This window comes from Medicago truncatula, chromosome 6, assembly GCF_003473485.1.
Source record: "Medicago truncatula cultivar Jemalong A17 chromosome 6, MtrunA17r5.0-ANR, whole genome shotgun sequence".
In the NCBI taxonomy this organism is placed as follows: domain Eukaryota; kingdom Viridiplantae; phylum Streptophyta; class Magnoliopsida; order Fabales; family Fabaceae; genus Medicago; species Medicago truncatula.
Genome location: NC_053047.1, coordinates 15,553,054 through 15,664,161, shown reverse-complemented (window position 1 = coordinate 15,664,161; position 111,108 = coordinate 15,553,054). Strand labels below are relative to the sequence as shown.

The following is a 111,108-nucleotide window of genomic DNA, read 5'->3' as shown; positions in this document are numbered from 1 at the left end:
TACTTTTGTCAACTTATCAGATCGAGAATATCTATAGGTGTAGACATCATGAAATCAAACTTAAAATAGATTAAATAAATTCAAATTGAAAATTGAGTTTCTTATGAAGCTGCTAATGAATTAAAGCACAATTGAAATTTTATGTTTTAAATATGCTTAAAAATTTGAAAATACTCAAGAAAACAAGAAACAGAAAATCAAACAATATCAACAAGAAATAACGATAAAAATAAAGAACAAAAATGGAGAATAGAGTAGTGATGATTAAACTTTGAGAAGGAATGGGAAAACGAGATGCAATTTTTTTTTTAATAGATTGAGTAACAAAAGAATATCATGACTTTAGGGTTAGAAAGTTTAGACTTGGGCCTAACAAACCAAATTCGACAATATATCTTAATGAAAATTTCTCTTTAGGCCCCTTCAATTACTCATAAACCCCTTCGAAACCCCAAAATGCCCCCTCGGTTCGTAACCTTCGAACCTATCAAATTGTAACTCTCATTCATTGTTGTCCAGAGGATAGGGGTTTATATTCCAACTATTCATTTTTTGAATGCTCGAACCTTACAAACCGTTTTGATCTTAGGATCCTATCCTCACCTACATCATACTAAAGAAAAAATTTCATCGAACACAATGTCTTTCCTAAACAATTGAAAAAATTAAATCACGAAAAAAATTCATTTACCCATAAATCAAGCAAATTGTGAGACGTGTCTCCTGGAAGGAGACTTAAGAAGTAAGTTACATGGGCAGCAAGAAGGGAAATACCTTCTCTAATGTAACGCCTCAATTTTATTTAATTATTATTGGTTGATTTAAAGTCTTTTTATATAATTATGTTGATTATGTGGTGTGTTATATTTTATTAAATGAGTTATTTTACTATTTAATAGAATAAGTGGGAATTAGTAATTATTGGAGTTGTGGGGTTAATTAATAATTAATAGAATTAATTGGGGAGTTAAATTGAAATAAGTGGAGAGTTAAGAAAAAGGGAGAAGTCAGAAAGAAACAGTTTCACTTACATCAGTTTTGGGAGAAACCAAGAGGAGAGCCAAGTGAAGAGAATCGGATTTTCTGTAGAGTTATGTCCTTCAATCTAAGGTAATGGTGAGGTTTGCTTCAATAGTATAGATTATAATTCTGATTTTGATTTTAACATGAGGGTTTTGGTTAATTTGGGGGTTAGGTTTTAAGAATGAATTTTGGATTGAGAAAGTGTAGAAATCATAAAATTGAATGGTGAAAAGAGAGGATAATACAATAGGTTGATGAATTCATGTTAAAATTGTGTTCTAAATTGTTGCTGTGACTTTATATTCCTATCTCTTAATTCATACTGTTGTTGTGCTAAACTCATGATTATAGAGAGGAGTTTATCGATTTTTAGTTACCCTTTTGGGTACCGATAGGACGGCACGGTCGGATTAGTAGTATACCTAACTAAGAAGTGTTGTACGATATATAAATTTTGCGCATGGAAATAAATACAGAGAAATACGCTACTGCAACTTGTATCAAGAAGTGTTGGAATTATGAATTTAGGCAAGAAGAGATTGAATACCCATATCCTAGTTCTACTCCACTATATGACGTGATGTGAATTAGTGATTATAGCATCCATATAGGTTAGTAGCATGTAACCATATTTATGGTAGAAACCAATCAATATTGATATAAAACTATATGAAATAACTACCTGTGAAATTATGTCCCTTTCTCTTAGACCTTTTGTTGTCGAACGTGGTAGGTTCATAGGGTTAAGCTTAAGGTTATATCTTACTACTATATTAGTTAATTAATGTATTCTAGCTTCAATGTGATTTTCTTGTAAGGATGATAGTAAAAATTGCACTTAATTTTATTATTATTTAAGTGTATGTTTCAGATGATGAACTGAATTGATTAGATATTAATTGATGAACAAAGGTAAATTATGTGTGATTTAAATGTGTTAATTTCTGGAGCTGTTGGATTAATTATTCTAGATTGTTGGATCACTGTTTGATGATGCAGCTGATGGTTGAATGTATGTTATAATTATTGAATCATACATGTTGTATAAGTTGGAGTCATATGAAGAATGTATGCATGATCTAGTTGTATGTAGATATACACAAGTGGGTCCATTGCATATGCATAAACAGTGGGGAGGACTCATGTCCTGGAGCACTAGTTGTTCACAGCGGTGAGGGCTTCGGTCCTGATGAATGCTTTAACCATTCAAAAGCGGTGAGGGCTTCGGTCCTGTTTGGTACCACATGCATATTTGCATATTTGAGGAGTCTAAGGTGTTGTCTTAGCAGTGTCGTCATGTCATTTGCATGAGTCTTAGTTGTTGGTTGTAGTTGTCACCTTGATGATGATGATGTTGTTGATGAATATATATTTATATACATATTGTGATGGATGGATTTTGGTGATGTTAACACCCCGTTCCCAAATAATCAATTATAATAATAATAATAATAATCAGAGTAAAACCCCAACGGGCATGTCACACTTCCTTTTCAACTTCAAAATTTCTTAAATAGAGAAATAAAACTATTTAATAGAAACCAACTTAATTACTTCATTAGAACCTTGCAGCGGAAAATATTCAACCGTGAATAGCAATAACATCAAACATAAATATTCTCCAACAAATATTCTTGGCATAAAGCCTCAACAAGAAATTCGTGAATTCAATAGGGCTACAATGACAACATTCAAAATTTGATACATAGGAAGAAATCAAGCAAAATAAGTCCCATCCCACGTATCAGAGCCCTAGACACGACACTTGAGCCACCGCCGACTACTCAGGATCACCTGCAAGTTACCCATACGAAGGGCAACATTTTCAAGCAGAAGGGGTGAGATTCACAACAATAATATAGATAATAAATCCATCAATTAAATCTATCACCCTATCATAATAATAATTCATCAATATTTTATAACATCATCATAATCAATATCAACAATAATGGTAATTTAAAACCAACAAATATCCACTCATGCAACACTCCACCACTCCACTAAGACTCCTCTATAATGCATGTGGTACCATAACAGGGCCGAGGCCCTCACCGCTATAGAATGGTTAAAGCATTCTTTCATCAGGACATGAGTCCTCACCGTTAAACACCGCTTTGAACAACATTGTGTTCCTCCACTTTGAATGACAAGGCATTCCAGGACCGAAGTCCTCACCGCTATTATGCTTATGCAACTAACCCCTTATGTATATATACATACAACTCCGACAAAATGTATATATATGTATATGACTCACAACTCCACAATTTCACATCATGTATGTTTTGAATTAAATAAAGTTATACACCACCATCGAAATAGCTCACCTTAATCATCCAACAATTCCAGAAAACACAGTTAATCATATTCATGCACACCCATCAGGGTTCATTCAACATAGATCAAAACAGAAATTAAACAACTCAAAACTGGGTAAACTCGCCAGGCGATGACTTGGTTCGCCAGGCGAAGGCTGCGAAAACTGGCTTCTCGCCAGGCGAGGGGTCTACTCGCCATGGCGGACTCAACCTGGGTTCTCTCGGGAATTCTGCAAAACAGCTCGCCAGACAGCTAGCCAGGGCGAGCTAAAGGCGATATTTCGCCAGGCGAAAATGCTTCGCCAGGCGAGGCGCGACGGTTTCAGACACGTGAATTCTGCGATTTTCACCCAAAAATCCCATTTTTCTTCCATTCTCTCCCCAAATTGGTTTACAGATATGAAATGAAAGGTTATAGGCACTCAGAAACCATTTCTACCATCAATATAACAAATTCTACTCACAAAATTCAATAATTCATCAAAAACCCATTTTTTTTCCCAATTCTCACATAAACCTGTTAGAAATCAAATTCAGAATTTAGAATCTATACTATTGCGATAAATCTCACCCTTACCTTAGAATTGCAGGAAGAATTAACACAGCAAAACAGCTCCTAAGTTTTCCCCCTTGTTATTGGTTTCTCTTGCTTTCTCTAGGTCTTCTCTCCAACACAAATGTTTTCACGTAAAACTGTTTTCCTTAATCTTTCTTTCCTTAATCCCTCAAAGTGTAACTTCCCTTATTTCATTAAACCCCTCCTAATTACTATTAACTCCTAATTAACTCCCTAATTTCTAAAATAAGTCAATTCCTCTTATTGTTCCATTTATATTAAATAAATTATAAAATAAATTCTACACACCACATAAATCATATATAATATTTTAAAAACAAAATACACAAAAGACTCCAAATAATTCTAAAATAAATAAAATACTACTAGGGCGTTACAATGTGTATTGTTGCTTGTGAATTATATACTTATATTTGCAAGATGATGTGTTTGTTGTTTAGGGTGTTAGATTCAATTGAAGATTTTAATATCTATATTTATTGTTGTGAATCGCACCCCTTCTGCTTGAAAATGTTGCCCTTCCTATGGGTAACTTGCAGGTGATCCTGAGTAGTAGGTGGTGGCTCAACTGTCTAGGGCTCTGATACGTACGGGATGGGAATTAGTTATATTTATTTTCATTCCTTATGTATCAATTTTGGAATTATGATGTGGAGCCTTTTTATTGTTATTTGAACAATGTTGTTGACTTTATGCTGATGCCTTTAGTGCCATAAAATGTTGTTGGATGTTCACGATGCTAATGATTTGAAAACTATTCCGCTGCTATGTTTTGATATTGTATCAAGTTGTTTTAATTAAATAGTTTTATTTTCTATTTAAGATTTTTGGAATGTAGTGTAGCATTCCCGTTGTGGAAATACTCTGATGAATATTTGTTATTTAATTTTTTTGGGGTAACGGGGTGTTACATCTAACACATACAATAATGCATGGAAGGAACACCCCAACCTCAAATGCAGGGCCGGCCTAAGGGTAAGGCCACCAAAGCACTAGTTTTAGGTCTCCCAACAAAAAATAATTTTTTATTAAATTTTACAAGCGAAAAGGCCTCATAATCCAATAAAAAAAGTTTCATATATTCAATCTTGCTTTAGACCCCGTTTATTTTTAAAAATTATTAGGCCGGCCCTGCTCAAATGGAGCAATAAATTTAAACTTAATCCAAGTCAAGGGCCTATTCACGGTCAACAACAAAAGAACTTCTCGAGTTGAAGAAACTTTAACCCATTTCACGAAGACCACCCAAACTAACAGCTCGCACTCGCAGATGAAAGTAAGTCAAGAAACATCTAAAAAAAAAACAAAGCTTCCACTAATAACCTTGAGACATAAATTGGTCCAGTTGTCACAATGGATTGCGAGAACATCTAGTGGAGCTTTTGGTGGCACTTGTGACTAATATGGGAAGTGGAAGTTCTATTCTAGTGATGAAGTTCCTGTCCTTAAGGATTTATCCGCCTCATAAGCGAATATCCTCTCAGGATACAACAGGTTCTTCTCTGACATGAATCATGTAAGAGGTGACAGAACAACTTGAATTTGATAATCAGAGGAATGATGAAACCCAGGAACTCGATAGTGGAGGAAAGAAAAATGATTTTTAAGAGAGATTTTTTTTTTGATAAGTTTTTTATGGTTCCACAGTGTTTCATTTTTTTTTTGTTTCATTTTTCTTTTTCTTTTTATTCTCTCCTTTTCTTTTATACGTGAATTTTCAGTCCAAAAACCATGAGTAAAGAAAATGGTATACTATATTTCTCAAATGATCGGTGTGATAAAATCAATATAATAGCATCCCCGTGAGTTTAGCTTATTTGGTAGGGATATTGCAAATTATATGCAGGAGTCGGAGTTCAAACCCCATATACTCCACTCCTCCACAATTTAATCATGTGAACTCTGGCCACTAATTCCATATAAACAGGAGCAAGCTAGTTAAGTGACCGTAAACTATATTATTGCCACATTCAAGAGGTATAAAGGAAAAACGGTTACAAAAGCATGGAATTAAAACATGGGTATAAGACCAAGTCATACATTATAATTAATAATAAGATAATGATTTTCTATTAAAATATTTTTCTATATTTCTCAATTAAAAATATAGAATATAAAATATTTGAAACTTTTGAAATATAATCAAAATTTACAATAAAGATTACCCAGTTACAAAATACAACTGATAAACAATAAATGAACAATACTCAATTGGCTATATCATGCATAATCCAAAATATGAAAACAATTCAAATTCTCTAATCATGCATAAACTTATACTGCAAATCTTTCCTTTCAAACCCAGTTTGAAAAACTACTTATATGAGTTACATAATATAAAAACTATTGTCTTATTAATAAGTTTCAAAGTGTAGTTGATACTACTGAAATTATACTAATCCAAATTCATGTATGACACCATTCTTCTTCACATTTTCCTTTGAATTTTCAATAGCCTCCACCTTTTCTTCCTCTTCCTTCAGTTGAGCTTCCTCATCCTCATCTTTTGCATTTTCCTTTGCTTTCTCATGTGCCTTTTTCTTTGCATTCTCAAGAGATTGAATCAAATTCTTCAAGCAAGTTTCAAGATCTTCAGCAATTGATTTTGGCATCAAATTTTCAGCAACATCTGCAGGTGTTATATTAGTCTCTCCTATTAACTTTTCAATAATTGGAAACAAACCATCATGAGACTCAACATCCCAATAATTCTTTGCAAGCACTTTGAATGCTTCATAGCTACAATATGACATTTCAATATGCATATCCATCCTTCCCCTCCTAATAAGAGCATGATCAAGTTTATCCACAAAGTTGGTTGTGAAAATTATGATCCTTTCTCCTCCACATGCCGACCAAATTCCATCGATAAAATTCAACAAACCAGAAAGAGTTACTTTATTTTCCTCTATATTAGAGTATTTACCTTTGTGTACATAATCCTTTTTTTCCTTTCTTGTGCCAGTGAGTTCAATAGAACAATCAATATCCTCAATCACTATAATTGATTTGCTTGACGTCGCAATCAAAAGTCTTTTCAACTCATTGTTATCCTTGATAGTTGTTAATTCAAGATCATAAACGTCGTAGTTCATAAAATTTGCAATAGCCGATATCATGGTAGATTTTCCGGTTCCTGGAGGACCGAAAAGTAAATAACCGCGTTTCCAAGCCTTTCCAACTTTAGCATAGTACTCTTTACCTGCCTTGAACTTAACAAGATCGTCTATTATCTCTTCTTTCTTCTTTGCATCCATAGCAAGTGTTTCGAACCTTGCAGGGTGATCAAATGTTATGCAGCTCCACTTTCTTTTGTATATCCTCCAATCGTCGCTAGGGTTGTTCGTGTATAGTTTAAGCTTCCTGTTCTTCATTGCAATAGCTTTTCCTTCATCCAACACATATTGTATGTAAGAGGTAGTGATGAGACCACGGTACCTTTTGTGGAAGGTTAGTGTTAAGGAACTTTTATCATCTAAATCTTTTTGAGAGGTGTGATTAGCAACCCACCATACTTTTACTCCATTGAATTTATCAATGATCTCCTCATTGTCACCCATGGTGAGGACAAGCGGGGTTTGACTATTTTCGACAACTTCAGCATTAAGTCTTTTGGCTCTTTCAGACAATTTCGCACTGAGATATGATTGGATACATGTATAAACTCCGATGCGTCTGAGGTACCTTCCCGATATTAAATCAGGGAAGGTTATATGGATGTAAGGGGACATGAAACATATGAATTTTTGCATGTATTTTGTAACAAATCTATGAAGTTGATGTGAGAAGAATTTTTCAAATATGCAAAAGAGAAACTTTATGCTAGCCATAATTGACCAAAGTATTTTCTTTTGGGTAAGTATATTTGATTTTGAGCCTAGTGGTGGCCGTATTTTCTTCATGTCTTACTTTGAATTGAATGAAATGTTTAATTTCTCAGAGAACTATATGGTTTGATTGTTCTATTTTTGTGTTCAACAATTAACTATATGGTTTGGCATGGAGAGATTGCGAGAGACAAGAAAATAATCATGCACTTGAGGCTTGTACCTTATTAACCTGCCACATTGCATTTTTTGTATGGTATATTTATTAACTATTCATGATTTCTTTAAATTCATACTTTTCTTAGAGTTTGCTATACCTTATATAACTATAAATTAAAAATCATACAAAAATCATTGTGACCCATGTGCTACTACCGTCGAGTGTATGTACTATGTGCATGCATAGGGTGTGTTTAATCTCTCATTCCTTGTTTTGATATTGGGAAAAAGGATAAAAACAAAGACTAACAAAAAAAGTTTGTAGAGTGTTTTAGCTAGGAGAAGGTTTCTTGGGAATGATAGTGTTGGACTTTGAGTAAGGACTTAATTTAATTGTTTAATAAAAGAATAGGTAAAGTGATCAAAATATAGTCTTTTTTGTACAAATTTAAAATATAGTTTTATATGTTGGATTTAATAAACTAGATAAATATGTTGAGTCAACAAATATACTTTTCTTTGTTAAGTAAAAAATATATACTTTTCTTTTTAATTAAATAAAAAATTCAATATATGTGTTCGCTTAAGATTTTGAAGTGTCATCCTCCTTAAGATCTCAGATTTGATTCGTTCTGGTACCAATTGGGATGGGTTAGTTTAACTTCTTAAAAAAACATAAATATATATTCAAAAACCTAAACCAAAATGGGATGAAATTATATAGAAAAATCAAAATAAAAAATCAAATATCTCCCATTCACTATCACAATGACCAACCTTATTCACTACATCTATGACCACTAATTTGACCGCCTCCAACCACCAATGTGACCAACATTCTGGCCTACGTCAACCACTAATCCATTAACCTTTTATCACCATTCCTACCACTACAACCACCGTCAACAACCACTTCGATCATCGTCGACCACACCATTTCATCCACCTCTGATCACTATAACACTCTAACCATCGATCTAACCATCGTTGATCACCACTCTATCTATCATTGATCACCAATTTGACTAATGTCAACTATCATGCTGACGATCACTACAACCATTGTAATAGTTCAAAATCTTAACAAAATTTTGTAATTAGATTCAATTGAGGACCATGAATAATTCTTTTTTATCAATTTTTAATTATATATATATATATATATATATATATATATATATATATATATCACACACTAACTGCGGAGAAAAATAGTAGTACGGATCCATTTTACTTCTTGTTGGAACAAGTGTGAAAATTAAAAGATTTAAAGACTAAACACAAGTCTCAAATTAGGTAGAATTAATGTTGTGTGAATTGATAAAATTGAAAGTCCAACATTAAATAGCTCTCACACAATGGTAGTCTTTATATGGTGAGGGGTGTACTCACAAAAAGTATATTTATATATTTTTATTACCCGAAAATGTCACATTAAAAAATAATGTTATGTGAATTGATAAAACAGGAAGTCTCGCATTGGATAGCTCTCACACAATGATAATGTTTATATAGTGAGGGTGTAGTCACAAAAAAGTATATTTATATATTTTTATTACTTGAAAATGTTAAATTAAAAATAACTAATTTAAACATTATTTGAAAGTGATTTCTTAATTCCCAAGTTTTTCTAAATATTTTTGTATACACAATCTAGAATATTTTGGTACTTGAAATCAAATATTTTGATACTTAATATGAAATATTTATTACTGAATTTGAAATATTGTTATTTAGCTTATTAGGTGAGTTACTTGTTTCCAAAGTTACTCACAAGTTAGTTGTGAATTCTCTAAATAAATAAAGAACTCACATAGTTCATATCGCACTGAAAAAGGCTCCTGAGTTATCAATCATTTTCTTCCCATCTTCTTTTCTGGTTTTGTTAACAATTTGTTCTTCATACATTTCTCTTTTTCCCTTCAGACTTAAGAGTGTTGTTAAGACCATAGTCTCTTTTTAGATATAGTGTCCCTTCAAAATTTAGAATGGTCTTAAGAGCAAGGTCACTTTAACATCTTATCTCCCTTTGGAATAATGAGTATTTTTAAGATCATAGTCCCTTTTGAGGTATAATGTCCCTTCGGAATTTAGAATGATCTTAAGAGTATATTTCTTCTGATATTTTGGAAAAGTTAGAGGTTAGAATGGGGATACCACTACGTTTGAGTGGCTAATATCCTATCGATATTTTAGAGAAGTTAGAATGGTTGTAGCACCATATTTGAGTGGTCAAAATACCAAAGTAGAATTGTCATAGCACCACTTTTGGAGAAGTTAGAGGTTAGAATGGTGGTAGCACCATATTTTAGTAGTCACAATATGATAGTAATGTAGTCATAGTAGCATAATTGATTGGTTTCAATATTAAATTTGAGAGGTCTCAGTACCATATTTAAGATGTAAATCTAGAACTGATCTTTCAGTGCATTAGGGTTCCAAAACAGTTGTAAATGTGCTATTTTATCATGGAGGCGACATGGAATATAGTCCGCGTATAATTTTGGGAAGTACCACGAAACGTTTTAAATAGAGCGACATGATTGCGACTCAACCCAGTAAAATATTTGGTGGCTGAAAATTCTTTTTCAAGATAGGTTTAGGAAATCCAAAATTTAACAGTTTGGAAATCCAAAAAATAACAAGAACTTTAAGAAGTTTTATTCTACCATGTCTACTGAACAAATTATTAGTTCAAGTTCGTTTGTATATAAGTGCATATTTTTGCTAAATATGATGAAGTGGTTGTTGTTTTAAACAACACCAATATTTTTGAACTTGATATGCAATATTTTGGTATTAAATCTGAAATATTTTGGTGCTCAATCTAAGATATTGCGGTACTCAATTTAATAAGTGTGTTACTTGTTCTCCAAGTAATTTGTAGGATAATTGTGAGTTCTCTCTATAAATAGAGAGATCACATAGTTCATTTCGCACACCAAAAAAGGCTTTTGAGTTATCGAGATATTTTCTTCCGTTCCCCCTTAGCCTTGCGTTAACAAGTTATTCTTCTATTCGCCTCCTTTTTATGTCCGTTTGAAATTAAGAATAGTCTGAAGAGCATAGTCCCTTAGAGAATTTATGTTCATTCGAAATAAAGAGTAGTTTTAAGATCATAATCCCATTTGAGGTATAATGTCCTTTTGAAATTAAGAATGATCTTAAAAATATATTTCCTTTGATTTTTGGAGAATTTAGAGGTTAGAATAGAGGTTGCACTATATTTAAGTGTCGCAGTACCATGTTGATATTTTTGAGAAGTTAGAGGTTAGAATGAAGGTAGCACAATATTTGAGTAGTCACAATATTATAGTAGAGTGATTATAGTACTATAATTAAGTAGAATTTAAGTATTAAGTTCACGTGATTTTAGTAACATATTTGGGGTGTAATTCTAGAACGGATTCTATAGTGCAACAGGGTTCTGAGACAGTTGTAAATGTGTTCTTTTAACCTGAAGCCGACATGGTTGATAATATGCTTGTACATTTATGAGCACTACCATGAAACGTATCAAAGAAAATGATCTAATTATAGCTCCTTCTAATAATAACTTCGATTGCTTGAAATTCTTTTTCTATATAGATTTTGAAAATCTAAATTAGAACACTTTGAAAATCCCTAAATAGCAATTCTCAAAAAAGAACAATATATTATTTAACATAAAAAAGAAGATGAATGAAATTTAAACTTCTTTTAAGATAAATAAGTATACTTACTCATAAACTAACTAGTAAAATATACTCCCTCCATCCCTAATGTAAGCTAAAAAAATGTAAGAAAAAAAGACAAACTTTTATCCTATTTAATCTTTCTATTTAAAAAAACCATATTTTAAAAAAAACCATATTTTCAAAAAAAAAACTTTTATTTATACTCATGAAATTAAATTTAAATTATATTAAATTTTTTTCTCTCTACCATTTTCTCCATAATCAACAAACAATGAAAATTATTTTTACATCATCCCATAATACTTATTTCAAAGAAAATACAAAAATTATACTCCAAATTCATATATTTTAGTTTTCTTAATAAATGTGATTTGATTTTTTCCTTACGATTTACGACAGAGAGAGTATTAATTATATAAAACAGTGTGCCCTTAAACTGTGGCAAAGTTTTTGACACTAGCTAGCTTGTAACTTTACACGTATGTATATACCGACATGGATCTGAATCTACGTGTATCATGTATTGTTTTCGTAATTTTGTATTAACTAATAATACAATAATAATAACCATTTCAATTGTATAAGAGAAGAGGCTCAAGAAAAAAGAGTGGCCACAAATTCAGGTTCTCTATGAAAGAAGAAAATTGGCATAGCATACCAAGAAAAGAAATTAACACAATACTACGTTCTTTGCAACTGGAATCTAAAGAGAAGGTATGAATTAATTATCTTCATTCTTATCATCATCATCATAGTTAACATAATCCTCTTTGCTGATTGATTTTCATGTTTCAGAATATTTTTCCATTCTTAATTTTGAAAGTTATAATATTGGTTTTTTTTAAAATATTGAGTTTACTTCATCCTTACATAACTGGTTTATCAAATAAGAGGAGTCGCTATTTATAAACTTTTATCAAAAATATATCATTTTTATATCGGACTTAGATTTTTGTCAATACACCTTCTCATGCTCAACGTTATTAGATTTGATGCATGTATATAAATTAGGCTAAAGTCCACTTTTCGCCCTCTAAGTTTTAAAATATTGCAATTTTGGCCCCCTATTAAAAAAATGGCAAAAGTGACCCCTATGTTTAGGGAAATATGCTCTTTTGACATCCTAACATAAGGGAAATATGCTTTTTGACCCCTTATCTTTATAAAAAGTTGCGATTATGGCCCTTTTTTTGGGACATGTGGCATCTTCTCAGCAATTTTTGGATGAAAGGGGCCAAAATTGCTATTTTTTTTAATAGGGGGCCAAAATTGCAACATTTTAAAACATAGGGGGCGAAAAGTGCAGTTTGACCTATAAATTATAGATAGTCATAATCGATAAACTCTAATATCATATTAGATATTAAATATTGAATCTAATTAATCCTAAGAAAATACTTTTAGAGTATATAAGTCTCATTTTATACTTTGATATACTTACTTCTTCCATTCTATCGAAACAATATTCAGTTCATTGGGCTCTACCATTGTTTATAACAAAAGCAATTAACCAATTAAGTACTTTGTATTTTTCACTAAGAAAATGCTTTGTTTTGAGATGCATTTCAAAGTTGATTAAGAATTGGCTATTTTTATTCTTCTTTTGATATATTCGTATATTAAGTATATTTTTATATTTGTATTCTTCTTTCTTTGGTAGTATAATTTAGTAGAAAGATTATGTGTTCGTAGTTTCAAGGAACAAATTTGAATTTGTATAATTATAAAACGGTTTTCAGTGCTAAAATTTAATTAGTAATAATTTCTCAATTCTCCATTTTTTAAAAATATTAAGCTTATATTAATATATTCAGTTACCCAAACAAGTCTATTGGTAAAAATGAATAGAAGCTGAAAGGTAAAACAAATTATTACTAGATTTATATATTTATGGAAAATGTTAATTTGTGCCCTCAAAGCATAAGTTAATGATACAAATATAGAAAAAAAAACGTATTCAAACGTGTACATTGCATTTAATATTTAGCTTTTCAATCATTTAAATACATAGAATTTTAAAAAATGTTTCTTCTTTTAGGTTTCTTAACATTTAACCAAAAGGCATAAGTTAACACTAGCTATATTTATTCGTCTTGTTTTTGACATTTTCAGACTTTACCGCTTAACTTTTGAAAAAAGCTTTGTGAGCAATGAGAATTGTCGGTAGAAGACTCAAAAATAAAATTCACGGTAAGTTTCTTGCAAATAATATGATTTTTTACATTGAAACATATAATTTTCGACAATTGTTATATTGAAATATGGTTAGTCTATTTAATATAGCATTTTGTAGTCAATCGTAACATAGTATGATATAATAAGTGATATTTTTTTTGCACAAACCAAAATGAAATATATTATCAACATAGGTGATACATCCTGCATAAACCATGTAAAAAGCAAATCATCAGAAAATATTTACAGAGTCTAGGTAGCAAATGATGAGAGACACCTCCCTAAAACAGTAAAAATAAATTACTCGTGAACACCCATACAAAGGAGTGGATTTGTCCACCAATCATAATAACAATAATTAGAAGATATATGCTTTGCTTTCATCCACAAAAAAGAATGTACTTGACTTTTTCAATGAGAACAGACGGATGTGTAGCCTCATTTTTAAAGATGTGGTTATTTCGATCCTTCCATATATTACCCAAACGCATGCAAACCAAATACCTTGCAAGAATGAATGAGTGCATCGTGAAAGTCCCGTCATATAAGAGAACTGAAGGTGATGATCACGTAACTCATAAGGAGGCACCGAATATAAGCCTAACCATTTCCAAACTTAAGACCATAAAGTAAGTGATGTACCGCATAATAAAAATAGGTGTTGTGCTGTTTCCAAACCCTCACACCCGGCCGCGCACAAAGTATCGTGAAGTATGTTTCTCCGCATCAGATTAGCTCGGGTCGAAAGTCGATTATGAAGAAGGCGCCACATAAACAAAGACACTTTCATTGGTATATGCATATGTCAAACATTGTCAACGAGACTCCTATCCACGGGTCTCCAGAACTAGTAGTAACAAAGCGATGGCCTCTCGCACTATAAGTGATATATTACTGGTACTATATTAAAACCACCGTCAAATTTATATAACTATTCCACCGCAAAATAAATTGGTCGTATTATCCATAACAAAACAAATTGATAAGATTATCCATAACACCTAACGATGACTATATAACTTGAATTAGAATCTTTAAAAGAAAAATAAAATAAAAAAAGCTTGAATATCAAATCTTTATCAAATTTTGGTCCATAACGAGGATGTCTTCTATATGCATGACAAGACAAACCAAATAAGTTACAGTATATAATAAATTCCCTATCCTTTCAACATGACACCTGAACCCACATCTACTACCTTCACAAAATCTAACTGACCGAAACACTTTGTTCACTTTTTAATTAGGATTTTGGGACAATATAAAAAGAAAAAAGCTGATCAAAAGTACTCATAGATCTTCATAGCATACTGTAAAGGATTAGGGATGTGCATGGTTCAATTCAGGATGAAAACTGAATCAAATTAAACTAAACTGTTTATTAAGTTTAAAATAACTGAACTGTTTGTATTTTAAACTGAACTGAATTGTTTCAAACCAAATTGAACTATTTTGAACTGAACCAAATTGATATTATTGGTATAGTTGAAAAAAATAAAAACAAACGAAATCGAATTTTAGTTATTGAGTTAAACTGTTCCAAACTGAACTGTTTCATTTCAATTTTAGAACTGTTAGTAATAGTTCGGTTTTTCTGATTCAGTTCAGCAGTTCAGTTCGGTTTTTTAAATTTTTTTCCACCCCTAAAAGGAACTATATAAATATTGCATGTAGCTATCTAATAAGTGGAAAATAATTGGATAAATAAATATGGAGGTGACATGAAATAATGTGTGTGAAATTTTCACATCTCAACATGAAGCATATTGTGTGATCATGCTTATAATGAGTTGTTTGCTTGTTTGGTAGCAACAATTGGGTCCATATAATGTGTTGTACATTTTAATTCCCTCATATCATGCAATCTATCAAAACTATGGTAAAGAATATTTTCATGTTATGTCGGATGTTATGTACAGCTATCTATTTCATGGAATCGAATTTTCTATGATTGATATTTTTTTAAGAGTAGTGATATACGTACAACCATTTGAGATAACTTTGATGATAAATTTTATTATCTCTCTTTTCATTGGTCCAAAACAATAGAGAGAGAGAGAGAGAAAATAAAAATATAATGTAAGTATGAGAGAGAAATTTATCAAAAAATTGTAATAAAAATATCATTTTTTTTTTAATGCAAATTGTGAAACCAACTAATTGACAACTTTGATTAAATAAAATAAATAAATAATTGACACCACAACATACCTTGCGGTTTGGGTTGGAGTCTAAATAAACTCTTAGAACTTGTAAGGCATCCAAATTAACAGTTGCTTTCAAGTAATGATATTGGGTAAAGATTTTCTATCACATATATAAAAATATTTTGAAGTATATCTTATCTTATTTAATGTGAGATTTTTCTAAGACGTCTTTTCTATACCCACTTCCTACTCTTATAATAGGTGACCGGGCAAATATTTGAATAGACTTTGATAATATCTTAAAATTTAAAATTAAGGTTGTAGAAAGGTATAAATTAAAATAAATAAATATTGACCAGTGGGAGCGGATGTCATATACTATAAAGTTTTATAAAAAAAAAAAATTAAAATAAATTGCATAAATAATACTAAAATAACATCTTTATACCTAAAATTTAAACATATTTCACCATTTATAATTATGATTGCCTTATCTTACAAATATTTATCTCTCTCTCTATATATAGAGATAAAAAAAAAAAAAAAATCAAGGTCGACGATAAAAAAAAAAAATCATTAACACATATTATTTTCAAAAACAAAATTGTTAGTCTAACATATATACCACCAATTTATCAATAGAAGAATACAAAAGAGGAAATTGAACATACATGAACCTTAACAATACAAGCATTATCCTCTCTATATATTAAGGGGAAAAAGAAAAGGAAAATCATAGATCTATCAATTATGACAAATAAGCTTTCGTGTCAAAATTGTGTGGAACATATAACATCACATGCATGCATTAGATGCCAGATTAATATAATTCAGCTTTCCACCTGAACAGGTGGTTATGCATGTGTTTGAATAATGTGAATACATATAGTATATGTGCTTTGTTGGAAATTATATGAGAAACATTCATTAGACAAATTGAAGCATGACCGTTCGACAGAATTTTATTTTATATACACATCATCAAACTTATTCGTATTATTTTCTTTGAATAATAATTAGGCCGGCCCTGTTAACAATTTGCAAAAGGAGATGAGAGAGAACAGAGAGAGCGAGTGGCGGTGACTCTAGGGCACGCCTAGGACAACTAGGCCGGAGTGTTTCACCGGCGGAGAGGTACAATAGGTGGAAAGGGTTCCAGCTAGGGTGGCAGAAATTGGGGGATAGGGGAAATTGGTCTATGGTCAGGTCATGCAGGAGGAAAGCGACGCAACCGGAGGATAGAGGACGGGACATGTCAAGGGTTTCGAAGCGGCAAGGAGGAGCGGTATTGGTTAGCGACGCAACCTTCATTTTTGCATGTATGCATTCGTCATCAATATCATCGTCATTTTGCACGTAATAATTCGACAACATAATTCATCATCATCATCATTATTAACATTAACAACATTCAACTCAATAATCAACAAAGTCCAAAATTCACCTTATACACCAAAGACGGACGATTGTCCAAATCTTAACATTCAACATATTAGACATCCAATCATCATCAATTCATTTTTATTCTATACTACCATCATGAACATAAAGCAAATTGCAAGTTATTAATTCAAGAAAACTCATTCCTATAAAGTTCGTCCAAGTTCTTGAAAATTAGCGTTTCCCGACTATTCCAACTAAATCAAAGGATTGCTAAAAAAAAAAACTAAATCAAAGGAAAAAGTTCAAACCCCTCAACAGAGTATATACACAAGTCACATATGAGTGCAATAGCATATACGTATACGTTTCATAGACCAATCCCGAGAAATTCCAAAATTTCACAAAGTTTGTCTCACTTTAACACTTTTCAAAATAATTTCATTTTTCAAGTAAAACCAAGTTAAGTTTAATTAACATCATCCAAAATATTTTTATAAATCATAACTACATTACACAAACCTAGTCCTACTCTTTTTCTTTGAGAAAATAAACTTTTGGAAAATCTCACGTTCTTGAACATTTTCAAAAATTCTATGATTCGATTCACAAAACTAAGTTCAATCTAACTCAATTGATGTTTTCAAAGGTTTAGAAAGCTCAAATACAGTTAAGTACATCAAAAGAATCAGTTTGGACAGTTCGAATCGATCCCCAAATGCCCAGAACACCCAAAACATAGGGTTCTGGTCCTGTGCAACTCGCCACAACGAGCTCCAGCTTGCCTCGCGAGTTACACCAAAACAGTCACCCTGTTTTGGTTGTTCCCTCTCGGGAACTTCCAATATTTCACACAAAATCCCCAATTTTGATCCCCTAGACCACAAATTCGACCCCGAAACTTGTACTCTAGTTTATGAACATCAAAAAGCATTCAAAACAACCACAGACATCGAATCATAACACCAATTTTCACCAAAATCATCCTTATGTTCATTTCTTCACCAACACCCACAATTTTCTCATTTTTCATTCAAACTTCATAAACAACCACACCAATTCAAACTCCATTAACACACAAACATAAACAAACATTCAAACATGTTTCATCAACAATCACTCATCAATTCATGATTTACACTCAATTAATCAAAAGTCTTCAAAATAACTTAACAACAACAACTATGAAGTTTAAGCTCATAACACAACAATTTCATGAAGTTTATCATACCCACAAATTCACATGAATTAGGAGCACAAATTTCATCATTCAAAACCACAAAAAGTCTCAATTATCACAAAAGCACTTAAACTCATAATTGAAAATAATAGATTATGACTTAATTAGTGAAAAGAAACCACCCCCTTATCTGTAGTTCTTCAAGAATCCAAATTCTAACTTCAGTTTAGCTCCTAGTGATCAACTTTCTCTCCCTACCTCTCTCTAAAAATGTTTTTGTGAAATGAATGAATGAATGTAGTGACCTAATTTTCTCACAAGTGTAGTGTTTGTATAATCTACACATAATTGGGCTTAAATCCCTAATTGTCTTAATGGACTCAATATTCTTACCAACTAATTCACCAAAGTTACTACACACTTAAGTCGTCAACATAATGAATAATTATCGTCTCTAAATAATTACCCCAACTCACTAGTTACTTAGTAAAAATAATTATTCTCACCTAAAACACTAAAAATAACCTTCCAAATAAAATGACTATTTTACCCTTACTCATCAAATGATCAAAATACCCTTGAGTCTAAAAATGACTAAAATACCATTCTTAAGCCGAAATTCAGTAATCCCAAATAAAATACACACAAAGACAATTAATCACACATAAAAACATATAAACACACATAATAAATAATTAAAATAAATCTAACGAAAAATGGACTGTAACAACTCTCCCCCACTAAAAAGAATTTTCACCCTCGAAAATTACGTGAAGAAAACAACCCCGGATACGAAAACCTTATCCTCTAATTCCCATGTAGCACTCTCAATATTTTTCCCTCAAATCTCTTTCTGAGTGAGGATGAGCCCCACTTCTGATTATTTGCTTCAATTGTTTCTCAAGTGCATTAAATGCATCTTGGTCGGTAAATGAAGCAATGTGCTTCAAAGTTCAAATGTCTGCACCGCAGTTTGAAAACTGTATACATATTCTTTTGCTGGACATGCTTCAAGGTCCCACATATTTAGCTGTAGAAAATATTCGCAGTTATAGAAATACTTTTTTCTTGAATGTTTTTGAAAGTGTTATATAGTGATGCTAATGACTGATTTTAAAGCCCTTGTTAAGTTAAAAAAATGAAACTATTATAGAGTTCCTCTAAAAAAAAATAGACGTCGGTAGTGTTATGTGATTTTGTTGGAGAAGAAAAAAGCATTATCTAAAAAGCATTACAAAAAAATAACTAATATAAAAGCAATGACTTTCAAGATTAGTTGTTCTTTATCATATATTATAGAGTAATATTATTATTTATTTTTTTACAAAAGAGGAATATTATTTGAACATACAAAACTTAACAATTATTTCATAACTAATATAAAATTTATCATTTACAATTATTGATGTGATTATAAAAGAGAGAAATAAGTAATTAAAAAATAATTAGTATTTTTTTTTGTTAAACGGTCCGACATATATTATGTGTGTTCCTACTAACCAAATTAAGTTGACGGGAATAAATAAAATAGTATCTATATGTAGGGGTGTTCAAAGTTGAATCAATCTAATAGAAAAACCGCAAACCAAAACCGCAAAAAAAAAAAAAAAAAAAAAAAACACATTTGGTTTTGATGTATTCAAATCATTTCTTTTACTCAACTGCATGGTTTGGTTTAGTTTGCAGTTTTTATTATACGAACCGAACCAAACCAAATTGCAACATAAGAAAAACACTAATTAAATATATGTATCAAGACCAAACTCATAAAAACTCAATGAAAACTTTTAAAAAATGCAATGTATTTTCTTTATTAAGTTTCTTCTTTGCTTTTTATTTCAAAAATGTATTTATGTGCTATTTGAACTTTTAAAGAATGATGAAATCTTAGTCTTTTACATTTCTTACCTAATTGTCCACATTTTTTATTGGATCTAGATTGTTTAGTGAAAATGAAATTGTGATGTCGGATGAAATTAAAAATGTGTCGGAAACATTGTTAGAAATATGTTGTGTTTTAGTTTTTTAACTTGATTTTAATGTTCGAAACAAAAAATTGTATTGTCTAGTAAAAAACCGCAACAACCGATCCAACCCAAACCACATTTGTTCGATTTGATTTAGTTCGGATTTGATTTAAAAAGTCAACCGAACTGAACCAATTCATATTCTTTTTTATCTTGGTGTTTGGATGACTCTTAATTTCAAAATCGAACCACACTGCACCGGAAACACCCTATGATATGTAGTAATGGAGAGTTTGAATTCCTTGTTTCAAGTATTTGAACCTTCAAACATAAACAAGTCTCTACTACGCCACACTCCAAATTAGTCTGAGCAATAATAACCTAACACACTCTTTGTTTTTTGCTTCTCCTTTGTTACCAAATAACGTTTGCCATGTAAACTAACGATTAAAATCTGAGATAAAAAATGAGAAATTTGTGATTAATTTTCTTATCACTAAATTTAGTAACTAAAATAGAGATGAAGTTCTCATATTTCTTCTCAAAACACATCATATCCTTAATTTAATTTTAGTTTTGTTGTTTCATTTTTTCTTGGAGCAAATATCTATGGCAACTAATAGCTAAATAATCTCAAACAACAACAACTGATCTAATCTAGCAACTTATATTGTAAAGAAAATCTACAGTCAAAACAAGAATACAAAGAAAAAAAGAAAAAAGAGAGTAGATGAACAAACATACATACATATATTAGATTATCCAGTTCGACCCAAATTGACTTAGGTATGGGGGATAAAGCAGCTCCTTAATCCATTATCAAGGAGTCATTGTAAAGAGTTACAAGAAATAAGTTTCAATAAACTCTCCAAGAACAAACATAATTTGTACCCTTTTTAAACTCTTTTTTCGCTATAAAAAATCATCAAAAAATTTAGCTCTCAATGTTCTCCAAGAATATCCACTAAATTTATATATTTGTTTCCCTCTTACAATCCCTCAATAATTTTAACTCTCAAGGTGTTTTCTAATTTAGAATCTCCTTCCAAAAGGCGTCAACCAATTTCAACGAATCACTTTTTTTATTAAATGCGATTACACAAAAAAATGAGAAAAAGCTTAAATAGAAGTCAAAAACTCGTGTCACGCGGATGACACCTGACTAGACACGCCTAACACATAATAATTTTTGGACACACTCAACAATTTTTTAATACATTTTTCATTAAACAATCAGATTCTACTAAAGATTTGCTTATACAAAATGAGATTCTAGGAGATTTCAACATTGTATTGTAATCTTGTCTTTACACCAATTGACTTATATACTATGAATTGTGCTTTCACTTATTTTGATTTAACTCACCTTATTGGTGGATTATACAATGGTTGTTATGTTGGAAGCTAATGATAGTGCGTTTAGTTGCTCCTTACGTACATGATCACGATTTTGCATTTTTATTCTTTATTATATCATCTTGGTGGTTAAGTGTGAAACATGTGGTTTTATATATGCTTTGTTTTTCAATTAAGAGTGATCTTAATTGAATAGTTGGTTTCAACCTCTTGTCCCAATCCCCAACATATTTTTGCTTCTCATATACTAAAAGTCTTAGGAAAATGTTAATCAGTGTCTTGGTTAAGGAACAAATTATAATAATATTTTATTTCAAGTTGTATAGTCAATCTTTTAAAAGCATAAAAAGTGTCATTTTCAACTTAATACTTTCTTTTTTGGGTTTCCAACCTGTGTCCTAGGGTACCGGATAACATGATCCAAAGTTTAAAACATAGTGGAGTTCTTGTTATTTGGCCTGGTCCGTGGAGTTATTGTTACCCAAGTTTTTCGTGGATCAGTTGTTAATGTTCTCTATAAATAGAGAGTTCATATAATTTATTTGGCACATCGAAAAAGGATTCACGATTCTTTTTCTTCTCCACTTCCTTTGACTTTTGTTAACGAGTTGTTCTTTTTTTCTAATATTTTTTTGTGTCTTTCGATTTTGAATGGTATACATACCGTATTTGAGTGGCAATATAATAAGCATATTTAAAGGTGTAATTCTTGATTGATTTTCTACAAGGTGTAGTAAATTGTAATGTTTTATCCTAAGGTGACGTGGTTGATAGTTTGTCATTCATAATCTTAAGAAGTGTCGCGATACGTTTATGCTCATGACTAAACCAGATAATTTTTTCGGTGATACACTTTTCAATGCATTTTCGAATCCAATAATTAACAACAGTTTCGTACTCTTAAAATCTCTCCTCAAAAGACATCAACAAGATATCCCAAGAGTCTCATCTTTTAATTCCATGAAATTACACAAAAACATTGTGAGAAAAAAACTCAAATAGAGGTCAAAAACTCGTGTCGCTCGCATAGCACATGACTGTACATGCCTACCACATAACTCACAACGGGACACGCGCCTTGCGCATGAAGCATAATAAAAAATCTTCCAAAAACACATTGTGTGCCTGGCTTTTCTAAAACCTTTCATTTTACGTATTATGAGATTTTAAGTCACACTTAACAATTTTAACAGACATTTTTTTAACCAGTCAGATTCTACGTAAGATTAGCTTATACAAAATGAGAATATAGAAGATTTCAACAAATATTGTATTGTAACCTTTTGTCATTACACCAATAGACTTATATTATGCATTATGCTTTCACTTACCTTATTGGTGGATTATACAATGGTTGTTTTGTTGGAAGTTAGTTAAAAAAAGGAACTATAGTGCGTTTAGTTGCTCCTTACGTACATGTTCATAATTTTCCATTTTTATTCTTTCTTATATCATGGTGGTAAAGTGTGAAACATGTGATTATACTATATATTCTTTGTTTTTCATTAAGAGTGATCTTAATTGAGTAGTTGGTTTAAACATTTTGTCCCAATCCCCAACATATGTTTGTTTCTCATATACTAAAAGTTGATTTCCTTTTTATTTGGAGAATAAAAAATATGAAGTAAAGTAAGTTTGGTGCCTAGAGTGAATCTCAACCACTAATTAAGGTCTTAAACAATTGGCTTAGGTGCAAACTTTAATCTTCTATATTAAAAGCAGTGTTATACCTAGAGTGAATCTCACTATAAACAAATAATTGTGTTGAAGCTTGAGAGGCAAAACTTGGTTTGTTGCTGTTAATATAATTTAAATATATTTTTCTTCAAAAATTAAAAATAAATGTTTTATTTATACATTGATATTGACAAGCTATACCATAGCCCATAAGATAGGGTTAGTTAACAATGATTGGTTGGACGTACACACCACTCTTTCTCATCCTATTCAAACATAATGCTCACACCAAATAGTTTGAAGCCAGAAATAGAAAAAGATAAAAACAGTTAAAAGTTTTGATATATATTTTATAAAATTTAATTATTTATGGGATTTTTATTCAAGAAAATATTTTTTTAACATAAACGGGGTATCCTCCACACATGCAAGTGTGAAGATTAAGCCCTCAAGTCTTATAAGACCTAAATGGACAGTAAAGTCTCCCTAAGAGTTTTAACGATGTTGTACGTTCAAGGTTGGATTCAAACCTATATGACCTTAGTTAAGATAAAAGAGACTCGTGCATCTCATTTAAACGCTCTTGAGTTATTAAAGAAAATTATATGCATGAATATTATTAAATTATTTTAATTTGAAGATAAAATAAATACGAATTAATAATTAGATATATGATAACAACACACTGTCTAGCACACTCTACGTAGTTAATTAAAATCCAACTAAAAACCACTAAATCATGTAGGACAATTTGAGACGATTGTCAAATATCAAATTTCATAAGTTTTAATACTATTCATATTTGATTCTAGTTAAATGAGTTAACACCATGAGTGTGCTCCTACTCAAGATTTTAAATTTGATTATATCTAACAATAATTTAGGTCGATTAATTCAACTTTTTTAAAAAAAAAACATGATTACAATGCTTTAAATTGAAATGTTCATATTTAGTGTTCGACCGATTTGGATCCTCTCCAGTGAGAATTTCACTGGATGCTCTGCAGTGAAAATCTAAACTTTTAATTACCTTTTTAATAATTATAAATACTTGCAATAAAAAAAATTAAATGGTGAAGATCTTACTGGACTCTCCAATCACAGGAGAGAATCCCTTCCCATGTTCGACTATGTCAATACCCTAGACTCTAGTGATCTCATGTCAATAGAACAAGTGGGAAAGTAAAAATATCTAAATTTGAGAATTTTTGCAAGAAAGTCTACTATGTAGGACCTTTCACAAGACATTGAAATGTGCTTCCAAAAAGTACTATCTCTAGATATGTTTTTTGTACTACACCAACCGCACTTTCTTAAGGGTTTCATTTCACACAATGTACCAAAATAAACTCAATAATGTTTGTAAAAAAAGAAAAGAAAACTCCAAATAATTTACCCACTTGCATAATTCAAACCTCAAGTTATACTCCACTTTCCCTAAAAAAATTATACTTCACTTCATGCATCGAATATTGTAGATACCTGTAATAATATACGAGACGTAATTGAACAACCTTTTGATGTATCTAATTGAGATTATTTGGTGTTCACAACAATTTTTTTTGTTATAAAATTTTAGATAAGTTGGGTCCCACAAGTACATTAGAGTTGGGTAAGCATTAACTATTATATATTTTCTTTTTTCATATCTTTAATCAGTTCCCCGAAGGCACCGGTTAGCATTTCCCTTAACTAAATGTCCTCATATTAACAACGAAAGTTGAATTCACATCCTTCTTACTAACCTATAAAAAAAAAAGATCTAACATGAGTTTTAGCTAGAATATTCCACACACAAAAAAGTCCTAAAAAAATTAAGTAAAAGTTGAATACATTCACAACCGTATATGAAAGCACTTAAAAAAGCTGAAACTGGACCACACCATTATTTTTCTAAGCTAACAATTCTTTCTTCTTGTCTATAAAATGTGAGGTATTTTAACATTAAAAATTTGACTTATAAAAATACACCACAATTTTTTATGTTACTAAAAGTAAAATAAAAATAATATCTTATAAAATTTTTAAGGATTTGGTTTAGTGGTAAAAAAAAAAAAAATAACACAACTTTATAAATATTTTTTGAATTTGAAGATATTTTCTGTATCATTTATCTGTAAAAATAAAGAGAAATGCTAACGTGTAGTATTTTTTAAAAACTTTAGACAGTAAATTTTTATAAAAATTTATATATTTAATGTATCGTTAAAAAAAAAAAAAAGGCATCTTATACAAATCTTATATAAATAGTGTGTTCACATCAATTTTGAAGTCCACATAACATTTATCATAAAAAATTAACCTAAATTTCTTGTCAACCCATTTTCTTTAACTAATAGTAAATTAATCAGTCTTAATTCTTAATTATAAAAAGTTATATACTTTAATAACTCATATTTTTTATTCTTCCAAAACCTTTATAAAAAGTGAATTAAATTCCTCAGTCAAAACCTCAATCTTTACAAAAATAAAAAAAACAGAACATTTATTTTTCCAGCTTCAACTATCATTGTTCTGTTGCTATCTCTCAAATTCTCAATCTTTGTCCCACTTTACAGTTTTGTTCCAAATCACTGTTTTTTTTTTTTATTCACAATAAACTTTGTTAAATTTTCATGCAAATTTTCAACAGTGATGAAGGAAAGGTCACAGAACAATCAACAGGTACACTTTTATTTATGATGTTTCTTTGTTTATACATTTGTTGTTTTTTTTTTTTGGTTGTTTTGGGTTTCTTGATGATGGAAAGGAGAAGAAAATTGCAGAGAAATTGGGCTGAATTGTGTTGTTGCTCACAAATACAGCTTTTTTGGGCAAGAGTGGTGATGCGTAAATGGCTTAATATTGGTAGCAATGAATCTGATTATAGTGCTGACCCTGAAGATGATGATGAGTTTGATGAAGATGATGATGAAGATGATGATGAACATGAAGGTTAGTGACTCATCCATCAATGATTCTATTTTGCTGAATTTTTTGTTGTTGAAAGATTCTATTTTGATGATTTGGGAAATGGGTTATTGTTAACTTTGCTAATTTGATTAAATTTGGAAAGTTATTTTTTTAGTAAATATTCAAAGTTGGTGGTTGAAATTGTTGAGCTGTATCAACCTAGTCCTCCAGATTATAATATTTCAAAATGATCCCTGAATTTGCAAAATGTTAATCAAGTTCGGCCCTTTGTCTGGATCTGTCATCAACGACTCCCTCCAATCTCATACATAAGTAATGAATAGTTAATATATCTGGTTTACGACCAAATACATCAATTATTCAATGAACCTGAAAAAAGAATCTTTGTTATATTCAATGAACCTGAAAAAAGAATCTTTGTTATATGTGAGATTGGAGGGAGTACATCCTTGACATTATTCGCTTTTTTTGATTCGGACCATCACCGGCTACACACGGAGTGTCCCCATGCTGACAACGTAAGACTAATCTTTGCTCACCTGGGGACCAAGTAAAGGTTGGCAAACACATTTTTTTAGCTTTATGGGAATCGAACCTGGGAGCAACATTTTTTTTTGTTTGAAGAAGCTAAATTAGACCACCCAAATTGACACCGGGAGAATCGAACCTGAGACCCGGAGGAGGAGCACACTTCCAGGTCCCAAGCCAACACCACCAGACCAACCCAAGTGGGTTCTGGGAGAACCAGGTTGATCCCTCAGTCCTAGGGGAGGTTACCCCATTGAGCCAAGCAGTGTTGGTTCTGACATTATTCACTTAGTTTCAAAATCGTCCTTGATATTACCCACTTAATGACGATAATGTGAGGACTAGATTGCTACAGTCCTATAATTTTATGCGCAAATAGTATGGGTATTCACTCTTTTTTATTTCACCAATAGTATCTCAGGGGAAATGACCCTTTCCCCTGAACTATTCTGTTTTAAGCTAGGAGGTAAGTAAAGTCTGATCACAAGTTGTTTTTATCAATAGGGTCGTACTTGGATACTAGTTTCAAAAATCGAGAATTAGGGTGTATTTTGCAATTATCAAATGATTCGAGAACTGAGAGTTGAGATTGATCCTGTGAATTATAGGCTGTGTTTATAAATCTTGTCATTTGGAATTGGTTGTGTAGTCTCAATTTGAGTTTGGTGTGTGATGTTTGCAGTGTGGGGAAGAAAGTCAAGGTTTATGGACAACAGAGGTTTTGAAGCTCCGTCTGAATCAAATGGTGACATTTTCAATACATGAATCTCTGATTTATATTTTGTTCAATTTCTCCAATGTTTTTCTCTATAATTGCTTAAATTTCCTTTTGAATTATAGACTTTGTTCCAAAGTTAAGGAAACAGAAGTCGTCAACTTATAGATCTCAGTACATAAACACAAAGGAACTGAGGTGAGACACTACTCTCGTCATGTTTATATAACAAGCGCGAAGAACACAGTTAATATGGTTGTATAGTCGAAGCGTCTCGTATCTTGATTATGGTGTTTATCTGACTTCTAGGGTATGTGTCGGAACATGGAATGTTGGAGGAAGACTTCCACCTGATGATCTAGATATTGATGAATGGCTTGGTGTCAATGAACCAGCTGACATCTATGTCCTCGGGTAAGTTCTTCACTGGTAATTGCCGAGCATACTTCTCAAAGTTCTATATCATGCATATATAGATTTTCCGGTTTGTTTGATGAAAATGATGCTTTTCCTTCGCAGTCTTCAAGAGATTGTACCCTTAAACGCTGGTAATATTTTTGGTTCTGAAGATACTCGTCCGGTTCCAAAATGGGAGAATATTATTCGGGAGGCACTTAATAGAGTTCGACCTTCAGTAACGAAGACAAAATGCTTCAGTGACCCTCCATCTCCGTCAAAATTTAAGCCATCGGAAGATGACCCTGATATAGAAGAAGAAATATTATTCGAAAGTGATAGTGACATTGGCGAGGAAGTCCATCCTTTGGATGAAGAACAGATTATTTGTGATGAAAGTACTACAGGCGACAACATGAATACAAGTTTATTGGCTTCCGACGTTGCAGATAGTGCCAGTGTCAACACTAGTGAACCGGTTAAGATTGATTATAGAAGACAGTTTTCTTTTCCGAAGAGGTTTGATTGGCCGCAAAGTCCACCAGAAAACATGGATGCATCAATTTCCCAAAAGGCCAAGACACTAACCAGAATGCTTAGTGGATCTGAAAGGATTGGTTTGAGCTGGCCGGAGCCTCCGCTACATCTGCTCTCTCAGAGAGTATTGGACAGACCAACTTCTTTTAAATCATTCAAATCCTTTAAGTCGTTAAAATCATTCAAAACATATAATTCTTTCAAGTCAATAATGGATGGCATGCCGGGAATGGGTTTGCTTCCTGAAATTGACCTTGAAGCTTTAATGAAGCGGAAAAGAAGATCTCCGTATGTAAGGATTGTTAGCAAGCAAATGGTCGGAATTTTCATCACCGTATGGGTTCGTCGGAGCTTACGTAAACATATTCATAATTTGAAGGTTTCAACTGTAGGCGTCGGCATTATGGGCTACATCGGTAACAAAGTATTTTCCCTCTCCTTAGACTATTACTTTTTCCCCTCAATATTTATGCTTGGTGTTTTATTTATTTATTTTTCCATCTACTATACCGTGTTTTCCTGGCATCATTCATAAAATTGGACCGTCTTTATATTTCAATTTATCATATTTTAATCAAAAGATTTTAAGTGGGGGAAATATCAATATTAACATTGCACGAGCTCATAACAACTTTTTCAATTTTCCAGGGATCGGTATCTGTCAGCATGTCGATATATCAGACACTTTTTTGTTTTATATGCACCCACCTTACGTCTGGTGAAAAGGAAGGAGACGAACTTAAACGAAATTCTGATGTTCATGAGATCCTTCGCAGAACACATTTTCATTCCCCTTCTATTATTGGACTTCCTAAAGGAATCCTTGATCACGAGTGAGTGCAAGCCTTAATAACCATAACAAACTGTCTTCTTATTTTACATATTCTTTAGAACTGTTGAACAGTTTTACACATTGAATGTTTGCGTCATGCACTCACATACATGTTTTTTGTTTCTTCACCGTACAGCTTAATTCTTTTGTTTCTGTTATGTTATGTTTTTACAATTTCGTAATCAATTTTAATTTATTTGCAGAAGAATAATTTGGTTGGGTGATTTGAATTACCGTATCAACTTATCAAATGTGGAAGCAAAAGCTCTTATCTCGAAAAAGCAGTGGTCAAAATTGCTTGAAAAAGATCAGGTACCAACGAAACTATTGAATGTACTGTTTTCGACCTGATTGAGTTCAAGCTATCATAGGCTTTAATTTTTTATCTCTTGTTCTCGAGGAGCAACTAGTAAAAGCTTCTTCAAACATGCGCTTTCATTCAAATGCTCTTAATTTAACAAGCTATTAGTACTTTTAATTATGTGGATTACTTGAACTATAGTTTGAGATATGTAGTTATTGCTTATCGAGCAGATTTGGTTTGACCATATCATTTTGGAATGCATTCTTTACACTCATTGGATTGAAGAATTGTTGAGTTGTTCCAGATTGAAATAACAATCTGAGACAGGTCAACATGAATAAATGAGTCATTTAAAACGACGATAAGTTATGTGGTATGTATGGAGTGGAAAATGTAAATCGAGTCGGTGGTTTCTGTTTTGAAAATAGTTGAGTAAAGGAACTTTGTTTCAATTAAAATAATAGCATTTTATACTGTCATAAATATGAACCAGCATATTTTACACAAGCATTTTCTTCTTAAAGCGGAACATTTTCATGTTATATTTAACAATATATCCTTGCTGCACACACATTTAATGTAGTTTAGAAAACCGGTGGTATCTCTATCCATGTCATTGTTAGACTTGTTTATGGTATGGTTCCTAACTGGACCGAGTTGGATAACTATGCTTACAAGTAATTATTCAATTTAGTTTGATGAGTTGTGAAATGTGAAAAGCAACAACTTCAAAATATGAACTCAAATATTAAGGTCATCTAGCTGATTAGTAAACTAATATTTTACAGCTGATGCGAGAACTAAAACACGGTGCATTTGGAGGATGGTCAGAAGGGGCATTAAACTTTCCACCAACGTATAAATATGAGGTTAATTCAGACAAGTACTATGGAGACGATCCCAAGGCTTCAAAGCGTACACCAGCATGGTATGCTTTTGTTTAACCTCCAGCTTTTCTTCCATGTTTTCGAATCCTATGCTTTTATTTTTAGTTATCTGGTTTCTAAGGTACCACATTTCATGTTTTAAAAGTTCTCGGTAATATCTGAGTTAATCATCATGCCGCCTGCACTTTATGTGCTTACAATACAAATCTAAAAGTAAAATGACATGTTTTAGATCAAGTACTCACTTTAGTCCCTGAAAGTGACATGTGGTATTTGCTTTTATGGACATGCAATTCTATTCCACGATTAGGATGATGCAAACTGATGAAAATGTTTTAACTACTTTGTGTGCTTCAATCTAACCTCCAGGTGTAAGAGTTAGAGGTGTTGATGAATTTTCGTTTCAGGTGTGATCGTGTTCTTTCATATGGCAAGGGAATGAGATTACTGAATTACAGACGGACCGAGCTCAAAATATCGGATCACAGACCCGTGACTGCGACATATATCGTTGAAGTTGAGGCATTCTCACCTAGGAAGCTACAGCGAGCCCTAACATTCACTAATGCAGAGATTGAAAATGAAGAAGCCATTTCAAGTTTAATAAGTTGGAAGTAACTGCTTAATTTGAACAGGTGAGAGTTATACCATACACAAGCATATCTTGCATGTTTGAGCACATGTTTGGATATGAGTCGGGCTACTTTTTCTCGCATTTGAAAGTAATATGACTGATATTATAGAAACTACGATTGAGATTCTTGTGGACGTGAGTTTTCGCGGTAAAAACCAAAGTTCCCATAAGCTGAGTGAACTATTCTCACATATTTTAACACCGTCTTGCTGAGAATCTTAACCCCTGTGTATGCGTAGCTCCCGCATACACAGGGTCTACGAAGGGGTCCCACCAGTTTTGGTGTATTATACACAGCCTTACCCTATTTTTTACACAAGAAGCTATTTCCAGGACTTGAACCTGTGACCTTTAGTCACATGACAACAACTTTACCAGTTGCACCAATAGCTTATATGAATTGAAATCACATTTTTCGATTTCTCAGAATTAGCTGGAGTTCATTTCTCAGAATTATTTTACTTTGTTTATAGATCATTTATAAAAGAAAATAAAAATATGCTCCTAATATAGATTCCTATTATACCTTATGTGCAGGGATTTGTAAAGGAGATTTAGTGTTTCCAGAATATCAATATCAAGGAGCATCAGTTATAGCTGCTGCAACTTCTAACACACAGATTGCCAACCACTAAATATAGATTCTTTTTTTCTTTATTTTGTTTTATTTTATTTTCCACTTCTACTTTTGAAGTGGAAATAGTTTCATTTTTTGTGTCTTCCCAATAGGATTTAGGTTCAAATGTTTGAATGGCTGTGTCCTATATATATGTATGTACTTGTGTGATTAAGGTGTGTATGTTTTTTTGGTCCGGAGTCAAAATGACAAGCAACATCTGAAACCTACGCATACAACTGCAAGGTTTCAATTGCGAACCTGAGTGAAGGTGTCCAACCTAGCAATATCAACATTGTCAATTTGTCAGTTGAGTTCGGTCTTACTGACTGAAGTGTGTATTATATGTAAAATGTTTAAATGAGTGCTCAACATGTTTATAGAAATAAAGGCTTGTTTTCCTTTTAACAAGGTGATCTTCCTGCTTTTGACATTCCTCTTAGTTTTGTTTGCTATGTTAATTTATTCTTTGCATTTTTACAAGAGATGTATAAGCTGAATGACTCTTTTTAATTTAATTGGGAGCAAAGCAAGTTTGACCTGGTCCTATATATTTTTTGAAAAGGGACCTGGTCCTATATATTATCACATTCCTTAAAAAAAAATATTATAACTTGGTATTTTTTTTATCTCAACCATGGTTTGAGAAGTACAACTTTACAAACTTTGAATATTTCATTTGGTCAATCCATAGGCGTAAAAAATATTGAAAATTTTGAAGTTTATATTTTACATATGGATTGACCAATTCGTAGGTGTAAAAAAAAGTCTAAAAATTACATTTTACATCTTCGAGTTGATCAAATCTAAAAGATTAAAAAGTCATGAAATTTTTTTTAGTGGTGATGGGGGTTCGAATCCTGAACCTTGTATATATTATGCATTATCTCTATCAACTGAGTTAAGCTCACGAGGGCGAAATTTTTGAAATTCTCATAATCATCCCAATCCGTCAGTTAACGGGTAAAACCGAATGTTAAAACATATGAAAATGTAGAGCGTGGGATGAGAAATTTTTTTTTTTTTAAAAAAAATATCAAATCCAACCCCATTTTTTGCTTTGGTTCCCATATTTTTTTTTTTTTATGTTGTGCCTAAAATTAATTTTTGGTACCTTTGTTTCCATCACTGTGTTTATGCCCTAATGCACTTCTCTAAAATAATATGTTAGGAATTTAATATTGCTCTATTAGGTAAATGGTGTTGGAGGTGTCTAGTGGATAGAGAGGGTTTGTGGTATAAGGTGTTGTTGCTCGTTATGGCGAGGAGAGGGGTCGAATTAAAGAAGGGGGTGGGATGGATATGCCTGGTGGAGGGTGATTGTGAAAATTCGTGAGGGGTTTGGTGTCAAGGGAGGAAGTTGGTTTGAGGAGAGCATTCAGACAAAAATTCGTAATGGTTTAAATACCTTTTTTTTTTTTTGTCTGACTGTTAGGTGGGGGTAGATCCATTTAGGGAGAGGTTTAGGAGGCTTTTTGATTTATCTATTAACAAGGATATGATAGTGGCGGAGATGTATTCCTTGGGTTGGGGGGAAGCCCGAGGTCGGTGTCAGCGGTTGTTGGCGTGGGAGAAAGATTTAGTAAGGGAGTGTAGGACTTTGCTTTCTAATGTTACCTTGCAGGATATTGTTACAAATGTTTGGCAATATGTAGTGTGTATCAAATGCTCATGAGACAGGTGATGCATAATACCATTGTTGCAGCTACCACTGTTGGCACAAAAATGTTCCTCTGAAGGTTAAAATTTGTGCATGGCATCTTCTTCGCAATAGGTAACCTACAAAGGATAATTTGGTTCGCCGCGACATCATTTCATTTGATTCTCAATTGTGTGTGACCGGATGTGGTTACAATGAATCAGCAGACCATCTCTTAATTCATTGTCCCACTTTCGGTGAGCTATGGCAACATATCAAAACTTGGATTGGTGTGTATTAAGTGGATCCTCAACATATAATGGATCCTTTTATTCAGTTCGCACTCTTCAGAAGCTTTAAACCCCGCCGATCATTCTTGCAATTAATTTGGCTTTGTAGTGCTTGGGTGATATGGAACAAAAGGAATCACAAACTGTTCGCTAACGATGCTAAAACAATTATGCAGCTTCTGGGAAAAATCAAAATTACTTATCTATAGTGGCTAAAAGCTAAAAATGTTTGTTTTCTTTTTGGTATCATATGTGGTGACAACAACCTCTTGTCTGTTTAGGCATTGGTTGACTGTCTTTTTTGTATATATTCAGGATACTTTGTTGTATTTTGCTTTGCTCTTCTTTGCACATCTTGTGCTAAAGAGTAGAGCCCTCCCTTTATGGTAATATATCTCATTTTTGTTTGTCAAAAACAAAAATTCAATGTTAGTATAATTTTTTTTTTTCAATAGTAATAATTTTTCAATTTCAATTAATGAAATTGGACTTAATTGATAAGAGAATGATGGATGATACGTAAATATACATGTGTAAGCGTTCGTTGAGATTTGAGATATGTTATGACTCTCTTCGCAACCCAACGGCATACACTTTAACTAACCTAGGTTGGTATAGTGGTATTGGCTTGAGACCTGAGAGTATACTCTTCTTTAAGGTCTTAAGGTTTGATTATCTTCAATGCTGATTTAAGTAAGTTTTTTTTTTTTTTTTTTTTTTTTTTGTCGTGACCGAGGTTCGAACCCCGGACTTTGCATATTTTATGCATTGTCTATATCAATTGAGTTAAGTTTGCGAAGACTGCTGATTTAAGTAAGCTAATTTAACTTTAAAAATAAACGACTTAATATTTTTAATTTTTATTGAAAAAAAGGATGAAGTATAACAAAGAAGTTATTTCATTGTAACAAATTAATCCTTACGTTTTTCCGTACCTTTTAGGTTTTGAAGTTATTTAATTGTAACAATGTTATCTTTTAAGTTTTATTCGTATCATTTAGGTCTTTTAAATTATTTAATCATAACAATTCGATGAATTTCAAATCTTAAAAATTTATGTTATTCTATGTTGAAAAGTTACACTTAAATAACTTAAACTAATACAACAATTACAAATAATTAACTTATTACAATTAAATTACTTAAAGAAGACGTATGTGGTATAAAAGTTGAAAAAAAACTTTTTTTTTAAGAAAAAGTCGAAAACAACTTAAAAAAACCAACTTATTATAACTAAATAACTTAAATGAAATTTAATAAAAACAAAAGAAGGTGAAATTACATATTTGATCTCTTAATTTATTTATGAGACCAAAATAGAACATTTATCAATTAAGGGGTCAAAATGAAACTCGTAAATAACATTTATCAATTAGTCAAAACTATAATATTTCAATTTAACGGTAGAACGTAAAAACCCTCAAACATAAACCCTCGCTTACAAAACCCCCTGCTGCCTCCAACAACATCTCACCACCAACTCTCCCGCCGCTCTCACACCTCCAACCATCTCCGTTCCGCCGTTTCCGTTTCCTCAAGCAACAGTAAGTTTTTCTCCACTGCAAATCTGTGACCTTGTTTTTTCTTCTCCACTGCAATTTTTCTCTCTCCACTTCGATTCAATTTAATTCATTTGTTCAATTTACTTTTTATCATTTACTTCACTGAAATTGAATTGATTTGATTTGTTGCTGTTGGTTATATTTTTGGGTCAAATAATCTAGCTGAGAGAATCACACACCTTAAGGTTATGTTTGGATGAAGGGTTTTGGAGTGGTGTGTATGACTTTTATCTTTTAAATTACGGATATCATAACATGTTTCTTAAAATCAAATAACGTGATTGAAGTATTATATGATGATTGGGAGATGTCAGCTCCCAAAATGGATGTCAGATGAGATTAATCTCTGTAGTTGCCTCGGTAGATGAAACCGTTTTTTATTATAGGTAAAAATAATCTTTTAATCCCCGCGGGGTGGATGTAAATATTTGATATATGTGGGACTAAAATAGTAGCTCAATGTATTAAAATTTCAAATTCTCCCTGATTGTACACTTCATTAGTCAAAATAATTGGGAAGTTGATGTGTGGCTTTAGCCACACATAGCCCTTGAATAAGTCCGTCCCTGAATCCCTGTTTGTATAATGCGTTTTGGTTTTAGTTCCAATAAGTTTATTTTGTTTGGCTTCAGTCTCTACAAATTCAAAATGTGTTGCTTTTAGTTCCTACCATAAGCTTACTGGGCCACATGGCGTTATTTTGTTGGGTTACGAATGATGGCAGGGACTAAAAGCAATATATTTTGAATTTTCAGGGTCGGAAACCAAACAAAAGAAGTTACAAAGACTAAAACCAAGAAGTGCTGTAGTTGCACCAAGAAGTACTGTTGTTGCAGGGATTAAAATCATATTTAAAACTATTTTAAAATATAGATTTAGTCTTCCAAAAACATCTTTCAAACTAAGTCTAAGGGTGTGTTTGGATTGAGGGTTTACGATGGAAAGAGAGAAGAGAGTTTACTTTTTTTAAATTACGGACAATATAAAATGTTATTTTAAAATAAATTAACTGTGATTGAACCATTATATGATCATTTATAATGTTATTTTAAAAAAAATTAAACATTTTATTGTGTCTGTAGTTTAAAAAGTAAACCCTCCATCCCTTTCCCTTCGAAACCCTCAATCAAACACACCCTAAGTGTGGAAAAGTGGGGAATCACGAGTTCAAACCCGCTCCACAACACATCAGATGTGTCCCTGCAGCTACCAACTGATTTCTGCCTATGAGACTATCAATTGAATTGTTTTTTGGGGTGAAATAGACTATCCTAGTGGAGAAAATAACACACCTTACTTACTGTTGATGCCTTGTATGAATTGCTGGAATCCCCGCAGTTGCCAAAATCCCTTATTCAAAGTCCCCATGTCGGTGTTGGTGACCATTGGATAGATTCGGACGATGCAGATTTCAAGCAGATTTTTTAATTTTTCAAAACTAAAATCCTGACCTTGAAATCTACACAGCTTGATCTCGATCCGATAGTCACCGATGTGGTGCTGTGTGAAATGGGGATTTTGACGACTGCAGAGAATCCTATACTTTTCTGTTGCAAAATGAATTGATTTTTGTGCTTATTGAATTGATTTCATGATCATCTTTGTATTTATATTACAACTTAAATTTTAGACACAAAATGATATATGTTATTGATTTATGCTTTCTAGTTTATTTTTGCACCCCGAAGATTTTTATTTAAGCTGTGCCACCGGACGCAACGATGGGGCTTTCGGAGGAAGAGGTAACAAAACTTTACAGAATCCGTAGAACAGTTTTTCAAATGTTAAGAGACAGAAACTACCGTGTCCTAGACTCCGAGGTAAACATGTCCAAACAAGAGCTCAAAGCAAAGTTCGGCGAAAACATGAACAGAAAAGACCTTACTATTCAAACAACTAATAAAGACGATCCTTCGGACAAAATCTATGTGTTCTTTCGTGATGATGCCAAACTCGGTGTCAGCACTATTAAAACTATCAAAGATTTAATTCTCACTGAGGGGGTCTATAGAGCTATCATTGTTGTTCAGAATGAACTCAAATCCAAAGCACGATCCGAGCTGAACCTTTTCTCTGAAGTTCGCATTGAAGCATTTCTGGTAATCATTTATCCCTTTCTTCTAACCCGTAAATTACTACCTAGCTAGATAGCTGTTAAAATAGGGTACTCAAGAGTTGTTGAGCTGGAAGCTAAATTGTTATCGAGCAATTTAGTCGTCTAAATTTATGAATTGACATTATAAGTATCGAGCAATATAGTCTTTTGAATTTATCAAATAGGAAAAGCATCCTTCAATTGAAACTTATAGTCAAATTAGTTCATGTCACAAAAATAATCATTCTTTGAAGAAGAGTGTAAATAATTTTTCAATTTAAAAGATAATTTTGCAATTTCGTAAAACCAGATAGTAAATTGTCAAGCCTTGCAATATTAAAGATCAAACTTGTGATTCATTTAACCTAAATTATAAGGTAACACTTCTCATGTAGTGGTTCTTACATTATTTAATATTAATCATGAAGATCCCTTGCAACGTTATATGAATGTATAGAAATTGACAGGAAACAGAGGTGTAAAATTGTGCTGTGACTAGTGAAAGACTTTTTTTGAATGGATAAACTACGAATAGGTGGATTACTAAAGATCCCGTGCGCGATTGCATAGTATAAGCAAATGTTTTGTTAGAATAGATGGACGATAGATAAACAAATATATAGAATATATTTCTTCATGTGTGTTGGTAGGTTGTCGTTAATGGTTTGATGTAACTGCTGGTGGTGTAGGAGGATGAACTTCTGGTGAACGTAATAGAGCATGTGCTGGTGCCGGAACATCAAGTGCTCACCAATGCTGAGAAGAAAGACTTGCTCTCGACATACACTGTCAAAGAAACTCAGGTCAGTGTTCTATACTTTTTTATTTTAAAGTTGTGTACATCTAATTTTCGTATTGACGAGAACTTCTTATATGTAGATGAGACCTTTTGATATGCTTGTTAGTTAAGATACTAATTCTGCATTGTAATGCCTTGATACCTGAATTGGAAACTAGCCTCTGTATAATAAGAAAATCTTTCCATTCAGAAATTCAGCTCACATTAAACTCATTGAAATTCTATTTACATGCATCTTGGATTGAACAATGCATGCAAGAACATGGCATAAAAATGACGGGCACAAAAAATTAATCAAAATGAAATGCTAAATTCTGCAATCCAATTGAATTAGAGCATTTGATGTTAGATGGAACACAACAGATAGAATAATTCAGCGTGTGTGATCTTTCTAAAACAACACAGCATTCTATTACAGTTGTTAACATCGGCATTAACAGAAAAGCTGATCCTTTTCTAGATTAAACTAACAATGTATCTACTATGTTTGGACATTATTCATTTAAGCATAGTGAAAGTTTAGCTTTGTAATTGTTAGTATTAACTTCTTCATTCTTTATCTTATAGATGTTTTAGTATTGTATGCATATATTGTCTCTTATTTGCATTTATAATACTCTACAACAAACTTCTGCTACGATTCATCATAACTAATATTTATGGGCTGCTTCACAGCTACCTAGAATGCTGGTGACGGATCCTGTTGCGAAATATTATGGACTGAAGCGTGGACAAGTTTGCCGGATAATCCGGCACAGTGAGACTGCAGGCATATATGTTACATACCGAATTGTTGTATAAGGATTTCTTTGAGTCCGTCTTTTGCAATATGTTACCTGCTAATATTTATAATTTGTTGTATAATGATTTCCTTGATCTCATCAGTCATAAGCTATACTACTTTTGCAACATGTAACCTACTAGAATTTAAGCAAAGCTTGCACATTGACTATATAGCCTTTATTTTTGTTTATTTCATTTGAAACGGTCAATGTTATGGTTAATGTTACAGCTAGTAATTGTTAGTACTGTGCTGGAAGTAAAGATTGAACCCTCAACTTCTTTTATTTTTGTCGTTATAATTAGGGTTGTTAAAAAAACCAAATTGTGGCCGACAGTTTACGAGTTGAACTAAAGCAGTTTGGTTCACTTCAGTTGTTTTTGGTGCAGTTTGGTTTAACAGTGTGGTTCTGTTTTTTGATTTTTTTTTATATTCAATTTAGTTTTTTTAACAATCCTAATTATCAGTTAATAATAGCAATTATGTAGAGCTTGGTTCTCAAAGAATCATGTTGGTTCAAGAAAGTATAGTTTGGTGTTTATGTTCCATTCGAATCCATAAAACCGGTTCACTGAACCTTTATATCAGTTAAGTTGGAACAAACCATTAATAGTTCGGTTTTATGGAATTGTTGTGATAATTCAGTTTGGTTCACTTCAAACCATAATGACTCTACAACATTACATATGTTGTTATGGTTGGTAATGTCAGCTATTTACATTGAACTTTGTTTCTTGACATTATAGATCTATAAATTCTTTTGCCAAGTTGATAACATCTTTTTTTATCTTCTTGGAGTTGTTTTTTTTTTTTTTTTACTCTTTGGTAATTAAAATTTATGGAGAGGAGATGGAGGTAATATGTTTAATCGTTTCTGTTCATTTTGGTGCTTGATAATGGTACACATAGGGAAAATACAAAAATACCTCCAACGGCAGTTAACTGCTGCCAGGGATCAACAAAAAACATGTACGAATAACATAGAATTGAAAAGAAAAAACATGTACGAATAACATAGAATTGAAAAGAAAAAAAAAAAATCTTGATTTATATTACTAATTCTATAAAGATTTTTTACTGGCGAGCTACAACAATTGCACCTATCAAAGCAACTAAAAGAATTATTGAAATTAGTTCAAATGAAAGAAAAAAATCGGTTGATAAATGAATTCCAATTTGTTGACTAGTACTTATCAAATCTTGCTCAATAATCTGATTTGGTCTTGTAGTCCAAATAATTCCGTACCATGAAGTATCTGAAATAATAGTTATTAGTGAAACAAAAATACTTGTACAAACTATCAAAGTAATTCCATCCCCAACAGTCCAAAGATTAAAATCTTGGTAATATTCGGAACTATTCATGAACATCACAGCAAATATGATTAAAATGTTAATAGCTCCCACGTAAATAAGTAGCTGTGATGCAGCTACAAAATGGGAGTTTGATAAAATATATAATAAGGATATACAAACAAGAACCAGTCCCAACGAAAAAGCAGAAAAAATAGGGTTGGTAAGTAATACTACTCCTAGACTTCCTAATATAATACCCGATCCCAGAAAGACTAAAAGAAAATCGTGTAGCGTTTCAGGCAAATCCATTATATGTAAAAAAAAAAGACAAAGAAATCGAAATTTCATGACCGTATTGATATGACCAGGAAAAAAAATTTATATACTTAAATTTTTTTTTTATTATATTTTGATAATATTTTATTTTGATTATTCTCTTATCTCTTATATATTCTATATAATCTATAATATATATAGATTATCATTATTTATAGAGTTATATATATAGTCTATTCTATACTATTCTGATTTTCTTTTTTATTTTATATTTATTTTATTAAGAATAAAAATAATTTTTAATTATAAAAAATTCTCTTTTTTTATTTTATTTGAATTGTTCGAATTGTATAATCATCAATTACTGACATTGGTAAACGGCCCAAAGCAATTTGATTATAGTTCAATTCGTGACGATCATAAGTTGAAAGTTCATATTCTTCAGTCATTGATAAACAATTTGTTGGGCAATACTCAATACAGTTACCACAAAAAATACAGATTCCGAAATCAATACTGTAATTTAGCAATCGTTTCTTTCGAATATCAGTTTCCAGTTTCCAATCAACAACGGGTAAATCTATAGGACATACACGAACACATACTTCACAAGCAATGCATTTATCAAATTCAAAATGGATTCGACCGCGGAAACGTTCCGATGTGATTAATTTTTCATAAGGATATTGAATAGTTACAGGTAAACGATTTGCGTGAGATAAGATAATAATGAAACTTTGACCAATGTACCTTGCAGCTCGGACTGTTTGTTGACCATAATTCATGAACCCAGTTACCATAAGGAACATATCGTAAATATCTATGAATATTTTTGTTTTATTTCTTTCTCTTATTTGAGACAAGTTATGAATATAGAAAATAAATCTTTTAGAGTGAAAACAATTGAGACGAAGTTGTTAATAATAGATTACCGAGAGAAATAGGTAAAAGAAATTTCCATCCAAGATTTAATAATTGATCCATTCTTAGCCTAGGCAAAGACCATCTTGTTATGATAGAAACGAATAAGAAAAAAATAAGTTTTAGCTAATGTAATAAAGAGATCAATTGTAGTTCCAAAAACTCCATATGTTTTATTGATTTCAAAAAACTCAGAAACGAATATGTACGGAATAAAGATATTTGAACCGCCCAAGTAAAGAACTGTTACAAATAATGAAGAAATTAAAAGGTTTAAATAGGAAGCAACGTAAAATAAACCAAATCGAATACCCGAATATTCTGTTTGATAACCCGCTACTAATTCTTCTTCTGCTTCTGGTAAATCAAAAGGTAATCTTTCACATTCTGCTAGTGAAGAAATTAGAAAAACAATGAAACCGATAGGTTGACGCCACAAATTCCACCCCCAAAAACCATATTTTGATTGCGCATCAACTATATCAACTGTACTTAAACTGTTAGATAATCCTAGTCGGTGATAACATTACCGTTCCCATCTCTATTACAGAACCGTACATGAGATTTTCACCTCATACGGCTCCTGGAAAGCCTTAAGTAAATCTAAGGACCGGGACGATTCTTTATCTCGTGATATATCCATATCCATAAGATATAGAAGATTTAAATCTATCAAACGGTTCTGAATTAGACCAATTCAATTATGTCTGTTCTAGAAATAACTAAATACGAAAGATAAATCCATTTTAATAAAACATACAAATACAATAAGGCACGTCTGAATTGATCTCATCCCTTAAAAATCGAAATTTGAATTTGTTGAGTAATAACTGAATTCTTCAATAAAATACTCTTTTAGAATTCTCCATAACCCTCGGCATTTTGAATTACGAAAAAGAATTACACATTCGTTTCTTAATTATCATGTGAATTTGATCTCCATGAATATGAATATGGATATAAGAAATCATAGCACAAAAAAGAGATCTGCTTTTCGTTTATGATTTCTTCTTCTTTTTTCGTTCCTATTCTTCTTTGTTTGTGCTATGAAAAAGGGACTTAAAAAATTTTAAAGGATTTTTTCGTTCCTGATAGTAATTTATTTAATCGGTGGATGGAAGCATACTCTGGATCGGAGTTATGGGGAGTACTGCTTGATTTTTTCTACCAACTTAAAGCCCCAATTAGTATTCTTTTTCTATTATGCGTAAATTGTCTTTTGGATAATTTACAAAATCTGTGTTACTAATCCTTTGTGTATCTTGGTGTTTCTAACCATCCACTCTTTTTTTTATTAACCCCTTATTTTAACATCTAGGATCATACAAATGATAACTAAAACTCAATAAGGTTGGTCTTTTGAGCCCGCTTCAAAATAGGATGAAAAATATTCTCCAATCTTGGGTTAAATGTCCTCTTCTCTTTATAATTTATTTTATTTGACTTCATTCTTATACATAGAAAATGAGACTCAATATTTTTACTGCCATTTAAAATCATCATACTATCTGTTAACTATAGGTAATAGAGTATTCTGAAATTTTATTCAATATAAGCTATTTTTTTTCACTCATATAACTATCTAATTTAGTTCTTCAATCCGAATTGTGAAAAATCAAATTAAGATAATGAAGGTTTCTATTTAATTTATTCGACTCCTTTCCTATTATATATAGTACTATAAAGAGAGGAGCATAGCAATAGCATCGAATAGCTTTTTTGGTTTCAACGAATCACACGTAGAGATATTGATAAGACACATAGAGTTAATGGTATTTCATAACTAATCGATTGAGCAGCAGCTCGTAGACCACCCAAAAAGGAATATTTATTATTTGACCCATATCCTGACATAAGAAGTCCAATGGGAGCAATACTCGAAATAGCAATCCATAAAAAAACACCGATATTGAAATCAGATAAAACAAAGTTATAGCCAAAGGGAATTACTGAATAACTTATTAGAATTGATATTACTGATATGGATGGTCCGATACTGAATAAACGAATATCTCCCCTAGATGGAATAAGATTCTCTTTGAATAGTAGTTTTGTTCCGTCTGCTAGAGCTTGAAGAATTCCAAAAGGACTAGCGTATTCGGGTCCAATACGCTGTTGTATCCCTGCAGATATTTCTCTTTCTAACCATACAATTGCTAGTACACTTATTGTGATTCCCAATACAAGAATCAAAATAGGTACAAGTATCCATAGAATTCCATAGACCTCTTTGAAAGATTCCAATCCGGAAAAATAATTTATATCTTGGACTTCCGTTGTATCAATTATCATTTCAACGATCAACTTCTCCCATAATGATATCTATGCTACCTAGTATTGTCATAATATCAGCCAATTTCATTCTTTTAACTAATTGAGGAAGAATTTGCAAATTGATAAAACCAGGTGGACGAATTTTCCATCTCCAAGGAAAACCATTCTGATCTCCTAGTAGAAAAATTCCTAATTCCCCCTTGGGGGCCTCAACTCTCACATAAAGTTCTTGTTTGGGCAATTCAAAAGTCGAAGACGATTTTTTACCAATGAATCGATATTCAAAATCATTCCATTCTGGCTCCTTTTCTCTATCAAAGGAGCGAATTTCTAAATTTTCATATGGCCCACCTGGAATTCCTTCCAAAGCCTGTTGAATAATTTTAATGGATTCCATCATTTCACCAATTCGAACTAAATAACGAGCTAATGAATCTCCTTCTTTTTGCCATTGAACTTCCCAATCAAATTCCTCGTAACACTCATAATTATCGACTTTACGTAGATCCCATTGTATTCCGGAAGCCCGAAGCATCGGTCCTGATAACCCCAATTTATAACTTCCTCTCTACCAACAACACCTACGGCTTCAACTCGTTCTAAAAAAATGGGATTTCGCGTAATCAGTTTTTGATATTCAATAACCCTTGTTAAAAAATAATTGCAAAAATCAAAACATTTATCTATCCAACCATAAGGTAGATCAGCCGCTACTCCTCCAATACGAAAATAATTATGCATCATTCTCATACCTGTCGCAGCTTCAAATAGATCATATATTAATTCTCTTTCTCTAAAAATATAGAAAAAGGGGGTTTGTGCACCAATATCTGCCATAAAAGGTCCCAGCCATAGTAGATGAGAAGCTATGCGACTTAATTCCAACATAATTACTCGTATATAGCTGGCTCTTTTAGGTACTTGAATATTTCCCAATTGTTCCGGTCCATTTACGGTTATTGCTTCTGTGAACATAGTAGCTAAATAATCCCAACGTGTTACATAAGGCAGATATTGTATAATTGTTCGATTTTCCGCAATTTTTTCCATACCTCTGTGTAAATAACCCAATATTGGTTCACAATCAATAACATCTTCACCATCCAGATTAACAATAAGTCTAAGAACACCATGCATTGATGGGTGTTGAGGCCCCATATTGACTATCATGAGGTCTTTTCTTGTAGCTGGCACATTCATAGGTTTTTCCTCGATTCATTCTTCCATGAATCGTTAAAAAAAAAGTTCATCAAAATTCAGGATCTAATAAATCGAATAATTGAAAATGATTCTTGAAATTAACGAATTTGTGAATCCCGAATACCCAACTGATTTATTAATTTTTTATAACGTATTTTATTTTTCTTTGACAAATAAGACAGTAGTCGTTGCCGTTTTCCTATAATTATATGTAAACCCCTTTGAGATAAATAGTCTTTTGGGTGTAATTCCAAATGTGAAGTAAGTCTTAGTATCTTATTATGGAAATTGAATACTTGAAATTCAACTGATTCGGGATTTTCTTCTTTTTTTTTTTTTTGTGAAATAACAGGTATAAATGAATTTTTTATCATAAAATGAAAGCTTTTCTCTCCCCCTCGTTTTTGGTAGATATTTTTATTGATCAGTAATAGTAATGACACTAATTTTTAATTTTGTATATAAAATTATCTTAATTTTTTTTTTCAAATCAATTATATTATTATATTATTAAGGAATGTAATTCAAATAGATAAAAAAATAAATACTATATTTATTAATTGAATAAATAAAAAATTCTATTGTCTTGTCTATTTCAAAAAAAAATAAGACCATCGCATTTCTTTTTTTTATTTAAATTTATTTATATAAAAATATAAATAAATATATATATATAAATTTATATTTATATATATATTTATTCACATATCAGATATGTTACAAAAAATATTATGATAATGATAATATAGAAGATAAATGTAGATTCTAAATTAATCTTTCAATCGAGGATACATATGTATCCTTAATATACTGAAATGGCTTCTTTTATGGGTATTAAACCAATAGCGGTTTATACAAGCTAAATCTTCTAATCGATAATTTGGCCAAAGAAATAATTTAAAATTCATTAGTTTTTTTGTTTCGCTATCAAGATCTTTATTTTTAGTCAAAACTTGAGAAACATTTTTTATTTGATTCTCATTGTCATTTATTGTTTTTCTATGCACAGTATTTCTATTCCTAGGATTGAAACAAGTTAGAATTCTCAATTCTCTACGGCGTCAGTTAACTCTTTTTCGGGTCTACCGATAAAGGTTAAACACAATTTAAAACTCCCATGCACAACTTGCGAGATTTCAAATTTAAAAATGGATGAAGATGTCAACCCAATAATATTTCTTTCCAGTAACTATACTCTTGTTACCCTTGAGCATCTTGGATGTCTGTCATGTCACCTTAGCTTCGAAGGAGGTGGCTAAAAGGGATGATCGACCACCAACGTTGGATGAAAACATGAATTGCTTCTAAAATTGTTATTTATGAAATATATGTCAACTCCTAAATCTAAATTCGGACCCATTCTCAAGTTTCAACCTTACTCCCGCCCACCTCAATATATCAAAAAGGACATCTCTAACAAAGTTATGTATGTACTTAAAGTCAAGAAGCTCCTTACAACGAATGACATGCTCCCAAAAAATATCCAAATACAGTACGCCTTACAAAAAACATGGCTCCGTGACACCTTCAAACCCAACATACAATATTTAATAATAAAATTAACAAATAGTCAACAAATAAAATTGAAGGGATCAGATATTTCTTGATTTGTTTTGCTATATCTTTCCTTTAATTGTGTATTTTTCACTCAAGTCTCAATTTATTTTCTCACATATGCCCTTCTTTTCAATTTTAAAATACTCATTTATTTCTCTTGCGTCCATCATCACTTATGGTATTTTTTGGCCATTGGTTTTTTATATAGCATGATTTTCTCAATTTTTGTATAGTTATAAGTGTTTAATCTCGGTCCACTTCTTTACGGTGTATGCAAACCGATGTATAATAAAATTAAATTGAATGATAAATACATTTCAACAAATTTATCCGAAAAACTTGTGTCATTTAAAAAGAACATTAGCATTGTTGCAAATAAAATTTGTACAAAATCCACCATTAATGAAAAGATATAGCAAGACAGATCAAGAAATATTTGACCAATTTAATTGTTCTATGGATTGTTTTAAGCCTTTGAATTAAACAAATTGAATGGATGAAATTTGATGTCGTATTTAATTTGACACCTTAGTGTTATTTGATCCTAACCCATATATAAGACTTTAACGCACTTTTAGTCACCTATAGCGATTTCGAACCCTATTAAAAAAAAACCAACCCCCTAACTTTACCACTTTTGGCAATGTGGTAAATTTTTGAATTAAAAGAAAATTAAAAGTCAACAAATCATTTACGAAATTAAATAAATGAAAAAGAAATGAAAAAAAAATGTAAAAATTGAGAAAATTCATCAATTCACCATCATATTGACATATTCATCCCCTTCAACTTCATATTCACCGGTTATTATCTAAAATAAAAGAGTTATTATTGGTATAGACCCTTTTTCCATACCTCCCATATACACACCCCTTTGTGGCATTTATTTATTATTAAAAAAATTGAGTGCACTCTATACCCATATGCAGTGAGACATTATCTCTTATCTTCTTTCTCAAAATTTCAAACCCATCTCTTTTCATGTGCATTATTAGCGGCGCCCTACAGATTTCTCCTTCCAATTGTCTATGCCTCGCCACCCATCGTCGCCATTTTGGGTTGTTGTTCATAAAACCATAACTCACTGCAATTCTTTTTTCAAGTACCCAGATTGTTCAACACACATCTATGTGATAGAGTTTTTGTTCAAGAACCCATATTGTTTCTAGCCCTGGATAATTTTTTTACATGCTGCTTCAATTAATTTTCTCTGGCTTTATGGGTTTCTTTGCCAACCCTAATTATTTTAAGTTCAATTTATTGTCTAAATTGATGGAGGCAGTTTGGAGGAGTTGTGATTGGGGATAAGTATGTATCAGCACTCAAAATAAAAAGACCCATTAACACTAACACATCTACCTCCTCCCTCCCCAACAAATCAAAACACACCAACTAGAAACCCATCAAATCAACACAACCCAGAAATCACAACGCAATTACCTCTTGCACTATGCGTGTTCATATTCGTCCTTTTTCACCCAAATCGAAAACCAATTTTTTATTCTCAATTTAACACAACCCATAAAAGCACAACACCACCCTTTATATCAATTGATTTCATTTATCGCTCATTAACGGACTTATACACGTGACATCTGAGGTGCCACGTGGGTGTTGACTGGTCAAAATTGGCCACTACCAAAAGGGGTAAAGTTAGGGTAGGGGTTGGATTGTTGTTTTTTTTATAGGGGCAAAATCGTTATTTTAACAAAGTTAGGAGACAGTGTTTTTTTTTTGGTTACCAAAAAAAAAAAAAGAGGTGTGTCCTTCATCGCTCCCTTCTACACCAAGGTTGAAATGGCGACGTTTCACGGACACAAGCAGAGTTACGTGACGGAGTTTCGAAACTACGAAGACGGCGCTTGGTACACTGTCACTGTTACGCTGCAAGAAAAGGAAACACTCCGAGTTGGTTACGAAGAATTCACAGATGGAGACGATAATTTGTTCGAACAGTCGTCTTTTGATTCGTTGGAAAAGCTTCATGAGTTTGAGAAACGATTCCGGCCTCTTTCCATTCAAGCTCAGGATCACGAGTGTCATAAGCTCGTTCACGGTGTTAGGGTTTGCGCCTCGCTGCATTTCAACTCTGATGATCTTCGATTCTATGATGCTGTTGTTGATAGGGTTCGTTCCATATCAAAGCTGTTTTGAGATTTTTTAGGGCTTTGAACGCTGTTTTATTGATACAATATAAAGATATTTTATGTATTAAGTTTATTGTTAAACTTAACTTTAGATATTTTATGTATTCATGTTCATTCATGCATCGATGCATTCCTTGTTAAGCCTTTAATTTGGATGCTATAATCTGCTATGGACAATATTAATTGTTAATTAAAAAATTAAAGGTAGATATTGTAGGTACATCATAACAAATCACGAGTTTGTTGCAATAACAACCTTTGATTTTCTCACTTTACACTTCACTCGCTTTAGAGGATCCTTGCTCATTTGTGATAACCGTTGTAGAAGCTGCATTTAGGATCAGGGATTGAAGTTTTAGATATGAGTTGGTTCTTTTTTAGTAAATTATACTTTGCATCGTGTTTGATTGTAATTTTTTTTATAGGTGGAAGAACACAATCATTCTCGGACAAAAGACGCAGAGTGCTTGTGTACCTTTATCCTGTCCTGGTTACAAGGGCCAAATGAGGGGAAGTTGTCTGCAGCAGGAATTGGTGACATTTGCATTGTGCAGCCGATAAGCGAGCCCGTTCCAGCTGTGGCTTCGTTCTTGGAGATTACAAGGAGGAGAATAGAATCGAAATCTGGACAAGAATTGGTGGCAGACTGCCACACAGGAACAAAAACTAAGACCAAAATGGGATTTTTTGAAAGAATGGAAAAGGTGAGCAGTATTAATAGTATAAGATTTTTGGATGTTTTTTGTGTGTTTGACATCATATATTCCTCTTCAGGGAAAACAACGCGCCAAACGATCTGTGTTGGGTTCCTCTTCTCCTGAAGGTTTGTTTCTATCATTCTATGTATTAGTAGAGCTTAATTCTAAAATTTGATTCAATTCATAGAGTTTTTCTTCAGAAATATTTTATGCTTTTATGATATTTATTTAAGTTTTATGGTTCTCTTCATATGATTTCCTTCGTGACTCTGATAGGACCTTGGTAGCCATGGTTGTTAAAATGATTTACTTGTAGAATCATGTGAGATGCTAATGGACTGCCAAATTAGTAGGATTGCATTCAAATGTAACTTGACAGATACTGTAAAGGCGATAACAATCTGTATTTTATTTTAAGAGATATTTCACATAAATATCGGTTCAAAACTATTACGTGTTTTATAGATACGATCCTTTGGGTAGAACCTGCAAATTTTGGAACCTGACTTCTCACCTGACTTGCAAGTTCATTTAAACAGATTCAGACCTTGTTTGCACTCCAGCATGCTCTACACTTGTTTATCATATTCATAAAGTTTGGCTTTCATTCAGTGTGCAATTGTTTATATTTTTAGAATAATGTTCTATAATATAAATCTTCAAAAGAATTGTGTGTATATTTTACGATAATGTTCTATAAAATAATCTTTTTCCACGGTTTCTCATTTTTTTGATTTAGTCTGCGTTGTAGAAAGCATGGAAGATAAAGAGTTGGAAGGAAAAAGAAATGTGTGTATGATATTGATCGGGAATGTCGATAAAGAATTATGCCCATCAACAGCTGTGGAGTTCTTATACAAACATACCCAAGTCTCAGCAAGTATCTTCATTTTTCCAAGTTTATCGTTCGAGATATATACTAGGGGTGCCATTATGACGCATACTGAACAAGATTTCCAAAAGCTTTGTGACTTTTTGACAGATCAAAACTACATCATCACATCTTTGACTGGCAGGTAGTATAGGTTTTAAACATCGATATATGTGTTATGAATTTTACCGAATAGCATACTTTGGTTTGACCGTGAAAGTGAATGCTTGATTCGTCGACTTAAGTGATTATTTTAACAAGGATTCCAGGTTGTTTTCGTGGTTATTATTTTTGTAATTTAACCCACAATACTTTGAAAAAACTTATGAATCTGCACGCCTTGGCGAGAGAATTCTGCATATCTTATCTATGATTGTTTTTATTTGCCATTTCAAACCTCTTTACCGTCTTTTTTCAGGCCATGGGTGGTAATTGAAAAACAAGTGGGTCTCAAAAATGTCAAAGCATCAATAGGAACATTATTTCCTAAATCTGAGGTAAGTTTATACACATTTTTCTTTCCTCCTCTTTTCCAACGAAGAACTTAATGGCAGGATAGTAGAGCATGGCCGTGTGTCAAGACTATAGGATCGTCACAGTAATAAATTTTGCGCGAGCACCTGGTCCATTGATTAGAATGCATTCCTTTAAACATGTAATCCGTATTATTATAACCTTAATTTCAGCCAAGGACTGCAGAGTTGTTAAGGTGCATGCATAAATTCTTTGCATAAATTTTATATTACAGCAAAACATTTTGTTTGTTCAGAATGCAACACAGGAAGGAAAGAATAAAACAAGCAACACTTTGAGGATTGTAAATTCAGGAACTCAAGAATTCAAGATAGCGAGTGATAAGAGGGATTTGTTTACAGAATTTGCAGATCATCAAGTGCGACTGCACAAGAAGCTTGCATTTCTGGAGGGAAGTGTATCTGAAATCTGAAACTAGTTCTTTCAATGAGTTTGTTTAATAGTTATAGACTAGTAAAGAACAGTGGCAGATCTTGAGTTAATTTGTTGAGGATGCCATACTTTGGAATATATATTAACTGGTTTCAAGTATTATCAATAATTAATAGCTGGACAAGTGGTATAAAATGTTTTAAAGGAGCAAGATGAAGTCGGTTTGAATCCCCTCGAAACGTTTTTTTTTTTTTTTTAAATACAATATGCAACAATAGAAGATTAAACAAGTAAAAAAAAGATGACAAAAGTGTAATCCGTATTATTATAACCTTAATTTCAGCCAAGGACTGCAGAGTTGTTAAGGTGCATGCATAAATTCTTTGCATAAATTTTATATTACAGCAAAACATTTTGTTTGTTCAGAATGCAACACAGGAAGGAAAGAATAAAACAAGCAACACTTTGAGGATTGTAAATTCAGGAACTCAAGAATTCAAGATAGCGAGTGATAAGAGGGATTTGTTTACAGAATTTGCAGATCATCAAGTGCGACTGCACAAGAAGCTTGCATTTCTGGAGGGAAGTGTATCTGAAATCTGAAACTAGTTCTTTCAATGAGTTTGTTTAATAGTTATAGACTAGTAAAGAACAGTGGCAGATCTTGAGTTAATTTGTTGAGGATGCCATACTTTGGAATATATATTAACTGGTTTCAAGTATTATCAATAATTAATAGCTGGACAAGTGGTATAAAATGTTTTAAAGGAGCAAGATGAAGTCGGTTTGAATCCCCTCGAAACGTTTTTTTTTTTTTTAAATACAATATGCAACAATAGAAGATTAAACAAGTAAAAAAAAGATGACAAAAGTGTTGAACCAGTGACCTTGAGCAAATTCACGGAACTCCTTGTCCATTGCAGCAGCTCAATTTATATTGATGTTATACTCCTAATATAGTATATCAGGAAACTTTGGGGGATACCATGGCACCTGCCTGCCCCCAAAGAGATCCGCCCCTGGTAAAGAAGTAGATTCTAATTTACCTTTGATAAGAATCCATGTATTCACTTTCAATCATAACCATTGTTTTTAATCTTAAGTGGCGGCGTCGGTTGCGGACGTGGAGGGAAAGAGTTATTAGAGGAGTGTTGGACATTACCTCATGATGTTTTTTGACAGACTAATTGTTCAGATTAGTGGTTGTGGTTTCCTGACCCTTCAGGGGGTTATTCGGTTCGAGGTTTGTATCACTTGTTAACAACTAAGTTGGCTCCCCTTGCGGATTCTGCAGCGAAGTTAGTTTGGCATAATCAGTTTCCTTTGAAGTTCTCAGTTTTTGCGTGGAGGTTGCTTCGTGATAAATTTCCAACAAAACCAATTCTAGTGTCTAGAGGCGTCATTTCTTCATAAGCTTGCTTGTGTGTCTCCGGTTGTGGCCATGTCGAAACGGAACAACACTTATTATTATCGTGCACTACCTTTGCTACTCTATGGCAGTTAGTGCAGGACTGGATTGACTTTTCATCGGTGGACTCTCAGATTATTTCCGATCCTTTCTTGTAGTTTATATATTCGACAGGTAATGGGAAAGGTCGACGCTCATTTCTACAGATTATATGACTTCTTTGTGCCTTGGTTGTGTGGAATGAACGTAATAATATGCTATTCAAAAATTCCGCAACCCCCATTCCCCGGTTGTTGGATAAGGTTATATATCTGTCCTTAGGATGGCTAAAAGCTAAGAAAGCCACTTTTGTGTTTGGTACTCATAGGTGGTGGTCGAGCCCTTTAACTTGCTTGGGCATCGTCTAATTGTTTTCGTTTTACAGTTTGACATTGTGTATCTTTAGTGGTCTTTTTGGCATGTCTTGTGCTAATGGGACTGCTCTGTTTGTGGTTATAAAATTCATTTTTGCTTGTTAATAAAGACAAAACTTTCTACTATTTGAGTAAATCTCCAATTTTCTTTTTAAAAATACAAAGAAAAATTAATACACAATCAAAATTAATAAATCTAAAACAAACGGGCCCTAAAGGAAGAAACAAGTTTTTTTGTATATATATATTTTTTTATTTAGTGAATAACCATTATAATGATTTCTTTTATTTATTTATGGAAAATCTTTGAGGGAAGAAAGATGTTTTTTGTCTGTTGAATATGATTGTTAGTATTGAATTAATATTATCATATTTTATATATAGCCGCTGACAATAAAAAAAACCAAATTTAGATGTTTTGTAGTTGAAGTTATTAATTCTTTATTCATCATCGATTAGCACTCTTGAAGTTATTAACGTAGATGAATACTTTGCAAATAAATCAAATTGGAATCCTCCCTTGGAAAAATGATTTGACCTTTCCAATTCTAATATGAACAACTTGCTCTATATGTTTCACCATGGACAGGTTTACTTCACGATCTTAATGGTTAGATTTGTTTGGCCTCAAAGTTTATGTGGCCATAGAGTACATAAACAAGCACGAAACTTGTTGCCTACGATGATATGAACTCGGGTACGAAGATTTTATTTTATAAACACGAGTATGTGTTAGTTTGTTTTAATTCAAGTTTAGTTTTAGTTATAATCACAATCAATGATTAATCACATTTTGTTTTAGTTCGTTATGAAGTTTGTTACAGGTTTGTTAGAGGTTAGCAAATAAGATCTAGAGTTTGTTACATTGCTTGTGCTTGAAGCAACTTAGCTAGACATTGTATATACTCTACCACCTTTGTATATTTTCATTAGAATCAATAACAATTTCATCATAACTTCTCTCTTCTTTCAATTCTCTCTAATTCACAAATCACAAATTCACATAAACCCTAGAATCATAAAATTGCTTCTGTTGCTTGTGAAACAAGCATCAATTGCTGCGCTATCGATTTGGCATCAAGAGCCTGTGGTTTCGTTCTAAGGGGTTATCAAGATCTTCAATCACGCTATTTGAAGGAAGAAACACTAAAGGAAACACCATGAATGGTAGCAGCAGTTTCAACACACATCTTCTAATTCTTGAAGCACGCAATTGGGAAAGATGGAGTGCAGTGATGAAGAATCTGTTTGGAGCACAAGATCTGTTGGAAATTGTGCAGAATGGTGTTAATGAATTAGCTGCGAATGCCACTGAGGTGCAAAGGAACGCACACAAGGAATTGAAGAAGAATGATTGCAAGACTATGTTCTTGATTCAACAAAGTCTTGATGAAGGAAATTTTGAAAGAATGGAAAAGGTGAGTAGTGTATGCATCTTTAGATTCGCAAAGTACATTCAATTAGTTTTTTTGTTGAGAAATTTGTATTAATAGTATAAAATTTTTGGATGTTTTTTTTGTGTGTTTGACATCATATATTCCTCTCCAGGGAAAACAACGCGCCAAACGATCTGTGTTGGGTTCCTCTTCTCCTGAAGGTTTATTCTAAAATTTGATTCAACTCATTGGGGTTTTCTTCAAAAATATTTTATGCTTCTATGATAATTATGTTTTATGGTTCTCTTCATATGATTTCCCTCGTGACTCTGATAGGACCTTGGTAACTATCTGTATTCTATGTTAAGAGATATATCACGTACATCTCGGTTCAAAATTCGTACATGTTTTATAGACACAATCCATATGGTTGAACTTGCGAATTTGGGAACCTTATACATGTTCATATAAACAGATTTCAGACCTTGTTTTCTCTCCAGCATGCTCTACACTTGTTTATCATATTCATCAACTTTGGCTTTCATTCAGTGTGCAATTGTTTATATTTTTAGAATAATGTACTATAATATAAATCTTCAAAAGAATTGTGTGTATATTTTTACGATAATGTTCTATAGAATAATCTTTTTCCACGGTTTCTCATTTTTTTGATTTAGTCTGCGTTCTAGAAAGCATGGAAGATAAAGAGTTGGAAGGAAAAAGAAATGTGTGTATGATATTGATCGGGAATGTCGATAAAGAATTATGCCCATCAACAGCTGTGGAGTTCTTATACAAACATACCCAAGTCTCAGCAAGTATCTTCATTTTTCCAAGTTTATCGTTCGAGATATATACTAGGGGTGCCATTATGACGCATACTGAACAAGATTTCCAAAAGCTTTGTGACTTTTTGACAGAGCAAAACTACATCATCACATCTTCGACTGGCAGGTACTATAGGTCTTAAACATTGATATATGTGTTATGAATTTTACCGAATAGCATACTTTGGTTTAACCGTGAAAGTGAATGCTTGATTCGTCGACTTAAGTGATTATTTTAACACAGATTCCAGGTTGTTTTCGTGGTAATTATTTTTGTAATTTAACCCACAATACTTTGAAAAAACTTATGAATCTGCACGGCTTGGCGAGAGAATTCTGCATATCTTATCTATGATTGTTTTTATTTGCCATTTCAAACCTTTTTACGGTCTTTTTTCAGGCCATGGGTGGTAATTGAAAAACAAGTGGGTCTCAAAAATGTCAAAGCATCAATAGGAACATTATTTCCTAAATCTGAGGTAAGTTTATACACATTTTTCTTTCCTCCTCTTTTCCAACGAAGAACTTAATGGCAGGATAGTAGAGCATGGCCGTGTGTCAAGACTATAGGATCGTCACAGTAATAAATTTTGCGCGAGCACCTGGTCCATTGATGAGAATGCATTCCTTTAAACATGTAATCCGTATTATTATAACCTTAATTTCAGCCAAGGACTGCAGAGTTGATAAGGTGCATGCATAAATTCTTTGCATAAATTTTATATTACAGCAAAACATTTTGTTTTTTCAGAATGCAAAACAGGAAGGAAAGAATAAAACAAGCAACACTTTGAGGATTGTAAATTCAGGAACTCAAGAATTCAAGATAGCGAGTGATAAGAGGGATTTATTTACAGAATTTGCAGATCATCAAGTGCGACTGCACAAGAAGCTTGCATTTCTGGAGGGAAGTGTATCTGAAATCTGAAACTAGTTCTTTCAATGAGTTTGTTTAATAGTTATAGACTGGTAAAACTAAAGAAGTAGATTCTAATTTACCTTTGATAAGAATCCATGTATTCTCTTTCAATCATAACTATTGTTTTTAATCTTAAGCATGCGTTGAAACTGAAAGTACCAATGTAATGAGTTTTTTGTAAACATGTTGTTGGTGTAAGACACCTATGACTAATCTGATTTTGGATAACTTGACTGGTCGGCTTTAGAGCCCGTTTAATATAGCTTTTTTTAAAATAGATTTTTGTAGTGTGATATGTTTTTGTTATATTTTTTTTAACAAAGAAATTTTTAAGGAAAGTTTTTAATGAAAATTTTGTTTGAAAAGTTTATCTTAAAATGTTATTCTAAGTATTTCATCATTTTATTATAATTTTCTTTGGATACTAAAATTTCGAAAAAAATTCTCTAAAAAAAAGCTATTTCAAACAGCTTTTCATAAAAATCATTTTTGAAAGATTTCATTTTAAAAAAATATGTGATTTTTACAATGTAAAACCTCAAACAATTAATATTTAAGTTAGTGAATGTCTCTTTAAAAAAAAAAGTTAATGAATGTCAAAATTTATTTTTTAACTTATACCAAATGTGTTTGAAATAACTCCTTTGTGAAGGGAAATGGGGAGGAATCGGGATGGGGTTGGCGGTGTAGAGGGAGGATGGTATGAGGAGTATGTCTCAAGGAAGGTAGGTGATGGGGTGGACACGTTTTTTTTTTTGTATGATAGGTGGATTGGTGGGGTTCCTCTCTGTGTGTGTTTTTGTCGGTTGTTTGACTTAGCTTAGAACAAATCCATTACAGTGGCTAATTTTTTTTCTCTAGGTTGGGAAGAGGGGCAGAGGCGTGGAAGTCGTGGCGTCGGTTGCAAGCGTGGGAGGAAGAGTTATGAGAGGAGCGTAGGACATTACCTCATGATGTTTCTTTACAGACTAATTGTTCAGATTAGTGGTTGTGGTTTCCTGACCCTTCAGGGGGGTATTCGGTTCGAGGTTTGTATCACTTGTTAACAACTAAGGAGGCTCCCCTTGCGGATTCAACAGCGAAGTAAGTTTGGCATAATCAGGTTCCTTTGAAGGTCTCAGTTTTTGCGTGGAGGTTGCTTCGCGATAGATTTCCAACAAAACCAATTTTAATGTCTAGAGGCGTCATTTCTTCATTAGATTGCTTGTGTGTCTCTGGTTGTGGCCATGTCGAAACGGAACAACACTTATTATTATCATGCACTACCTTTGCTACTCTACGGCAGTTAGTGCAGGACTGGATTGACTTTTCGTCAGTGGACTCTCAGATTATTTCCGATCATTTCTTGTAGTTTACACATTCGACAGGTAGTGGGAAAGCTCAACGCTCATTTCTACAGTTTATATGGCTTCTTTGTGCCTTGGTTGTGTGGAATGAACGTAATAATATATTATTCAATAATTCAGCAACCCCCATTCCCCGGTTGTTGGATAACGTTAAATATTTGTCCTTAGGGTGGCTAAAAGTTAAGAAAGCCACTTTTGTGTTTGGTACTCATAGGTGGTGGTTGAGCCCTTTAACTTGCTTGGGCATCGTCTAATTGTTTTCGTTTTACAGTTAGACATTGTGTATCTTTAGTGGTCTTTTTGGCATGTCTTGTGCTAATGGGACTGCTCTGTTTGTGGTTATAAAATCCATTTTTGCTTGTTAATAAAAACAAAAACTTCTACTAGTTTTGACTAATTCTCCAATTTTTTTCTTAAAAATACAAAGAAAAATTAATACACAATCAAAATTAATAAATCTAAAACAAACGGCCCTAAAGGAAGAAATAAGTTTTTTTTTTATATTTTTTTATTTAGTGAATAACCATTATAATGATTTCTTTTATTTATTTATGGGAAATCTTTGAGGGAAGAAAGAGATTTTTTGTTTGTTGAATATGATTGTTAGTATTGAAATAATATTATTATATTTTATAGGTTTAAATGCTCTTTTGGTCCCTTAACTATTTAATTGGTATCGCTTTGGTCCCTTAACTAAAAAAAAGATTGTTTGAGGATTTTAAGTTTTTTTTAGTCTCGTTTTGGTCCCTTCTGTTAGGTTTCCGTTAATTTAAATAAAAAACGTTCAGTGTGGACACGTGTCACTTTGTCATTGGCTCTGAGATTTTTTTTTTTACAAATTTTTTTTTTTTTAAATATAAATATTTTTTTTTTTGTAAAAAATTCTCAGAACCAATGACAAGGTGACATGTGTTAACTCTAGGACACGTGTCACTTTGTCATTGACTTTGGGATTTTTTTTTTAAAAAAAATATATTTATTTTTATATAAAAAATAAATTATTTTTTTTTCTAAAAAAAAAAACTCAGAGCCAATGACAAGGTGACACGTGTCCAGGAGTTAACTTTTTTTTAAAACCCTAACGGAAACCTAACAGAAGGGACCAAAACGAAACTAAAAAAAAAATTAAAATCCTCAAACAATCTTTTTTTTAGTTTAAGGACCAAAGCGATACCAATTAAATAGTTAAGGGATCAAAAGAACATTTAAGCCTATTTTATATATAGCCGCTGACAATAAAAAACCAAATTTAGATGTTGTAGTTGAAGTTATTAATTGGAAAAAGATACATAGACCACTCTTTTCTATACACCCCTTTGTACCAGTGTTGATGTTACAGGGGTAGTTTGGTAATTTCACGCGCTAGTGATAGTTTGATAGTTTTCGCAATCTCTTCCTCTTCTCTGTTCACAGATCCGTTCTGTCTCCGTCTCAATCCCACTCTTCCAATTCTCTCCCGCAACCAGACCGCTTTCTTTCTCCCTCAACCAACACACGTTCTCCACTCACCGCCATGTCTCCTTCCCTGATCTCCTCCCACTGCTCCGTCCCCTTTCAGCCACCGTCCAGTCGCAAGAACGGTCGGCACACAGTCACCGTCGCGTCAGAGTCTTAATCACGACCTTGCTCCCTCACTCAAATCGTTTGAAATCTCTATCACAATCAAGTCGAAAATTGAATCTCTTTGTTGAGGGTGATGTTTATATCAAATTTTTCATTACATTTTGTGATGATGCTTTGTATTTATGGTTTAGGGTTCTGTTTGAATTTTTTTTTTCAAAATTTAAATTTGTTTTGAAATTAGTTGTAAAACCACCAGACCTGGTTAAAATTGACATTTACTTTGAAATTAGTTTACCCATTTTGAAATTGTTTTTCAAAATAATTGTTTAAAGTAATTAGAAATCCATGGTGAAAAAATGAATCATAAAAATGACTCATATTATCTAGGTTTTTTTAACCCTTCTCATATGTAGTCTGTGCTTGATGTTTATTAGAGGATAACTAAAATCCATCCATCCAACTTTATATTGAAATCAATGGCTATCATGCAACTCTCTACCGAAAGTACATGCTTTGAGTTTCTATGGAAATTTCCACCAGCAATTGAAATGTGTGATGTTAGTAATCTAGAATTTATCATCTGCTTGGCTTTAATAAGATGCTTTGGCTTGTTGCATAAATGTTTGAATTTAAAAATTGTTGATTGAAATAATTGTATGTTTGATAAAAACTGGTCATTTGTTCATTGGATATTTTTGTTGTATTAGCATGGAAGAAACCCAAGACAGAGCACAAGCCTTGCCATTGCATATCAATTTTATTACACGACAATAGAAACTCATCTTGCTTGATGATCTGATATTTATGTAATGGATAGAGGCATTGAGTGGTGGAATTGGTTGGAAGAGTGAAATGGCTATTCCATCTTTCTGTGTGTTTGACTTATAGTGTATTAGTGTATTGATTTGGGACAGATAAATAACATGGACTTAGACTACGTGAAGATCCATTTTATGAGCAAATGGCTGTTGAGTTTTCCAAGTACCAAATCTCAGTAAATGTGTATGCATTCAGTGATAAGTACACTGACATAGCCTCCTTAGGTATTTTATTTTCCTTCAATTTCTATGTATTTTATTTTCCTTCAATTTCTATGTATTTCGTTATGCCATTCTATTTTTAAACCTATTACTCTTGATTAGAATCAGGAAGATTTCTGATTGATATATTTTATGATTCTTCAGTTGTGGTAGTGTTTTATGATGACTTGATGGCATGAGTTTATGGGCTTCAACTATGATTTAATTATAAACTGATACTCTAACTCATGGATCTATTTGACTATGAACTGGTCTATAGATGCTTAAAAAGAATTCACGAGTTATGTGTTGATTGTAGTAGTTATATCTGTAAACAAACGATGTATCCCCGTGTCCCGATGTAATTCTATCAGCATTTGCAGTCTTCTAAGTATATAGTCTTGTGTGCTGATGATCTTATACTTGAAGTAAAAATTTTTTTCTTCGTGTCTGTGTAGGAACTCTGGCAAAGTACACTACTGGTAAAGTGTATTACTATCCAGCTTTCCAATTAGCCATTCATGGGGAGAAATTGAGTCATGAATTAAGGAGAGGCCTCACAAGAGAGACTGTAGGGGAAGCATGGATCATATGCATTGCAGAGATACTTAGTAACTAGTTATCTATGCTGGATTGATGGAGTTTTTCGATGATTAATGATGATCTAATTACATATGTACTAGAGGTTACTTCTATATGGTGTATTAACATACTTGTAACCATGTATTATTAGCTCAAATTAGGAGCTTGTTTAATGACATACTTAGTAAACAATCTCAATCAGTAAATAGTCATGTTATCTTTCTTGTGCTTTTTTGGTTTATTTTAATGTTATGAGGTGAGTAAATAATCACAATCACTAATTTTAGATATTAGCAGTGACCACTTTTGTGATTCTCTGTTTGTATGACACAAAACAAAGTTTTTCCATCTTAAAATTTTAGATAACCAAAACAATGAGCAATGTGACCACAATTATTAGGAGGCGTCACCATTATTTTATCTAGGTTTTCAAAGTGTTCATCTTTATGCACAAACCTCGTATGAGATCAAAGACGCGTTTTAGACTCCAATAAACATGGAGGGCCCATAAGTTTTGTTATTCTATGTTTGTATGGCAAAAAACTAAGTTTTCCTCGATTTGGTTAGTATTGTAAAGTCTGTCAAACTTACAAGATACTTCACTTCCCACTTTATTAACATCAGTCTGCTCACAAGTGTGTCCAAATATATTATCTTCCCTCATATCACGTGGAGGAATAATGAGAAAAACAAATTGGTTAGGGAAAGAAATTGTGGTTACGCCTTTGATATAAAATAATTCACATAAGTTATGGTTAGCAGTCGTTAATCACTAATGTTAACGGTCCAACATACCTAATCTAATTTGATCACTGCACTAAAAGTCTTTCCAACAATAAATAACTTCTTTTACAATTTGCGAGTTTATCACGCCTAAAGACGGACAAGTTCTAATTTCTGAAAAAATAGTGGTCACGCACCTTAAACAATGTGGTCACACAGACCATATATTTAGCTAATTTATCTTTCCCAAGTATAAATTTGAGGTAAGTTTATACACATTTTTCTTTCCTCCTCTTTTCCAACGAAGAAGAACTTAATGGCACGATAGTAGAGCATGGCCGTGTGTCAAGACTATAGGATCGTCACATTAATCACTTTTGCGCGAGCACCTGGTCCCTTGATGAGAATGCATTCCTTTAAACATGTAATCACATTTTGTTTTTTCAGAATGCACCGCATGAAGGAAAGAATAAAACTAGCAACACTTTGAGGATTGTAAATTCAGGAACTCAAGAATTCAAGATAGCAAGTGATAAGAGGGATTACTTCACAGAATTTGCGGATCATCAAGTGCGACTGCAGAAGAAGCTTGCATTTCTGGAGGAAAGTGTATCTGAAATCTGAAACTGTTTCATAAATAATTATTTAGGAATTATTAATATAACCTTCCAAACATGACAATTGTATTTCATCTTAAGCATGCGTTGAAACTGAAAGCATTACAAGGTAATGAGTTTTTTGTAAACATGTTACTATTGTTTTTCCAACTATATTTTTTTCGTAGTGAATAACCATTATAATGATTTTTATTTTATTTATTTATGCATGTTTGAGAGGAGAATGAGGTTTTTCGTTTATTGAATATGATTGTTAGTAATAGACTAATAGTATTGAATTATATTCTCAATTAATAGAAGTTAGTTGAATACTAACAATCATATTCTACAAATCAAAATCTTCTTTCTTCCCTCAAACATTCAAATCGATATCGAGTATAGCTGTAAAAAAATGCAGTGATAAGCTCCTTTAATTTGACAGAAAATTTACAATAGGTAGACTTTACGGAACCTTCTTAGCTATATTTTTGTGTGCATGCTTGAAACTTTATGAATTTGAATGCCTAGCTAATTGTGCGCAAATTTGAACGGATATGCAAGTGAGTACGATTACCCTAGTGTCCAGCCCGACTCAGCCCTCACATTATATATAATATATCTATAATTTTATTTAATACTAAAATTAGTGTATTAACCTAAATCTTTGGTATTCATTGTAATATGCATTTTTTTTTTATATTTTAGATCTTTTTTATTAGATTAAATGCTCGACTGTGTAATATTTTATAAGTTGATTTAAAAGATTTTAGGTTATATTTTAATTAAGTTGTGATATATTTTGTTATTTATTGTCTTTTTGTTATTAAAGTGCGGGTAATAGACGCAATTACGAGCGTTTATGTGGGTATATAGTACATAGACAAACACCAAACTTGTTGTCCACGATGATATGAGCTCGGGTACGAAGATTTTTTTTATAAACACGAGTATGGAGACGTGCCCAAGAGTACCTAGTCTAAAGGGTCAAAGATGTTTAAATTAAAATTCAAATATGAATAGGTGCTCAGAGTATGTACCTAGTTAAAATCTAGACCGTGTTAGAATCATGACATGCATCATTGTTTTTTTGTTTGAAAGAAAATACTCTTGCGGTTATTAACGAAGATGAATATTTTGCAAATAAATCAAATTGGAATCCTCCCTTGGAAAAATGATTGGACCTTTCTAATTGTAATATGTGTTAAGTATATCATATTGTTTTGAATTAAGTTAATTGAACTTAATAACTAATTCCTTATCTGAGAATCTTACATAAAACAACAAATTAAGCAACATGAAAGAAGGTCCAAGTTCAAATAGCTCGCAATAGTCAAATTTCCATAGTGATGTCAAAGAAGATTAATATGTCACCTTCTCTCATCCTTAAATAGAAGTGGTAACTATATGTCTTTGAATAGATGCTTTTTGTGACTTCATAGTTTATACATGTTGAAAAATTGACTCAAAATTTGGATATTGAAGTTATGGAAAATTGTAGTACGATGGCAGGCATCGTAGTACGATTTTGGATGGTTCAGGTTTGTGTAGGCATTGGAAAAATTGTAGTACGATGGGAGATATCGTAGTGCGATGTTGTTGGATAAGGCATAGTACTGTATTGTTACCTGCTCCATCGTAATACGATGGTAGATATCGTAGTACGATGCTGCGAGATGCTGAACACTATTTAAGGCTTCTTTCTTCATTTTTTTTTGTGTTGCTTTGAGAGAGAAACCTAGGAATACAAATGAGGTAACTTTAGGGTTTAATGTCTTTGTAGTTAGGTTCTCTTGAGGGTTGGGAAACATTGTAAACACCTTGGGTAGTGAGAATTTCACCATTGGAAGGATAAAAAATCTTCCTTTAATGTTTTCTCTTAGGATTTATTGAGAGTGTGGGTGACATGAAAAATGTGTAGAAATTAGGTTGTGTTCTTTGTGAGCTCTTGTGCTAATTTTTGTAACTCATTTGTATCACTTTCATCTTATTGAATTGGAGAGGTGCTCTCTCCTCGAGAGTAGGTCATATTGGACCGAACTAGGTCAACATTTTCTTGGTGTGTTTATTTCTTTTCTCACTTTATCTTATGCTTGTGGTTTTGAGCTTTTCACTTTGATTCCTAGATTAGATCTAGGTGTTGTTGTTATTGTTGTTGCTTGTGTTTACTTTGAAATTGGTTACTACGTACTTTTCTTTGCTCCACACATCATAGTTTCATTGGTGTGAGTTTTGAGTCCGAATTCACAACAATACATGTGAATATATTTGAAAAAAAGAGAAATTAGTGTCACACTCAAAAATTCATCTCCGAGAACTCATATGTTTACATATGCATTGTTGGGACAAATGCAACATCATTTTTTGGGCATTCTAATTTTCTACATGAGAATAACCAAAATGCCCTAACTTTCATTCTCTCTTTGTGTTCATATTTATCCTTATTATCAGTACCACCAACCATAAACCCATCAAATCAACATGACCTCTCGCACTCTTTGTGTTCATATCCATCCTTACTCATCGAAATTAAAAACCAAATCATTTATTCCCAAATCAACACAACCCATAAAATCAAAAAACACATTCACATAACACAAATCGAAAAACCAAATCGAAAAACCAAATTGAGAGACGAGGGATCCCTCTCACACCCAAATCATCATTGTTAAAAAAAAAATCATCATTGTTCCTTCCTTATTCTTCATTTGAATTAATTAGTTTCATTTATCACTAATTAACTGACTTTACAATTTTCTTTTTAAGTGTGTAGGGTGTCACATAGGTATTGACCGGTCCAAATTGGCCATTTGCAAAAAGGGTAAAGTTTAGGAACTCCGTTCTTTTTTAATAGGGGGCCAAAGTTGATCCCTTCTACACCAAAGTTGAGATGGAGATGCCGACGAAGAAAGAAATGAGTTTAACCGATCACGAACAGAAGCATAATTATGTGACAGAGTATCAAAACTACGAAGACGATGCTTGGTACGTCGTCATGGTTACGCTGCAAGAAAAGGAAACACTGCAAGTTAGTTACAAAAAATTCAATGATGTATACAAAAATTTGTTCCCTTCATCGTTATTCCATTCGTTGGAAGAGTTACATGAGTTTGAGAAACGATTCCGACCAGTTTCCGTTCAAGCTCAGGATTACGAGTGTCATAAACTCGTTCACGGTGTTAGGGTTTGCGCCTCGGTGCGCTTCAACTCTAATGGCCTTCGCTTCTATGATGCTGTTGTTGATACGGTTGGTTGCTTCATCATTTTCTCATTTTTTTTAAATGTTGTTTTGAGAAAGTTTTAGAAAACCTAGAAGCATTTCTTATTAGGTCTTTGCACGCTATTTCATAATCCATAGTTTTGTGTAAATATTAAACCTAGCATTAGAAAACCTAGAAACATTTCTTATTAGGTCTTTGGGTTGAAGGGTTAGGACCATAGTAACATATTCACCAAAGTGGGTTAAGAACCACATATTCGCTCGCGCATACCGGTTCACGGTTCTTTTACGAATTGGTTTATCTCAATTCGCAGTCTAATCCTCCGGAAACCAAGTACCAAAGACAGAATTCGTACGAACCTAGCAAGAGACATAAATTGGCCTTTTGAGGATGAAAGAAAGAGTTTTCGTCACTAGATCTTCATTTTCCGTCGACAAATATATGTTTTCCGGTCATATCTATGTTTTCCGGCCACAGCCCCTTGGTTTTCTTGCTCTCTATTGTGTTTTTTATGTCTACCAGCGTCTGTTTGCTCAAATGTTGATGGAGACGAGTGAAAAATTAGTTTAAAGAATAATTAAGGCCCAATGCAGGAGATAAAGATACTTAACCCTCAAGTCAAAGAAAAAATATATAAAAAAATATATCGGAATTTTACTTCACACCCTTACATTTATACATTTACCCTTACATTTGTCTTAAACTTCCAATTTCGCCCTTTTATATAAACTAAAATCTACCCCATCTTTTTTTCTCTGGACTTTTTTTAAGCTTTTCGAGAACAAAATAGAGTAAGTGATATAATCAGACACCTTTTATTGAGTTGCCTAGTTCACAAACTTTCTGGAAAAAAATTTAGTAACCTAGCTCCCACTTCCTCTTTTAATCTTCCTCAGTCTCTTTTAAATATTTGTCAATCGTTTCAGCCTTGTAATTACCCCAAAATGCATTTTGTTCTTATTCATGTCATTTTGTTGTTGTTTTTTTTTTTACAGTTAGTTCAATTGAGTTAGTAAAACTTAAACAAACTGAATAAATATATATTATGTCTTCCAGAAGAAAAATAATTCACATGGAAATAATGTTGTATAAAGTTTTCTGAAAATTGTTACTTTTAGTCTATCGAAAATGTTATTTGGGGTAATTCATCATAGATTCGGAAAAGTTAAAAAGTGAGAGTGAACATTCAAAGTGAATAATAAGGGTAAAATTGGAATTTTTAGTGTTTTGTAGGGGTTAAGGTACACATGTGAGGGTATGGGGTAAAATTTCCGAAAAAAATAAAGTAGTACAGTAACATAAATAAAAAAATTGTAAAAAAGGACGTGATTAAATAAAAATTATATTATTGAGAAATTAATATATTATTGAAAAATTGTTAAAGTTGAATTTTACTTATGAAATTAATATTTTTAATCATTTTTTTGTTTATTTAATTACTTTTTTCATAACGTACCGGTTAATACATTAGCATGTACCGCGAACCGCAATAGCGTACGGACTATGCATACCCTCCCATGTACCCAATTCTTTGAAGGTTACGTAACGCGTGCCTGAACCCGTACCACATACCAAAACGTATTACGAATTATGCGACTATGGTTAGGACTCAATCATATTATTCTTGTAAGTAAATGCATGTATTAATGGATAGATCCTTGTAAACATATTTTATGCATTAAGTTTATTATTAAACCTAACTTTAGATAACCTAGAAGCATTTCTTGTGTGCTACTTTATGAAGTAAGCAACTCACTTTAAACTGTGAAGTGGACAATATCAACTGTTAATTTAAAAATTAAAGGGATATTGTAGGTACATCATAACAAATCATGAGTTTCTTATAATAACAATTCTTGATTTTCTCACTTTACACTTTATTCACTTTAGAGAATCCTTGCCCATCAACGATAAGATAACTGTTGTAGCAGCAACATCTAGGATCAGGAATTGAAGTTTCAGATATGAGTTGTTTCTTTTTTAGTAAATTTTACACTGAATCTCTGTTTCATTATGAATGTTTTTAATAGGTGGAAGAACACAATCATTCTCAGAAAAAAGACGAAAAGTGCTTGTGCACCTTTAACCTATCCTGGCTACAAGGGCCAAATGAGGGGAAGTTGTCTGCAGCAAGAATTGGTGACATTTGCATTGTGCAGCCAATAAGAGAGCACGTTGCAGCTTTGGCTTCGTTCTTGCAGATTTCAAGGAGGAGAATAGAATCGAACTCTAGACAAGAGTTGGTGGCGCACTGCAACAAAGGAACAAAAACTAAGACCAAAATGGGATTCTTCGAAAGAATGGAAAAGATGAGTGTATGTATCTTTATATTCGCAAAGTAGTTTCCTTTAGTTTTTTTGTTGAGAAATTTGTATTAATAGTATAAGATTTTTGGATGTCTTTTTGTGTTTGACATCATACATTCCTCTCCAGGGAAAACAACGCGCAAGACGATCTGTGTCGGGTTCCTCTTCTCTTAAAGGTTTGTTTCTATCATTTTATGTAATAGTAGAGGTTAATTCTAAAATTTGATTCAACTCATTGGGTTTTTCTTCATAAATATTTTATGCTTCTATGATATTTATGTTTTATGGTTCTCTTCATATGTTAAAATCATATATCAACATTTAGATTTATATTATTTTAGTATTTATTTACTATACATGTAGAATCATGTGAGATGCTACAGGACTGGCAAATGAGTAGGATTGCATTCAAGTGTAACTTACATTGATACTATCTGTATTCTATTCTAAGAGATATTTCACGTAAATCTCGGTTCAAAATTATTGTCTTTTATAAATACAAATACAATCTTTCTGGTAGAACTTGCGAATTTGGGAACGTGACTTATTAATTATTCTCGACCCTTATGCATGTTCGTATAAACAGATTCAGACCTTGTTTGCTCTCCAGCATGCTTTACGTTTGTTTATCATATTCGTCAACTTTGGCTTTCATTCAATGTGCAAATGTTTAGATTTTTACGATAATGTTCTATAATATAAATCTACAAAGGTTTTTCCTAACATTTTCATTTTTGATTTAGTCTGCCATGACGAAAGCATGGAAGATAAAGAGTCGGAAGAAAAAAGAAATGTGTGTATGATTTTGATCGGGAATCTCGATAAAGAATTATGTCCATCAACAGCTGCGGAGTTCTTACACAAACATACTCATGTATCAGCTAGTATCTTCATTTTTCCAAGTTTATCGTCCGAGATAAATACCACGGGTGCCATTATGTCGCACACTGAACAAGATTTCCAAACGCTTTGTGAATTTTTGACAGATCAAAACTACATCATCACATCCTCAACTGGCAGGTAGCATAGTTCTTAAACATTGATGTATGTGTTATATATTTTGATGAATGGCATACTTTTGTTCAACCGTAAAAAGTGAATGTCTGATTCGTCGACTTAAGTTATTATTTTAGCTAGGCTTCCAAGTTGTTTTGGTTATTATTATTTTTTAATTTAATCCACAGTTAACTTAAAAAAAGAACTTTACTACCTCTTTACTGTCTTTTATCAGGCCATGGGTGGTAATTGAAAAACAAGTAGGTCTCAAAAATATGAAAGCATCAATAGCAACATTGTTTCATAAATTTGAGGTAAGCTTATACACATTTTTCTTTCCCCCTCTTTACCAAAAAAGAATAAGTTAATGACACACTATCTTGCCTTTATATTACTAAGTTAGCAGACCATTATGTTTTATTATATATTTGTTTGTAATCGATGTTATGCTAAGTCATTGATAATATTGAAACCCTAGCCGTCTCTTTGTTATTCTCTATTGTAACCCAAAATTGTTAACAATTCTAACCTTAATTCCAACTAGCATTTGATTAGGTGCCTGCAATGATACCTAACTGCAACAAATTTTGTTTTTTCAGAATACATCACAAGAAGGAAAAATTAGAACAAGCAACAATTTGAAGATTGTACATTCAGGAACTCAAGAATTCAAGATAGCTAGTGCTAAGAGAGATTTGTTTATAAAATTTGCTGATCAACAAGAGCGGTTGCACAAGAAGCTTGCAATTATGGAATCTGAAATCTAAAATTAGTTCTTTTATTTGATTAATAACCAACAACATTTCAGATAAGAATCCATGTAGTCTCTTTCAATCATGACTAGTTTTTATCATTTGAAACTGAGTATTACAAACATGTCATTGTTGTTTGGATAATATAATCATATTAATTCAACATTTCGGATAAAGTATGTTGAATTAATATGATTATATTATACATATAGCCGCCGACAATAAAAAAAACCAACGGTGAGCCTGTCATTCTTCCTTATTCTTCGTTCAATCCGTTATATCTGTAGCCTCGTGATTATGTTTCTTTTCATTCAATCCTGTCATTCTTACATATTCTTCTCTCAATCTGTTGTATTTATATCATTGTGATCCTGTCAGTCTTCCTAATTCTTTTCTCATCCTGTTATTCTTTATTATTCTTCGCTCAACCCGTTTTATCCGTAGCCTTATATCATGTAGTTATTCTTCCTTGGTAGCATGTATATCTGTTTTAATCTATTCTATAGTATGAAAAACACAATTATATCCCATTGTGTCAAATAATTAGAATAGGATATAATTGTATTTTTCATAATATAGAATAGATTTAAACGAGTATACACACTGGTAAGGAAGAATAGCATGATCACAAGGCTATAGATAAAACGGGTTGAGCGAAGAACAAGGGAGACTAATAAGATGACAGAAGAATAAGGAAGAACGACAAGATCACAAGGAGCTTATTATTATTCGTTTTCTTAGGGTGTGTTTGGATGGAGGGTTTAGGAGGGGAAGGAAAGGGAGGGTTTAGATTTCATTTTTAAATTATGAACACTATAAAATATTTTTTGAAGAGTTAACATATGAACATGATAAATGATAATATAATACTTCATTCACACTTAATTTATTTTAGAGAAACATTATCTAGTCCGTAATTTAAAAAAGAAAAACAAACCCTCCCCTCCCTTCCCCTCCTAAACCCTCAATCCAAACACACCCTTAGAGTTGTACATGATATGGATAGAATGTTTAAAGGAAGAAAGAGGTTTTTTGTTTGTTGAATAAGATTGTTAGAATTGAATTAATATTATTATATTATAAATATAGCTGTCCCCGTGAGCTTAATTAACTCAGTTGTTAAGGACAATGCATAATATATATAAAGTTTAGGGTTCGAACCTTGGACACCACCAAAAACAAAAATATATCAAATGTAATGTAATCTTGTAGTTATGGAACCTTAACTACTTTTTTGCATGCATGCTTGTAACACTGTGCAAGAGAGAAATATTATACTGTTTAACTTTATGAAATTGGAATTATGTAAAATTATTTTAGGAACACTACATGGATTAATCTAATTGCATAGTTTTAATTCAAACACTAATGAGAACAATTGTGAGTGCTCACGAGTATTTATTTCCCATTTGAAACCCATAGAAAGATCAACAAAGAATCACATTGCTGGATAAATAGGTTCCATAGCTACGACATGATGTTCATACAAGTCACATCAGGCATAAAAAAATAAAAATAAAAATAAAAAAGATAGAAGAAGACATTGATACCGCTAAAAGAGTTTATTGAAGGTATGTCTCTGGCATGTGTCAATGTCCAACACGGATACGAAACAACAAATGTGATTACATTGAATTATATCATTTTTTTAAAATTTTATTGACCCCATTCTGTGTCCGATACGACCGTATATTTGTTTTCATATACATATGAATAGTTTAGTCGGAGGAGGGAAATAAGTTTTACCGGTTTGGAAATGGCACAATTATAAATCCAACAATATTAAATAAGTTTTAAAATAAAAACAAATCCGCCAAAATTAAACTAATTCCAAAATAAACCCAGAAACATAAATTGAATCTCAAATTAAATCCAACACATGATTATTTTTCTAATTAATCAATCAACCAAAATTTATTATATAAATGTTTTTTTATTAGATTGGGTTATAATAGGTTTTTCGGGCCGCTTCGCTTTAAATTTTGTGTATCCCACTAAACAAAAAAAAAAAGAGCAAGTTCACGAGTTGGCATGCGAGATCATTTCGCCCCTGCCCAGTTTTTTCAACGAGTAAGTGGAGCAGGCCAACTAAAGAAGACAAGTTCGAAACATCGGGTTAAAAAAACTAATTCGGTATATCGGACTTGTTTTGCCACCTTAATTTTTACACTCTCATATCGTTCTTAATTAATGAATGAAAGTTCAATAATTTTTTAGATATAATTTTTTTTTTTTAACAAACAAAAATGGAATATATTACTAAAAATACTGTAATTGTTGAAGCACAAGACGTGGCAAAACAATCACAAAAAGATTACAACACAGTCAAAATTACATCAAGGATAGTCAATGCCCAAACATAGAAGCGGGCTCGACCACCAACTATGTGTACCAAAATAAAGACTATGTTACTAACTTTCAACCACCACAAAGTATTTGATTTTACTTTATCTAGCAATAGTGGTATAGAACTGTGACGATTCTGAAATAACCTATCATTCCGTTCTTTCCATAAAACCGAGACACATTGAAACCAAATCAAATGAAATAATGATCGACGCGATTTCAAGCCACCTGCATATTCAATAAATTGCACAAAGTGATCTGAGATAGTATGAGAATCGACCCCTTCGACACCAAGCCAAGCCCGCACCAGAGGCCACAAGGCCTATTTTTCCAGAGTTATATGAAAAGTAGAAGCATCTTGTTTTGAGGAGGTGGAGAATTTTATTTATTTGTTTATTTATTTTTGTAAGTTTTTGTGGAGGAAGATAATAGTACCCAAGTGAGAAAAGGGTATAGATTATATACACCAAAAACCATCAACACAAGAAAAAGACATGTTCAGATTTTTATTCCATTCTCAAAAATATCCAAGGTGAAGAACAAAACCAATGAAAAAGACACATAAACCTTCTCATTGATTAATTTCAAGTTTAGGAACAAGAATCTTAATATCACTACAATATTTCCTTCACCTACTCATCCAAATGTTGCACTCTCACTTACACCACAATCACCAATTTCTCTTCACAAACCTCCCAATTTCCTTAACAACCCACCACTTTTCTTCACCATCTCCTCTTCATAAATTTCATCATAATTCTCACACTATTTATGCCATTAATCCTTCTCAAGAAGTATTTTTACCGTTGCTAAATAAATTAATCACTGCAAAAGTGGAATTAAGCCCTATTTTTGATGCTATAGATGAGTCTTCTTCAAACCAAGTAACTATCAGTGTTGTTCTCTCAGTAGCTATTGCTGTTTTCTTATTTCCCACTATCCAGCGCCGGATCAAAAGAGCAAAACAATTGGTATGTTTTGTTGTTGTATATTCTGATTTTATTTATTCATTCAATTTATGGTAATTTGACAATTTATCTCCATGTGTGTTCTGTTTTAAGATATAAACATGTGTGTGTGTAGTTTGACGATTTTTCAAATTTTCTCTTTTTTATTGGAATATTTTATTGAGGTTCCAAGACAAAGTGTTGAAAAAACCAACATTAGAGTGAGAATCGTTAGCCCCGTGAGCGTAACTCAATTGTTAGGGATAAATATTGTTATATGTAGGGGTCGAGATTCGAACCCCAGCCACCCCAATATAATTCACCTTAAAAATGGTGAATTTTAACCAAAAAAAAAAAAAAAAAAAAAAAAAAGAGTGAGAATTGCTAGCAATCCTTCTATAAAGAAATTGGTTCTTATAAATATTGAATTTAATTGTAGTTTTATGGAATTAATCATCCTATTTTAAAATCCGTCGGTTTTAATCCTTCCATCAATTAAGATGATATACATGTTTTGAATTAATTTTAAGGGAGTTTCCTTACGGTTTCACCAATGTTGATATTTACCTCTCATCATATAATATATCACATCATTTAAAAAATATTAAATCATCAATTTTTTATTTCAAAAATATAATAAAGCGACAAAAACAGTCAATTTTTAAAATAGGATACCAACACATGCTCTTTAATTTAGTAAATTTATGTGGATCCCAACAATTTAAAATTTTCATGCTCTTATCATGTATTTGTGTATTCATTCACCTTTGCCATAAATACAAATTGGTAGATATTTTTTTTTTTTAAGGAAAATTGGTAGATATTTATTGAAAGTGGTGCAAATAATATTAATTAGAAGGTACAATTGAAAAAAGTAATTAATTTTGTATATAAATTAAAGTCATTTACTTTGCAAATAGATCAATTATTTTGGTACAAAGGGAATATTGTTTTGAGACATTGATCAAGTTTTACTTCATGCATGAATCATTATGGATATACAAGGAAAAAAAACTATGTTTTTGTTGGGCAACACAAAATCAGAGTTCAAAGCATGATTATGGTGTAAATTAAAAATATACTAGCTCTGGTCCTATATAAATAAGAAAAAGTTGAGTCAGTTAACATGTTTGGTCTAATAATTGGTTTAAATACATTAACTTTCCACTTTATTTTGCAGAATGATGACACCACTTATTATATATTGATTTTTTTCTATAATATATGTTATATTTCAATTGAGTCCACATAATATTCTTGATGAAATGGATTGGTGATTTTAGAAATATAGGTCTTCTGGGGTGAAGAAGTCATCATTGAATAGCACAAAAGGACTTATGGGATCAACTAGAAAGAAATCTAAGAATCCACCTTCACCAGATAAAGCATTGTTAGGAGCAGTTATGGCTGGTGTTATTGCTGTTATTCTCTATAGGTTTACAACAACTATTGAAGCATCTCTATATCGCCAAACAATTTCAGACAATTTCTCGGTTTGTATATCTTTTCTTTTCTTGTGTCCTTTTTTATGAATGAATGGTTAAAAATGATCATAATATCTACCATTGTTATGTTCGTATGAGGACCATAAGTCCATAACCCTTTTTTGACACTTTTAATGTCAATTCATTAGAAAATGTGTTTATTTTACAACTAAGGAGAAAAATTAGGTGCATATTTTTGAGCTTTTTCCATGGGCTTTTAACTTAACTACCTATGATTCCTTTTAATCCATAATGATCTAGGGTGATCATAAATGTTGGCATGAGTCAATCAGCATTTTGTCAAGATGCGAGTTGGGAGTACGTGCAAGCACCGCTTAAATTAGTATGAGAATTAGAGTGAAATATATTGAATGGTTAGAAATTGTGTACCTTGCGTTGTGGTTCTATGACCTATTTATGCAACTGAGGATAGAGTTGTTGGATTAGTCGTTAAGGGACGGTTACAAACGGTGAGTATCAACGTGGAAATTGGCGATCATTGTAGTGCATTTATGTTCGGAAGGAAAACCTTGACACGATTGGGTTTGTGATAAGTCTGTTGTGTTCGGGCTTAGCACACAGGGAGTTTTGGGTCTTGGGTCAGTCTAGGACACATCATTTCCTAAAAGTTTGTTATATATACAAGAAATGTATTAAGTTAATCGTAACAAAAGCACTTAAGAAAATGCACACGAGTTTTTTTTTTATATTACTTATAAAATGTAACTTTGTAAAACTTTTTTTAAGTGTTGCAACATATAATTTAACACATTAATGTCTAATGCTTTCTCAGGTTCGCCAGATAACAATCACCATAAGGTACCTTCCATAAACTTATCGCAAATGAGTCCTTAATATTTTCATAATTTATATAAAAATATATCTAACAATACTTTGATATTTGTCTCACTACAGAACGGTAATAAATGGCTTATGCTACCTTGCTACATTTGTATATGGCATAAACTCTTTTGGTTTATTGCTTTATTCTGGCCAACTTGCACTCAACACCTATGAGAAAGGGTCATCAAGTGGAAAGAAAATTGAAAGCAAAATCATGGAGAATCACATAAATAGCAACAAAAATGAAGATCAAAGTTCAAATAATTCACAATGATGAAAGTCCAATAGTTGCTACTACTACATGTTGGTTTTTTAATAGGTGCTTAGGGTGTCCTTATACATGTGCATAATGTTTGTAAGTAAATACAATTTAACATTTACACTAGTACATATTGTCCATAATTTAATATTAAAACAATTTTACTTGCAGGAGTACAATAATAGAATCTAGGGTTTAGACTGTTTATTAAATACCTTGAGAATGATTCCATATGGGTGGTATTTATAGCCCTTTGTGGACTTGTTTTTACGAAACTTAAGCCCCAAGCAAACTGGGCCCTATGTCTTTTTACTAAGCTCTAGATGCTTCTAGAAGCTAGTTGAGGCGGCGCCTCTGGAAGAGCACGCCTAGGCCTCAGGAGCCCTTATGGAGGGCGCTTAAGCCTTTCTAAAAGGCATTCGAGCCCTTAGAAATATAATCACGGTCCAACAATATAATATGGTTATTTATTGACTTATTAGAATGATAACATTTTTCAATAGAAGTAATATAGTGCTGGATAAGTTATGTGTGGATTTCTAATCCATACCTTGTGTTATGTTCCTCATTTAGTGTTCTTCCATCCTTTTCATTTAATAGTGTTTAAATTGTGGTATTTAATTTTAAATACTTAATAATAATAAAAATAATAGTAATTATTTTTTTTATTTGAGAATATCACTTCTCATAAATTTAGTTTATGGTGGTTGCGATAAGAATAGGAATTTAATTAAATTTCTTATATTTCCATCATTCAAATCTAATAGTTTGTTTCCTCCACTTTTGTGGATTTGTTTCTTTTTATCCTATCCACAAGTGTTGTTGAACTGATTAATGGATAAACTTCATTTTAATCTTATACATTAGAGTAATTGTTGTCGCAATTTTTGCTAAAACATTTACAAAATCTCTTTATAAATAGAGGACTCCACTAAGTTCAAAAAACACACCAAAGAGTTTCATTGAGTTGTCGGGAACTCTTTCTCTCTTCTCCCTTTCTTGACTTATGTTGACAAGTCTTTCTTCTCTTCATCTCCTTTTTTCCGTCCCTTCGGAATTAAGAGTGTTCTTAAGACCATAGTCCCTTTTCAGTTTAATGTACCTTCAGAATTAAGAATAGTCTTAAGTTCATAGTCCCTTCGATATTTTTATGTCCTTCGTATAAATAATAATTTAAGATCATAGTCTCTTTTCGGTATAATGTCCCTTCAAAATTATGAATGATATTAAAATATATTCTTCTTCGATTCTTGAAAAAGTTAGACGTTAGTATGGTGTAAAACCATATTTGAGTGATCATAATATCATAGTTGGAGAAATTAATAATTAGAAAAGTGGTAACACCATATTTGAGTGGTCTCAACACCATAATAGAGTGATAACAGTACCATATTAAAGTGGTTTCAGTATTAAAAGAATGGTCTTGGTACCATATTGGAGGTGTAATTCTCGAACGATTTTCTACAATGCAGTAGTTAATCGAACAGTTGTAGATGAGCTTGTTTTATCTTGGAAGCGGCGTGGTTGATAATCTGTCTTGCACAATTTTGAACAGTGACACGAAACGTCTTGAAGAGAGCGACATGATCATAAATCATCCTAATAACAACTTTGGTAGATAATAGAATTTGAAAATCTAAAGACAACATATTCTTCTATAATGAAATCAATTGGTTTTAGAAGATGATTTGCATGGTTATAGTTGAAAAGACGTGGGGGAAAAGAAAAATACATGAGAGATAAGATATGACATCGAAGAGAAAAATACAGATTTGCATGCCTAGCAACTTAAAAACAAAGAAGGATCGGTGGAAAATGAATGTAAAATATATATTTACTTTCTCCTTTTCTTTTATTTTTTTGATTAAAGATAATTTTATAAAATTATATAATTTATCTTTCTCTTACAAAATTTATTATATTTATTGATATATATAGGAAAGTGCCAAAGTGAAATATAATAACAAACAGTAGAAAATAATTTGATTATAGGATAATTTGATTATAGGTTGCACTCTAGAACTTGTTCAAAATACATCTTGTTCAAAAGTCAATTACCCTTTTATTTATATATTTTGACTTTTTGTTGATTTCTCTCCTCACCTCTTCTCAATTTTTCAATATTATTTGTTGATTTCTCTCCTCACAGATGTAATTGTCAATTTAATTAAAACCACGTCATAAGTCACTACACAACATATAACTTTGGTGCTAAGTCAAAGATGTGTCTATCTAATAAATAAAATGAATAATGAAATGTTCCAATGATACAAAAAAATGGACAGCTAACTAATTCAATTCTGATACCCACAACAATAAATTAAGCTGCAATTTGTGGACCGTAAAATCTAACCAGTATGAAATGGACTAATTTGGAAAGAGAGACTTTTTCTTTTTCCAGAAATAATAGAAAAATAAGAGTTTGACAAAATTTCTGAACTTTTGTGACTCCGGTCTATGCATGTGATTACTCAATCATTCATATATGGTATATGTCCCAGTCCAGATTCCAGAAGTATGTTATGATATAAATCATTCTGACTATTAACATTGGGAACTTCTACGGTACACCTCATAAATTGAGGTGTACCGGTACTCCTGCTTCAAATATTTGCAATTTAATGATTATTTTATGAAATAAAGAGTTATTTATCAATATTTATATTTTATAAGACATAATTTTATAAGAATAAACATCATTTCATTGTTTATAAGAATCATATTAAATTTTTAACTTGTTCTCATAAAAAATAATAAATATTCTTTGTTATATGTAACAAAAATTCAAAAAATGTAAAATTTTATTTCGTCGACACTTTCGGTAACTAAGATCTAATTATTGTAATTGTTAATGATAGAAAACTGTGAGAGTTAACTTAAAATCAGATTTCTGCAGAATCGTGGCACGATGGCTGGGCAACGTGGCACGATGGAGGTTTCAGTTTTTTTGATACAAGGCACTGGAAAAATGGTGGCACGATGGGGTCGCATCGTGGCACGATGGTGCGCTGCCAGCGAAAAACAGAAACATATTTTTGAGTGTAGATTTGTTCCAAATTTTAAGCGATACTTTTACTATAAATATAGACCTTGTATTAGAGCAAACTTTGAGATAGAGGGGGCTAAAACAAGGGTTTAGAAAGGCAACAACAAAACTAGGGTTTGTATAGAGTTTGTCTCTTCGGAACAAACACTAGGGTTTGTGGGTTGATTCACCTTGGGAAACACTATTAGGATTGAGTCTCTTGGTTACGGGAAGAGGCTGGGACTTTGGGTAGAATTAGGCGGAAGACTTATTCTTGTAACCCATTGATTTCTCTTTGTAACGATACTTATCATATAGTGAATCGGAGGGCTGCTCTCTCCCCCAGACTAGGTCAATTTGGACCGAACTGGGTCAACAAATTCTTTTGTGTTCTTCTCTTCTTTGTGTTCTTCTCGCCGTTGTTTTCTACTTTTGGCTTGTATTTAATTGTTCCATACACTTTGTTTTGGTTGCTTGATTATCCCTTGCTCCACACATCAAGTTGTTATTGGTGTGATATTCATCGAATTTGCAACAAAAACAATTCTTTTTCTTCGAAAAAACAACTCGTTTCAATATGAATTTGATGATTTGGTGTACCGGTACACTCAAATTTTTCAGTGTACCATAGAATTTGTCATTAACGTTTGTTTTACTAAAAAAAAATTCATTCAAATAAAGAATTCATTCAAAAAAACACAAATTTAATGTTGCTTAAAACAAAAACAAAAAAAAGTCATGTAAATTTAACTTAATTGGTAAGGATAATGCATAATGCAAGGTCTGAGTTCGAATCCGCACAAAAAGAAAAAAAAACGAAAAAAAAAAAATCAATAAACAACAAATTAGGGTAAATTAGGGTGATGGGAACACACTTCTCTTCAGATATGTAACATTAAAGCCTAAATTATAGTTTGAATCTTCTAAATTAAATATATTTATTGTACATAGATATATTTTCTTGCAATAGCCAAATATAAAACATGACTTACTCGTACAAATTAAAAACTAACTTTTAGGGTAGCCAATGATACCCTATCCATAACATATGGATAGATGTGCCTTTGCTTACAAATAATAACCACATACTCTCTCATTTCTTTTTCTATTTTGATGAGATTCTTTTCAAATTTTTAAATGTATTAATTTTTTATTTTTCAACCTACACGCAATTAAGTTATAAAATATTTTTTGTAATATGTAATAAATACTCTTATGATCATGTAAAGGATAAACTTGTAAAACTATTCAAATTGTTAACAAATTTAATATTACAACCAACTATATTATTTCTTATCATGTATAGGCATGACAATAAAACTCATACCCGTGGTTAACCATCCGAACGAAACTCAATTTGACGGGTTTTCCCCATTTTGACTGGGTTTGGGTTTTCCCCGATTTCAAAACACAGGTATGGGACGGGTAACAAGTATTTAGGTACCCACCCCGAACCCATACTTAAACCCGTCCCAAATGCAGAAAACTACTTTGTGTTGATATGTCACGTTATTTTGTTTGATAATTGTCGTGTTATAAAAACTAACATTGATATTGAAAGGAGCAACTAAATCAATCAGTCTAACAAATGTTAAAGTGAGCATATTGTTGGATAATGCATTACAACATTTCTCTAGGGTTGCAAAAAACTTCTATTTTTTATTTAAAAAAAATTATTCAATGCGGGACGGGCATGCCCGAACCCGTCGGGGACGGGGATGGGGTTCAATTTCTCATCCCCGTTGGATATGGGTAGGGTAACGGGTAAGTATATGAGAATCGGGTATGGGGACGAGGAATGTAAAACCCGTCCCCACCTCGCCCAATTGCCATGCCTAATCATGTAGTCATATATTTAACTCCAAAGGCTTGGTCTAGAGGTAAAAAAACAAGTTTGAATCCGAGAGATCCCGAATTCGAGCCCCGCTAGTGCTTTTGGAGGGAGGTAAATGTAATACCTTTGTAAATATTCTTTGGGCGCGAAGATCTTCCGTGCCTTGGACTGGGGCACCATCCCCTCACCTAAAATTTTTGTAAACAAAAAAAAAAAATGTAATCATGTATTTAGAGACATATATATTCATCTCTTTCCTATATTCTCTCCATCTAAGGATAAATATCACATTTGCATTTTTTTCTATCTTAAAAACATGGAAATAATTTTTGACAGACTTTATTTACCTTCCGATCGAACACCGAAGCATCATAGCTCATTTTTCCCTGAAAACGAGATGGTTAACAACAACAAAAAATAACTATCATTTTAAAATACCAGTACATCATTTATTTATTTTTCCATTCATATATCTATATTTATTGAGTTTCTGGAAATAATAACACTACACAACACAAGAACTTTCTGTGGCAACTACACATGCATAAAGGTAACGTTTAGCATCTTCAATTGACATATTCACATATAACAAAGTAACGGTCAGCTTATATCATCTAAGGACTATACCCTTTCTCAATCGGTCAACTAAACCCCACAGCACACCACATCAAATCCATCAATAATATAAATATATAGTTCACTTCACAACACATTCAAATAAACACAATATACGTCAAAAACCCTTAGAATAGAAAAGGTAGCAAAAAAAGTACCTTCAAAAAACCCCTTTTTCAAAAGTGAAATACTTGAATATGGCTAGTGGTGGTTGCAGCAATAGTAAAAAGCCAGTGAAGATTGTGATTATAACTACAGAATATGTTGAAACTGATGCTATGAGTTTTAAGTCTGTGGTGCAGAAGCTAACTGGTAAGCATTCTTCTGATCGTAGTGTTGATGATGATGCTAGAGATGGTAGAAAAGCTAAGAGGGAAAAGCACAATTTAAGTGGGTTTGATGATGTGCCTGCTAGTGAAAATGTTGATGATGGAAGAAGCACTTTTTTTATAAGTGATTCATTGTTTAATGAGTATGATATGTTTCTTAGAGAGAAGATGGTGCCAAATGACCACTTTTTTTTTGGGTCACAAATTTAATTAATATATAGCATCTTGATAATTTTATTAAAAAATTGTTATGTTTCCATTCTTGTTTGTATATATATTTTAACATCAAAATGTTGTTTTGTTTTTTATTGTGTTTACGGTTATTTTTGGTTAACATTAACATCAAAATGTTATGTTTCCCTTTGTCACACTAAAACCGATTTTGAAGGCATGTTGTTCATATAAGTTATATGCTTCATCTTTACTAAACACAACTTGATCAAGAAATATATCTTTGAACTCTTTAATTCCAACATATTGATATTCATTTTCCTCTACATTTTTTGCAGTAATAGTCAATGTCTTATTAAAAATCGTATTTTTCAATTTTATGGCTTAAAAGACACATTTGAGAAATCAATTTCGATGGGTAAGTCCATACAGTGTTTTGCTCTGGTTTTAAATGGGGTCCCCGCAAGTGGGCGGTGGGATTGATCCTCTCGAATTAGTCGATCCTTGTATCGGATACCGAGTTTTTAAAAAAACATATTAAAGACACTTGTTAAATTAAAATAGTAGTTAGAAGCACTAAATTAAATTAAGCAGAAGCACCGAACCAAAATAAGCGGCCCATTAAATACACTTCCAATACTACCATCACAAGGGGAGGACCATAACAGGTCCTAGTGTGGCAAGTGCCACACCAACCCAAGTTGAACTTTTTTTTTTTTTTTTGGTCCACAAGCCCAGCCTAAAACACAAATACACTTTAAATACTTTTCTCTCAGTTCTCACCTCAACAAGCCCTTTTCATTCTTCTTTCTTTCAGCAAGCGAACAACACAACACAGAAGCAAGCGTTTTTCATTCTTATTAAATTTAGGCTTAGTCATATATTGTGAATAGCTTGGCATGTGTAATCATCTACCTCATGGATGAACAAGTTTTCAAGTTTAAAAACTAAGCTATTAAAACTTAAACATATGATATCAAATTGAGTGTGAAACAAGTTTTCAAGTTCTCCGATGGCAAGGCACTTTCTGCTTATAGTGTTTCTACTTTCTTTGACTCCTTTCATTGTTCATGTTCGGAAGAACGAATTAGGTTTGGTAGTCTCATCTCATAACATATTACTCTGCATATAGGACTGCTTCATGTGATTGGAACCTATGTGTACATTTAATTTGATTTAATTATTTGACAAAAAAATTGTGTCTCATCGATATTGAATCAAGATCCGCCCCTGGCCACCACTAGCTAGGGCTAATAACAAGCGAAAACATCATCAAAGAAGGGTTACTACACCATAAACAAAACCAACGTAAACTGTCAATAAACTTTCAAATTTGGAGACCAAAATAGGAAGTTACAAGGGCTAAAAACAAAATACCAAAAAAAAATATTGTAGCAGAAAGAAAACTACATAGCACGATCCACAGAAAGCAGCTTCAACAAGTAATTTACCATAGAAACACACTTCAATAAAAAAAAAAAATGAAGCAGAAGAATTTACCATGAAAATAATCTAGAAATTGATTATGCTTGAACATTGGTGAGAAGTTGAAATGTTAAATGTGACATATAAATGACGGAAGGAGATGCAAGTTGGGAAAAATTTGGTTGGAAAGTAACTTCTGAATTTTTCTATCTTTGCCCTTTTATTGGAAAAATTTCTCTCTCTTTATTATATTTATGTACTTTATGTGTATGAGATGTCAAGTGTTGATTGGTTTTGACCAATTGCAATTTTTTGGTCTTGTGACTATTTACGAATACATATTGTATTTAATCATGTTAGTGTGTTTGATATGTTAAAAAGTAAATATTAGATACAACAACACAGCATAAGATAGAACAACACATGTTCAATTTTTCGATGTTGAATGATTTTTATCCTATACGATTTTGATTGATAAAAAACTATTTTAGTATTTTAGACAACTTATACTTAAAAAGTTGGGTTGTGGTTTCGTGAAGTACATGAATTTTAGTTTTTGCTACGTCGCTTGCCTTCAATTTTTTATAGCTTTACAAATCATAAAATTGTACATCGGGTGCTATCTTATCATGTTCCTATTTTTTAGCGGATGAAATAATGTGCTAAGTCATGTCTCTAGGTACGACTATTCCCTTTTCCCTAAAAAAAAAAAGGTACTACTATTCCTTAAAAAAAAGAAAAAGGAACTACTAAATATAAATAAAATGAAGAACAAGGAAATGTTCCAATAATACAAAAATGAGACAAGAAACAAAAAACACTAAGTCAATTGTGATACCCACAAGCAATAAATGAAGTAGAAATTTGTAGTCATTAAAATCTAATCGGTAAGAAATCGAATAATTTGAAAAAAGAGGGACAGTTTCTTTTTATTAGATATTTTCTTATTTTCTTTTTTTCTCGAAGTAATAATATATAAACATGAAAGTTTGACAAAACTATAATCTTTTCTCACTCAAGTCTATGCTTGAGGAGAAATATTTGTATAGCCACAAGCCCACAACCATTCATACATATAATATGAACAAATAATCTCACAAAAATATATAAAAAAATTAAAAAAAAAAATCTCAAAAAAAAACATATCATTTAATTATTTAAAAATGTACATTTTTTAATTCTAGTGCAAAAAGATTTAAATGCAATTTTCATCCTCCTATTGTTGAATTTGTTAACTTTTGATACCCCATTTTTTAAGATCGGATTTTTGATCCCCTTATTTAAAAAGTCAATGAAAAATTCTAATCCCCTCCTATTTAAAATATGTGGCATGCTCATGAATAACATAGATCATATGTGACACGGTTTACATAGTCAATCAAATGAGGTGTCAAATCAATGTCAATTAAATTAAAATATGATCATAAAAATATATATTTAGAATTTACAAAAAGAATCTGAAAATAAAATGTCTATATTATTCAAGAACCCTAATTTTTAAATTATTTATGCATATGATGAAAGAAATAAATTAATTGACAATTTATATAACGAATTTATAATTCATAAATATTTTTAAATATAAAATTGTTCGCAGCCATAAAATTTGAAGATCAGAGTGATAATTCTCAATTTCACATTACCATAAATAAATAACAAGAATACAAGAAATTTATGTGGCTAGTATTCATGAAGCTAGGCATATTTGATTGATGACCACATCCTGCTGATTCCCTAAATTTCACATATAACAAAGTAATGGTCATGAGCTCATGTCATCTATGGTTTTTGGGAGCTTCTACGGTATACCTCATAAATTGATGATCATTTTATGAAATTAGTTGTTATTTGTCATTATTTATATTTTAGAAAACACCATCTCATGAGAAAAAAACATCATTTCATTATTTATATGAATTATATTAAATTTTTAACATTTTTTCATAAAAAATAATCAATATTCTTCATTATGAGCAATAAAAATTCAAAAAAAGTAAATTTTATTTCATCGACGCTTTTGGTAAATAAGATTTAATTATTATAATTGTCAATGATAAAAAATAATTATTTTTTCTTCAAAAAACAATCAATTTAATTATTAATTTAACGTTTGGTGTACCGGTACACTCAAAATGTTGGATGTACCATATAATTTGCCTAATAATTAACACAATACGTAAATGCCCATAGAAGAAGAAAAAAGAAAAACCAAAAAACACCTTTTTGGGATTCAAAAAATCATATTTTCTAGTTTTTAACTATCTCAAAAGTGAAATATTTGAATATGGAGAGTGGTGGTTGCAGCAATACTAAAAAGCCATTGAAGATTGTAATTATCACCACAGAATATGTGGAAACTGATGATGGAAGAAGCGGTTTTTCTATATGGAAGAAGCCACGCACACTAACACGAACACGTTTCTTAACAGAACCAATCGATGTCAACTCATTCAATTCAATATGCTCTTGGTACTGATCATCTCCAAACGGAAACAACAATGGGTATTGCAACGGGGTATTTTTTGCATGAGTTTCATGTATACGTTGCAAGAAGCCACCCTTTTCTTTAACAACAATGTCTCGACTTTCTCGTGAATAGGGTTGGGAATAGGTCAGATCGGCCTATAGGGGCCTACGGCCTAGCCTGTTTTGGCATGGCCTGGCCTGGACTGTTTAGTAGATAGGCTTAGGCTTAGGCTTTTTAGAAAGCATGTTTAGTTAAATAGGCCAAGCTTAGGCTTCAAAAAAAGACTGTTAAGCCTAATAGGCCGGCCTATTAATACTTATTTATTAAAAATTATTTTTTTTATATTAAAATAATTGCATATATTAAAAATATAAACATCTTTTTTTCTATCTATTAGTCTTTTAATATGCTTTGTTGTTATAGGCTTTTATGTAGGCTTTAATCTAGTTGAAATTTACTTGTAGTGAAATAGGCTTTTAAGTAGGCTTTAAGACATGTTTAACCTATTTAGTAGGCCAAATGAACTATTTGATGGCCTTAATGTGATGTAGACCTGTAAGTAGGCTTTCAGACCAGTCCAGGTTTTTAAATAGGCCAGACCAGACCTAAAAAAACGGCCTATGATAGGCCATAGGACAGACTCAGGCTTGTGATTTATTTCGTAGGCCAGGCTCAGGCCTATCAAATAGGCCTGAACCTGGCCTATTCCCACCCCTACTCCTGAATCATCAAAGTCTCCGACAATCAAAGCTGCAACCTCATGAACTTCTGGCGCGCATTGTACGTGCGAGAGTCAAATTCCCTATTAAGAAACAAACGCAATCTAACCAGTATATTTTTATTTGCCAAAATAAAATCACTCACCATCCTAAAAAAATTCACATCCTACTTAAGAATTTTACGTGGCCAGTATTCATGTCAGCATATTTGACATTTCACATCCTACTTTTCATTCCCTTAATTTCATTCACATTGGTCAGCTTATGTCATCTAAGGACTTATAATAAAATTACCTTTCTTCATAGTCAACTCAACCCCACTTCACACCACATCAAATTTCAAATCCATCAATATAAATACTACTAATACACACTTTACGTCAATACACATAGAAGAACAAAAAAAAAAAAAAAACCAAAAAATCTCTTTTTGGGATTCAAAAAATCTCAAAAGTGAAATACTTGAATATGGAGAGTGGTGGTTGCAGTAATAACAAGAATACAGTGAAAATTGTGATTGTGACTACAGAATATGTGTAAACTCATGTCATGAGTTTTAAGGGGTGATATAAAATTGATGATATTAAAATTGATCAACCATTTATTACTCTCTCCGTCCTAAATTTTATGACGTTTTAAGCATTTCACACATATTAAGAAATGTAATTAATATTGTGTGGGAAAGAGATATTATGAGTTGTTTTACAAAATTGTCCTTAATAAATGATATGGGAAAAATAAATGAAAGAATTGAAAGAAGAGAGAGTAATAAATATTTAAGGATATAATAGGAAAAATAACGTTAATGTTTCAATGGTATTGTAAAGCGACATATAATTTGGAACAAATATTTTTTCTAAAGTGACATACAATTTGGGACGGAGAAAGTACATGCTAATCTCTACTCCACCTCTTTCCTCGTGAGGCTCAGTTGGTTGAATAATTAATCAAATATGTAAGATTGGGGGTTCAAACTCTAACCACTACCGAAAAAAAGAAATATCTCTACTCCACCTTTTATTTTGTAACCACTCAACAATCTAAATTTCTAAATTAGTTGAATGGTACACTTCAATAGGTATTTCGGAATTTGAATATTTTTCAAAGTACATTCAAAAGTCAATACCCCTTTATTGATATATTTTGTTTATTTCTCAATTTTTCTCAATTTTCAATAGTTTTAAAACTTATATAAAATAAAACAAAACCACGTCGTACTACACAACAAATAACTTACGCCATCTGTTTTTAAATATGAGCAAAATTGAATTTTTAAGTTTATTCATTTAATAATCAATGTTGTTCATAATATAGACCATATTCATCATTAAATGAATGAACTTAAAAATTCAATTTTACTTATATTAAAAAACGGAGGAAGTATGAACAACAACGAAATATTCCAATAATATAAAAAAAAGGGACAGATACTAATAATTAACCAAGTCAATTGTGACCCACATGCAATAAATGAAGCTGGAATTTGAAGCAAGAGAGACATATTTTTTTTTCCTTCTATGTTTTCTTCTTTTCTTTGTTTCTTTTTCCAGAAGTATTTATATAAACATGAAAATACTTGTATAATCACAACCATTTAGAATTAGATACATAATTTGAACAAATTCACGCAAAAATCCATATTGTTTAATTATTTAAAAATGTATACTATTTAGTTTATTTAGAGAAAATAATTATTTTATTATTTCGACTTTAAAATTAAAATCAATTTTCCCTAAAAAAAAATAAAATCATTTATCAATTTGTACCTCCAATGAATTCTCCGACAAAATTAGTCAAACGCACCTTGCATATACATGGAAGGTGCGTTTGATTAGCAAATTATTAAGTACCAGACAAAACATTGTAGGACAAGACAAAACTATGTGCGTTTCGGGATGCTGCAATGAAGAGTCGGCTTCCCATTTGTTCCTTCATTGTGATGTTTTTGGTTTGCTTTAGCATCATATCAAGTCTTGGATTGGCGTGTCTGGAGTCGATACTGAAAATACTAGTGAGCATTTTCACCAATTTATTCATTATACAGGTCATTCAAAGGCTCGTCGATCGTTCTTACAATTAATCTGGCTTCTTTGTGTTTGACTGATGTGGAATAAACGAAACCACAGATTGTTCAATAACATTGAAACACCTATTGAGCATCTTAGAAAAAGTTACATATCATTCGTTGTGGTGGTTAAAAACCAATAAAACCACTTTTGTGTACGGTTCTCAGAGATGGTGGTTAGATTCTTTATTTTGTCTGGGTATTGACTGACCTTGTTATTGTAATTATACTTTGTGACTATTTGTTTTTCGGGTTTGACCATCTAGTACACCTTGTACTTAGGAGTTTCCATCGCCGTTGTTAATATATTCCATTTTGAATTTTTTTTAAAAAGATAGATGATATTTTTTTTATTGAAAAACAAATGATATTTTTATATTTTTGATAATTTGTACCTGAACATTTTTTATACGAATTCAATTTGATATTACCACAAATAATATTTTTGTGGCCAATATACTCATGAAGGTTAGTATCTTTGATTGACCACATCCTACTTTTTATTCGGACTCATTCCCTTATTTTCTCATTTTCACATATAACAAAGTAACGGTCAGCTTATGTCACCTAAGGACTCAAATATAAATATATATAATTCAAATAACATGCATAATAATAAACACAAAAACTCAATACCCAAAGAAAGAAAAGAACTTCTAAAGTGAAATACTCAAATATGGCAAGTGGTGGTTGCAGCAATAGTAAAAAGCCAGTGAAGATTGTGATTGTAACTACAGAATATGTTGAAACTGATGCTATGAGTTTTAAGTCTGTGGTGCAGAAGCTAACTGGTAAGCACTCTTTTGAAGACCATGTTGTTGATGAAGAAACAGAAGCTCATAAAGTTAAGAGACAAAGATATAATGTTGATGATGGAAGAAGCACTTTTTTTATAAGTGATTCATTGTTTAATGAGTATGATATGTTAAATTCGAGAGAAGATGCTGCCAAACGACCACTTTTTGTATGAGTCACAAATTTAATTAAAACTCTATATGTGATTATATATTGAAAAATGGATGTTTTCATTTTCCATTCTTGGTATGTATTTTTAAATGCAAAGGTGTTGTTTGTTTATCTATGTTATTATAAGCGTGTGTTTGGTTGCATGGGAAAATAATTGATTTGATATAGTTGAATTTGGTTAAAAGTGGTTCTGATTAAAAATGATCTACGTTTGAATAATTTTATTTAAGAGTAAATTGACCTATAAATTCGTGTGAAAATTAATTTTAAAATTAAATATTACAAAGTTTAATTTTAAATCAATCAATTTTGACACAAAAATAATTCTACTCGAGAACGTAAACATGCCAAAATCAATTCAGATCATTCTATAAGTGGAACCAAACATATACTTAGAATGTATCAATTTTCTTTTTGTACGAATTAAATTAATTTATTAGTTTGATATGGTGAGGTTTAGCATGGGAAAGCTACTTTTTTCCCATCATGGGAAAGTTAGTTTTTGACCATTAGATCAAATCAAGAACACATCCTTATCATACTCCCTCATCACTAGATTTTCTTCTTTTGTCTTCAACCTCACAACCATCAACCAGGACGGTTATTATTCCCAAGGTTAAAATATGTTTTTGGTCCCTCCAAATATGACGAGTTTGGGGTTTGGTCTCTGGTAAAAAAAATTTGAATTTCATCCCTGAAAATTTCATCCAGGGACTATTTTTTTAAAAAAAATTGTCGGGATGAAATTCAAATTTTTTTTTTACCAAGGACCAAAACCCAAACTCGTCATATTTGCAGGGACCAAAAACATATTTTAACTTTGGGAATAATAACCGTCTTGTTGATGGTTGTGAGGTTGAAGACAAAAGAAGAAAATCTAGTGATGAGGGAGTATGATAAGGATGTGTTCTTGGTTTGATCTAATGGTCAAAAACTAACTTTCCCATGGTGAGAAAAAAGTAGCTTTCCCATGCTAAACCTCACTGTTTGGGTGGATTTTTTTTGGTTACATAAATTTTTGGTTACATTTACCTCCCTCCAAAGGCACTAGTGGGGCTCGAACCCGGGTTCTCTCGGATTCAAGACCTTTCTTTTTACCACTAGACCAAACCTTTGGATGGATTTGGGTGATATAATTAAATTGTTTTAATTCCAATTTTTACAAACTTAGTTTTTTTTTTACAAGAACATAGTTAAGTTAGTTTAATTTAATTTAACGTGTATTAGTATTTTCCAAAACAAATTTTTTAGTTTACAATCGTTGTTGGTTAGCAGCTATTCAGTTCCATTATTACATGCGTGTATGATATGTTTTGCAAATTTTTATTAAAAAAAAAGTGTTGTAAATTGTAATATCGCTGATGTCAATGTAAAATTGCAATGGCATAAGTGTAAATTTGCTCTCTCCAATTCATCTCTCTTGACAATTTCTTTGCTATCCAAACAAGAGAAGTGTGATACTTCTCTTCTATTTCTCTCTTTGCTAATTCTCTCTTCTCTAATTCTCTTCTACGAAACATAGTGTTAAGCTCTAAAACTAAGTAAAATAAATACCAATTTGAAGCACATTGAACGATTAGTACTAATTCGTAGTTCAATCCATCATACTAACAAACTTTTTCTAAAGCTATATATTGAGAGAAGTAAACTCTTTGAATGATTAACTTTTTTTTTTTGGAATAAAGTGGTAAGCTACTAAAATTAAACTCACACACAACTGTGTAGTCTCGAGTTTGAACTCAGATTACAACGTTCAGTCTTGCAATTTCGGCATTTGTTAGTTGAGCTTTTTGATCGAATGATTAATTATTACAATTGTGTATTTACTTATCAAATAAAAAAATAAGAATTCTTTAATATTCTAATATTTGTGTAAAATTAATTTAAAATTTAAATTTACTTCTTAGAAAAGTAAGCAAGCCTAAAAGAACAAGGGAGTGGTGGTAATAGGTGCTACGTTGCCTATATACACAATACAATTTCCACACCTGCAACGCACGTGAGTTTTCATTGCGGTTCAATACAAACACACACGTCAACCATAAAAAACGGAACATGAAATGAAAAAAAGTGGAACATTGCAATTACAACTTAAGTTTCACTTCTCCTTTAACATTGTATCTCTCACCATGTTTCTTGTCAAGGTTCTTGTTTCTCTCTCTTCCTTAATTTCACATTTCATTAAACATATTTGTTTAATGTTAAATTGTTTGTTGGTGTTTCAAACAGACATGGAGACAAACTGCTTTTGGTGTTTATGGTTATATGAATTTCACCAAACCTGCTTTTCTGTATGTAATTTCTTTATTCATTTTGAATCAACTATTATATTAACAAAATATTATTATTGTTATTGTTATTAGGATCAAAATCCTTGAATTTCTTAAGTCTGGTGTAATATGAATTTAGCATATTAATGTAGAGGACAAAAATATCAATTTAGGATTATATGTGTTATTAATCTGTATAAAATTTGTTTTACCAACTAGAGTTGTGTGCAGCTGAAGAGGCTAGACCTCCGCAATGTGATGAATCAATGTTCGAATCTCGATTGGGAGAGGTGACCACATTTATTGTCGTGCCTATAATAGGATTAGTGAGCCTATGGGAACAAAAAAAATATTAGTTTTTTGTTGGGTTCAAGTTTGAGTGGTTAGTCCTACATACATCCACTATGAATGAGTTCAGTGTTGGATATATAAAGGGAGGTGACCTATGAAACATGGACTCCGACACGGACACGTCGACACCGCTAATGTAAAATATACAGGACACCGACACCGCTACATATATGTTAATTTATTTAAAGACGGTCTAAAATGAAAATTAAAATACATATATAAACATCTATCTTTAGCAATTTATTTCATTAGAAAAAGTTCTACAACAAAATATCATAGTATTTGACCTTTATTTATTCGTCTATTATCAAAAAAGTTAAAAATGATATAATCAACTATGATGTCTATAACCCCTAATTGATCAACATTTCTCAAAACATATGTAATTCTTGTATCTATGGTGTGTGGAAACAATAGAGAAAACAATTGTTTAAGATATTTGTGTGAGTTGTCCGACACGGCTCGTATTAGTGTTATATAGGTGTCGGACACCGATTGTAGGAGTGTCGAAGTAAAGAAAAAAAACAATTATTTAAGACACTGGTTCGACACGTGTCGTACGGGTGTCATAGGAGTGTCGGACCTCGACGCGTGTCGGATACCGTGACACGTCTAGTCCTAGAGGTGTCCGTGCTTCATAGGAGGTGACTTGTATACTGAATGTCTAAAAGTTTTTGGTTGAGATATTGCGTCTCCCTCTCTTATAGTTCTGGAGCATTGACCTGTGTTGCTCTCGGCACTCCCTTGGTCTCCCCAACATTTTTGTACCCACTTTCAAATATATAGCAATTAATTAGCGGGTAATTCAGATGAATTTTGTACCCATTGTTTGGCTAATTAGTTATACTATTCGTAATCCTTGTATTATGATTATGATAAAAAATATTGTTATTGGAGATCCTATGTTGACTAATGATTTGTGATAGGACAAAATTAGTTACTATAAGATCGATATAACTCTCAGTGACTAGCTTTTGGGGTTATGTTTTGGTTAAACCCAAGTTATAAGACGGTATCAGAGTCTATCATAGATTTGTTGTTAGGCAAACTGTTAGTTGGCTGCCCATAGATGTTCCGTCCTCCAAACTTCATGTTCCATATGTTCAATATTAGGTATGAAGATCTTTCAATGTTGGTAAATTGAAGAAAGAAAGGTTCTGCGAGTGGTTGTGAATCTATGACATCGATGATGTCCTATATCCAATGGTGGGGGTGTACTTCCATGCACTCCAACGCTCAAGTCAGTATAATGATTGAGGTGGGTGAGAGGTTTAAAATGAGACCTACCTTGATTGATGATGATGTGAGACTTGTATGAGTTTGAAGCATGTGGTATTGGGATACGGCAAGCCCAATAATCTACTTCGGAACAACCAGTAATATGGCGAAGTAGTGAGATTATAAGTGTGGGAAACCCTCCCATGAGCTAGCATTTGGGGTTGGAGGTCTTCAAACCCCAAAAAATGTGGGTCGGACTTCCAAGCTCCAGATATTCAGTCCTGTGTGTGAGGTGGTGAATCGGATTCTAGGAATTGATGGACAACTCCCATAATCTAGCTTTTGGGGTTGAGTTAAGCCGAGATCCAAATTCTAAGAATTATTTTGAACTGAGTTTGTTCCTCTAATTCTTAATGCTTACCTTATGTCACAACATTGATCTTACTTATATAGGTAGATGCAAAACAAATCTAAAGTTCATTTCCTTTCCTTTTCTTTGTTTGATTGGTTTTTCCAGTATCAAGTTTTACTGTGTTGAAACAATCATTTTGGACTTATATTGTGTATGTTTTGTTTATTTTTGAATGTTGGGAAACTTATTTGATTGAATTGATTTGTGTGTGTGACTGACACCGACGATAGTTTCATCATATTTCTATATTAAAAATCAAAATAATTGAAAATAAATGGAGATAACTGTTACTTATTGTGTCTATACTCTATAGTCTGTACACAGTTTATTGAAAACTAGAATGTAGTAATGTGGAGAAAACTGTTAATTGCTGATGTATAAATTTTAACTTTCACAGTGAGCATTCTAAGAATTTCAAACCAGAGGAAACGGAAGTACAAATACCAGGGAAGAATTGCATTGTAACAGGAGCAAACTCTGGAATTGGTTATGCAGCAGCTGAGGGTCTCGCGCAGCGGTTTTGATCTTTATCTGATGTTTGTTTCTGGAATTAAGTTTTTTCAGTATTTGTAGTTAGATGCTAATAATCTATGGTTAATGATTTTCTGCCAGTGGTGCAACCGTCTATCTTGTATGTCGTAACAAGGAGAGAGGAGAGGCTGCTCTTTCTCAAATTCAGACTAAAACTGGCAATCAAAATGTATATTTGGAGGTATTGTCTCCGATTCTTTTAGGGCCTGTTTAAATCTACTTACTTTAGCTTATCAAAATGTGTATTTGGCAAAGCATATGGAAATAACTTACTATAACATATTCATAAATTGTTTTCAGCTGATTTCCACAAACTCTCTAGGATAACTTATGAAAACAGCTTATAGCTTGTATCAAAACAATTTGACTTCATTTTATCTTTTGGTATAAAATAGGTTATACAAAAGCACTTATAATGATATACATTTATGCTACAAGCAATAAATTAAGCTATTCATCCAAACAAGACCGTAACTACCAAAAGCATATTAGACTTTTTAAATTTTATGTATTGAACATAAACTTTACATAATTGTGATCTAGCTCATTTTTCTTGCAGATTTGTGATTTGTCATCTGTCACGGATATCAAGTCACTTGCTTCCAGGTTTTCCGAAAAGAATGTTCCAGTACATGTGTTGGTAAATGATTAATCATATTGCGAGATGATATAATACATGAAACACTAACACCGACGCCAAGCACGATACCGACATTTACATGTCGATACCAAAAATGAAATAACCGAATACAACCACATGTGTCGGTGTCAGACACTACACGTGCAGGACAACAAACTCACTTTTAATCTGAAATGTCGGAGCTACAATACTTCACTGCATGATTGAAATTGCTGATAAATTTAATATAAAAAACTTGCGGGACTTTTGTGTATTGCTTATGGATACCATTTTATTTCAAGAAAATAAAAACTATTATATAGTTTTTGCAATACAAATTTAACTGCTGATATGATGATTTTAACCAATTTATTCTTTTGAAAATCTAATATGGAACAATTTATTGCATCAAGGTTAACAATGCTGGCTTGCTTGAGCAAAATCGAGTGACCACATCAGAGGGGTGAGTCTTTTTTGTTTAATGTAAATTTTTCCCCAACTCTACCTGTAGTGGTCGTTGATATGCTATACTGCCTCTATAGTTTTCTATTTGAAAACACTTTATACCAAATCGTGTTTCGTGAAACAATAACACTTGTTCAAATCTCGCTAGGCTTTAGCCTACATCGTGTTTCGCGAAACGATAACAATTGTTCTAATCCCGCTATGCTTTAGCCACTATTAGACAAAACTGCTCTTATGTTTACCTATTCTATTCCAGGTTTGAGTTGAACTTTGCTGTCAATGTATTAGGTACTTACGCCATGACTGAATTGATGGTACCGTTACTGGAGAAAGCTTCCCCCAATGCACGTGTCATTACTGTTTCTTCTGGTGGAATGTATAGTACTCCCTTGACAAACGATCTACAGGTAACTTAACTTTGTTATGAACATGTCAGTTAACTCAATCATTTCAAGGATTTCAGTGTAATTTATTCTGTTCTCTGTACCAGTATTCTGAGAGCAGCTATAATGGGACCTTACAATATGCTCGAAACAAGCGTGTTCAGGTCAGTTATATTGATCAATTTAGTAATGATATTTTAGATTCAAGGCGTGTCCAGTATCCGACCTCGACACGCATGGTTACATTCAAATATTCTGTTTTCTAAAATTATGTTGATTGTCAGTATCAAGTTTGATGTCAATATCTGTGCCAGTATTTCATACCTATTGATGACTCTGTTAAAATACTTTTTTTTTCCCCTCGAATTGGTGGACAATTAACACAAAATGAACAATGCCGTCAATGATAAAGTCATCAACATACACAAACAATGCCGTAATGACAAAGTCGTCAACATACACAAACAAGTATATATAACATGTGACCGAATAGTGATAAAATATCAAGCGATCTGCCTCACTTTGAGTTGTGTCAAATTGTTGAACAACTTTGTTAAGCTGTTAAAGAAGCCTTAGGAGACTGTTTGAGGTTTTATAGAGATTTGCAAAGACGAAAAACTAGCCTCGAAGATTCCCGTGAGTTACAAATGTAGAAGGGTTTTAAATTATGCAGGTTTATCAAATCTTTGCATTCATATATTTGAGAATCCTTATTTCTTGAATAGAGGTTAAGACGCAATTTAAAGAGATTACTGGAGTGATTACTTTTTGATTTTATTTTGTCCATTCATGCAAAATTTTGATATATTTGAAATGCTAGGTCGCACTAACAGAAAATTGGGGTGAAACATACAAGAACAAAGGGATAGGATTTTACTCAATGCATCCAGGTTGGGCTGACACTCCTGGTGTTGCAAAAAGTTTGCCAGGCTTCTCAAAATCGTAAGTAATGCTTGTCCTTAACATCATACTTAGAAAACCAATTGATTATTATTTTATATAAAATATTGGAGATTAAAACCACTCATGGGAAGATAGCGTCTAATGATCAAGTTGTGTCGACTCTTGCATTGCATTCATTATGTACCCTAATGTATCTCACGTTATAGACCCTTCGAGTCCATTATGAGATTATAATCCCTAGCGGGGCATGTGACTTTTGTTTCGTGGGGATGGTCTACCTCCCAAATACGCGACTCCAACAACGGAAGTCAGATTCTTTTCTTAGAGAAGAGTCACGTTACCATTTACCAACTCTCTCAGCACCATGTTGGTAGTCCTAATTAATATACTGACCTAATTAATTACAGATTAGCGGGGAAGCTTAGAACAAGCGAAGAAGGTGCAGACACGGTTATCTGGTTGGCACTACAACCAAAGGAGAAGTTGGTATCTGGTGCATTTTATTTTGATAGAGCTGAAGCTCCCAAGCACCTTTCATATAATGCTACAAGTGGTTCTCATACTTTGATCAACTCTGTCATTGATAGTCTTCGATCCTTGGCATCTCTTTCGGCTTAAACAGAGAGTATACTTCTACACTAAATGGTAGGGGTCTTTGTAGTTCGGTTTTAATCGGTTTTGAGATGCAAAATCATCGAATCAAAAGATTAAAATAGTACGGGTTTGCATTTTGATCGGTTTCGATGTAAACGATAAATGTTGTAAGAAAACATAGAACCTGTTTCAGGTAATATAGCATTGCCAAAATTAGTGACAGTTATATCAATTGTTTTCGGTAATCATCAATAGCTATGAAGTGTACATTTTCCTACAGCTGTATATGAATAAGTTTATATGGGAGAGTTTTGTTTCATAATATTGTCACTCCCTTTAAGAACCAGCATCCACAACGGTTTTCACTCTATTGATACTTACTCGGTGGTTACTCTTTTCCCTTTGGCGCTTCACTCAATCATTACAGAAGCGCCGATTGATATGACTCATTCTAAATTTCTTCCCATTCGCTCTACTCTAAAACATTATTATCATAATGTTATAGAAAACACACTGCCATTATTGCTATTGACACCCTTCAGATGTTGATCTCCTCTTGAACTGCAATGCTGCTTGTTGCGCTGCCACACGAATATCATCTACTTTGGAGCTTGCTGGCATTGGAAGTTTCTCAATCATATCAGGAAAATTGAGCCTCGCGGAGCGTCCTTTAAGGTGAAAAGCTGCTATATCATATGCTGCTGCTGCTGCCACTTGTGGTTCTTCATAGCTTCTAACCATATTTTGCTTTTCTTCCCTTGATCCTTTATTTCTGATGGAAATTTCCCCCATTTTCCCTTCCTAACTCCTATATAGGATGCTGCTGGTGTTGAATGAGGAACATTCACATGTTCTTGTTCTTGCATTATGTTTGATCTTTCTATTGGTTCTAAGTAGTTTAGTTGTCCTCTCAAAAAAAAAAAAGTAGTTTAGTTGTAATTTGATAGGACATAACAATAACTCATATATATATATATATATATATATATATATATATATATAAGGGTTTGCTAGGATACACCCACTAGTTTTTAAGGTGTGTTTTAGCAAAGATATAACTAAAAAGTTGTTAAATACACCTTAAGGTGAATGTTGTTAAAACACTCATTCTAAAAAATAAGTGAGTGTATGTTAGCAACTCATATAGGCATTTGCTAGAATACACCCACTTATTTTTTAGAAGGTGTGTTTTAGCAAGTTATAACTAAAAAGTAGTTAAATACATTCTAAGGTGTAGCTTACTAAAACACTCCTACATAAAATCTAGTGGACGTGTTCTAGCAAATGGGTTTTCTAGAATACACCCACTAATTTTTATTAAGTTATTACAAAGTTTGTGATTGTGTTTGAAAGGTGAAACAAAAGAGGTAAGCTTCCTCGTAGGAACATACGTTGAAATTTTATAACACTCTAAACCCCATATGCAATAAATCATGCAAATAATTCAATTAAATCAAAAGAGCTCAAGATGCCACAACTTCGTTTTATCAAAACATGCATAAATGTGTTTTCAAAACTCGCAACGAAAAATCTTCAAACAAAAAAATCTCAACATGTAATAATCCTCAAAACATGAACAACAAAATCCAACTCCATGTCTCAAGGTCTCAAATACATGATAACATACTCAACCAAAATAAATCCAACAAGGATAAAAGACAATAAACATAAAGGGTTAATGGTGTTTTACCCCCCCTGTAATATAGGTCATTTCCGATTTTCCCCTATGTAAAATATTTTTTTGATTTACCCCCTGTAATTTTTATTTTTTTTTGGAATACCCCCCTAATAGGTCATACAAAAACGAAAAATTTCTGCAAAAAAAAAAAAAAAATCGTTTTTTTATGATCTATTAGGGGGTATTTCAAAAAATATATATTTTACAGGGGGAAAAAATGGAAATGACCTATATTACAGGGGGCTAAAGCATCTTTAACCCAAACATAAATGCTGACACCCTAATCAGAGCCTAACTAGACTTCGAGCAAAAGAAAACGAGGTAGCTCCAAGCTAATCCTCAAGCAACTCACAAGCAATAAGTTATCAGTCCTGCACGCCGTCTACCCATTCATACAAATAGGTAGGCGGTTAACCAAATGGCCACTAGGAGTTAGATAATATTTCACACAACAAAATATAATCAACAAGTAGCATTCTAGAATTTTCCAAGTAAGATCATACATATACATATTTATCATTCTTAGAATACTAACTCCACATGAATATTATCATACATTTATCGTAGCATATCAAGCAACATATACAAGTCCACGATTCCAAATAATCTTAACATTCATCCTAGTTACGACGCATTTCACAAATCTCAAGTGCATGCAATGTTCTAGACACCTCTACATGCATGTGGTACCATTTTGGATTTCAAAGATACGTTCTCCACCAAATAACATTGTTTCTCTCCGATTACGTTCTCCACCAAATAACGTAGTTTCTCTCCGACTACGTTCTTCACACCATCATATAATATCTTCACCAAAATTCATCATTGCATTATCAAACATTTACATCCATACCATTTAACAAGTCGTAATCAACAAAAGAGTCATTATCAACAATTATCACCTAAAGAAACAACATTGTTTCACAAAGCACATTTCACATAATAGACGGAAAATCAACCACATAATCATAAACAACATATTAAACACTCAATCATCATTGATTAACTCTTATTTCATCATACTATCATGAATACAAAACCATTTGCAAGTTATTCAACCATAAACCTTCATTTTGACAAAGTTCGTCTATTTTCACAAAATCACCTATTTTCGATTTTTCTCAACAAAAGTAGGATTCCATATTCTTACACATCATCAAGACATCCCTACATATCATCTAACATCTAGGGTAATCAATCATAGCATATTCGTTTCACAAGGTTCCTTCATTTCTCAAAATTTCTCAAGTTCGTCGCATTTTCTTCATGTTTTGAAATCACTTTCTTTTCTCAAAATAATCCATGTTAATCCAATCAAATAAGCTCAATTAAACTCTAATCAAGTAGGTTTAGGTGTTAGGAACTCATAGGGATACATTTGGAACAATAAAAGTTTGAAATGACTTTCTTTTATCACACAGCGTGACTTAAATCACCCATGTGTAAAATAAAAAAAATTTAAGTCGTTTTAATTTTACATTTGCGTTAGTTAACTAACGCATAGTTATTTTGGTCAGTTTGGCTGGGTGGGAGCGAAACTTGCTGGAAGAAGAGCATAAATCAAATAAAAAAAAATCTGAAAGATTGTGGTGGGTCATTTTTTTAGCTAACAGTATATTGGGTCTTGTAAGTTAGCTAATCCTAAATCTGTATTCGGATATGAATTATGCTCTTTACCCAACAGAAATTGCTCGCTCCTAAATAAAAAGACCATATTGCCCTTGCGTGAGTTAACTCACGCTAATGTTAGTTAGTTAATACGCAATTTTATTCAAAACGCAACAAGTCATTACATTTAATTATCTTCTTCGTCGCTTAAGTCAATTAGGTTGTCCTCGATATTCCCTAGGGCACCTGCTTTTGGTTGAGAACCAAAATAACAAGTCCTCTGCTCCTCCTCAACCTGGAATGATTGTACACTGGCACCTTCAAATTGTTTTTCTTTTAACGAAACCATCATATTCGACTCCGTGCCATGTCAGAGTCGATTTTGCTTTCGTCTTATCACTCTCATTTTTCAACTGAACATTATCTACAGAATGCAAATATCAGAGAAGGAAGAGGAGGAGAGAGTGACGAGGAAAGAATGTGAGAAATGGTGAAGGTTGGAAGAGTATTTATAGGGAAAATGCAAGTCTAGGTTGTATCTAACCATTATGGTGGATAAAAAACGTGTAAAAAACGTGGTAAACCATATGACCACTTTCCAAACCATCCAAAAAACGTGACAAATGTGGTGCAGAAAGGTACGTGAGTTAACTCAAACCACCGACCAAAGGTGCGTGAGTTAACTCACACAGAGATTTACACTAGCGTGACTTAACTCACGATGCGTGCTGTTTTAAGGCCAGGCAGAACCTCATTTCCTCATTTCCAATCTCTAATCTCTCTCAGATCTCTTTCAAATTACCCACATCCAAAATTCCTTCAACTTAAAATCAAACAATAACAAAAATGTCATACCATAATTTTTTATCTAAGATCCCACTGTCACGTGTATTTAACCCGGAATATTCTTTGACTTTTCAAAGAAAATTTCGACATAGAGGTGTTTTAAACTCATTTTTGGTTCGTTTTCGGGCCTACTTTTTATTTATTTTATTTTTTAGTCTTTTTATTTTATTTTACTCTTTTTAATTTTATTATTTTTACATTTTATTTATTTACTTATTTTATTTTTATCTTTATTTTTTACTTAGGTTCTTTTTATTCTTTTTTTATTTATTTACTTAGAGTAAGTCTAAAAACATGTTCAGGGTCCTCAAAGCCGTATTGATACAGAAAACACAAACCTTGCCAAAATAATCACACAAACCGAATCCAGAACACCGAACCAACAACACACCGACGAAACAAACATCAACAGTACCCAAACACAGTCATAGCCGATCCAAAAACATAAAGAGATAGTTCTTTTTATTTTCCTAGATCTAGGGCTCTTGGTTCTTTTTTTGTTGTTGTTGAGTTTTAAGGTGAGAAAAAGAAAGAGGAAAGGAAAAGGGTTTTAAAAAGTCAATTTAAAAGGGTTTCCGGCACAGCGCCGCCGCCCCCTGTGGTGGTCGACCACCGTACCTGTACCGAAATCGTCGCCGGAGAAGAAGACCAGATTTCTAGAGAGAGGTCAGAGTCTCTCTCTCTCTAGAAAGAAAGATGAAAGAGAAGGATTTAAAAGAAATGTGTTTTTTTTCCAGCAAAAAGCCTATTTATAGCCTTTTTTTCAGATCAAATCTGGAACATTGAGTAAATCAACGGTTCAGATCCGATCAGAAAGGCCCATGCGCAAATCTGCACTCCTTGGCCCAAATTTGATTATTTTTCCTTCCTGTACCCCCTGTTTTATTACTTGCACCCCGTACCCTTTAAATTTTTTATTTTTTTTAACTATTAATTTTCATGCATTTTATTTTATTATTTTACATTTCATGTTATTTGTATTTATCATCATTATGTGCATCTTTTATTTTTTCATTTATTTATTTGTTTGGATTTAGAATGTACTTAGGGCAATTGTAACTATAAAGAAAAAAAATCATGCATCTGCTTTTATTTTTATTTATTTATTCCGCGTTTATGTATTAAAAACACTGTTAACCCAAAAAAGAATGCAAAAAATTAGGCTTAGTTAATTATCCAAGGGAAAGGGGGTTCGTTTTGATCCAACGTCATTACGAAATTCCCTCGTGCTTATTTTATCGTCATGCTTTAAATTTTTAGGCTTTTTAAAAATAATAAATAAAAACAAAAAACATTCAAATAATAAAAAAAAAAAGAATTCATTTTATTATTTTTTTTTTAAAAACCTTGATTTTCAATCAAGTGATTTTCCATTTTAATCATATTTGAGTCATTTCTTTTAAAATAATCGAAAGACTAAACAAATTTTATTTTTCCATTTGGCTTTTTACTTTTAAAACCTTTTCTAAAACTAATAAAAAATACCCAAGAAATCATTCGGTCTTTTTACCCTGAACTACGTGGTTTTGATCCCTCACGGGTATGTAGGCAAAAGACTTTGTCTTTCCAAATAAAAAATAATAAAAGAATATTTTCTTTTTTCACCATTGCACTAATCTTTTACAAGCAAATAATTTTAGCTAAAAATAAATAAAGACAAGAGGTTTCTATGGAATCCTACAGACGTTTAGGGTGCTAATACTTTTCCTTAACGTAACTAACCCCCGAACCTTAAATCTTTAAAAATTGTGGGTTATTCGAACTTTTCCCCCTTTCCCTTGGAAAATATTAAAGCTAGGTGGTGAACCTAAATTTATGAGTCAACGCTAATTAATAACTTGATCTCCAAAAATCACCGTGACAAAGAACAAGTAAGTTTTCACTTAAATTATGTTGGTATGATAGATTTTTTCACTTAAATTAGAATATTTTAGTATTAGTGCTTTGTTTAAATTTTGATTTTTTTGTGTTACATGTAAATGACTTATATTGCTTAATTGTTATGATGTTTACATGTTTATGTTAGATTTTTTTAGTTTTATGGTTTAGTTTAAATTTTGATTTTTTTTGCAAGAAATGATACAATGTTACATGTAAATCACTTATATTGCTTAATTGTTTAGTTGTTTGCATGTTTATGTTGTAGTTATCAGTTTTCGGGTTTATGTACAATTTGCACTCCAAGTGATTGATAAAATGTTTGAATGAGTTTATCATTGATTGTTAATTTTTTTATGGTGTAGGTATGTTTGAAACAATGACCGATTTGTTCATTGTTAGCATACGCTTCAACCGTGGAAATCCTCAGATGTTCAAGTTTCGGTACATTAATGTCACGTTAAAAGGTCTCAAGGATCAACTGGATGAAATCAACCAGGAAATCAACCCCGGATGGTGAAATACATTTGGTATGAACGTCCAATGTTGGACGACGGAAGAATAATGTTCAGTCGGCTAGAATTAAAGAAAGACGACGACGTGAGGAGCATGTTCTCGATTTTTTGGCAGCACAACATGATTTTGTTTATCGATCTTTTGGCAGATCAACTAGACATATTGTCAACAGTTTGATTCCGCTAGAAGATAATGATTAGGTAGGGAATGCACCTTCCCACTACAACAATTGTCTTGCCTCTGAATTTGGGTAATTTCAAACTTGCTAAACAACACTCCCAAACATTCACCCGGAAGTTTTATTGTTCCTTTCAGAACAACATGTATTATGCCAAATCAGCTATATAAGTTATGATATCGAATTCCTTCATATAAGATGAGTGTCATAGAATGCACCTCATTCTTTATGTGATGACTCGTCTTATATGAAGAAATTCGATGTGAAAACATATATAGTTGATTCTGCATAATACATGTTTGTTTTGAATGGAACAATAAAACTTTCGGGTGAATGCTTGAGAGTTGTTGTTTAGCAAGTTTGAATTTACCAAAAATTCAGAGGTAAGATAATTGTTGTACCACGTATCTCTACCCGAATGTAATGTAATGTAACGATATGACATATTTAGGAACTTTATGTAATGTAAAGTAACTTTTATTCGACTTTATTTAATACACAACTTTATTCGAATTTATTTAATACACAATTTTTATTCGAATTCACGCTGAGTTTAATTTGTCTTTTTTTTTTTTTTCGAATTTATTTATTATTTTTTACACAAATTTAATTCGAATTTATTTATTCAATATGCAATCATAAAATAAATGCAAATATAAAGCGTGAAAAAACTTTTAAGAAAAAAAGTTCACACCATTGTAGTGTGAGTTAACTCGCGTTGCCCCATGCATGCAACGTGAGTTAACTCACGCTAGGGTTAAATCCTGCGTGAGTTAACTCACACTAGTTGACTGGTTGTTCATGCACCAAGAACACGTTTTTTAGACGGTGGTTAGTTATTCAACCTTGATTTTACACCTTTTTTACATGTTTTTTTTTTTTTTTACAGTTTTTTTAGTGCATTTAGTGCATATAAAACCTATGTTACCATTCCCCTCTATAAATACCCCTCAAACCTTCACCATTTCCTCGCATTCTCTCCTCCTCCTCACTCTCTCACATTTATAATCTTTTTCTTTTTAGTTTTTTGTGGGCAAAAAGAGGCCAATCGAGGGGTAAAAAAAAGGCAAGGAGTCATGAGTAAATCAAATCCGTCGGTTTTCCGATTTTATCCCTGTTTTAGAATTGATAAACATAACAAAATTAAAATTAAAATACGAATAAAATGTAGTTGGCAAGTAAAAAAAGGTGACATGAGTAAACCAAATGAGTCACATAAACCAAAAAGAAAAAAAAGAGATATTAGTAAATATAAAATATAAAAATGCAAAGTATAATATGTAAGAAAGTTACAAAAGCTGCACATTAAATAGTAAAGAGGCAATCGATGTTTCATGTAGGAGCAACAACAGAAAAGTAGAGGATAATTTCGGAATTTACAATTGAAATCAAGGATAATAATATTAAAAATGTATTAAAACTGTAAAGAGTGTATCTCTTCTCTTCTCTCCTTTATAAAATCTCAATTTTGAAGGGAGCAAAAATACCCGAATTTTCTCCGCTTCTTATGCCTCCCCTCCCCTTCTTAAAATTGATTAAAAAATATATAATTAAAAGTATTATATCACCTATATCCTATCCTCCCCTCCATCTACCCCAAACCAAACAGACCCTCATAGAACGGAGGAAATTGTAATTTACTCCATAAACAAAAAAGAGAAAATAAAATATGAAAAGAAATTGATAAACAAAATGGAAAATGGACATTATAAGTTAAAATTCATTTATTTATTATTGAATTTATTGTCTTGTGTGAAGTTTCACATAACATACAAATCATAATTAATAATGTTGCAAGCCTCCAACTCTTGATCATTATGGGCAATCCTCGTTGACGCAACATCGACAATTTATCCACCTACAATGATTATAGCAAATGAAAAATTCACAATGGTCCTTGCACTTCATCTTACACTCATGACAATATTGGTCGGTGCTTTCTTCAGTACCAATGTCTAGAGATTGAGTTGCGTCACACACTTGAGTAAGAACGAGCATAATCACTAAAATCATCATCATAGTAATACCTTTCTTCAACTTGTTCACTGCCATAGCTCTTCTCAATGTTTATATTTCCCAGCTATCTATTCAATGTTTTCACATAACTTATTTATAGCCATAAATTAGTAATGGCATTTATTATTGATATGTATGTTTTGACTCAATGTTGTCATATATATCTTTTTAATGTTTATATTTCCTAGATCTATTCAATGTTTATATTTCCATGGGTCAACATTTATATTTCCTATAACTCAATGTTTGACCGAATAAATATGTATATATTGATAGTATAAAAATAAAGAAATATAACTCAATTTCAAACAAACAATTTGTATCCAACATAATACATTTAATTATTTTTTTAAACTAGACCACCGACCCGTGTGACGCACGAGTCTTATGTGCTATAATGAGTACAATAAATAAATATTTTTTCGAAAACATATCAACACTAAAAATAGTATATTAAAAATTGAAAAAAAATATACATAATCTATATTAGCCAAATTCAAAGAACTTTTAAGAAAAAAAAGGAATATGTTTCAAACTCACATACTATTCTGGACCGGTCGGAAAGTTCTTGGGCCCAATCCAATACAAGCCCAGACACGCCCCCTCTCCGCGATGTGGGTGCACAAAGCAAAAGAGACCAGTTCAAACGAACTGCAACGCCTCTTCCCACGTTCCCGTGAGTTTCTCTCCGACGGTTACATTTTCCACGATTTCGTAACTGCCGGACACACGTGTGCCATTACAATGGCTCTGCAGCCACCCACCGGTATATATAGGGGACTCTTAACAGTCCCCTAGGTAGAATCTATCTTCCCTCTAAACCCTCATTCTCTGATCTCTACTGACTTCAGCGTCGGAGTGCCTGCAGGTACACACCCCCCCGCCGTTCCAAGAAGCATTCTTGAAGCATTCAACCACCACTTAAATGATGTAAGATTTTTACATCTCATAAAACTATTTACATGTAAGTATAATAGGATTGTTTAGCTACATATAATAGGATTTTTACATCTCATTCACAATTTTTGTCACATTAAGTGTTTGGGTATAAATATTTGTCACAATATTTGTCTCATAAAAATATATGTCTATGATTACATAATAGCTTGTTTGAATACCTCAAAACCACAAGAGTAGATATAGCTACATATGTCTATGATAGATTTGCAAAGGATGAAGAAAAGATGAAGATTCCATGACAAGATTCATGATGTCTCAACAAATCTTGGCTTGAATCTACTCCTAACTACCTTGCTTTGTGTTTCTCTCTCTAGAAAATGCCATAACCTCTCTCTAAAACTAGAAAAATGTAAAAGACAATGTAAAAGAATTGTTGGAAAGAGAAGAGAAAACTATTTATATGGGCAACTTCTGCGAAATTTTGCTAATAGCTAAATATTTAGCTATTAGCAAAATGTGTGAAATATGCCTCTGCACCAATGGGAGTTGCTCTACTTGATCCTCCTGAGTTCGCCTCCAACTACACTGATAGCGAAACTCCCTGTGAGGTTTTCGCCAATAGCGACATTTTCGCTAATAGCGAATTTCTTGAAGTCCTGCTTCTGACTTCGCCCCCAGCTTCGCTGATGGCGAAACTCCCTGTGACATTTTCGCTAATAGCGACTTTCTTGTGAACTTTTGGCAATTCTTGCTCCTTGCTTGTATTTTCCTACACAAAAGGGTAAAGTAAGGCATGCAAAACATAAATGGCATTAAGGCACATAATTGAAGCTTTTTCATCAATAATTTTTAAAACAACTCATCAAACATGTCTAAACTAAGACATGAATTAGATCATTTTGAGCACTTATCAAACTCTCCCCAACTTGGCTTTTTGTTTGTCCTCAAACAAATCATTCAAAAAGGAAACTTACAAGGCTTTGGACAAGATTTTTAGTATGGTGTCAAACAGTTCAAACATAAAAATTTCAAGTGGTGATTCAAATGTGAATGCGCGGGCAAGCATGAAGTTCTCTATTAATCCAAGTACAACTATGAATGTGAAACAAGTCCTAAGCACAAAGTTTACATCATAAAATTCAAAACAAAAACATGATCGTCTATGAATCACACCTAATACACTTCTTTGCAAGTAGATGAGACAAAGCAATAATCAACAAATGAGGGTAATGAACACACATCCAACAATCAATCTAACATCATGATTAGGTTAGGTTTCCATCCAAATATCATCTCAAAAGGCACAAAAGCATGGATCAAAAGGTCTTTCTAGGGTTATAACTTGGCCTGGCTACAATAGAAGTGTCATATGTGGGAAAATTGAAATCAAAAAGCCTATCATAGAGGAACATTCCTTGTATTAGCAATTAAAACCAATAACCTTCCCTACCAATCATTCAAACCATTGGTGATTAACAATCTATACAATAACCTTGACAACTTATTCTAATTTTGATTTTCCTTTCTTTTTCTTCTTTTTCTTTTTCTTTTCTTTTTCAAATTTACAAACTTTCATACTTCTAAAGTATATACAGTACTTCAATGTTGTCAGGTTATTTTAATAATTCACCATGATACATGACACAAAATACCTTCCTTTCTCCCCAACTTAAACACAACAAAACTCTAATTGAATGTTCCCCTACTCTAAGGCAAGGGACAAAGTACAATAAGGTTAAGGGTTCAACAATGTAAAAATATCAAAGTCCTAAAGTGAGTCAAACATGAACTGGATTTTTAACAATTTTGGGCAATTTCAATGAGCATTGTGCTCATGAATATTGACAGTTCATGTTTGAGGACTTGATTCATTTGGCTCAGATTTGTGTATCATATACTCGCTCTTCTCACGGGTAGGTTTTATGTGGTCAAGTGTGTCAACTCAAATTCAAAAATGCCTTGATCCTTTCCATGCTTTCATACAATTCAAAATAATTATCAGATTTAACATAACAAAAACAAGTTAGACAATGATTATTGGTCTACAACATATAATATAACAGTTTGAAGCTACCTCACTTTTAGGCTAAGTGCTAAGTGGTTCCAGAATAATCATGTTTATGAAGAGAATTAGATGATATACTTTTTGTGCAAATTACTAGTTTCAAATTCTAGTAAAGACCTAGAAAAACAGGAAACCAATACCTTGGCTTTGCGCTTTTTCACAACTAAAATCATTATCACACACCTGTTTGTTTGCTCAATCTTTTGGCTCTTCCGAGCACTTCAAACATTAATGTTCATGAGCAATTTTCATCTTTGAGAAACAAAAGCAAGAGTAGACAAATTTTTTCATCCAAAGCACTATTAGTTAAACCAAACATAAAGCTAAGTTATTAAACCATAAACTTAAAACAAAGTGCTGAAAGTAATGTGTCGAACACTTAAAACAAAAGTGCCCGAAAAGTACAAAATACAAAGGAAATTAACAAAGTTCCAAACTAAAATCCAAAAGCATAAACAATGAAAGCATAAATGAAACATCACTAAAAACACAAAGGCATGATCACTGATCATCCTCTCCATCCCCCATGTCAAGATCCACATCATCACGTCCAACATCATCCTCGGTATCCTCTCCATCTGTTGCCCCTACATAAGGACCTGGCCTGCCCTCAGACTAATGAACAAAGGTCTGGTACATCTCAGGGTTCATGACCGGGTACTCAACATTTACCGGATACATATGAGCATTATAAACAGATTGATGGATGCCCTGATTACTCCTGTAAATGGCCTCGTTCTGGTTGATGATATAAGCATTCTTGGCCTGAACGTACTGGTTGTGCAAGTGCTGCTCAAACATGAAGGACTGCAGAGTAGAGAAATCAAAGGTACCAGCCGATGTGGCTTCCTCATCATCATCATCAGAAACATGGTATTGAGCTGCCCTCTGTTCTCTTTTAACCATGCCCAGAATGAAGGTGTCATCAATAGGGTACATAATATCTTCATCAGATGGTTCAGGGATGTCCACCCTATTGGCTTTAAGCAAACCCATGATTAGTCTAGGAAAAGTGATAGAAGATTTAGAACTAGTGGCACAATTCAAGTCGACACTTTTCATCTCGTTTGAGATGATCCTAGCAACATCCACTTGAGTGCCTTTCATGATGCACCAAATGAACGGGACAACCTTCATTGGGGCGTCAGAAGTATGGCTTTTAGGGCACACATTATGCACCAAAAATTGGAACACCACGCTAGCCTTCGCGTTCATGTCTTGGTAGAGCGCATGTCTGAATTTTCCAGCCGCATTCTTGATGAATTTCTGACCCGGGAGAAGAATGTCCCTCTCAATCTGCTCTAGCTGCCAATTACCTTTGGCATTTCTCGAGCAATAAGTGCATAGGGTAGGTATGGTTGGATCTGGGGACTCGGGTAGGTCAAGGGGGTTGTGTAACGCCCTCTCTAATTATTTGATTATTTTAAATAAGTTTAGAATATACTTATATGATTTGTGTGATTTATATGATTTATTTTGATGAGTGATATTTTGTTATGTTATATGTTGATATTTATTAGTATAATATAAATGTTATTTGATTTAGAAATATGTATATGTTTTAGAAAAATATATGTTAATTGGTTTAGAAAATATATGTTATTTGTTGTAGAAATAAATATGGTTTGTTAAAGGAATATACATGCATTGTTGTAGAAATATATGTTATTATATTATAGAAATATATATGCTATTTGATTTAGAAATATATATGCTATTTGATTTAGAAATATAATATATGTTATTTGATTTAGAAATGTATATATGTTATTTGGTTCAGAAATATATATGATTCGTTATAGAAATATACATGATTTATTTTAGAAATATATGTCATTTGTTATAGAAATAAACTTTATTTATTATAAAAATATATATGATTTGTTGCAGAAATAAATGTGATTTGTTATATGTGCTCGTGATTTTCGGATATCAAACCATTAATTGATCTGAATCGTCAATCTTTGAACTCTCGATTTTTATTCGTGGGAAGGGAAAAAATGAGTAAAAAACCCTTATCGAGACTTTGGATTCGGGGGTTGGTTATGCGAAGGGAAGGTGCTAGCACCCTAAGCATCTACGGTATTCCGTAGGAACCTCTTACCTAAATTATCTTGTGCTAAATTCATTGCTTATTTGAAAATTAATTACCTAAAAAATCTAAGTGAAAGAATGGAGGGAGAAGAAGTATGTTTTTGGTTATTTTTATTTGATTTGGAAGGATAAAAATCCTATGCCTACATACCCTTAAATAAAATGGATCAAAACCAATGTAGTTCACCTAAAAAGTTTCTTTTTGGTGGGTTGGTTGATTTTAGATTTCAGAAAATGGTTTTAAGAAGGGATAAGAGGCCTCAAGGCATGAGATAAAATAAGGTGAGGTTGGTCAAATTTTAATTACAAAAAAAATCAAGTCTATTATGAATATTAATTCAATTAAGCATTTGATTAAGAAAATAAAAGGAAAAAGGACACTTGGGTTACAAGCCAAGGTTTATTAAGAAAATGTTTTTGGAGTTTTGCATATTTGATTTTTTTTGGGAAAATGATTTTTTCTAAACTAACGGTAAAAACTAACATAACGGCGCAACGTCGCAAGAAATAAACGTGAAGTGTCGGTGCAAGTGTCAGTGCTTGTGTTACCTATATTATTACATTAATTCCTAGATACATTCTATGGTCTCAAGAGAAATATAATAACGAGAAGTAAAAAAATGCGCAAAGTAAATTACATCAATTTCCTAATTATACACACTAAAAGAAAAAGACAATAAAATGACAAGAAATTAAAATATGCATGAGATGATTCTAAATAAAAAATGGCTCTTATAAGATAAAAACAGTAAATAAAATTAAAACAAACACAATATTTTTGTAGTTTTTTTAGATAATTTTCTTTTATCAAAGGGGTGCAGAAAGTAAAAACAGAGGTGTAATTAGCAAAACTGTAGTGAAATTAAAAGGAACAACTGGGCTTAAGCAAAAAACGGGTCGTGGG

General features: G+C 32.3%; 8 protein-coding genes and 2 pseudogenes across 13 annotated transcripts; 6 read left to right on the top strand and 4 right to left on the bottom strand.

Moving 5' to 3' along the window:
* Positions 1–6,311: 6,311 nt before the first annotated feature.
* Positions 6,312–7,496, bottom strand: LOC11441129 (AAA-ATPase At3g28510). Its single transcript, XM_003619075.3, has one exon. It carries the CDS (start codon positions 7,479–7,481, stop codon positions 6,312–6,314), a length of 1,170 nt encoding a protein of 389 aa, XP_003619123.3. The 5' UTR covers positions 7,482–7,496.
* A 4,700-nt stretch (positions 7,497–12,196) lies between these two features.
* Positions 12,197–32,239, top strand: LOC11446561 (type IV inositol polyphosphate 5-phosphatase 3). Of its 3 annotated transcripts, none has more exons than XM_003619071.4 (13): positions 12,197–12,298; positions 13,697–13,774; positions 26,099–26,130; positions 26,271–26,400; positions 27,590–27,652; positions 27,748–27,820; positions 27,932–28,036; positions 28,142–28,979; positions 29,204–29,388; positions 29,591–29,699; positions 30,480–30,619; positions 30,986–31,213; positions 31,750–32,239. In XM_003619071.4, exons 2-12 carry the CDS (start codon positions 13,735–13,737, stop codon positions 31,194–31,196), a joined length of 1,926 nt encoding a protein of 641 aa, XP_003619119.3. In that variant the 5' UTR covers positions 12,197–12,298; positions 13,697–13,734; the 3' UTR covers positions 31,197–31,213; positions 31,750–32,239. The 3 variants fall into 3 exon arrangements, with proteins under 3 accessions (XP_003619119.3, XP_039691168.1, XP_013452011.1); XM_039835234.1 differs by having other exon boundaries at positions 26,232–26,400; XM_013596557.3 differs by lacking the exons at positions 12,197–12,298; positions 13,697–13,774 and adding an exon at positions 17,149–17,197 and having other exon boundaries at positions 26,232–26,400.
* Positions 32,240–35,153: 2,914 nt separating this feature from the next.
* LOC11442775 (DNA-directed RNA polymerases II and IV subunit 5A) lies at positions 35,154–39,257 on the top strand. Of its 2 annotated transcripts, none has more exons than XM_024785407.2 (4): positions 35,154–35,301; positions 36,988–37,418; positions 38,104–38,217; positions 38,889–39,257. In XM_024785407.2, exons 2-4 carry the CDS (start codon positions 37,041–37,043, stop codon positions 39,012–39,014), a joined length of 618 nt encoding a protein of 205 aa, XP_024641175.1. In that variant the 5' UTR covers positions 35,154–35,301; positions 36,988–37,040; the 3' UTR covers positions 39,015–39,257. The 2 variants fall into 2 exon arrangements, with proteins under 2 accessions (XP_024641175.1, XP_003619118.1); XM_003619070.4 differs by having other exon boundaries at positions 35,160–35,301; positions 37,008–37,418.
* Positions 39,258–40,837: 1,580 nt separating this feature from the next.
* On the bottom strand, positions 40,838–42,013 carry LOC120576002 (NAD(P)H-quinone oxidoreductase subunit 1, chloroplastic-like; annotated as a pseudogene).
* Positions 42,014–42,186: 173 nt separating this feature from the next.
* LOC120580937 (NAD(P)H-quinone oxidoreductase subunit 1, chloroplastic) lies at positions 42,187–43,815 on the bottom strand. Its single transcript, XM_039835276.1, has one exon. It carries the CDS (start codon positions 43,777–43,779, stop codon positions 43,213–43,215), a length of 567 nt encoding a protein of 188 aa, XP_039691210.1. The 5' UTR covers positions 43,780–43,815; the 3' UTR covers positions 42,187–43,212.
* On the bottom strand, positions 43,753–45,113 carry LOC120580936 (NAD(P)H-quinone oxidoreductase subunit H, chloroplastic-like; annotated as a pseudogene).
* A 2,235-nt stretch (positions 45,114–47,348) lies between these two features.
* On the top strand, positions 47,349–51,933 carry LOC11437659 (uncharacterized). 2 transcript variants are annotated; one of them, XM_024785486.2, is made up of 6 exons: positions 47,349–48,645; positions 49,091–49,369; positions 49,440–49,488; positions 50,103–50,379; positions 50,653–50,731; positions 51,004–51,933. In XM_024785486.2, exons 1-6 carry the CDS (start codon positions 48,316–48,318, stop codon positions 51,178–51,180), a joined length of 1,191 nt encoding a protein of 396 aa, XP_024641254.2. In that variant the 5' UTR covers positions 47,349–48,315; the 3' UTR covers positions 51,181–51,933. The 2 variants fall into 2 exon arrangements, with proteins under 2 accessions (XP_024641254.2, XP_013452008.2); XM_013596554.3 differs by having other exon boundaries at positions 47,350–48,645; positions 50,115–50,379.
* A 2,160-nt stretch (positions 51,934–54,093) lies between these two features.
* LOC112416080 (uncharacterized) lies at positions 54,094–55,851 on the top strand. Its single transcript, XM_024786320.2, has 4 exons — positions 54,094–54,379; positions 54,510–54,558; positions 55,027–55,291; positions 55,565–55,851. Exons 1-4 carry the CDS (start codon positions 54,122–54,124, stop codon positions 55,692–55,694), a joined length of 702 nt encoding a protein of 233 aa, XP_024642088.2. The 5' UTR covers positions 54,094–54,121; the 3' UTR covers positions 55,695–55,851.
* Positions 55,852–72,076: 16,225 nt separating this feature from the next.
* Positions 72,077–75,275, top strand: LOC11444345 (uncharacterized). 2 transcript variants are annotated; one of them, XM_003619057.3, is made up of 4 exons: positions 72,077–72,501; positions 73,761–73,970; positions 74,755–74,780; positions 74,877–75,239. In XM_003619057.3, the coding sequence occupies exons 1-4, from the start codon at positions 72,175–72,177 to the stop codon at positions 75,076–75,078; spliced, it is 765 nt and encodes a 254-aa protein (XP_003619105.1). In that variant the 5' UTR covers positions 72,077–72,174; the 3' UTR covers positions 75,079–75,239. The 2 variants fall into 2 exon arrangements, with proteins under 2 accessions (XP_003619105.1, XP_024641536.1); XM_024785768.2 differs by having other exon boundaries at positions 72,364–72,501; positions 73,769–73,970; positions 74,877–75,275.
* A 15,390-nt stretch (positions 75,276–90,665) lies between these two features.
* On the top strand, positions 90,666–96,702 carry LOC11443591 (dehydrogenase/reductase SDR family member 12). Its single transcript, XM_003619053.4, has 10 exons — positions 90,666–90,823; positions 90,909–90,970; positions 93,328–93,447; positions 93,543–93,642; positions 94,021–94,101; positions 94,494–94,543; positions 94,802–94,952; positions 95,036–95,092; positions 95,749–95,870; positions 96,239–96,702. The coding sequence occupies exons 1-10, from the start codon at positions 90,740–90,742 to the stop codon at positions 96,447–96,449; spliced, it is 1,038 nt and encodes a 345-aa protein (XP_003619101.2). The 5' UTR covers positions 90,666–90,739; the 3' UTR covers positions 96,450–96,702.
* Positions 96,703–111,108: the final 14,406 nt, after the last annotated feature.

Coding starts and splice junctions, on each gene's coding strand:
- LOC11437659 (XM_024785486.2), top strand. CDS start 48,316: ATGGCGACGTTTCACGGACACAAGCAGAGTTACGTGACGGAGTTTCGA. Junction 48,646..49,090: donor ATGATGCTGTTGTTGATAGG/GTTCGTTCCATA, acceptor TTTTTTTTATAG/GTGGAAGAACACAATCATTC. Junction 50,380..50,652: donor ATCACATCTTTGACTGGCAG/GTAGTATAGGTT, acceptor GTCTTTTTTCAG/GCCATGGGTGGTAATTGAAA.
- LOC11441129 (XM_003619075.3), bottom strand. CDS start 7,481: ATGGGTGACAATGAGGAGATCATTGATAAATTCAATGGAGTAAAAGTA.
- LOC120580937 (XM_039835276.1), bottom strand. CDS start 43,779: ATGATAATTGATACAACGGAAGTCCAAGATATAAATTATTTTTCCGGA.
- LOC112416080 (XM_024786320.2), top strand. CDS start 54,122: ATGAATGGTAGCAGCAGTTTCAACACACATCTTCTAATTCTTGAAGCA. Junction 54,380..54,509: donor ATTTTGAAAGAATGGAAAAG/GTGAGTAGTGTA, acceptor ATTCCTCTCCAG/GGAAAACAACGCGCCAAACG. Junction 54,559..55,026: donor GGGTTCCTCTTCTCCTGAAG/GTTTATTCTAAA, acceptor TCTGCGTTCTAG/AAAGCATGGAAGATAAAGAG.
- LOC11446561 (XM_039835234.1), top strand. CDS start 13,735: ATGAGAATTGTCGGTAGAAGACTCAAAAATAAAATTCACG. Junction 13,775..26,098: donor ACTCAAAAATAAAATTCACG/GTAAGTTTCTTG, acceptor AATTTTCAACAG/TGATGAAGGAAAGGTCACAG. Junction 27,653..27,747: donor AGCTCCGTCTGAATCAAATG/GTGACATTTTCA, acceptor TTTGAATTATAG/ACTTTGTTCCAAAGTTAAGG.
- LOC11444345 (XM_003619057.3), top strand. CDS start 72,175: ATGTTGCACTCTCACTTACACCACAATCACCAATTTCTCTTCACAAAC. Junction 72,502..73,760: donor TCAAAAGAGCAAAACAATTG/GTATGTTTTGTT, acceptor TGGTGATTTTAG/AAATATAGGTCTTCTGGGGT. Junction 74,781..74,876: donor CAGATAACAATCACCATAAG/GTACCTTCCATA, acceptor GTCTCACTACAG/AACGGTAATAAATGGCTTAT.
- LOC11443591 (XM_003619053.4), top strand. CDS start 90,740: ATGAAAAAAAGTGGAACATTGCAATTACAACTTAAGTTTCACTTCTCC. Junction 90,824..90,908: donor TCACCATGTTTCTTGTCAAG/GTTCTTGTTTCT, acceptor TGTTTCAAACAG/ACATGGAGACAAACTGCTTT. Junction 93,448..93,542: donor GCTGAGGGTCTCGCGCAGCG/GTTTTGATCTTT, acceptor ATTTTCTGCCAG/TGGTGCAACCGTCTATCTTG.
- LOC11442775 (XM_024785407.2), top strand. CDS start 37,041: ATGGGGCTTTCGGAGGAAGAGGTAACAAAACTTTACAGAATCCGTAGA. Junction 37,419..38,103: donor TTCGCATTGAAGCATTTCTG/GTAATCATTTAT, acceptor CTGGTGGTGTAG/GAGGATGAACTTCTGGTGAA. Junction 38,218..38,888: donor ACACTGTCAAAGAAACTCAG/GTCAGTGTTCTA, acceptor GCTGCTTCACAG/CTACCTAGAATGCTGGTGAC.